Source organism: Marmota monax, unplaced genomic scaffold (assembly GCF_021218885.2).
Source record: "Marmota monax isolate L192 unplaced genomic scaffold, Marmota_monax_Labrador192_F-V1.1 WCK01_AAM20220418_F8-fsc00020, whole genome shotgun sequence".
NCBI classification, from domain to species: Eukaryota; Metazoa; Chordata; class Mammalia; order Rodentia; family Sciuridae; genus Marmota; species Marmota monax.
In genome coordinates, this window is record NW_026692912.1 from 8,888,494 (window position 1) to 9,032,672 (window position 144,179).

Sequence of the window (144,179 nt, forward strand, 5' to 3'; positions counted from 1 at the left end):
AAAGGACAGGGAGGAAGCAAGTAACATCAGGTCATATTTCATTATTTTGATGCCTCTAAAATGATGTCACTGAAGTTTATTTTATGACTGTTTGTCTCTTGCTTAAAGAAACTACTTTGGGCTGGGCTGGTTTCCACAAATTATTGTTTTAAGAACAGTTTAACTCACCAATTACCGGAACAAAGTGAGATTCTTATCTCTGGGATCCAAAGAGGTGTAGTTTATTTATACACCGTATCTTCTGGAATGTATTTTTATAGATTGCACAAGTTGGATAAAGTAACGGAGTGCAATGCATGGTATGCAAGGGTAAACAGAAGCCCTGGGGTGAAGACATAGCTACCTGGCTGAGCTGCTTTCTGAATGTGGGTACTTTCTAGCCCTGTCTGATAATAATTGTCCTGCCATGTAACCGTGCTAAACAGAATCTGAGGATTTAGCTCAGTGGTTTCATACATGTCCAACACGGACGAGGCTCTGAGTTGGATCCCCCAGCACCAAAAAAAAAAAAAAGAAAGTTAAAAAATGACCTCCAGAATCTGTATCAGTGACTAAATCAGTTGTATAAAACAGTGACTCCACTAGAAGTGTCCTTCTGCCTCACATAGGAACCTTAAGATAGGTTACTGGAGTATCGACTCTTAAAAAAAAAAAAATTCCTCAAGAGCCCAGGATTCTTTTTTGTTTTCCCAGAATGTAGGAACGCACTAAAAGTCAAGAATGACATCCCATCTCTCGTGGATAAAGTTGCACAAAGCACTTCATTCACATTCAACCTGCCAGAACTGGGTCACCTGGCTTCACCTAAGCTGCCAGGTAGCCTGGGAAATGGAGTAGCATAGTATTTATTCTTAGCTGCTAGGTTGCCAGGCAAAAATTGGAGTTCCATCCCTATGAAAGAAGAGGGGAATTGGAATTTGAGAACAATGAGAAGCCTCTGCTTGTTCCCTCCAGTTGTAACAAGTCTGGGATTTAAGGTGTTGTCAATAGTTGGGATGAACGGCTATCAAATCACTCTCCACCTATAGGGCCCTGTTCATGGAATGACGCCCAAGGTACCCCCCACTCGCAGAATTAGTAAGTCCTTTGGATCAACACTGTCCAGCAGAAACATAATGTGGAGCCACAGGGAAATTGAAAAACTTCTTGTGGCTGTGGTAAAGAAACAAAACAAAACAAAACAAAACACATAAAAATGTTTTAATAGTTTCTTCAACTTATTCGTGTAAAGAGTATAAACAAATGATTAATGAACTATTTCACATTCCTTTCTTCAAACCAAATCCTTGACATTTTTTTTGCCTGTAGTTTATACCTCCAATATATCTCAATCTGAAGTACCCATATTCCCAGTCCTCAGTAACCACATGTGGCTTGTGACTATGCTGTTGGACAGGGCAGTTAAAAAATGTGTCCTCTAGAACAATAGCACATTGTATGTGGCATAAATTATTTTGTTATGAAAAGACTCTACTAATTAACTGATTCAGATTTAACTCAGCATTGTAATCTACATTAATATGAAAAGGAATGTCATTTTCCCCTTGAGGCTTAATAGGAGACCATAGACTATTCATTTTCTGGCTCATCAGAGATCTGACAAATGCCTTTTCCAACTAGCCAAGTGAGATAGAGCTGGTTGGAATCCAGTTCTTCCTACTTAACAAGCTATGTCATCACAAATAAACTGCTTAACTCTTCTGAGCCCAGTCTCTTTAGCTGTAAAAATGTCACATATTCAGAATTTTAAAAAATATTTATGGTTTTTTTTTTGGGCGAGGGGAGCTAGAATAAGCTGAAATAGCACTGAATGAAGAATAAAGAATTTGAATCCTGGCCTCAACTTCCCCCTGAATCTTTAAAATTAACTCTCTCAATGTCTCTAGGATGTTCTCATTTCCACCAGTAGAGGCAGTATAGTACCCTGCTGGAAATTTCTCTTTTTAAATGGAATCCCTTGCCAATAAAGTACAATGGACTATACCCAAAAGACTCAAAACCAGCATACTACAGGGACACAGCCACATCAATGTTTATAGCAGCAAAATTCACAATAGCTAAACTGTGGAGCCAACCTAGATGCCCTTCAGTGGATTAATGGATAAAAAAAAGTGTGGCATATATACACAATGGAATTTTACTCGGCATTAAAAGAGAATAAAATCATGGCATTTGCAGGCAAATGGATGGCATTGGAGAAGATAATGCTAAGTGAAGTTAGCCAATCCCAAAAAAACAAGTGCCGAACGTTTTCTCTGATATAAGGAGGCTGACTCATAGTGGGGTAGGGAGGGGGACCATGGGAGGAATAGATGAATTCTAGATAGGGAAGAGGGGTGGGAGGGAAAGGGAGGGGGCAGGGGATTAGCAAGGATGGTGGAATGTGATGGATAATGTCATTATCCAAAGTACATGTATGAAGACATGAAGTGGGTGTCAACATACTGTATATACAAACAAAGATATGAAAAATTGTGGTATATATGTGTAATGCAAAAAAAAGTACATGTATAAAGGCATGAATTGACATGAACATACTCTATATACAAAGATATGAAAAACTGTGCTCTATATGTGGAATAAGAATCATAATGCATTCTGCTGTCATGTATTTAAAAAATAAAATCAATAAAAAAAGAGAAAAAGAAAACATTCATATTTCTAGGATAACATTAGGGACAGGACTGCCTTCTGGAAGGTCTGCATCCATAGCAGCACAGTGTTCCTAAGAAAATGCCATTTTTGGAAGAAGGGGTGGAAATGATTAAATAGAAAAATCTCTTAGGTTAGTGACTGAACCTTTGGCATAAAATCTGAAGAGACAACAATGAAAATCAAATCCACGAGCTCTCTATCACTACTTGTGGAAGTGTGTTTTGAGGGATCTTTCTGGAAGTCAATTGGCAACATGATTCAAAAGACAAAATGTGTACATCCTGTCATGAAATATTTTTATGTCTAACAAATTTTAAGAAAACCATCCGGCATCCCCAAATTTCTACTCATACAAGTGTCTGTGGCTCTTCTGCCAGCACCACCAGAAAATTAGAAATACTCTGATTATCAAAGAAGAAAGAATTAGCAAAAAACAGTCGTAGTATAGACATGTAAGAGGATATTATGAAACAATTAAAAGCCATAATTTCAAAGAACATTTAATGATGTGAGAAAACGATTTGTTACATTGTTGAACCTTAAAAGATCATGAGTAACATGCATGATGGGATTGGTGCCAGCCCCCTTTTCAGGTTGGTCCCTTTCCAGAGGACTTCCTTGGAGTTCTGACTTGGTCTTTGTCCTCTTGTTCACTCTCCTCAGAGTGAACCTTCATTTTCTCATATGTCAGCATTCCTGAACTTGGTACTCTGGATAATCCTTTGTTGTCCTGAGCTTTCTGAGACATTGAGCAGTGTCCTCAGCCTGTACTCACTAAGTGCCTTTAACACCATCTCCCAGTTGGGACAACCATGAGTGTCTCTAGACACCACACATCCCCTGGGGGGCTAAATCATGTTCCCCCAGAACGGTTGTTATTTGTGCCACTGAGATGTGGAAAATGAAAATTCTTGTGGTCTCTCTCTCTCTCCCTCCCTCTCTCTATGTCTCCCCCCCCCACACACACACTTAATACACACACATACACACACACACACTTTAACTGTCATATTAGCACAAATGTTTAGCATTGATTCTCTATGATAGCTCAGTACATATTCACAGTGAGCACTTCTCTCCATGAAACGTTCTCTGCACAGACCTCTGTCCACCACGGGAACAAGGCTCTTTGGTATACGGAGCAGTCATTCTTCTGCTGGCTCAGGCTTGGGTTCCAGTATGAATGAATGACAGCTTTCCTCGTGTTCAGTGATCAGAACCAGGAACGGAGGACCAACCTGATTTTACCACTTGTTTCAGGAAATTCTTGCCCAGGAAGACAAAGCCGTAAAGTAGTAAATAACCTCACTGTTAACCTCAGACACTTCATGAAAACCCATTTATTTTGCTCAGGAAAATTGGATACTCAGCTGGGGGAGTATCATGCTTCTTCAGAAAATGGTTTGTCTGCTTGGTTGAGAAACGTTACTTATCAAACAACTATTTTCTTGTGGAGATTCCCCAAGAATCTACCTTCTCTGCGTCTACTCATCCTAAGCTATTGGATGATGAAGACCTCTATGAGTCAGTGGAATCCACATTCCTGTGCCTTATAAATGAAATTTATAGTCAAATGAACAACCCCGTCTGAAATACATGGAGACTGTCTTAAGAAGGCATTCTTCTTTATTTGTTCAGTAAAAACTGGACTTTCCCTAATAATCAGAATTCTCTCTGGGGTATTGGCAGTTCCCTTGGGCCTGGCTACCTTTCAAAACAAGGGGGACACCGTCATAAAGGGACCTGCGCATCAGTGCTCACAAAACACCAAGAGGAAATTTTTTTTTAGTTGTAAATGGAGACAATACCTTTGTTTTGTTTGTTTATTTTTATGTGATGCTGAGGATTGAACCCAGTTCCTCACACTTGCGAGGCAAGCGCTCTACCACCGAGCCACAGCCCCAACCCCAGGAGGAATTTTTAAAGCAGCATTTTCTGTATCTCTATCCAGCTAAGATTCATAGGCATGATGTCCCCACTCTGCACTCTTCAAGGGGAAAGGAGGCACCAGGACTTAAAGTTCCCCCTGGCCAAGGAGTGTGAGTGTGAACTGGGCGGGGCCACAGGTGCATGAGCATGGGAAAAGGAAACGCAGAACCCCCCTCCCACTCCCACATACACACACACACATATGTATATGCCTGCATGTATAAACATATACCCCAAAGTACAGCAGAAATCATAGGTGATTTCATGTTTATACTTTCCATTTAAAATTTGTTCTTTAATGAAGATATCTTCCTGTTCATCAAAGCCATTACGGTTATAACTTCAGGTGCGATAATATGCTGATATAATTCTATCCTGCACACTTCAGAAGATCCCTGGAAAACCTAGAGTTGGGAGTTCATCATTTGTACCAAGTATTAACTTGAAGTGTGAATGAAAAGGATTACCCTGTTCCATTTTTTAAATTATCATTTTCTTGAATAATCTCATGGTTGCTAGTATATAACTCTGTAGTCAGCTGGGATAGACAGGCCATGGGGTATATGAGGAGAAGCATGTAGTTACTAAAATAATTGTACTGTTGGATACCCAGGGTCATGAATAAATGTCTAAGCTGAGTGTGCCCTGGATCCAACAGATCATGGTGACTAATTCTCTGGGTTTGGCTTTGACTCTGTCATGTTCTAATTTTGTTCTCATTAACAAAATACCTCCCTTCTCAGCTGAAGTTTTTTCACTTGCAAAAGTCAGATGCTTGTACCTACCCAGAGAACTCGGTGAATTTGTTGTAAAGACCTGAAGAGATAATAGATATGAACATAGGAAAGAGCTCAGCTGCATGGTATTATGGGACTGCCTCTCCATTTGTCAAAATGCCTTTCTGATTGATATTAATGTAGATTAAGATAACCACTCCACATCCAATCTCAATGCTGGGGCTGCTTAGATCTTTGAGATTGCTTGAGGTGGAGGTGTAGGCAGCTGGGGATTCAAGTACCCTGGTCTGGTGCAGGGACCTGGCTGGAAGTCCTCACATGCAGCCTGGTTCCCCAGGGCCAGGTGGGCACAGGATATACCCTGAGGAAGGCTGCTTAGGGCTGCTTGCCACAGCTGCTTACCATTCCTCGTTAGCATTGATGCCCATCATGTATACCTCAAATTGAATTTTCCAGGGTAGAGTGGGGAAAATAAAAGGAATGAAGGGAAACAGACAGATAAGCACATCCCTTGCACGGGTCCACTGTTTACTTACTGTGTGCACCTCATTTCCTAGGAGACATTCTCTCCTGTATTACTCTGAGCAACAGTAGTATAAAGTGTATGTGATTGTCTGCATTTACAGGCTCTGCAAGTTTCAGGAATTTGACCCAGAGCACAGAGCTCAAGAGCAGAGTGACACTTCACACTCAGCTGCCGAAATTCCATTGTATTGGACTCTATTTGATATTTTGGGGGATTGGTAGATCAGCCATAGTGGGGCAGCACAACATTGGTACTGGATTTACTGTACTTCATCCTTTGTACCAACTTCAAGTGGCCAGAGGGCAGAAGACCAGGAAGGCTAGATGGAATGGGAACTCGGTTGTGGAGCAGTTTATTTGTTCCCCATCAACAGAGCAAAGTTATGCTTGATTACATAAAATGATTAACCACATGCAGCTACATGTACGTGAATTACATTAATGTGCAGCAGTAAATGCATTCTGTTTGATTTCTCTGCACCTAACTACATTTTGATTTCTCAGAACGTTATGATCTAATATTAACTGGATGGCACACACATGAAATTTTATCCAAATCAGCAGATGTGCCTTGTACCCCGTATATAAACAGGCCTTTCTCTGGGTGAGCCAAAGTGTACGCCACTGGTCTCTGGAAGTGAAAGTTCTGAGTCTGTGATACAAGATGCCGATTCTGGCTTCCCTTGCCCAACTGTAAGCACCCCCTATGCTTATGTAATTCAAGGAGGCCCTAAAGTATTTTATCCAGGTGACTTCCTTTCTCTACTAATAGCTCTATTTATGCTCAATTAGGGACATCTGAGAGAAAGACAAAATAAGTAGCCAGGACCACATTGCCGATTCCAGCTGCACCTTCCTACCTGCCCATGGAATCCTTCATCCACGTCTTCCAGGGGTCAGTGGAGTTGGGGGGGTGCCTGACCCTCCCACTGGACTGGGACTGCAGGGAAGACAGAGGCCTTGGCTTTTTCTTTCTGTGTTTTGATGGGATGGATGACATCTAAGTGTGCCACCATGTCATGGGCCTGCTTGGCCCTCAGACACGCACTTGATCTCTCCTCCTTCTGGAGGGCCTTGGATTCTAGAAAGCGCTCAGAAAAAATGACTGCATAGATTTGGTAGAAGGAGCACAGAGCAAACCAATGGGAAGCTTAGGTTTTCATATCTGCCCTCTCAACGTGGGGAACCACAGACAAGTCACCTTGGCTCTCTGCGCCTCTGTCTCTGCCTCCCAGATGGGGGCCTGCCACTCACAGCTCTGAATGCCTAAGAATCTGTTGCTATTTGTTGTGTATGGTTTTTAATGTCAAACCTCCCCTGTCTCTATGTCTGTCTCCCTCTTCCTCCTGTCCTTCCTCTCAGGTGCATGAGAAACCCGGAGTTTACAGTAAAGGCACAGGAAGAGCTGAATGATGTGTTCTCTTTAGGAAAGTACCTGGTCCCCTCAGGGAGCCAGTGTCTGCCTCAGGAGCCCCTGCCTCCCAGGCTGTGGCTCCTGAGGACTTTCAGTGTAGGCCTGGCAACCCAGCCCGGGCCTTTGATGTGGCTTTGAAACGGCATGAAGCACAAGCAGTCCTAATTCAGATCTGTGAAAAGGCTTGCTGCTTTATGCCAGGGACCCGTGGCTACCCAGTGGTGACAGGGCACAGCCTGAGCATCCATCTGGGAAACGGCACAGGGCACAAACCTCCACCATCACAGTCCCTGTGGTCCCCAGACTTCAGGTGGGACTGGCTTCTTCTTCCACCATAGCTCTTTGTTCCTCTGAAGAGGAAATTAGATGTGCTTTTATAACCTGTATGCACCCTGAGAAGCCACACAATACCCAAAGGACTCTCGGAAGCAATGACACATTGAACATTCAGCTCCTGAATCTCAAAGAGGTACCTATGCTAGAAAGGAGGGAGTCACCATTTGTTTATTCACATCTTGTTTTTCTTGGTAGAAATAAAGATGGTGGATGATCCTAAGGTTTCCATTCATGGTTTTCATTCATTCACTTCATCCATTCATTCCCTAACTTAGCAAAGATTTGGAAGCCTGTGTTACTCATGCCACTGTGCTTAGTCTTCAGTGTACAAAGGCCTTATATAGGTAAGAAGGTAGGTAGATACAGAGATATAATATACATATGGAAGTAGATTACAATATGGATGTTGTGTAGGTGTGCACAGGTTGAAGGTCTAGGTATAGGAACCTAGACTGGACATTGCAAAGCTTAGGATCTGCTGGTAAATCTTTGGCATTGTATAAATGGTGTCACAAATAATCACGGTAACTGCCCAGAGGTAAGCCACATATAAAATGAAGGAATTCTGATTCATTCTGGGGATTAGACAAAGCTTTCTGCATACATAGACATTTGAGTTGAGTTCCAGTAAGAAGAGATGATCCCAGACCCCGGAACCAACACTCTTCAAACCAACTGCAGTGTGGGTTCTGGAGTCAGACTGCCTGAGACTCCAGGTCTTTTCCAAAGGCAAGTAGTTCTGCAAAGTCATTGAGAACCCAGGCTCCGTCCTTGGACAAAGTCCGGTAGCTCCCAGTCCTAGAATATTGCTTTCAGCTTCACACTATGATGTGGCTGCTGATCCTGCAGGCATCACGATGACTTTCACATTTAGGGAAGGGAAAAGGAGTAGCTGGGGGGGCATTTCCCTTGAAAGAAATTATCCAGGAGCTCCACCCCTTCAATTCCACCTACACCTCCTTGGCCAGAACTGGATCTTCCAATTCTAGTTGTAAGGATGTCAGTGGGGGAAGGAGGGGAGGGGTCTTAAACTGAGCACTCTCCTTGCCTCTTGGGACCAAGCCAGAGGAGACCGGGTGGTAAACTAGCTCTGTCTGCCCAGGCTGTAGTTGGTGTTTCTTTCTTTCTTTGTAACCTACCATTTTTGGCGACACTGTCTGGATTTTCTTTTGGGAAATGAATCTGTTCTCAGAGGGAAGTGCCTGATGCCTGGCCTTCCTGAAACCAAAGAATGGGCTGTCAGACCTTTGAATCATCAGTAGAAGACCCCAAAGAGGTAAAACCGTTGGAGATGTTCACTCCAAGGCTCTTCAAATCTATTGATGATTTCCTGCCACCCAGAAGCCTGGAAGGGCCCAGCATCTGTCCTTTCCAGACCTGGTTTTCTATCTTTCTCTGAGATCCATGGAGCCAGAGTCTCTGTTTCCTCCCCGGATGCCTTCAACATAAGTGCCCCCTTCCCTTGAGCACCCAGCTCTTCATGTGGAGCTCCAGGTGGGTTGGCTTTTCACATTTAGGCAGTTGCCTGTAAGTCTGCCCCCTTCCCCACCCCCACCCCCCACCCCTGAGCAGCAAGCTCCCTGAGGGCAGAGGCTGCATCTTGCTCATTTTATGGCCTCTAGCCACGGGCATGTGACTGGGATTTATGAGTATGTGGTGTTGCTGGTTTTCACGGCAGGAACTAGACAATAGCAGGGGACAGGCAGAAGACAAGAAAGAGTCTTGGCCTTGGAAAGATTCCTGACCATGTTTCCAGAACTTTCCTCCAAATCCTGCTAGCAGGGTGGATGTTGTGACTCATTCTGGAAGTGGTGACTTCTGGAGTTAGCACTCTCTCTCTGTGTGACAGCCACTGCTTCTCCACCTCTTCTTTTCCCTCCACCTTCTCCTCCTCCTTCTCTTCTTCCTCTACCACCTTTCTCCCCCTTTTCTTCTGCCTTTTCTCTCTCTTTGTGTGGCCATCATCATTCATTGTTGTCAGCTCTGTTAACTCACACTGAGCATTTCCCCCGTGCCTGCCTGGCCAGTCTGGGCCTTACCTGGGAGGATCAGCCTCTTGCTCTAGATTGCAGGAAGTTGGTGACAGCGCCGGGACTCAAACTCTTTTTAACCCACGTCCTGTCCTTCCCCCTGCCACCAAGGTGGACAGGGAACTCTGGAGAGGCTGAAGAGCCATGTCCCATCACAGTGGAACTCCTTCCAGGAGCCACAGTGCCCCAGTGGTACAGGACGGTTTCTCGGGTATGTGGCTGGGCTTCCTCTGTCTGTAGGAGGCCTCCTTTCCCACTGGTCTCTCTGTCCCACTCCACGTGCCTGAGGTTCTATCTGGAGTCACCCGGGGGCCACACCAAGCACTCTGTGCCTTGCTGGCTGGATGTCTTTGCTAACACTCTCTCCACAAATGGCACCCTTCACGTGAGGCCTGTGTCAACTGAGGAGGGCCCAGGAAATCCTCCGCAGTGGCTCCTTTTCAGGCCTGAGCTCTGTGTGTTTAAACCCGTGGTTCCTCCTGTTTTCTTCTATGGTTTCAGGAAGCCACACAGAGGAGGGACTGAGTCTTTGGAGATAGACGCTCTTTGCTGAAATGCCTTTTCAGTTCCTTCCTCACTTTGGGAATGTTGGTGAGTTCTTTAGCCTTTCGGCACCTCCTCATAGCTATAAAAAAAAAAGGTGAAAATAGTGCCTACTTGGGGGAAATGAGCCAGTGTTATAGGGTGGCTTTTGCCCCTGCCCCTCCCCCGACCACCACTTTCGTTATATTGGCCCCGTCCCAAGGCCAGCTGGGGCTTCTATCACGTATCTTCCAGGGAGCAGATACTCTTTAGTGGCAAGAGCATTAGGAGGACAGCACTGGCTGCCTCTGCTTCTGTCCTGGCCCTGCTTACTCCTGGCCCCCAGGGCAATCGCCTGGCCTCCTGGGGGGTCGTCCCCTAGTGTCTGGCAGGTGGTATTCTAGACACTGAGCCTGAGCATGGAAAGGCCACCTCACTGCTACGTGCTAGTGGATTGATTAGTAGGTCAGCCGTGGAGGGTTGGGGGAGGAGGGACTCACATGGGGAAGGAAAACAACCAGCTCCAGGGAGGGTCTGCCCCTCTCGGGTGCAGTTCCCCTGTAGAATGAGTTGGCATGACTCAGTCCCTGCAGCTGCTCTGGTGCAGCAGTAGCATCCGTTGGTTGGTTTTGGCCTCTGGTGCCACATGGTGTTGTGCAAGGGGTCATGGTTGGTGGTGAGTCATCCTGAGCCACAGGAGTCTGCGATGTGTGGGGGTGGGGCAGAGAGAAAAAGGACCCATCCAGGGGTCTGCTCAGGGGGGGTACGTGGCATCCACCTGGGAACTCAGTATCAACTGGAATCTTGAAGACATCCAGCTCAGCCTTTCCATATCATCCTCAAGATAAGCAATCAGTATTCATGGAGCACCTACTGTATACCTTTGTGATGCTATTTGGGAGTATTTATATTTTTTTCTGTATGTTCACTTGTATTATTCCCATACTTCTCATCAGACACAGGATTATGGTTGATCCAAAGAGCCTCTCTTATTTTACTAATTTTAGATCACTTTGGTCTCTTCTCCCAACCTCCTCCTATCCCACCACAAGAATACATGTAAATCTTTAAAAGTGTGCATTGTGTATCGTGAATGGGTGAGCTTTCACTAAGTGATGGTGTGCTACACATCTTGTTCACTTTCTTACCTCTTCCCTCAATGTTTTATTTCAGGAATCTATGCACATCAGTGGGTGAGCTTCTAGCTGACATTTCTACAGCTGCCTGTCTCCTATGTGAAGCCACAGGACTTTCTGTGTATGGCCTCCAGCTTCCGTGACTGTGTGTATGTCCTCTGTCAACTTTCCCCCATTTTTTTTTTCACAAACAGCCACCTGCTACTAATGGAGAAAGTTTTGGGTGCTACGTGGTGTTGCTATTAGTAAAATGGAACTATATAGCACTATTGCCTGGAGATCAATGTGGTTGGCCCTACTACACCATTATTGCCTCTCTTTGCTTGCTAAGCTTCCCCTTTATAATAGAAAAAAAAGCTGCCTTCAGGCTAAAATATTCGTAGGTAGCACATTCTCCCTGAAATTAATTATGTTGAAAATTTAATTAAAATGTAATTTAACAAAATGTACTTATTTAAATGGTTCCTTCCATTATTAATAAGTAAAGCCGGTTTTCTATTTAAAGAAGTGACATTCCATATTTAATAGAATCTAAAATGCCACTGATTATGAAAGCATCATTATTATATATTCTACTAAGAAAGAAAAACAATTCTAATTAAACCCTCATAAGCCATCGATAGTAACAAAGCATGCTGCTTTCAAAGCTATTAAAATTTGAAGACATGTATATCTGTTTCTGTTTCCTTTAACAAACAAAGTTATTCGAGTAAAGAAGAGGACTGATTTAACAGAAAGTCAATAAAGGACGCCTTGGTTTTAAGTGAACTTAGCAGAAATGACGTGAACACAAACTTGCTTGGAGTTTGGGAAATGGGCTCATTCATCTCACATAGGTGGTCCTTATACCTGCCTTCTAAGGGAGATGTTGTCATTTCTGTTCAGCAGATGGGACAACTGGGGCAGGGAGCAGTGGCCTTCCTAAGACCACAAGGTGAAAGGAAAATCTAGGCTTAGCCAGGGGGTCCAAGTACCCACTTTCGATACCAAAAGTCCATGGAACTGTGAATGGACTCCAGCATGGCCGGTCTGCTGCCCCTCCTCTGTGAGGCCCTGACAGGCTCAGAGCATGGCCCCTTTCCCCCAGTCGTGGTCCCTTTCCCACAGGGGCTGCATTGCCCATGCAGAAGCATGTGATGGCAGATGGACATTTCCAGAAAGGCATCCAGGGAGGGATGGGGACAGAACACCCCAGGAACAGTTGTAGGAATATTAGGCTCTTTTTGGTTGCTGAAGCCACTGTCTATTTTGTTGTTGCTGTTGTTGTTTGATCCTTAGCTCAATTACATGAGTAGGTATTATTCCCATTTTATAGATGAAAAAAACTGACAATGTTAATTTGCCGCTACATTCACAGTTAATAATTAGTCAAACCGTAATGCCGTGGATTTACTGCCTCCTTTTTAAAATCAAACTTTGTGAATTCATTGTAGATTTGTGTGCCCTCATAAGAAATAAGAGAGAGAGAGAGATCTCAGAGATCTGGCATACTCCTAGATTTACCACTTTTCCCTGAGAGTAACATTTAGCAAAGTTATAGCAGAATGGGGGGACCGGGATGCTGGCATCGAGACGATCACACACAGAGCCTTGCCTTACATCTCTCTCCCGGAGTCGCCCTTTTCCAACCACCACACTTTCCTCCCTCTCCTGCATCCTTCCATCCCTGACTCCAGGCAACCCATCATCTAGTCTTCATTTCTATAATCTTGTCACTTCACGCATTATGTATGAAATCAGGTACTATCTGACCTCTAGTGACTGATTGTCCTCACTCAGCATAATTCCTTGGATATTCAGGAAATAATAGCTCCTTTTAATTACTGAGTACTATGCCACAGTATGGAGGCACCATAAGGACATCTGGGTTGCTTCTGTATGAATAAAGTTTCTTTAAATAGTCTTATAGAGGTTTTTGTGTGAGCATAAGTCTTTGTTTATCTGGGATTAATCCTAAGAGTGCAATTGCTGGGTTATATGGTAGTTGTGTGTTTAGTGATATATCTGTATATATCTGCATATTCTGTTTGGTGAAATATTTTTTTTTCTAAATTCCTTTTCACTTCTCCCTTATTTTTTTGTTTGTTTGTTTTCCTCCAATATCCTTCTTAAAAGAGATTTGAAATTTTTATTGATATGATCTAGCTTCATGTGCAATTATAAGAAGTAATAGAGATCAAGAAAAAAGATTAATAACCTAACTTAAAAATGGGATGAAAAGATATTTAATGAAAAATGAAAAGAAATAATGAGAAAAATAAAAAAAAATTCTCAAAAAAATACACAATGGTCAATAAGAACATGAGAATATGCCAAAACTCATTAACAACAACAAAAAAATGAAATTGAAGCCTTATTGAGGTACCCTTTCATACCAATTAGATTGGTTATGATAAAAAAGAGACAATAACAAGTATTGATGAAGATAGGGGGGAGTTGGACCCTCACATGCTGCCAGTAGGATTGTAAAATGGTGCAGGTTGTTTTAGAAAAACTGACGTTGACAAAGGTTAAGCACAGTTACTGCTGATCCAGCAATTCCACTAGAAGGTATATGCGCAAGGGAATCGGAAACATGTCCACACAGACACGTGCACATGGAAATTATCCATCATAACCCCCAGCTAGACAAGCTCTGATGTCCACCAAATGATAAGTGGATAAATAAAATGTGGTCTATCCTTACCATGGACTGTCATTTAGCAGTAAAAAGAAGTGAAGTATGGGTGTATTCTAGAATGAACGTTCAGCAAAAGAAATCAGTCATAAAGGACCATCTGTTTTACAACTCCACGTATATGAAATGTCCCAAATACGCAAATCTGTAGTCACAGAAAGTCGATTACTAGTTTGTCTAGGGCCTATGGGAAGGGGGTTTGGTAATCAATGGCATCAGGTTGTGGGGTTTCTTTGGGGGATAGTGAAAATGTTCTAAAATTGATGATGGTGATGAATACACAGCTCTGTGGATCTGCTAAAATTGTTGGGACTGTGAAATTTATGTGAGGGAATTATATGGTACGGGAGTCATTTCTCAATAATCCTGGTTTTTTTTTTTTTTTGTTTGTTTGTTTTTTGAGAACGAATACAGAGAGAACCTGTGTACCCTTGACCCAGTTCCTCCAAGGGTAACGTTTCACCACACTCCAGTGCGTTAAAGAATTGAGATAATTCATTCATCTTAACTGGGTACCGGCTCTTTGACTGACACTCACCTCTCAGTCTCTGGTATGATTCTCCACGTTTTGTCCAGTGGGTAGGTCTGTGCTCCACTGCCCCTGGTCGAGACACTGGACAGAATCCTGTCTGTCCGAAGCTGTGTTCTCCCTCAGTTCTGTTTGAAGTGGCTGCTCGAGCCCTTGGCTTTTCTCAGTGTTCATGGCCAGACACAAGGCAGCGCCCCATTAGGTTCCAGGGCTTCCCGCCAGGCAGAGGGAGCTCCTTTGGTTGTCAAAAGGCAGAATCATGGTGGGGTGTGAATTCCCACCCACGCAGAAGGGAAGAAATGTTGGAATCTAGATTCTAGAACCACCCACACGGCTGAAAGGGTAGGAAATTATTTTACCAAAGGGAGAAACGTGAATTCTGGGAGGGGGATACGCCCCCAGACCTCCACACCCTGCTTTCTCCTCCCACCAATTTCGGAAAGAGTCAGCGCTTTTGGAGATCTGGTGTTTATTAGGTTGCCACCGGCAATTGCTCTCAGGGACAAGACTGGCAATGATTCATCTGTACTAATCCCTGTGTCTTCATCCGCTGTGCTTCTGTGCAAGGGGACAGCCCCGTGCGTACTTCCACATCATCATCGCTTCGGTTTCTCTCAAAATGTTTAATCAGAAAAAGCCCAGAGTTTGGCCTCGGTTCACTTTGGGCTTCCAGGGGAATTTCCCATCCCTCTTGGACTCCATGGGTGAAGTTGCTTGAAGGTTGGTTTGTCCTTACAACAGCACAACATTTGGCAAGGCTGGCCGCAGCGCACGTCTTTTGGATCAAAGATAGAGTTAGTCGAATCACACACTTTGGGACAAGAAGTGGGGAAAGGAATAGCTTCATTACTATCTGTCTCTTGCCTGTGACCCCACAGCCCCCAGTCACCTGTCCTAGTCTACCTGACTATATTCCTGTCCCAACTTCACTCCCTCCCGGGTCCTATAACTCCTACCGCCTTCAAGTCCATTATCCCACAGAACAGGTACTTGACATCCTTCGTGAAGATCAGAGTCTTACAAACTGGTTCTACTAGAGAAGAAAAGGGGTTGCTAAATTCCTTCTTCTCCCATTAATCACATCAAAAAATTTTAACATATGCCTCTGTATGTGATTAAGGCATCAAGTTGGAAGTTGGCTTGAGTTGTTGTTAGTCAGTGTCCACCAGAAAAACAAAACCAATAGGCTGCATGTGTATACACACCAACAGAATGCATAGGACAGGGAGAGAGGGAAGGAGGGAGGGAGGGAGGGAGAGAAAGTATGGAACTGGCTCTCATGACTGCAGAGGTTGGCAAGTCCTAAGTCTGCCGGGAGGCCTGAGGCCCAGGGAGAAGTGGGTGGGGCACTTAGGGTCCGAAGGCTGTCTGATGGCAGATTTCCCTCTTCTTTGGGAAGGTCAGACTTTTCCTTAATGCTGTCCACTGATTGGATGAGGCCCCCCTCACACCATGGAGGGTAATCTGTTAATCCTATGTTGAAAATACCTTCACAGCAATATCCAGACTTGGATGTTGATCAAATACCTGGGTATCATGGCCTAGCCAAGTGGACACATCACATGCACCGTCACACCAGCCTAGGGCTTTATGAAAAGGAGAAGGCAGGAAGGGAAGGAGAGGGAATTGAACCACCCCATGTTGTAGTCTGTCACTGCCTGAGCATTTGATTCAGAAAAGGGAAGTGCTTTCGATACAGAAGAAATACCCAGAACAAAGGGTGGTTCCTTTCCACTCTCCTTGGGAGCCAACCGGCAAAAAAACAACCCTGGCTGCTCTCCTAACATCCACAGCACCTCCAGGTCAACTTGGCACTGTGGAGCCTGTCAGGGCCCAGGGCAGTTTAGTGGTTGAGCCCTCTCCAACTGTGCCTGGCTCCTGTTACTCTGGACAGCACCTGGAAGCAGCTGGGAGCTGGGGTCAGCTCTCACTAGGCAGTCTTACAAGAGGAGGCAGAAGCAGTTCTGCAGAAAAGGCAGCAGAGACAAAAACCAACCTGAACCGAGGGTGAAGGCATCCTCATTCAGACTTCAAAAAGGTCTAGAGCAGTGGGGCTGAGTAGCCAGGGAGAGCTGGAATGGGACCAAGGGCAGAGAGAGCATGAGACAGCGGACTTCAAGTTTCCAGTGCTGACTTGCAATTTCCAGTTGCAAATTCAAGCAGGGATGGCTGCAAGTAGGTAGGTCAAGGGTGTTATTTCTCACTCCTTGGTTGGCCAAGCTTTCTGCCTCAGGCCCTGTGTTCCAGACCACCAGGTACCACCTTGGAGAGGAACTGGATGCCAGGTGGACCATCATTGTTTTAGTGTTTAAAAATTTTTTTAAGAGAAAGAGAAGTTCTAAGGAGTCTGTTTTAAATCATTGGCTTAAACTCCATATATACTATACAGAATTTCAAGTCCAGATTTTGTCTGCTCACTGACACGGAGAGGAGAATTCATGAGATGAAGCAGGGTAAATCAGAGCTGACGTGTGATTGCCTCTGCGGCCCTGGTACTTTGGTAAGTGGTGAAGCTGGAAGTTGGAACCCTAGGTCTTTGTGACTTCAAACCAAACTCGGGTGATGCATCCCAGACACTGTCAGCATGATGGACCAACATGCCCATGAGCTCCCCTGGGTGACTTGTACTGGGGAGCCCTGACCTCTGGCTATGGCTTTCAACAGTACCCTAAGAATATGTTGGGCTGACAGAAGGAGACCATCTTCCTTGTGCAACTCATTACTACACTTTCATTACGTGTATTTTGAGAACTCTAAAGAATACAGGAAGCCGTTAAGGAGAACATCACATATCCTACCACGATCCAAATTTAAACAGACTAAGACTTTGTCACATTTGTCACCAGTCCTTTTAAAGCCTGTGAAGCATTGCCATTTTCCTTCTACCTCTCCCAGAAGCCACAGGTTCTAGTTCATTAAAAATATTTTTCTATACACAAATGCATACATCCATGAAAAACGCAAAATGTCTCATTTTAAAATTTAATCAAATGCTTCTAAACTGTATATATGATTTGATCACTGCATTTCCCCCTTAATTTTAGCCTTCGAGACTACATATTGATGATTCTGGGTATTCATCTATTACATTTTATTCATATCCTTTTGATGGACATTGATATTTTTTCAAATTTTTTAATTGGTAGCCAGAATTGCAGGGGACATCCCCGTCTGGGTTCTGTAGACTCCTGAGCACATCCCCCTCTGCCGTGCCCCCAGAAGTAGAAGGACTGGCTTTCTCATGCTTGACCGAGGCATCACACTAGGGGATCAAAAGCTGGTGTATATGCCTGTCTACCCCACCTGAATGCTGATTCCTAGAGATCAAAAGTTTCATTGTATTCATTTCTGTGTTGCCAGGGTCTAACACATGGTGTTGTGATAAATGAATAAAAATATGAATAAATGGAATGCCTCCGTCCCTCCCCCTGATTCTGCAGAGTCGCTTAGTCTCTCAATCTAGCCTGGTGCAATAAAGGGAATTCCCAGCCCTTGCTTACGACGCATGCTGCTAGTGTTATTTCAGTCACCTACTGAAACTTTAATTAAGATGCACCACTTTAGAAGCCATAAACTGGAGGCTGAGAAAGGCAGAAGTAAAGATGAGATGTGAACCCAGGTCCACCCCGATCCAGAGCCTGTAGCTTCTCTACTCTCTTCTGTCATGGTTCAGAAGGTGGGATTTGGTCTACGGAAATGGTCTGATCTTTTTCCTATATAAACACAACATCAGCTTCATCAATTCTCTCCCCTTTCAATGAAATCTTTTTATTTTCCCTTCAGAGTCTGGGGAAATCACCTTCATTAATTATCACATGGCTTTGACTAATTGACCCACATCCTTCTCTCTTGTGTTTTGAGTCTATGTGTTAGAATCCTAAAATGCAAGCAGGATGTTTTAGTGAAGCCAGACCCTAAATTTTGGTGATGGAGCTGAGGAGATGTGCTCAGGATGACATAGTGCACGAGAAGCCAATGTATGGTCAGTACCAGTTCTTTTGAGGCCAGGTCTTTGATCAGTCTTTGGGTTATCTGATAGGGCTGGCTCTCCTCTAGCAGGCAGTGGAGCTGGGTGGGATGTGGCTTTGCTTTCTCACTGGCTTTAGGGGCATTGAAGAAGAGCTCTGGGCAAGGACTGGGGATGGGAAATGGACATCACAGAACTCAAGGAACTTGACAGTGAAGTCTAGCTTGGAAAGAGCCAGATGGAAATTGTAGAGGATGCTGAGTTTGCTAGACCAAGGTCAGAGGAAGTGGCAGACTGGACCATGGAGGGACTGTATTAGTCAAGGTCGGCTAACCGTTGTAACGAAGGGCTCCCTACGCTCAGGGGCGTAACACTATAAACATGTATTGCCTGCCCGCACAGGGGTCTGGTGCTACTGGAGAGTTGGATCTCTGCCCTGCGCAGTTGTTCAGAGAATCAGGTTATTTCCATCTTTAGACTCTTCCCTCCTGAACACACAGACTGCAAAGTCAGCGTCAGAGGTAATAGGAAGCTTGAGGTGAGTCAAGGTGAGTTGGAGGCAGACCTTGGACTAGAGTGGGAATTCTGGTTCCATCTCCAATGGTGGCTATTTCTAACACACAGTCCAGCCTCTCAACATCTCTGCTCCTCAGTTAACTCCTGAAATGGGAAGACAGTTTGCCCTGCCCACCCTCAGCATGGTGAATCCAGGCCCTGGATTGGTTTGTGCATGGGTGTGTGTCTACAGATAGAATGATTCCTGTGGGGATTTTTTCTATACGGCAAGGAGCCAACCACCCTGCCCACCCTGACCTTTCCCTTCTGCCCCTGAAAGGAGATGACACAATTGAGAAAGGTTCCTCCTGATTGGAGAGAGAGCTGCAATTTGACCTCTTGGGGTATAAACTCTGGCTGTAAGATTGCAACCTAGGGAACATCTCCCCTCCCTGGTCATGCCGATGAATCCATGCTCTATGTGCATTCTGACACTGGCCATCAATTCCTACCTCCTCCAGCCCCTCCCACCTGCCACCTTCAAGTACAAGTTCAGGGTCAATCCTTGACCATGAACCATGGAAGCAGCACCACCAGTCCCCGGTAGGGTGGCTGGTTGACCAGAGGATGGAATTTGGAATCCAGTGACCCTGGATTTGAATATTAGTTCTAGTGCTTAATGGTCTCACTTTCTGCATCTATTAAATGGGGAGAATAACTTGTAAGGTTGTTTTGAGGCCCAAGTGAGCTCATTATGAAAACTGCTTAGCAGACTAACTGTAAACAGGCAGCACTCAGGAAAGCTGCGGTTATTTTTATGCCATATCCAATGTGCTAGAGGTGAGCTCTGGGCACTTGCATAACAGTTGAGTGAAACCTTCATCCTGTGGCTTCCCTGCTGGCCCTATTTCAGCCTTCTGGCTCAGTGTCCCTCTTCTGCTGTTCCCAATTCTTGCCCTCAAACTTAGCTGAGGTCTAAAAGATCTCTCTGACCCTGATGTAGACACACACTTCTCCCCTCTCTTGCTCCCATGGCACCCAAGGTCCATGGAGACCTCCACCATCATGCTCTCCCAAGCACTGGGAGACTAGGGGCTGGAATCTAGGGCTTTTTTATGGGCTGGAATCCATTCTGGCCTCATGGATTCCATTCTGGTTCTCATATGTTCTGACTACAGTGAGCTCCCTTCTCAGATTGTCAGACCTCCATCAGAACCTGAGACACGGGCTTGACAGCTGATCTCAGGACACAGGAGTGAGAGAATAGGCAGGGCGAGAGAGAAGAAGGAAAAGTGAGTATGTGTCGTGCTCTTCAGTGGGTTTCTGCTCTGGGCAACCAGGGCTTGGTTCCACAGAGGTGAGAGCCATATCAAATATGTGTCTCCATTATCTTGCTGCAGGACAGGAGCTTCTCACATCTGTCATTTGCTCCCATCCGTCACCGGTAGAGGGTCCTCCAGGGATGTTCCACTTTGAAACTGATCCTGGTTCAGATGGGAGAGGATTCCCAGGATCCTGAGAAAGCCTCACAGAAGAGAAGCAGAGAGACTGAGAGGCACACTGAGAAGGGAACCTGTCCACAGGTAATATGATGTGGACACAGAAAGCGTCTGCAGAGCTGTTTGACACAGTGAGCTGTTGCCCACTCTAGGCCTCTTGCACAGATTGTACCCTGGATCACACTAAAGGTCTAGGCACACATGACCTCCTTCCAGAGAGGAATTTTCTGAAATCTTCTGAAATTTTCTGAAATCTTGACGGTTGCCTACCTGTGCTTGGTCCATCTCATGCTACTTTTCTTTCTGTGACCCTTTTCTGATAGACAGGCCAGTGTGGCTTAAAATCTACCAACATGCGAGTGTCGCTAGGTTGTGGGACGGGATCAAGCAAGACTGATACCAGACCCTGCCTGCTTCGTTATAAAAGGAGAGGGACCATATGCCAATGGAAGAGTGGGAAGCAGCACAGAAGAAATGCCGTGGCTTCAGTTGACTATCATGTGTGGAACAGAAGAGCCAGGAAGTGAGGGGAGGGAAATCTAGAGTCAGGTCGGGCACTGGAAACAGGGGAGCACCCAGCAGAGAGTTACTGGGCAGCAGGACTAGGACTTGGGCAGAGACCAAACAGGCCTGGTGTTATGTCTTCAGGCAGTGAGGGGCTGGCAGGATCATCTCTTGGGAGTGGATACCATGCATCTTCTGGTCCTGGAAAATTTGATGGCACTTCTCTGTGTCTGGGTTCTCCTCCCTCAGTGTGGCCATGCAGAAGATGTCATTGAAGGTTGGGAGAAGTGACCACTTCCTTCATGCCCCTGATGAAAACGCATGTCCATTCCATTGCATTCATCTCAAAACTCTGAAGGTGATGTGAATCTAGAACCTGGAAATAGGCCTTTTTTTTTTTTTTGTCTTGGCACAAAATAAAATAGCTTGTGCAGATTGTTTTTCCTGCATCCTGTAGAGGCCCCTGGAATTCTTGAGAGTCTGGGCTGCAGAAGAGCAGGGAAGTATCTGTCCTGGTTTTCTGAGCTGCTCTGGGGAGCCACTGCTCTATCAGGCCAGCTCAGCAGGAGCAGCTCCTCTGAGTAGGGTGTGAGTCACCCTCTGGGCTGGGCAGGAGCCCAGGCTGCTGGTTTCCCTTTGTGGTGACCTAACAGTCCCTGTCTCAATTTTCCACGCTGCAGGAAGACATCTCCATTCTGTAGGAGGAGTCTACAGAAAGACCTGCCTGCCTCCTAGGCAGAGAGCACAGGAGGGCACCTCTACTTTTGCAGTTTTTTTTTTCTTTTCTCCTTCAAGGAGAGTGCAACAATAAGTAACCCCGTGGCTTTCTCTCTGTTGCTGTGCTCAGATTCTGTGGTTCCTTGTGAGGAACTTGAGTGTTGGAAAGAAAAGTGGAATTTGCTCCTATCGTCAGCAACACTGTCTGAGCTGGGCAGGCTGATGACCTTACCACCATTAGCAGTGTGTTAATTATGTTCACAGTCATCTTCACAGTCCTGAGATGAATGAGTTCTAAATCAAACAGTTTTGTATTTTCATTTAAGACCAGGTCTCACTGAATTGCTTAGTGTCTTGCTGTTGCTGAGGCTCATTCTGAATTCGTGATCCTCCTGCCTCAGCCTCCAGAGCCGCTGGGATTACAGGCGTGCACCACCATGCCCGGCTAATGCTGCAGTTTTGAAATCACCAACCCTTTCCATGTCTCAGTTTCCTCCTCTGAACCTCTGCTACATCATAGCATTTTTTGCAAGGATTAAGTGCGCTTTTTCTGTGGGAAGCGTTTAGAATGGGGACTGGCACACATCAGGAAGTGTTATAAGTGCTCAATGCTACTTTTTTTTTTTTTTAGGATTGTCCATTATTTCAGGAGGGTGAATTTGAGGAAGAGGATTCAGGTAGTTTTTCAAAGTGGAAATCTGTGTGCAATTTCATGTTTTTAATCTTCTATCTTACTGTTTTGCAGAGGGATTTGCAATGGTTTCAACAGAAAGCAGAATGGGTCTATTGGGACAAAAATGAAAATGGAGAACAGTGGAAGGAACTAGAATAAATAGAGGATACCATGGAGCTGAGCCATGATGACTGGAATAAGTGGTCAAAACAGATTAGTCCTTGATGTATATTTCACTTCCTGATCACATTATCACAGCAAAATATATATATATATATATATATATATATATATGTATATATATATATATATATATATTCATTTGTAGAAATAAACTCTTTGGGGCTGTGTGGGGGCAGCAGACACAGCAGGAATCTATTACAGGGTTCTCTGAAGTACAGATGACTCTCAGTTCCGTTGATTGTGTCTATATCCTCAGCTTTCCTATGATAGGTCGTTAAGGGTGTGAGCCTTATGCAATTGTCTGGAAGATCTGGGACTTTGCTTTATGCAACTCAAACACCAAAGTAGAGATCATAATGGAAATGAAAAACAAATGTACGTGAGCTGCCTCTCCTATTTTGCAGAGATATTGTGACGTTTTATATTTCCCCTCTCTGTCCTGAAGTAGTCACTTGACAGAGGCCCTTGACATGACCCGTCTATTCTTCCTCCCAAATTAACTGAGAGCATTCATATTAGTTCCACCTATTGACCAGCCAGTCAAATGGGTATTGATCATTTTACTTTGTGGGAAGCATGTTTGTGGGAGGAGGGAGAGACCATTTTCTGAGCACCGCTCATCAGGCGGACCCTGTCTGGGACATTCTATACACTTCATTGCCTCCATTGCAATCATCTGAGGTTGTCATTACTATTTCTGATTTATAGATGAAAAATGTGAGCCTTGGAGGAGCAATGGAACTTGACCAAGGTCACACGCCTATGGCTGTAGCAGAAGTAGGGCAAGGAACACTTGACTGATGGACTCATTCCTTGATTTAGCTTATTGCTCTCCTTCTTGCTGTGGACTGCCATCACAAAGAATGCTAAGACACACAGCCGAGCCATCAAATTGGCCAGGACCAGAATATGAATCTTGGTCCACTCCCAAGAATTCTAGGAAATGCTCCCCTCTGCAACACACCCATCGGCTGCTTGGGCAGGCAATTTCCTGATTGTGTGACCAATGTATGTGTTGCCCGATGTCAAGGCTGACTGTTTAAAAAACATGTGTTACATGATCACAGCCAGCCATCTGGATCCCATTCAAATGCCCTTGCAGATTGATGGGGAAGGAAAAGGATTAAGTGGTGACTGAGAGAGGAAGCTGGATAATAATGTCACATCTCTTTTCAGTAAAAATCTCCTTTAGGAAGAAGACCTGGCCTTTGAACAGGACTCATGTAACTTCCTAAGTGAAGTTTGGGAAGTTTTGCCTAAAAGTGATCCTTGCCCTGGAGCTATCTTTTGCAGAAATTACCTTGACCCAGGAGGCAGTGACCTTTTCCAGTAATAGATCAGGGCTGGGGCTGCAGATTTCTTTTCCATTAAGAAGTGTGCTTTAGAAAAATGAGTTAAACTCAGAGGTTTAAGGGTTTGTCACCTTGTAAGTGTTGTTCCTCCCAGGCATGTCCCCTGGAGGAGGGGGTTTGGCTGTGCAGAGGAACAGGCTACCCTTCTTTTCTATTCTCCCTCTTGTCTTTCTAAGAACCGCACCTGTGCTTCCTGGTGTCTTAGCCCTACGATGCCCTTTGTTTTGTTGCATTTGGGAAGCGGGCTGGAGACTGAGAGTCGGGAGCAGAAGCACTTTCAATACCTTGCACGCAAAGCGAACTAAACCAGAGGAGCAGAGGGAATGTGCTTCAGTGCAGCTCTAATACCAGAGCTACCTCCAAGACGTGGGAACCCTGGCATCAGGTGCTCATTACCTCTATGATGGCTTGTTCATTCTCAAAGTGGCTTTGGTCATTGAAGTTCTCTCTCTCTCTCTCTCTCTTTCCTATTTCTTTTTTTTAAGTGTAGTTTGTTCCCTTACAGATTTCACTACCAGATCTTAGTTCTTCTCTCACTTACCAGTGATAGTCTGCTCTCTCCTCTTTATGAGGATCTTCAGAAATTTTGAGGCAGAGGTCATGTCCCTGCTCACTATTCCACTCTCCTCTTTTGGAGGAGAAATGTGTAGAGTTTCTAGTCTTCCCACTGTGCTTGTGGTCTAAACACGCCTCATTCTAAGGGTGGCAACTATATTATTAATAAGGCACCTATTAACTGAGTGCCAATCTCTTTCCTTCTGGGACTGGTTGTGATCTCTGGTTTCTTCTCAGTAACTTGCAGGAAGTTATTATAAGTTGATTTCTTTTTTTACATTGTTAGTGGCCGATGGACATAATACTTTTATTTTTATGTGATACTGAGGATCGAACCCAGTGCCTCACACATGCCAGGCAAGTACTCTACCATTGAGTACCACCCCAGCCCATAAGTTGATTTCTTAATAAAGACACCCTAATTGTGTGACTACTATGTTCCAGCACTATGCATTTGAGATGCAGGATTGGGATGCAGCAATGGAGGTGCATTGCTTCACAGAGCAGAGCAATCCACATCCTTGTGAACTTGCAGCCTGCTCTGGAGCTGCCCTAAAGTTGTTCTGAGTTGAAGTCTCTTTTTTTTTATTTTGAATTAAGTTTTTGGGTAGAGACACCTTTCAAAACATGGCTCTGATACCCACCTGAAGAGGGGCCCAGAGGTTCACGGGCCTTGACCTCCACAGAGTTGGGTCTTCCCAAGCTCCTAGTCCTCTTCTCCTGTGCTAGCTGCTTAGGAAGGCCTGCTTGCATGGAAATACATCCATAGAAAGTCCAAAGTCTGGGAAGGATTAAGGCCTCGGTGACTCTGGGAGGCAGAGGCACGTACTGAGATGATCTCGAGGGCACACAGGGAGGGGAAGCTGATTCAGTGCTGCTCTTACCACACCTGGGAAGGCCCCTCTTGCCTCCCTCCATCATCTGAGTGAGCATTTTAAGTTAATGAGGGTAAATAAAAAGATGGAGAGTTCAGTTTATTTGCTACTTTCCCACTGACCCTTGAGAAATGATGGTTCTCAGCGTGGCTGGGTGGTAGGACCTCTGCCAAATGGGGAGAATGCTCTCCAAGAAGCCACGTGCAAGGAAAGTCCTTGAAGAAGTTATTGTGGTTGGACATGTGACATTCTGTCTTTGGAATGCCTGCTATTTGTGGTATTTTTTTTCCCTCTAGTTATCCTGCTGGATCCCTCCATTGGAAGACAATTCATTTCTTGGTAGGAGAGGCTATCTCCAGGAACTCTTGATAGAGCAATTGTTTTTTGCCCATTTCTTTAAATCACACTCTTCATTTGCCTCCTGTTGAGGTAATCATGAGCCTGAGTGGGAACTGAATTCGAATCCACATTGATAACACGGTGGTTTTGGGAAATCACTTTCTCACTGTCTGTTGATCTCAGCAATAAAATGATGGTCTGGGAATACAGAATAGATTTGGCACTCAGCAAATCGGATAGACAATCATCGAGGCTCCTTCAGGGTCAGATCATATGTTCAGTAAACAGGTAACAATTGGGAAATGACAGAATAGGCTCTGTTCTGACCTTTAACAGCCCACTACAGACCTGTTCTGGGTGCCGGAGACACAGTGAGGGAGGGGAAATGCAAAGAAAGTTCCTGTTGTCACAGAGCTTGACCTTCAGAAAGTCCACACTTACATAAGCATACCAGGTGGAAATATTCGCTATGGACGGAAGAGGGATGGGCGTGAAGAAGGTGTGTGTGTGTGTGTGTGTGTGTGTGTGTGTACGTGGCTGTGCATGCTGTGTGTTAGGTAGGATGGCAAGGAAGCGCTCACTAAGATGATGCTGTTGGAAGACTCCTGCATGGAGAAAGAGCCTTCCAGACAAATGGCTGGCAGTTGGCAGTGGAGTGTGTCTGCTGGGTTTGAAGGGCAGCAGGGAGCCAGTGCACCTGGAGCATCCTAAGATGGGGAAGCAAGCATGGCTTCAAATTCTCTGTGATAGGAGGGTTTTACTTCGAGTCAGAGGGCAAGCATTGGAGGGCTGGAGTAGTGACGCTTTGTTCCACAAATTGGTTTTCAGCACTGTGGGGTGCAGACTGGCTCTAGGGGGCAAGTGTAGAGGACCCAGGGTCCTTGAATTCATTCACAGTGTTGCTCAAGAAGCTCAATATAATCTGCAGGGATCGACATCCAAACTGGGCTTTCAGACAAGAGAAAGCAAACAGCCACAGGAATAGTGACGGCATCAGGAACGAGTCTCATTTTTCACTGTGTGGCTCTGCTTGTCAGGTAAGGGTAGGGAAGGAGAATAGAAGCATTGTTGCTGAGGGTTCAGTGACTGAGCAAGTTGAAGGGACAAGTTCAGGACAAGAGAAAATACGTGAGCTTGGCATTCAAACTCATCCAGAAAGACTACTGAATAAAAATAAATGAGAGCTGGGTCGTGAATACAATGGAGCCACCCAGCAGGTTGGAGAAGGGTGCAGATCCTTGCTAGAGGTCCTTGTGGAATTGGAGTGGAGACTGGACGTTGGATTAAAAAAAAAACTCCTTCCCTGTGTCTCACGTTCTTGTCCTCCTTTAGTATACATCTGCAAGAGGTGACAAGCAGGAGGGTTTTGTGCAGCAGAAGGGGATCAAGAACAGAAGTGATTATCTGTTAACTTCCAGGAGGGCTGGAGCCTCTCATGGAGAGAAGTTGCTTTCCCAAAGGTGCCTGTGGGTCTGGGAGCCCAGTTGGCAGGAGCCCCATCCACATCAACACATCTACAAGGACCTGCGCTACTGGTGCCCTCCTAACACCGGGAGGAGGCTGCCATCTGCTGGTCGATGTAAGTAGTTCATCCAGATGCTCCCCCTGTCTTTGAATTTTGTCAAATGCATTTTCTCCAGGCCAAGCACTGTCCTTTGTTCTAAGTTATCAAAAATCCTCACTGTTCACTCCAATGAGTGAAATATCAAGTGACTAGTGCAAGATGACTCAGTAATTGGAAAACCTGGGATGCAAGCTTGACTCTCCCCACAAGATGATTGCTTTAAGAAGTTGTTATGTTGGCTTGCACTGGGCTTGCAAACTGTGAAGTGTGATAAGGAAATCAGCAAGGGCCAGGTGTTCCGGGTGTTCTGGATGCAAGAGCGGAGAAAGGAATAGGACTGCGGAAGGACGCTCCTCAACGCTCTGCTGCTTAAGGGGTCAGAAGACCAGGTTTGGGTCCTAGCTCTGGCTTAGGAGGAGGGGGGAGAGTCATTTCTCTGTCCTGAGACACAAATTTTCAACCTATAGTTGCAAATGTGTCGGGAAAAGGCGGCGCTGCCTATCTTTGAGTGTGTGTGTGTGCATGTGTTCCTGTGAATCCCTGAACTCTATTTTCCAGTTCAGGTGGGACTGAAGTGATTCTCAACAAAGCCACTCCCTGTTTCTTTTCCAGAAAGCGAATTCCTTTGTGGGGCTCCTTGGGGAAGGAGGAGGAGTAGGGGACTGAGCCCTCTGCTGGCCACTGATATACTGCACCGGCCCACACCCTGCAGTGTGCACAGAGGCTGCACTTCCTGTATCCCACTGAGGCAGGAGGATGCGGGTGGATAGGCAGATGCCTTCCTAGTAAGGGAGAGAGATTTTCAGACAGCTGTGTTGATTAGGCCCCTCCCGGCCTCCATACCTTCAGCAACTGTCGGTTGTGCTCAGGGGACACTAAGCCCTCCGGGCAAGAACCTACCACTGCCCCCGCTGCTTCCCGCTGCCTTTGCTCTTCCCATCCAGGATAGGCCTCACCTTGGCATTGCCACTAGACCTCCTGCTAAGCACAGCGGCCTCCAGGAACCCTCCACGATTCTACATTGCACCCTAACCTAGTACCAAGGAGTGATGCCTAGTGCCCCAGGACCTTGCTGTCTCCCAGCTCCCAGAGTCAGCGGGACTCGAGTTCCCACATTTCTAACAAGGCCGGCCTATTTGAAACTGGCACTCATGCCCAGGGAAAATCCCCGGTAGGATTTGCGAGTGGCTCAGGAATGGGAGTGGGGACCTGGAGGAGCTCTCGGGGGTCCCCAGTCCTATGAGCTTTACCTTCTAAACATCCCTCAGAAGCACAGGCTTCCTCTCCAGGTCACCTTTGCTGAGCATCATCACCGTTCAGCTGGGCTCCTGGGGTGACGTCCCCCTAAGTCTCCCTCTATTGTACCTCCCAGAAGAAATCCATACTGCAGCAAAAAGATGGTTATAAAAATGAACACTGTTGACACACTGCCCTGCTAAAGCTCCCTCGTAGTTTTCCATTGCATTTAAGAAAACAGATCAAAACCTTATTGTGGACCAGGCAGACCCACACGGCAGAAGTCCTGCTCCCTTGCAGCTGCACCTACCCAGCCTGGGTCCTGGCCTTCTCTCCACACAGCCAGCCAGCCGTGGGCCTCTAGAGTGCTGTGTCCCCTGCCTTCAGCCGCCTCTCTTCCTCCACCCAGTTAACTCCTCCTTGTTTAGCTCTTGATTCAAACGCCCCACTGCTCTTTCCTTGGGGGAAACCTTTCCCATCAGGTCCCCCATTAGTTTTGCATTTTCTTCTAAAACATTTGCCTGTCTGATCCTGTGGCAGTTGCCAGCCTCGTCGTCCTGCATGGATGCCCCACAGAGGCCAGGACGGGGGTTATTTTGTTCACTGAGTGCTGGGCTTATCTGGAAGTAGGTGTTGCCCAATACTGTTTTTTATTTTTATTTTTTTGCAGGGGGCGGGGGAAGTACTAGGGATTGTACTTGGGGGCACTCAGCCACTGAGCCACAATCCCAGCCCTGTTTTGTATTTTATTCAGAGACAGGGTCTCCCTGAGTTGCTTAGGGCCTCACTAAATTGCTGAGACTGGCTTTGAACTCGTGATCCTCCTGCCTCAGCCTCCAGAGCCTCTGGGATTACAGGTGTGTGCTACCATGATCAGCCCAACACTGGCTTTTAAGTGAAATGATAAGTGATAATGTTGAGAGAAGAGGCCCAATCGGCACAGCCCCCAAGGAGCCCCTGGGTTCTCCGGGGCTGGTGTGGGGGAAATGGGAACAGTGTGAGTGAGGCAGCCGAGAAGGGGAAAGAGGGATGGCAGTCTCAAAGGCCTGGCCGAGGAGGGCATGCTGGACAGCCTTCAGGCCCTAGGAGGCTGGGGACGAGAAACCTGCAGAGCTCTTGCTCCTCTGGAGGACAGACTTGTCTGCTCCACTGGGCGGGGAGCAAGGCGCCCTAGGATCATATCACAGTTCACTACCAACTTGCTGTGGACCTGGGGCAATACCTGTCCCTTCTCTGGGTGCTGTTTTCCCTGCTTTAAAATTAGAGAGATGCTGGCTCAATGCAGCCAGTCTTCCTGGACTGTATCTTTGGTTGCTCCCTGTCTTTCTCTGGCTACCCTGTTTTACCGTTGCCATGTGCCCCCAGCTCTGGCACCCCAGCCCCTTCCCCTCCACCTGATCCTTTTTCTCATGGCACTTACTCCCTGTTCACATGCCATTTACTTGGCTCATATATTATACTCATTTTTCCTTGATAGAACGTAAGGTCCGTCATTGGCAGGGACCCTTCTTTCTTCACTGAAGAATCCCCCCGACGTGAGAAGTGATCAACAAATATTTGTTAAATGAAGAAGTGCTGTTCTCAGTCTACTGTGGCTTGTTGAAATAAGTAAGGAACCTTATTTTTAAAGAACTTGGATTTCGGATTCAGGCAACCTGGCTTTGAATCTTGTTCTGACACCAGTTGTGTGATTGTTGGGGACACCTGCTGCCTTGGAGGCTTAGTTGCCTATGGAAAATGGAGTCATCTTATCTAAGTCTACTGTGATGGTGAAATGACTTTGAGTATTTCAAGTGCCGAGCACAGGGCTTGCTCCACAGGAGGGTCCATACAAGTGAGGGGACCATGGTCCAGGGAAGGAGGGTGCCTGACTGCGAGCATCAGAAGTCATCTGGGATTACTTAAGCAGAAAAGGAATTTTCTGGAAGTATCTCAGGAAGCTCATAAAATTGGTGGGGAAATTTGGAGAAAAGGCTCAGAAGACTCTCAGGAACCAGAGGAGGCCAGGTAGAAGGACTCGTCAGCCAGTATTCTGCAGTCACTGCTGGGATGGTTGTCACCATTAGAGGCAGACCCCCTTATCCTGCCATAAATACTTGTCACAGATGACACTAACAGATGGCCTCTTGACACAGGGGGGAAGCCAGTCTCAGAGGCTTTTTGCTTTGTATTCCTTGCTCCAAGTTCAAAGTCCCAAATCCCTCTATGGGTATGTGACTGGCAAAGCCCAAGTTATGTGCCCATGTCCTGACTACCAGTGGGAGGAAAGAGTGTCTTCCCTATGGCCCTCATGGTGGAAGGGAGAGTCCTCGTCCACTGGGAAACTCTCTAGAGCAAGATAGGAATCTAGATGCTATGAAGCCATTAAATGATAAATAGCCTCTTTGGGAGCTAGACCCAGATAGGACTAGTAATGGGTAAGCAAAGAGCTGGTTATAATGGGGCTACCAAGTGCCCGGGTGGAGCTGATGGCAGGTCAGCTTTTGGCGTCCCTGAGAAGAGTTTGAGTAGAGGGACTATTTTCAAAGGTGTGGACAGGGCAGAGGGAAACCTCCAGGGCCAGCACAGTTGCTAGGTCTAGCAGCAGCTGAGGTGCCATGATGTCCCCAGGCCTGAAGGAGTAAGTGTTGGACACAGTGGTCTGAAACCCAGAGAGAGACAGAAAGAGGGGTCTGAGGACAGTCAATTGGCTGTCACTGTGAGCCCTTATGGGGAAAGTCATCAGCCCACAGACATGCTAGAGATGGAGGTGGAAAATAAGTACCCAGAGTCTCCCCCAACCCAGTCTCTCCCCTCCAATGTCTTGCTGGTGCCTCCTACATTTTACCCAACTAGAAGTTGGAGGGCCATTAATATAATTTGTATCAGTGGCTTTGAAGGGAGAGAGCAGGGAGAAGGGAGGAAAGCAGGTGGTGGAGGCGCAGAGGACAGCCTGAACAAGTTGGAAATGAACTCTTAGTGGAGACTCCTGACTGCTTCGTGGGGGTGGCATTGGGCCTGGACCTTGAGGGCAGAGTTGAATTTCAAGAGACTTTTTGAGTTGGAGGCAGTTTCCTGAAAGAGCCTCAGAGTCAGACACTAAACGAGCGTTAAGCAATGGTGGGCTTTGAATGCTGGGACCTCACACGCGTGTGCCTGCCTGGTCCCCATTTGGGGCATCTACAACCTTCCTGAGGCCACAGTTAAGGACTCCTGCTTGAGGTGGCTTCTTTGCCAATTAGAATTGATTCTTGCGTGGCTTCTGGGGAATGCCTTAGCAGCCCGGGTATGTCCACGGTTCTGGAGATGGGGAAGGATTTGGGCTTCGATACTCCCAAGTCAGCAGCCCCTGGAGAGTTAAGCCTCCCTCTTGGGGCCTGTGCGAGGGAGCCCGTGTGTTTGGGTTTGTGCAGCCAGAAGAGCGTTGCTATGGCTGAGTCGCAGGCAACAGGTCTTGTGATCTGGAACAGCAAATTGTGTATATAACATGACGGCATTTATTAAAGCAAGATAAACTCAGCGGCGGAGGATCTGGCTGGAGCTATAAATTCCTCTGATCTCCACTTCTGAGACATCACATTCCATTTAAATGAGGCCTATCAGCCCAAATGCTTTCATGAAATAAGTCAATTTGCTGAAAATCTCAGAAACTGAACTGCAACTTCCTCCTCCTTTGTTTTAAAAATGCTGTGCAGCGTGGCTGTAACTCACACGACACTGCTCAATGTGAATGACCCACGGGGCTGTCATAGGCCTGCATTGTCCAGGCCGAGGTTGGACACCCTGGGCTCTTCCTCTTAGGGGGCTTAGGTGCAGAAGAGAAGGTGATATTTCAAACAGACATTCTTTCTAGATCCAGGAATTCAGAGATATAGGAGCCAAATGAAGGAGCTAATCAAAATCCCCCCTTGTTTCAACTTGAGACTTACCCCTTGGCAGGCAATGGCCCACAGTGGGAGGGATTTTCACAAGTGGCCTGGGGGTCAGCAGGGACACTGGAGCCCAGAAGGCCTGGGTTTAAATCCCAGCTCCATTATGACCTGGGCAAATAGCTACAGCCTAGTCATTGTATCTCTCTATCCGTAGCCTATCCCATATAAAGTGACAATCAAGATTGCCAACCCTTATTAGCACTTAATATACATCAAGCACCATGCTGAGAGCCTCCTGTGGATGACATAATGTATCCCTCACAGAAATTCTATGAAATAAGAAGCAGGAGTATCTGAACTTTACGGAAGAGGAAAGTGAGGCTGAGAGAGGTTAGGGACCCTGGGAACCATGGAGCTGAGGCAGTTGGGGACTTTTACCCTTGTATAAGAACAATTCTCACTGCATGGACTTCTTAGAATTCCTAGGTTGCATTAGGAAGTGGGTGGAAGAGCATTTTTTAAATCATAAACTATTAGTGGTGGAAATGCTGAGCAAGATACTGAATCTTCAGTCGTTATTTTTCCCAACTTGTCCAAGAGCTTTCCTCCCTCTCATCCACGGGTTTGCTTTTTCTCTTCCCTCCCACTTAACCACCACCTCTGTACCTATCCTTTCCAACATTCCTCCCTTGGTTCAAAAACAACAACGTTGTGGAATTCAGATTCAAGGAGAAAAAAAGCAAAGTCACGGCCCAACTCAAAAGTACTTGTGCTTTTATTAAAAAAAAATACAATCAGGTACTGTCCAGATGTGTTTGGAAAAGGGGGATCTCTTTATAAATCCTTAGTTTTCATCATCACCATTATTATTATATTAATAATATTAATCATCTCCTTGAAATGGGAAACAGTATTGCTTTTCTGGTTTTGGCTGGATGAAATGTAAAAAGGAAAATAAAGGGGGGTGGGGGGGACAATTTCCCATGACACACATTTTCTCTTTCCTAACAAAAATAATGATAATTAATTATACAGCTTTGTGTAAAATATGGCTGGTTCTAGAACAAACTACCACTGTACAGCCTACCCACTCCCGTTCCCAGAGCCCCCCCCAAGAGAAGTAAAACCAGGGTGTTGTTGCCACTGGAAGATTTTCGCTGAATTGAACCACAAAGCGGAGACCTGTTGCAGACTGTCGTCTTTGGTGTGGAGGAAGTCATCTCAGAGTGGGGAAGGCCAGTTTCTCTGTGATCTGTGGTCAGGGTCAGCTTGACTCTTGCCAGATGCCCAGGTGTGCTTGATGGTTGGATGGTTGTTTTGGTGCTTTGGTAAAATCCTTTCCTTTCTCTGGGCCCTACTCCTCTCTCACCCAGTTGTCCCTGGAATTCATGCCCGTTTGCGCCTGCCTTCGAGGTTTCGGAAGTTGCTGGGTCTCAGCTTCATCTCAGCAAACTGGATTGAATATTCGTGGCCCTTCCAGTGGAACCAGTTAACACCCTGTGAAAAAGAGAAGGACCCTGGGTTGGTCTCCATTGACACGTTGAGTGACCCTTGCTGTTTAGTTGTTCAGACAAAAAGAGTTGCTTTGACTCAACCGTTTGGCACCTCACAGCTGTCTCTTGTCTAACTCTCTGTTGTTCTGTGTTTTGCAACCTTTAAAGGGACTGGCCAAACGGGACCCAATTCTTCACTCAACCTGGGTTTGCACTGAGTCTGCCCTTTTGGAAAAAAGAGAGTCTAGCAAATGATACTTGGCCACTCTTAGGGACAGGTTCTGCAGGAATTCAGGTAATGACTAGAGGTTACAGAAGTGAGAGGCTGGGTGTAGGGAGTGTGTGTATGTGTGTGTGTGTGTGTGTGTAACTGACAGGATTCCTGTGAAGAATTTTAACAGAGGTTTGGTGTGGAATAGCAGCAAGAGCATATGAGGAACACAAGATTTGCCACCCAACAGACAAGGTTAAATATTAGTTCTCTCACTTAAGAAATAATGGTCTTGAATAAGTTTGTCAAAACTTTCTGGACTTCAGTTTCACTATCTTTTTTTTTTTCTTTTCCATCTTAAAACCTAATGATATCAACCTTGGAAAATGAAGAGTTTGTACAGATGCTATCACATGGGTGAGCACTTTGTGGCGGCTCTGTGAATATAACTTCTTTAATCTCAAGGAAGGAGAAATATACTTGAAATTTTGGCCAAAACTTTTTCTACAAGAAAAAACTACAATTGTGACTGGGCTTCCTGGTTCCACGTATGAATTTGCAGTGGGGATTCTTGATGGCCGTGTCTGCCCACCAAGTACATGTGGCCCGTGGCCCCCACGTGTGGGAAGCTGAGTAACCTCAGCTTCAGCAGGGCTCCTGGAGCCTCCACACCAGCTGACCCCTCTCCTCTATAAGCTGCACAGAGCTGTAGGGAACAGGTTCCTGGTCAAGTTAATGACTGGTGAAATGAAGGAAAGAAATGGACACATTATTAGTTTCTAAATTTTTGGCCTTTACGGAGATGGGTGAGCTGAATTTGATAGGGAGGTGGGATTTAAGAACAGCTGGTTCATTTCACAGGCAAATGTGCACATAATGGCTCAGTTACCCAGGGGCACTGCAGCCTGACAGCCTGGTCCATCAGCTGCCCTCCTCTGCCCTTGTTCTTTCCTCTGATAGAAGTTCAGGGATGGAAGCCAGGTCCTCCTGGGGTTGTGGTGTAGACTGAACCCAGAGAGGGAAAGAAAGCTCACAGGGCCACACAGCAGCCAGAGTTGGGACTCAGCTCTCTGTGACTCCTTTGTGTCCTCTGGTCACCTCTTCTAGCCTTGCGAGATGGGACGATAGAGGAGGTTTCTTTTTGTGACATGTTGCATTTTTTTGACTGTTTTGTTTACAGGTCTTTGTATCACCCTGGCATTAGGGGCCCTGGTGACAAAAGCGAGAGAAGAATGCTTAGAGCAAGTGTCACTGAGGCACCGCAGGATGAGACGGAAAGAACCCAGTATTAAGAGGCGTCCTTCGAGCTCACCTTCCTCCTGACATAGGCATGAAAAATCTCATCCTGATTCCTTTTCAGGGTCAAATGGAAAAGCCCATGAGATAGAGAAGGTGAGAGTACTTAGAAAAGTGCCAGAAATTATGTCAAGGTAAGATCTACAGGTAAGGTCACAGGTATCACTTGTGAGCAGTCAACTGAGGCACAAAGACAGGCACCAAAATCACTGGTTATGGAGAGGAATAGCCCACAATCCCTGCTTCACGTCAGGAACCGATCACAGAGGCCACTTAAAAAATATCCCAAATCAAGAACTAAAGTACAAATAAGAAAAAGCTAGATGTAGCATCCCACCTGGGATCATCGACTCTGATCCCTGGGGTTGTGATGTGTCATTTGGACTACTGCATTTCTGCAAAGCCTCTGGGATCCCAAGAGCAGACTTGGTGGGAATCCTGGTTGTCAGGGATCAGTGTGGACTGTGAGAAGTGAGCACCCATCTCTCCTCCCTGGGGTGGGGCCAGCCTCTGAGAAGGGCCAGGGCAGGGGCTGGTCTTGATGAAGAAGGTGGTGTCACGAGGTGTTCCCTTTTCAGGTGCATGCTGGTGTAGGCAGGGCCCCAGGGAAGGGAGATGCCTGAATTGGGTTTGCTCACCTGTTTCTAAAGGGGATCTCAAAGACCTGTTCCTGTGATTGCAGAAGTCATGCTAGAGCTGTGTGTGCTGTAGGGGGAAAGCTAGGGGCTGAAAGTGGGGAGACTTGGATCATTTCCATTCCATGATTTTGGGAAAGTCACCTTTCTTGGGGGCGTTAGTTCCTTCATAAAGTACAAGGACTCAAAGGCTGTGACTTCACCCTAAGGTGTCCCTGGGGTTCTGAAGGTGCTCTGGGATGAGCTCTGCAGGATCTGTGTCACCCTGCTTCACCTAGATGGTCTTCACTTTCACTGGCTTTACTTTTGGGGTTTAGACAGAGGTTGTGTCAGAGGAGAGCTTTCTAAGTTTGAGACCCGTCTGACCAGTGGTTCTGCTTGGGATCTTCAGGGGCTAAGGTGCAGGTTCTATTGAGCTGGCCGGCCATGTCACTGAGATCTCTTACTGTATTGGGGACAAGCAGAAAGCATGTGGTCCTGTCTCTGAGGCTGTAACCCCTGGTCCCAGCCAGGATGGAGGGCCTGACCTGTGCTGTGTCCCTCCCGGGCCCTGACAGCTCTGCAGTCCACTCACCTGACTGTGGTTATTGTCCCCATATCTTCCCATCAGGTTGACACGGTGACAGTTCTTATACCAGAAAGCCCCTTTGTAGGACAGGGCACAGTTGGTGATGGCCGAGTCTGTGTCCTTGTCAAAGGTGGAGAAGGATCTGCCGTTGTGATAGGCCATGGAGTCACCTGAGCGGGAAGAAAAATAGGCCCCTGAGAAATGCCAGCTGGAGTTTCCCTTCTGCTGTGAAGCGCAGACTCAGAGGTGACCATCAGAAGGTCTGGGGTAGGGTGGCCTTAAACCTCAGCCCCTGGGAAGGTGGGAATGCACGGCCCCTGAGTGTTACCCCGGGGACCCACTTCTGATTGAAGAGACACAATATGTTAGAAAGAGGGCTGCAGGGGGCTTGGAGGGGTCCAGCCTGGAGTCCTCTTTCATCTCTCCCTGTGACCTTGCACAAATCAAGCCTTTTGCTGACCCTCAGCTTTCTCATGTATGAAATGGGACCAGCACACCATCTACCTCATGGCACTGTTGTGACAGCGGATAGGGAGAGGCACCAACAGGGACAGCAGGTGCAAGAAGGTACAAGGCTTGATGTTATTTTATGATTTTTCTGTATTCCCTTTACATAAGATAGCTCAGAGAGTATGCCGAGAGATCTATACGTAATAATAATGTGTTTTCCCACATACAAGCATTTATAGCCACGATTATAATTCAGCCCTTTGGATATTAGGTATTGTCAAATAGCCTCTGTATTAATCATGTAGTTATTTAAAAAATGTTTAATAGACCAGTAGCCCATTTTCATATAATTCTATTTTACTCAGGAGAGGGAAGGAAAATGTGTGCATCTCCTCCCTGGAAATACAAAGAGAAGACGGACAGAGGCCACACTCCTGCTTGGGGGATGTTCTTGCCATATAACAGTGTCCTTCTTGCCCGAAGCCACTTCAACCAGAGAGGTAGTTATTGTCAGAGAATAAAATGTCAGAATTCTTTGAGGCATGCAAGAGATAAAACAATTTTCACCCCTGGCCATCTCTCCTCATTGCCACCCAACTGCCATCTCAAAAGAGCTTTGTGCCCCCTTAGATTGAAGCCTGGCTTTTGGCAACTCCTTGTTTGGAGACTTCCCTCTTTCCGGATGTTTTCTTTCGGGGCTCAGATGGGTTGGAAACGTGCCATAGCATCTGTGTCTTCTGTTTTCACAAACAGAAAAGAAGGCCACCCAAAGTGGGCACAGCTTGCACAGGGTGGTCTGCACTCTCACCCTGATCCTTTCTTGTCCCCAAGAAGACTGTGGGCCACAGTCCCCTGCAGCCACCCCCATCCACCTTCCATAAATGGCCTCACCTGGGGCAAATCACTGGGCCTTTCTGAGCCTGTTTCCTCACCTTTACAACATCTTCCTGAAAGGTTTTTGGGAGGATTAAATGGGGGTAATGCAGAAGGAATGTCTACCCAAGAAGATGCTATCGGAAGGCCTCGGTACTTGATGTTTCCTTATTTAGTTCTCCTCTAATGTGGAGCCAGGAAAATGCAAAAAAAAAAAAAATCATTTTAAGTCAAAGAAGACTTCAAAATGAGAACAGGGTTATGAACAAAAGCAGGAACGAACGGGCCATTTGAGAGGTGGGGAGCATGTAGGCTGAGGCTGGATGGCATGTGACAGGGATGTCTTAGAAGAGATGTAAGCATTTAGGTGACGGGTGGACTGCTTGCTACTCAGTGTAGCCCACAGACCAGAAGCACCAGCAACGTCGGCATCTCTAGGGATCTTGTGAGAAATGCAGACTCTCAGCCCCACCCAGACCTCCTGTTTCAGCATCAGACACATTGGCATGATCTCTAGGGGCTCTGATGCGCAGAGTAGGAAATCTCTGGATCAGATGAAGAATAAGGCCTCTGAGAGACCATTTAAAAAAGAATCAGTCTATAACTGACATCTAAAGATGGATAAGAAACATGTTTTGAATCGTTAGAAATCAATCCTGATTGTCCAATGCACAACTTACTCCATGTCTCAGCAACTAAAATATCTACCTAACCTTTTCCAACTAGAGTTTTTCATCGGCCTCTGGTGGGTAATCAAGTATTTGCTAGTTCAATAAATGCATGCATTCATATAGGAAGGAGTGAGGGAAGAATGAGTAGAAGAATTAGTCAGAAGCACCATGAGGGTTTCTGTAGGCTCGTAGGCTCTAAGTGAGGTGGCCTTGTACCTGCTGTTCCGCTGTACCCCTCCACCTTCAGCCTGTAGCGAGTCTTGGCATCTCCCACGCTGAACTTGTCGTAGACGGCGAAGGCTGTCTCCCCATGGTCTTGCAGGTCTACCCGCAACTCGTACTGCCCTTGGGCTGTGATTTTGCTCAGGTTATCCAGTCCTGTGGATGATAGGTAAGGGTTATGAAGAAGCCCAAGTGACCTAGGCTGTCATTTCTATTCTTTCCTGTGGGAGCAGCAGCAGGGTGTACTTGAAAGCGGTGCATGTCACACACATTTGGGCCTGAAAACTGCTCTGTTCCTTGCTGGTATGATGCCAGGTAAAACATGTTTGTAAGCCTCAGGTAAAATCAGGTTGACATCTTTGCCCTTCCAACCACCTAGTGTATTCCGAAGATTACAAGTGATAAAGCAGTGACAGTGCCCTTAAAATTCTACAGCTCCTTGCAAATGTAAGGCAACAGATGATACCAGGATGGACATCCGCAGGCTCAGGCAATGGTGCATAGAACGATGCTCTGTGCTGGCAGGTTGGTGGCTAGGGTGAATGGCATGGCTGGCTGGCAGAAGGATAGATGGATGGAGGGATGGAGGGATGGCATTGTGGGGCTGGCCTGGGAGACTTCACATTGCAGGTTGGCTAGATTACCACGGGCAAGCCCTCCAAGCTTTCTGAAGATCTGTTTTCCATGTGCAAGATGGAATTTAGCACTTGGCATGGGTGTTCTGAGGGTGAGCTTACAGTTATGAGGGGCCCATCTCTGCTGAGCACAGGAGGGGAGCAGCTAATGATCCACTCAGTGACAGGTTTAGGCCTGGTGTTGGCTTTCCCTCCATATGATGATGATGATGATGATGATGATGATGATTTTTAGTGACCCAGAGCATTTGAATAGTCTCTCCCATTGGGAATTTGATACTCCGAGTCCACTGCCAGAGCTCCTATCACCAGAGCCCCTCCCCCTCTAGTCTATCCCCCCCCCCCCCCGCAGTCACTGCGGATTAGGACAAAAGACATGGAGGGCAGAAATGGGCAAGCATACAGCACTGCATTACCCAGCCAGAATTCTTCTCTGCGGTCCCCGAATCCTTCAGCATAGGCCTTCCAGTTTCGATAGAAGTCCTCCCGTCCATTTTTGCGTCTCAGGAACACCTGCAAAGAGAATCAACGGATCTGCATGCAGAAGGGAGGGCCTCTCTCTGGGAGGGAGAAACAGCAGGCTATGGAAAGGCAGTGCCCATCTCCTGCTCTGTCTATGTGATTTTGGGCAGGTTGCCTCCCCTCTCTGAGCCTTCTGTTCTCACCTGAGAAAGAGGGACTGGAAATTCAGCCCTGCTTTGGTTGACAGTGACACATCAATGGAGCTTCTCCTGCTCCCACAGATGTACCACTCTGGTGTGGGATGTTGAAGACAGGGGAGATTGGGTGGGTGCAGGGGTTATAGGAAAACTCTCTTGATATATTTTGCTGTGAACCTAAAACTTCTCTGAAAATACAGTTTATTAATTAAAAAAAAAACCAAAACAAAATAAAAACTACCCAGCTCAGATGGTAATGGGGCTGAAATAATTCCTGTCAGGCTCCATCTAGTGCCTGGAAGATAGCAAGTGCTTGGGTGGTACTAAATAATGTAACTTCTAGGTCTGATGATCACTGTCACACGTTACAGAGTTGTCTGAGGCGGCTCAGATGAGATAAATTATAAGAAAATCGTTTCCCATATTATTTTTTATGCCCAGCCTCTTTCCATCAGTTTAAAGAGATAATGCAGGAGTGCATCCACGTGACAGGCACCATCTTGCCTAACCTCATGTGCCTGGGTGTGAGGGTGCCCAGGAGGACATGGCACCCTCTTCACCTGCTGTGCCCCCAGCCCATGACCCAGGACTCTGGAGCCACCGTGACACTCACGATCCATCCGCCCCCATCAGAGGTCATGTCGCAGAAGACTTGCAGTGCCTGGGCCTTGTCACCATTGAGATAAATGGTGTAGAGGCCGGAGGTCGTGTCTCCATTCAGCATGGCTTGGGAGCAGTCCCTGGGGAACGGGTACAGGAGTCCAACTGCGGGGTAAGGTGAAAGAGTGACTCTCAGAGTAGAATAAGGAGAAAGCAATAAAACCTCGCTGAACCGTGGCTCTGTCATGTGCAGGATGGAGATAAAGTCTGTTTTGCATGGGAGCTGGGAGGTGAGGGATTATGGATGTGAGGGGCCACCTCCGTCCCCCATGCTGACAGAAACTGTCAATGGTAGGAGAGGAGCTGCTACAAGGGACACATGTGAGGTTAACCTGGCCTACCTGGGGCATCCAGGAGCTGGGGAACACCCAGGTGCTGTCTGGGAAGGCTGGGTTTCCAGCACCTATGGTCCCCTGTGGCGTGCGGTGTTCTGTTAGGGCACAGGAGGCTTAGAAGTCTCATAAAAGCTTTGGAGCTTGGAGTTCCCCAGACAAATACAGGTCAGTGTGCAGTGTGGACATGTCTCTGCCTCTAAAGGAGATTCTGAGATGAGGGCCCTAGTCCTGAACCTGCCATTCACTTGCTATATGATGCTAGAAAAGCCATTTAATGATTCAGAGCCCGGGAATCTTGGGTAAAAGAAGAATTCCTGGGGGGATTTTCGAGTGTAATGATATGACACAAAAAATTCAAAACTGGATAGACATGGACCATCTTGGGGCTGTACTTAGGGTCACAGCAATTCATTCTTCTGACTGGACCACCTCCTCACTGTGCTCTACCTTCACCCGAGGAGCAGCATGTGGTATTTTGTCATTTATTCCATAGCCTTGGCCTGAGAACGTCTTCCAGGTTCACTCATAGCTTTGTGTTCCCAGACCCTGGCCTAAGATCTGGCAAAGAGGAGGCCCCTCCTCGGCAGAGTATTGCAGAATGATTGGGGGAAGAGGGGTGGGAAGGGCAGGAGGCAGCTCCAGAGGTTAGCTCTTCCCTTCATCATGAATGGATGCCACATCTTATTCACCAACAGAACCGGCTATTCATCTGCCATCTGCAGAAGATGCCCAGTGGGAGGTGTGGGGAGGGGCTCCCTGGCCCTGGAGGACCTGAGCCCACTCAGACACTAACTCCCAGGCTAGCCTAGAACAGGCCAGTTAGTCTCTGGGAGCCTCCATTTTCCTGTCAGATAATTGGGCACGATAATCCTGGCCCACGAAGCTCAATGACTGGGAAGACCATTTGTGATTTTGAATGTACTTCACTGAGGTCTTGCTCAGACTCAACAGCACACGGAGCCATGATAGAATCCAGGGGTGCTTGCCTCTAGTTCTCCTTTCCTTTCATCGGGATGCCTAAGACCTCCTGCATCCACATATTTCTAAGTAGAGGTAGATTTGTTTGAAAAATGCAAAGGAAGTAGAGGGTCGATTGAGCCTCACAAAGTCACATCCCAATTCCTGGTTGCTCCCTGGTCCCCTTACTTGTGGTGAAGATGGTCTGGATGAGCTTGCTCCTCAGCGGCCCATTCAAAGCCTGGATTCTGGCTGTGTAGTGGGTGGATGGGCTCAGGTCTGCCAGGCTGTAGGAGGTGGTGTCGGGGCCCACAATGACTTCCTAAGGGCAGGGGAAAAATACACAGCAGTTTGCTCACAGATACTTTCAGGAGGTAACGGATGCATTCATTCATTATTGTGTGTACTTTTATTCATTCAGCAATAACCTACTGAAGCCCATTCTATGACAGGCTTCATGTACACAGCTGGAATCTCAGAAATAGGGAGAATGCAGCATAAGAAAAGGCCCTGGGGCCAAGAAAGGCAGAATAAGTTCTGGTGATAGGAGGAGGCAACTACTGAAACTGTAGTTGGTTTCCTGGGGGAACAATGGAAAAGGTGGGCAAAGATCAGACCACGAAGGACCTTAAATGTCAAGTTATAGAATTTGTAGCTTAAGGAATGGAGAGGTCTGAAAGTTTTTGAATGATTGAATTACAGGAACCCAGTTGTGTTTTAAGAAGCTTAAGTTGGTCTATGGCTGGATGAATTACACAAGGGCAGGAGTTTTGAGACCAGTTAGGTCAGTGGTCCCTCATTGTGGCTCTATCACAGCCTTCTGAGAAGCTTTAAGACAGCATGGTACCTGGGTTCCATCCCAGACTACTTGTGTGTGTGTGTGTGTGAGAGAGAGAGAGAGAGAGAGAGAGAGAGAGAGAGAGAGAGAGAGAGAGAATTGGGGCCTGGCTAGGTACATAGTCAGGAAGCTCCCCAGGAGGTTCTGATGTACGGTCATTGTCAGGCTGGGGACATCTTGGGTCAGGAGATGATTATAATGTTATAATGGTTCAGTGGTGGGGCATGTGCAGGCTGGACCTGACCCAGTGTGTCTCTTCTAGAACAGAGGTATCCAGGAGAGACAGTGTGCAGTCCACTCTAACTACAGCTGTCTAGCGGAGGTGACTGGCTTCAGTTTGCAGGAGAGTTCTTGTGTTTCCAAGTCCTCTCACTAGCTTCCAATTCCTTTTTAGCAGATGACTTTGGTGCCTGAGATTGAAATTCAGCCGACATCCTCGTAAACTGAGCACGACAACAATGTTCTCTACAACCTCTGTACATGGCTGGCTGAGTTTAGGCAGCAATGGGTCTGGAACTGGAAAAGCTTGCTATCCTGATTTCTTCCAATGGGAAATTGAGTTTCAGGGTGTAGGTGGCAGAGGATGATCCTGCATTCTGGTCTAGCTGCACTCTAACCAGGGACCTAGGTTGATTTTCTGGAGTGAAACATATAAAGCTGGGGTTGGGCATGCAGGAAGGTAAACGAGGGTGAGAGCTCATTTAATACCAGTCACCCAGGGACCTTTGGGTGACCCCCAGGTCTCATCCCTGGGGAGGGATCAACTGTCGGGTGCAAAGCTGGGCTCACGGCAGTCCTTGGGGATACAATTACCTGCCAGCTCTCTAAGCTGCTGTGTGAACTTATCTTCTAGGCAGTCAGGGTAGTCTGAAATGGGATTCGTGGTTCAAGTAAACAGTCCTAGGATGAATGACTGAGAGGGAACCTTAGAACCCATTTTACAGATATGAATAATGGTATCAGAGAAGATAAAGGGCCTCTACCTGTTCATGCAATAAGTTCCTTACATACCAAATCCAGGAAGGGCCAGGAACGAGGGTCATGTGACTTCTGCCTAAATATGACAGATTGTCTATAACCTTTTTACCTCTATTTCCTTCTGATGCTCACTATGAGAGTAAAGAAATATAAGGTATAAATCCACTTAGACAAGGGAGACGAGAAGGGAGAGCACAATAGACATGTCATGTCAACAGAATCTTGGTAGATGGGAAGTGGGTGACAGAGAGACCACTAACAGGGCAGAATGGGGACAATGGGAGCTAATGAAATAGAGTGGGCAGAGCCACTGACCACTGGCCACACATGTCACCAAGTCCAGCAAGTTCATGATGAATGTGTACAAAGCAAAGATACCTTTGGAGGAAATCTTTGGTTTGTTTAAAAGCTTTGAGTAAGAAATGCTTAAGTCCCCAGATCCTCTCAACTACTCCTAGTCCAGATGGAAAGTTGGGGTTCACTCTCTGGACAGGCTGAGCCAGAGGGGAAGACTCTGGATTCAAATCCACCAGGCTCAGCTGCTGAGGAGGTTAAACTGCTACACTGGAAATGTAAGCTGAAGGGAAGCTTTGCACACTGTGAGGGCCCAGGCTTTCCAGGGCCCCCCAGTAAAACTGCTGGGCACTTGCCCAATCTTTCTACATGAGCCCCAAGTTGATAAGCCCTGCTGGTGCTGTTGTCAATCCCCAGGAGCATTTTATTCTTGACTCTTGTGTAAATGAGCCAACAAGACCAACAGACATTGGGTGGAAGTCTTCCATATGAAAGAGGGAGACCCAAATAAAATGAACCCAAACAGCAACCAGAACATGGGGGGAAAAGTTTGGAAGAAATGCCATGATGTTGCAAAATAGATATCAATGACATATATTTTAGACTTGAGGAGAAGATGATGCATGAAACCGAAACAAAAATGCTAGAACAAGGTGAATGTGCAGAGAATAAGGAAAGATCTGAGAAATACCAAGTAGGATCATCAAAATGAAAACTTCCATAACAAGTTTGGAAGGTAAAGTTGGGAAAATCTCTTTCACTTGTCTAAAGGTCCAACTAAAAAGTAAAATAAAAAAGTTCACAGAGAGACCATGTGAATAGTATGGGCAATGGGTATAAATATTACAATATTAAACAATGGGTGTATTAATAGTACACAAGGACTTAGGGAGATAGGCTGAAATAGGTAATGTAATGATACCATCTGGGAGATGATATATATGGCAAGAATGCAGAAGAGGCTCTTGGTCTCAATAAAATGTTAATGGGCCAATAGTTCAGCCCCTAAAATGCCCTCACATCTTGTAAAGAGTGGCTCTTGATCTTGGCTGGCCTTAAGAACTGGGGGCTGGTGCAGATGAGAGAGCTGGGAGAGTCTCACTCAGAAGGACTGACACAGCAACCAGTCCCTACTAATATTTTTTTCTTCTGCTAAGCTCCCTGTCACAGTATTAGGTGATTTTTCCCGACTTTGGGAATCATGCATATGTGTCAACCAGCAGTGGGGAGTTGCATATATACTGGAAGATACCTTGACTGTGCCATCCACGGATTCATAGACCAGGAGGTAACCAGTGACCGACGCTCGGGGAGGTCTCCAGGTGAGGAGGGCAGTTTCTGACTGAACCTCAGTGGCAGTCAGATCTCTTGGAGAATCAATATCTGGAGAAAAAAATGGACAAATCAGTCAGTGTAGGACAGAGAGCATCAGGGGACTGGTCTCGGGTTCCTCCCCTGCCACTGACTGGGGTCTTAAGATGAGGAGGTTGACCCACGTGATCTCCAAAGAGAATTCTCTACTGTTCATCTCATCCTAAGGGCCGGGTTTCCATGGGGCCAGCATGGTCTCTGTTGGCCTGGGATGGATTTGGGGAGAAGATACAGCTGTGGAGACCATTACAGACCTCTTGTTTGTAAATAAGAGGCCAAAAGAATGCTGATACCAGTCTCCACCCTGACAGAGGGAACACTTTCTCCCTTTCCCCAACTGCTGAAGTTTGCAAAAAGATCTCAATGCATGAAAACCCAGCGCACATCTAAGAAAACTTGCCTGAAAAATCTTTCTCTTTCAAAATACTTCCCTGCCGGCAACATGGCTCATTAAATGCTGGATTTAGGGCCAGTGGGGACTGTTTTTCCACTTTAAAAGCCCTCCTCTTAAAATCTTTTCCTCATTTGTGGGGAGAACCAGGTCACTTCAGTTCAAAAGGAAATGGAGTGTTTCTTTGGGTCTTGACTAAATGGGCACGGGGTAGATTTAATGGGGGCTGACGTCATCACATTGCAAGGGCCTGACTTAAGGAGGAAGAGTTGGCCAGGGGCTGCCGCTCAAGATGCGGGCTGTGGTTGGGCGGCTCAAATGGGGAATTTCCAGCTCTGGGTGTCTTGGTACCTGTGGTGAACTTGGCAGTGAGGGCGGAGCTCTTCTGGGGCCCTTTCTCCGCAAAGACTCTCAGTGTGTATTCTGTGGCAGGTTCAAGGTCGGTCAGCGCATACTCTACCGTGTTCCCGGACACCGTGCGTGTAATTTCTGGCACTGAACATGAAATACATGAACCAAGGCAGTTACCTCTTGCTGTCTGGGCCACCCTTGAACTTGGCAAACAGCACACCCACCCCCTTCTAACACAGAAAGCTGCCGTGACCCTGCAGAAAAGCTGGTTCGATTCCCGAAGTGACTCCTTCCTCTCCTCTCTCTTTCTAGGAAAGGTTTATCACATTGGAGGAAGGGGAACTGGGGAACATCTCTGTGGCCGAGACTCAGGAACAAGCTACAGGACAGTTGTCAGCAATGTCCCCAAGCTGACGGACGATCCAGTGTCAGCTTGTCCATTGCCTGTTCTTTCTCTTCTTCATTTACTCACGTATCCTATTATAAGTTACCAGATATTTTATCATCAAGGATCACAAAATCCTTAAGGTTGAGGGGTCACACTAATCACAGACACCAGAGTCTGGTTACCATCTCTCAGGCCCACTGGCTTATTCTGACCAATGGTGGGAACCAAACCACGTTCCCTGCCTAATCACAGGTGACCAGCTATCCTGGTTCGCCAAGGACTCCGGGATTTCCCAGGTGTAGAAATTTCAGGCTGAAACCGAGAAAGTCCCTGGCAAAGTGGGACAAGATGGTGACCTTAACTCATGATCCAAGTCTCCTTCCCCTCTGGCCAAGGACCTCTGTTACTCCCAGATCCATATTTTCCATGATTCCTGAGAACTGTCTTCTTATTTATTTTAAGTGAGACAAAACATCTTCCCTGTCTTGGAGGAGTTTGCTCACAAGGAATAAGAATTAAAGCATAAAAAGAATAGATCCTATTTCCCCACCTCTTGCCCTGCCTATGCTCTGTCCTCACAAAGAAGTCTCTTAGGTCGGTGCCAGGGCCCAGTGAAAACTCGAAATGGCCTGAGGCACAGGTTATGGTGCCGCCTCTGACTGTCGCTAAAAGCAGAACAAGAACAAACCATACAATAGGAAAGCTACAATGACTTGGAAATTGAAATAGCAGAATTCTTTCTACAATAGATCATTACAAGATTGTGGATGGGCTCATTGGAAGTCTCTTCTTCCTCTCTCAATTATATTTGACTTTTTGGTGGCCACGGTTCACTGGTGCCTTAAGCATGTGTTTAACCTGCCAATTGGGTAAATTAATGTAGGTGGTTACAAATACAAGGAAAAATAATTTCAGATTTTTAAATAAAATTTGCTTCCACTGGTCCTTCCTGTGGCCTCTGAGAAGCCCACCTGGGTGCCACCTGATATGGTCTGCTTAATGTCTTAAATTTTGGGCTCTTGCTTTGCAGAGGATGAGGGGGTGTCTATCTCACACTGAGAGGCAGAGACTCCAGCAGCAGAGGAGGAAGGGGCGAGGCAAACAGGCAGAGGCTGGGAATGGATCTGCCAGACCCACTTGAGATTGCAGCTAAGGACCACGGAGACATTGCTGGCCTTTCCAGTCTACCCATGCATTTTTGTCATTCTGCACCCAACTTGGCATGGAGTGGCAGAATGGGAAGTTTGGAGCAAGACAGACACTCTCCATGTGAGGATGGGCCTGGACAAGCACTTACCTCTTTCCCCTGTGTAAGAGATGACATAACTGTCCACAGTGGCAATGGCCGGCTGCCACATGGCCAAGGCTTCTGAGTCGGTGATGTTGGCTGTCACCAGGCTGGATGGACCATCCAGAGCTGCAAAAGAAAGATGGAGGAAGAGGTGACGGTCACACTGGGGAAGATATCAGAACCCAGCTGCTCTGCTGTCCGCTCTGCTTAAGGACTCTGGCGTTAGTCACAGTGACAGATACAGGACCAGTTCAGAGTCCTGAGCCGGCACCAGGCTGACCTGAGACTCCTCCCCTGCTGGCTCTGTTACCCTGGGCCTCAGTTTCCTGACCTGTGAACTGGGGATAATAATTCTGGCTGGCCTTTCCTCAGTGTTACTTTGATTTTCACATATTATGGGTGGAAAGGTAAATCGAAACGTGCTGAATGGGCGACAGGGATCCTGATCAGAGTTCACACCAGGAAAGGAACCTATAGAAAACTGCATGGTAGACAATGTCTGAGGCCTGTCGGGGCTTTGAGAGGCATCTCTGGTGACAGGGCTTCTAGGTAATACTGAACCAGGCCTTGGAGGTTGCTGGCCTCAGGTTCTATTGTGGCTTCTTTGCCTGGTGCCTCTGTGCCCTTGGAAGGTCATTTCCCTGGACCAGACCTCCTCACTTTCTTCAGCTGTCAAAGGGGGGCTGCTATAGGGTCAACCAGACGAGGGGCTAAGGAAGCCTCGGCCATGGTGGTTATTATGAATGTATTAAATTAGGTATGGCTTTCAAATAACTTGTCCTGAGAAAGGACGTTCAAAGGGCCTCTTCTAACTGACCACTCTCCCTACCCAACGTCCCTTCCCGTTTCCCTCTCTCTCTTGCTCTTCATACTCAATTGCCCTGCCCCCAGGGGGGACAAGGGCAGCTCCCATGTGCCTATTTTACAGAGGAGGCACCTGAGCCTCAAGGGATGACATGACTAGAGGTGGCAGAGTTATCTGGGAGCCCGCACTGTCCACTCCTGGTTCCTTCCTGTGTCACGGTGGTGTACACAGTCTCCTCTGACTGGTGATGACCACAGGGGCCTCCGGAGGAAACACACCCAGCTTTTGTGTGATCTGTTGCTGGGAACAATCCGTGAAAGCAGGATTTCTTTGGGAAAATAAAGGCCCGTGCAGCAGGGCGGACAGGACTTTGGTTTCAGATGGGACGTTTTAATTGCATATCATCAACTCTTTTAGGCAATTAGGATATTTTTAAAATTTCCTACAAGGCCCATTCTTTGGTTCCCTTAGTGGATTGGGCGGGATAATTGCTCATATCTCAAAGGATAAATTGTTTAGACACATGGCTGTGAGAAGAGAGATTTTCCACTTCATTCTCCTTCAATGCCATTCATTACTTCTCCCCTTTACAGCTGCAACTCAGGTTTTCATAGGAAAATAAGCCTTTATTTTATAATACAGGGTTTGCCGTCTGAATGACCTAGGTTTAAATTTGGTTTCAACGTTTACTGGTTTTGTGGCTTGGTACCTTCCACATATCTCCTCTGTGAAGTGAGGATGAAAATGGCTGAGCGCATTAAATATAAAGGGGTTAGCAGCAGTTTCCAGAATTCTGGAGCTGCCAAAACAGAGGGGTGGCTACCTGATGACTGTCGCCAGTTTGTTTTTGTGGGAGGCACTTGCTCAGAGGGCTGTCACCATGGCAACAGGCAGGGGAAGGAGGGAGGTGGCGAGTGACCTTGCAATCGCTCACACCTGCAGGTCCTTACAGACCTAAGACAGACTTCACTGTGGTCTTTGCTGAAGTCTGTGTCCTGAAGTCTCCATCCTAATCTGAGGAAGGGGGAAGCACTAGTATAGAGAGGGCCTGGGACCCCAGAGAAACTAACTCATGTAGCCAGTAAAGGACAGAAGTGGGATTTCAAGCCAGCTCACGATGACCCCCAAAGTTGGGCATCTTCTTCTATAACAGTTGAGGAAACTGGGGCCTGAGAAGGTCAAGGATGTGTCCAAGGTTACCCAACTCAGGAGAGGCCAGAGGTGGGCCCCAGATGAGACTTTTGGAACTCCAAACCCAGTTCACTTCCCACTAGGGTTTCATAAATAAACCTCCCACAGCTGCTGAGTCCTGAGCCAAAAATGCTAAAGGCAAGAGAGAAAGGCGCACAGCCAAGAGAGCCCTGGAGAAGGAAAGCCCACGCCCAGCATACCTGTGGTGAGCGACCCTGAGACAGGTTCGCTCTCCTCAAAGCCCTTCATGGAGATGATGCTGACCAGGTACTCCACCCCGGGAATGAGCTTCACCAGCCTGGTCTGAGTCTGGGTTCCATCCACAGTGACCATGGAGGGTGTACCTGGACCGCGGGAGGAGCAAGACCAGGAACAGTGAGCCTCAGGGACCGGCACTCACGGTTGCCTTGAGAACTTCGGCTGTCCCACTGGGAAGTGAAATTCTGTCTTTATCTAATACCATTTTCTTCTTCATTTTCTCCCACTCTCTGGCACAAGGGAGTGGGGGAAAGGCCTCACTTTTTGTATCCTGCTTTTTCCATGGGTGCACTATGCCAAAAACCAAGCCAGGAGAGGGGAAAAACATGAAGTCACGATGTACTAAAAATGGCAAATTTCTGCTCATAGAGAGCTGGCATGTTGCATGAATTTTATTTCCTTTATTTTTTTTCCCACAAGGCATACAGAAAGCTCACTCTGTAATGTCCAACTGAACTCCTTAAACCATTCTCTTGGGTTAAGTAGCATTATGGAGACTCCCTTGTTAGTAGACATGCTATTGATGATGTAAAAGATGGTCACAGTCAAGCCTGTGCTCTTGTATTTATTACCAAGTTCAGAATTTATCTATTTTAGAATTTCAGGGCTGGTCAAACTCCCCATGGAGATGTTATGACACTCCTGTGACTGACTATCCCCTCTTTATATACCTTTACAGTACCAGAGAGCTCACTACAGACTCCACTAAGGTCTTTATTAAAATCCACGTTCTGAACTGGAACTTGCAACTCTGCCAAGCCACAACTCCCCGTCCTATACTGAGACAGACAGATTTTGGCACCCAAGGACAAAATCTCAACACATATCCAAGAGCAGCCTGTCAGAAGAGTTGCTCACAGAGAAAAAGGCCAGTGTTCATAGAGTCTTTGTCCTTGTGTTCAAACAATACTGAGAATGAATTTCTTAGGACACTTTAGAATTTCAAGGCCAGAGAGGATCTTCATAAAATGATCCCCCTGCCAGGACTTTGTAGGACTTCACAAAGGATGGTCTCAAAAATAAAGGAAGGATTCTTTTTTGATAATGTTTGGGGGATGGGAATTTTTAGGGTCTCTCACTTTCCCACCCCAGCCTCCAGGCTCCTGCGGCCCTTCCCCTCTCTGAGTCCCCTACCTCCTGTTATGGGCACGTAGGTAATCCGGAAGCTCTCCACCTGGGCAGTGGGTGCCGTCCAGCTGACAGTGGCCGAGTTTTCAGTGATGTCTGAGAAGATGAGCTCCTTTGGAGAGCCCATGGCTGTCAAGAAGGAAACATAGGAGAAACCCAGAAACAGTTAGTGGTCTTGCCCACAATGTTTGATCCTGGATTCTGGATCTAGGAAGACTTTGTGTCTAGAGTCTAGGTTTCCATTGGAGCCACGCCTTTAGGATGGAGGGCAGGTGACCTGTGATCAAGCTGTGACTGGATAGAAAGAGTGGTCCTTTCGTTCCAGGTACAGGGCCCAGGCCCGTGGTGCAGTTTTCATTCACAGGGACAGTTACCATCTCCAGTGCCTTCCAAGGAAGTGGGGAGTGACTTAAAAGATTGTAATATGTTCCCTCTTTGGTTTGATTTTTAGCTTTTTGCCAAGACTTGACATGTGTACACTTTGTTGCAACTGATATGATGAGGCTTCATCCTCATCTAGAAACCCTGAGAAGATGGTGCGGCGGTAGCTATTACACAGAGGACCAAAGTAAAGCTCCATTTTCCAACCAATATCCTTTGAGGGACATTTCTGGATCACAGGACTTTGTGGCCAAGCCAAGTACAGCCCGAGATCTTAGAAATAATAGTCACATGGAATCTGACCTTGACAAACCCACTTCTAGAACTGGAGGGAGGTCTAGAGCCAGGGGAACAACCTCGGGCCATCACCAAAACAAATACCCGCTGGGCACTGGGTGTACGTGTGGGGAAAGCCAGGCCCAGAGGAGGCTCCAGGTCCCCAAATGTCTCCCCAACAAACCCGGTTTCCTTTGGCTGTTTTGTGATTTCTGGCTCAGGGTTATGCCCACTTGAACTTCCCATGCCTGGCCAGAGATTTCAGGAAACAATTCCCAGGCTCTGGGGAGCCCAGGACCCCTCATTCCCTTCTTCAAGCCATGCTGATCATTAAGTTCTGCAGCCCCCAGACATCAGGGACAGTTATTTTTCCTGCCCATTCCTGCCTTCTTCTGTCATCGAAGACATCTCTCTCCTTCTCCTGTTTTCTTCTGTGACCTGGGAACAAACTCCGTGGTTGCCTGGGCTTTTGTTCTCTCGGTATCAAGTTTTGGAAACCGCAGGGCCCCAGGAGCCTGCAAGATCTTGATTATCCAAATACCTCTGGGAGGCTGGGCGACCCGGGGCATGTCCCCCGCCTTCTGGGATCCTCAGTTGCCTCATGCGTCCAGTGGGGAAAGTGATTCCCACAGGAATGCTGTGAGGATTAGCAGAGATAATGGATGTAAACCCTAGCACGGCATCCGGCAGGCAGTAACGATTCCGTGCTTGTGATTGCCCTCTATGTTCTTTCCCATGTGACTCTGCTGCGAGCCACCCTGGATTCTAACGTATCCCCCAGGAAAGACCTAGATGGGTCCCACCGAGAGATACAAAATGGGATCCAGATGACCTGCTTCAGCCAGTCAAGTTCACTCTGACCTCTGCTCTGGATGAAAACCTTTCTGGGGTAAATGATGGCATATTTTAGAACTTGGGTCTGATAGCCAAAGCTTTCTTCTCTAGACTCTAGCTTTATCATTGGTAAGATGGCACTCGAGTCTTACACGCCATGAGAATTAGTGACTTTATCTATCACACACTTTGGGGTGTGATCACTAAGAGCTGTGGCAGGGAGATACTATGCATAACCTGAAAGAAGGACCCAATCATGGTGGAATTCCAGGGTCCATGACGTACTATTTTTGGACCACAGAACATCCTAGGAGTTGAAGACTATTTGTTATTCTAGCGAGTCTCCTTCTGCATGAGTAGGGCCCCAAAGCCTCCAGCCCCTCAGCATGTGTCTGGACACAGAGCAGCTGAATCACATCTATTGAAAAGTCGGGGAGACTCAGATGATGCTTCTTGTCTCTATTTCCAAGGGGAATCAGTTACTTTTAAACTTCCATTAGGGAAATATGTGGAATTGCTAAAAACTTCTTAGGAGGTTGAAAGGATTCCTATCTGCCAAATAAAAATTTGCCTCCCAAATCTATGCCAAGTGTCTTCTGTTACATGGCAAATAACAATCACTTAAAAATTAATTCCCCTTTCAACATTTTTTTGGGGTACAGGGCATTGAACTTAAAGATAATTTACCACTGAACTATATTCTAAGCCCCATTTATTTTTTATGTTGATAGAAGTTCTTGCTAAATTGCTTAGAATCTCATTAAGTTGCCGAGGCTGGCCTTGAACTTACAATTCATCTGTCTCAGCCTCCCTAGTCAATGGGATTACAGGCATGCACCACTGTGCCTGACTCTTCAACATAGTTTTCTTGAACACATAATATGCATTAGGCCCTGTGCTACATTAGGGGAGCAGCTGCTGGAGGAGGTATGGTTTAAGAGCAAGGATTTTGGAGCTGGACTAACTGGGTTTTGAATTTCACTCTGGCCTTACTCCCTATAAATGCCTTAGGCCCCTGAGTCTCTGTTTTCACATCTGTGAAAAGGGGTGGAATGTGGGGGCACTCCCTTGGTTTGTGTGTGTGGTGTGTGGAGACTCAGTTAAGTGTCTGGCTGCACCTGGCATGAAGTTAGTGCTCTGAAATTAGTGGTGATCATCTTTACCCTCCTGGTGGAGGTGTGAGTCAGAGGCAGAGAGGCTGGGGGTAAAGAGCCTTCATCATGTGGAAGGGAGATGGCCACCTAGGTGTTTCAGACCTGCTGACCCAGTCCCAGGGACAATGCTATGGCTCCTTGGTGATGTGTGGCTTCAAGTTCAGCTGAACTGCAAGGAGCTAGGGAGCTGTGAGGCTGCTGGCTGGGAAAAGTAGAGCAGGGTGGGTGTGGGGGCACGTTCTGGGGGCTGAGAGAAGGGGTATTGATACCCTATTGACACAGGAACTGGGGGAGGGTCACACACTTATGTGTCTGTGGACAGGGGTGGGGTTGGGGTAGATAAACATTTCTGGGTCCTCACTCGGGCACCCTGGGTAGACCGGAGGAACCTCCAGAACAACACAGTGAAGTCCTCTTAGTCAGTTGCTGGGATTTCTTCCTGCTGTCTGCCCATTCTTGGGGCCCTGGAGATGGTGCATGGAGGCATGTTGGCACTAAACTTCCTGGAGGAGAAAGAAGTTTCTCTCTAAAGGGGGGTCCAGACTGTTGTAAGGAATGGCTCCAACCACAGAGAGGAAGAGAAGCCATTGTAAGTGCAGGGACAGAGAGAAAGAAGGGGTGAGAAAAGTAATAATGTAAGTGTCCATCAGTAGGGGATGGCTAAATAAATAACACGGATGGGCTTACCTCTGACATCTATTAATAAATAAGAAATGCCTGGGGCAAAGCATGGACATGTGGTAATGTGTTAAACACTGTGCTCCTTAAAAAGGGTAAAAATACTGAATTTATGTCAATTTTTTTCTATTTATATATTTCCAGAAGGACAAGAAATTGGCAACAAAGGTCGTCTTTGGACAGAGCCACAGGGTGCAGGAACACAGCTGAACATGCTTTTTCACTTAAAAAATCTGAACTGAGTATTCCACTAAAAATAAAATTTACATTATATCACCAAATATCATAATAACTAGTGCTGCTAGTCTGGGCAAGGAAAATCTGTTTATACACTCAACATCCACAATCTCAGCTAAACCTTGTGGCTAATCTGTTGAGTTGAAATCCATTTTCCAGATGAGGGGATTGAAGCTGAGAGAGGAAAGGGCACTTGCCCAAGGTCACACGGCTGGTAAGAAGGAGGAACGTGATCAGAGTCCAGGGATCTGCTGGAGACCACCAGCTAAGCACTAGGGTAACCACTGCCCCTCTGCTGCTCCTGGCACTTGGGGTGGGCAGCTTCTGCTCAGGGAACAGGTCCTTGTAAGTAAGCTAGCTGCCGGAAAGGAAGGAGGAGGGCAGGACATCACAGAGGAGCGTTCACAGTGGTGTGAGGGAGGCAAGAGGAGAGGAGAAAGAATGAAGTGGGAAAAGGGGAAGTGTTTGCAGCTGGCAAGGGACAGGTGAAGCTAGAGGTCTGCTGTGTTGGAGTCACCTCCCCTGCCTTCTCCCAGTCCCAGGGCACGGGCATGTGGGCATACGAGGGCACATACGTGTGTTCCCCCCCACCCCTTTTCTCTTTCTCCTCTTTGGCTGTGAATGCCAAAGCCCCAGAGAGGGAAATCTACAAGAAGTCCTTCCAGAACAGCAGAGCAGGCTCTGCTTCTCTTTGTTCTTTAAAAAAAAAAAAAAAGCAGCTCATGATTATTCATTCTCTCTCCCTCTCTCATCGCAGGGCTTCTAGGAAAAAAGAAAATCAGCAAAACAAAATCAGAGATCAGAAGTAAACTTTGAAGAGCTGTGTTTATAAACCAAGGTCAAAAATCAGGCTCTGTCTCTGATCTGGAGCCATTTTAAAGGCAGTCACGGGGAGGGGCGACTCTGACCTGCAGGGGTTGGGGGGCCTCGCGTGCACAAGGAGCAGGGTTTTCCTGTCACTAGCTGGCTGCCTGGACCCCAGCATGTCTATGAGTACTGATCCTGATTTCCCTTAGTAGTTTGTGGTAGTTTATTAGATCTTGAAACTTGACATAACAAAATACCCAGCTTTACCCCAGGAAAAGACCGTTTGGGCTCATGCCAGGCTCTGTGCCTCTCAGAGAGGACAAGTATGTATATTCATTGGTTATCTGTGCTCCAATCTCTGTTACTTAGCTAACAGTACTAAAAGAAGCTGGTGGTTGGGGTTCTACTCCAAATCTAGCTGTGTGACCTTAGGCAGATGGCTTCACCTTTCTGAGCCTCATATTCTTCATGCACCCAAAGAAGGGGCTGAGCTGTGCCATTTCTCAGGGCTCATTTACTTCCCCTGAGAGTCTTTCCTCTGGCTACTCATTGAAGCAGCTGTCCCTGTGGGATACTGTTTCTGCATCTCCCTGTTTCCTGAAAGAATTCGACCCACCTCCTGTAGGTCTTTCCTTTTCCTTCTAAAGAGTCATTTAGTCTTAGTATTATTATCAAGAGTCAAGTTATTAAAGCTTTTTTCTTTTTTCCTCCTTGACAAGGCTTACGTGGGAAAGGGTTTCATTTCCCCCTCTCAATGGCTTTTAGAGTTGCTAAAAGAGTTGAATAGCGCTTCATGAAATGAATCCAGCTCCTGCCCCCTTCCTTGCTGAGCCTGGTACTAATTACTCACAGGCAACATTTTATAAATATGAAGCCTCACAGGAAGAGGTGCCACTTCTCCATTGTTCCCTACCTGGTGCAAATTGAACACCTAGTGCAAATCAAATGTTGGACCAGAGAACAAGGAATTGTATGCCTGGATACGATAGAACAACGTAACAGGCAGAAGGCAGAGTCTTTGCAACCTGAAAGATGTGATAATTGCAACTACGGATGCTGCATCGGAGAGAATATGACAGCTGTCTTTCCCCAGCCCTGGGTGTGCCAGGCTCTCCGCTATGGACTTTACATGAATTATCTCACTGAGTCCTCACAAACCTATTAGGTAAATGGCATTGTGCTGTAAAGACTCAGTTCACACTTGAAGGAGCTTGTGTATGTCCAAAGCTCCTGTAATTACTCAGCCCTGGAGAAGGAGAGCCCCCGCGGTGACTCCTCTGTTCTCTCCTGTGTGTTTACAGTACCTGTTGTTGCTATAGCACTGACTGGCTGGGAACGCCTTCCATTGCTTATTCCATAGAGTTCAATTTCGTATTCAGTGGCCTCTCTGAGATTTGTTATGTCCCTGGTACGTTCATGGGCAAGGAGGATTATTTCCTGTGGCTCAGATTGCTTTTTGGTATCTCTGATTCTGAGAACAAAACTGTCGAAAATCCCTTCGTCAGCTGTCCAGGACAGACGGAAACCGTCCGGGGTGGCATCTGAAACCAGAAGGTTGTCAACTTCTGGTTCAGCTTCTAGAGGGGGAGAAAAAAGTGGAAGAAGGAGGAAAGAGAATATCATTTAGCAGCCATCTCCTCTCCTGCAAGGGTATCAATAGGCAGTGCGCCCCGACTTTCAGACATAGAAGTGTCCTGAGATACAGAAAATAAAATCATCCGACATTAACGAGTCTAGTAGGGCTGGGAGAGGGGAGGGCTGGAGCGGACGCGGTCAGAACAAGCCAGGCAGATGCTCGCATGTGTGAGTTCTGTCTGAAAGCACGTCTATAAACCCACATCTGGACTTGGCACCGGCCCCTCCCGTGCATTACTAAATAAGTTCAGAGCCAGTACTTGTTTATGTTCGCTCTCCGTCTTCCAGTGGCTGAGTGCCCATCTGCTATGAGACCTTTCTCTTTTCTTTTTGAAAAGACAAATAAACCAGCATTAACCATCTGTAGAGCTGCCCAGGATGACTCTGATACACTTCCCTTGAGCCCAAACAAAATGGTTTTTTAAATGCTTGGGTCTTTTTATGCTCTATTCTTGGAGCCGACTGATTTACTAAAGAAGGCTCCTACTCTTGATTTTCTTGTTTGTTTGACTTCTGTTCTTTCTTGCTATTGGAACCATCAGATAAGCGTTCAGATTGTAGAAATGAGGCTTGGAACCTCTTGAGATATATTGTTTGGACTCAGGGGTTCATCTTGTATTGCCTTCACTAGAAAAAACTCAGGATCAAGGTAAATTTGGAGCTGGGTTTCCCAAAGTGTGCTAAAATCCAATTACGCCTATTTGATCCTCCTCCTTAAAAGATATTCATTGTCAAAGAAGTTTGGGAAATACAGCCCTCTGGGAAATATACCATAGGCTATTCCACAAAGCCTTGTGGGCAAGGATCCTGTTTGACTTGAACTCAGTGCTTCCAAACTTATTTGAACATGCAATTCCTTCACCAAGCCGGACCTTCGAATGGTCTATGGAGCTACTAATCTCTAGAAATAGACTGTGAGAAACATATAGGTTTTTGACTGTTAAAATGGTTAATGCTATATTTCTCTAGGAATTTTAAATTTTGAAGAGATTATGGATTTAGTTCTGTGTTAAAAAATCTTTCTGATGTTAGCATTTACCAATGTGATAAGTTCCAATTTAGTGTTCCAATGACGAGACCACTAGGTGAGTTGGTTAGATCACAGTTAAGACTTCAAGATGGTAAAGGTTTTGAATATGTTTTTAAAATATACTCACTGGTATATTTTTTCTTTGAGAAGGTGGAAATGTAACTGGGGACCAGCCAGGATGATCACAGGGAGGTTGATACAGAGTAAGCACACAAGACCGGGCTAAGGGACTGGGGACACGAAGAGGGAAGGTTTCCACCTTCTCGTTCTGGGATGGGAATGAGGAGTGCTCATTAGATGCGTAAGACAAGGGGAGGTGTGGGAGGACACGAAAGAACAGGCCACATCTGTGGATTAAGACGGGAATATGGACAAGGAGGTTAAAACCACGGTGACGCTGTAGACAGATGACACGGGGGGCCATGGAGAGGAGAGAATGGCTCACTTGAGTTGAAATACCTGTAGTGATCTCAGCCCTCAGGGGCTTGGTTTGGTGCCCTTGGGTGAAGCCAGAGACCATGACCTCATAGCCAATGCCGGTTATGAGGCCTCTAAGCTCCAGCTTCCTCTGGGTTCCTGAAAGTGTGAATTCCTGGGGGTCCAGAAGCTTCCCAGAATCCACCACCGTGACTAGAAAGCTGTCAAAGGCATGCTCCGATGCCATCCAGGAAACTGTGAACCCGTAGGGATTAATGTCGGAAATGGTTAGGTTTTCCAGAAGGGGCAAGGCCTCTGAAAGAAGGGAGGGGTGAAAACAACTCAGGTTAGCAGCAGGGACTCTGCCGGGAGAGCACAGGTTTCCACGCACACCAGAGACACCCGCTCCGTCACTCACTGTGTTACACGCTCAGAAAACAAATGTCCAGGAAGAGCTTCCTGGGGCCAGAGAGTGTTACCTAGTAGGATGCTCTTAGAAAGTCTATTAGGTGGGTATCACTCCCATATCACAGGTGGGAAAACTGAGTTTCAAAACAGTTGAATGACTTGCTCAAAGTCACAAGCTATGACGTGATGGAGCAGGGTTTCCAGCCTAGTCTGATTCCAAAGACCACGCGCGTTTCTGTCTATTCAAACAGGATGTCTGTGTTGGGTTAGGACTCCTTTATCTCCTGCTGTTTCTGAGTTTGAAGCAAATTAACTTTTTTCTGCTTTCTTTTTTTAAAGTATGTTCCTCTTTTACTTCGTAGGTTTCTATTTTACTTCGAAATCACATTTTATTTCTAACTCACATTTTGAATTAAATCACTTAGGCCAATCAGAGACACATCTTCATTAGCGATTTTTTTTAATGTGTCAAAATTAACAATTTGAGGTTATGGTCCAATAAAAAATCCTAAGATTTGATAATTCTTTTGCTGCTCATTTTCTTGGGTAAAGTTAGAAAACAAGGACATATCTGGACCTTCAACAAGTTTTACCATCCTTTGTTTATTCATTCACCAAACATCTGTGCCCCAGGTGCTCCTAGTTCTCAGTTGCCCAGGGGTCTTTTCATGCACAAGGGTGATACAAAGGGTGAGCTTGTATCAGCTAAATTTCTATGGATACTTCTCAGCTGAGGGGGTTTCACATTCATCATCCTATCTGTCCCAATGATATTGTAAGGTAGACACATTGCCACCTTACCCCTCAATCTCCAGGACATCTAAGGAAAGGGAAAGGCTATCACTTTCTCCAGAACACACATCTGCAAGGTGGTAAGCGGGGTTCCAGCAGGGTCTTCTGACTCCCAGTTCTATATTCTTTCCATCTGCTCAGGCTGCTGTCTAATTAGTACTCCTGTCCCCAACCTCCGCCCTAGTGCTGGCAAGTCCTGAAGCACAGGAGGACCAGTGGGAAGGCCAGCACCTCTTCTGCAGTAAGCAGCACTGTGTAATGCTGAGCATATTGATCTCTGAGCAGAGGGGGAAAGGGATGGGAATCCCACAGCCAAGGCTGCTTTAGTGCACCTAGTTTAGATCTTTCTTGTCCACTGTGGCTAAATGGAAACTTTCAAAGAGATAAATGACCTTGCGCTAATGCTGACAGTCTAATCGATGTAATGTTTAAAAAAAATGCTTAAAAAGAAATGTTTGGTGACTGAATGAAAAAGTGAAGAAATGCCCTCGTTCCCTAAGCAGAGAGTTAAATTTTGCTGTGACTTGGGCTTCCTGTACCTATTTTGCAACATTTGCTGTTTATTTTGAGGCATTTTTCCCCCCATGTATAGATTTCCCAAGAATCAACTCTATCAAAGGCAAAGGTGAAATCACATACAGCGTCCAAATGACCTCTGCAAGGCAAGGGTCTCAAATTCCACCTCTGGGTTTTATTTAGCGCTCTATTTGATAGCCAGCCTCTTTGCCCCTCCAAGCCATCAAAACAGTGAATTCCAAGGAAAATGAAGGTGTTCAGGCTAATTAGTCAATGGAGGGCTTGTTTTTTCAAGTCCCTCCTGTTCGTGGTTTGTTCTTTTTAAATATACTTCTTTTAAAATGCTGAGTCTTTTCACATCCGGATTAGCAGAGACAATGCTGTTACTGGATCTATTATTGGGACCAGGTCTCCCAGCCTCCCTCTCTCCTCTGTTCTGTGGGAGGTCCTGCAAGGGGCTACAAGTAAGGGCCTGATGGCATCTGTAGCCATTCCCCTCCTCCAGGGCAGTGAGACGCTCACCTCACACCTGCTCTTCCAAGCTCCTTAATGAATTACTAAGTTCTGCCTGTGCAGACTGAACTAAATAATTTAATTCACATTCAATAACTGGAGAGGATAGTAAATGCAGCCACGTTTTAATCTTACATTCAAATGTAAGACAACGAGGGTTCTCTTGCAAATGATAAGCAAATCATGACTGCATAGCACTAGTGTTTAATGGAGGCATGTTGGGCATTTTTTAAATTTGCTTACTTATTTGCAATGCTGGGGATGGAATCTAAGGCCTTGTGCATGCTAGGCAAGGGCTCCACCACTGAGCTACACCCAGCCTTGCGGGTTACTTTTGAGAACATGACTTTCCTCATACATTTGGGAGGCACCAGAAAAGACCTGACATCTGTATCACACCCACTGAGCTACATCCAGGTAGTTATACTGCATCTGCTTCATCCCTGAAACAGGCTACCAGAGGCACCTGTGGGTGTCCTCCTGCCTTACTTAGGGAATTGGGGTTCAAACATATAAGGAACTTGCCGAGGGTATGTAGCTAAGTAGATGGGGGCAGATTTAGAAACCAAACAGGCTTGATCTCAAATCCTCACTCTGCCAGGCCACCCTAACACCTCCAGGAAACTATTCAATTGTCCTTAATTAGAGCAATTTAGACCTGGGAAAGACTTGTTTAGTGTGAAAGTCAGATGGCAAAGTCTGTCTCCTAGAAGTTGTCATTAGTGGAAGACAAGAGACTTTAAAACATTTTCAAGCTGGGGATTTGGTAAATGCACACCATTTTTAGCCTTTACCATGGATCTGGGATAATATCAGTGTAGAAAATAGATAATCATTTCTTTATGTAGATCAAAGTGAAGTTAGAAGTCAAATTTGACAGATGGGTAAGATTTTAACTAACCTTATAATTTATCTGTCATTTCAGGGTGAATCTTCATCAATCTGCTGTATTTGTCAATTTTAAGAATAGGTTTCTCTCTTTCTTTTTTTTTCTTAAGATAGATTATTATATTTCTAGGACAGATAGTTTATGAACTGCCTTAAATGGCATGATTTATGGACAAAATCCCTGTCATAGGCCTTTACTAACTTAGAATTTATTCGTTAGTCAGTGTCTCCCAACTGTGAATGTTACAGTATATAAAACTCCCTGAAAGCCTTACATAGCCATTGAGAACATGCTTCTGTTTCCTCACAGTAGCTGTGAAGCATCTCTCCCTTCTAGAAGCCTCAGCAATCTCTTCACTTAGAAGTTGACATGGGGTGTCCCGGCCATTATGAGTAATGTCATTTTGCAACCTATGTGTTCATCCATGAACGAGTGGATAAAGAAAATGTTCTAACTATATCTAATGAAATACCACACAGACTTAAAAAAGAAATTTTCATTTGCAACCAGGTGGATAAACCTGAAAGATACTATGCTAAGTGAAATAAGCCAGGCGCAGAAAAAAAAAATACTACATGATCTCACTTATATGTGGATTTTAAAGAAGTTTAACATATAACTAGAGTATAATGTTAGTTACCAGAGGCTAGAGTTGGCAAGATCAGGGAAAAAGGAGATGCTTGCCAAAGGGTACAAAGTCCAGTTTGACAGGAGGAATAAGTTTTAGTAAGCTATGGCACTATGATGACCACACTTAGTAGTGATACACTGTATATTTCAAAGTCATTAAAAAAATGGATTTAAATGTTCTCACCATGAAAAGTAGGTGAGGTGATTGATATGTTCATTTTTTAAATTCAACTAAATCAGTCCACAACATATACATATATCTAAACACCATTTTGCACCTCATAAATACAAACAACTATTATTTTCCATTATATTTAAATATATGGAAGTTTACATTTAGAGCGTAGACTGCATTTGGATGGAATTTGCCTTTAGAATATCTATCTCTTTCCCCCTTTCCCTGTGTCAGAATTCCAGACAGACAAGTGAGAACCTCTGAATACCTGTAACGACAAAGGCAGTGAGGGGTCTGGTGGGGTCGCCAGCCCAGGTGGTCCCTGCTACACTGACGTCATAGCCAGTGTTCTCCACCAAGCCAGAGATGTGAGCTTGCTGTACATCTCCTGGGACTGTGACTTGCTGGGACTCATGCAGCGAGTGAGCATTGCTCACGTTGATAACAATTTTTGCAAAAAGCCCAGCTTGAGTGGTCCATGACACGTTGAAGCTGTCAGGAGTAATATTGCTAAGAATTAGCGTGCCCAACTGTGATTCTGGCTCTGAAGGCAAAGGAACATGGAGAGAGGGAGAAAGAGACATTATTAGAAGATGCAGAATATTTCTCCAGAATGTCACCACAGAACACAAATGTCTCAATATCTCCAAATATTTGCAGAAAAAAAATAGTATGTTAGGCTAACATGCTAACCTTGATACTTACTAACATTGATTATAACAACAGAGTATACATTGCTTTTTTCTGCAAGTATGGATTTGTGTTCTTCTAAGTTATAGGCATGGCCATGTCCTTAGTCACATAAGAAGAAAAGCAGAGAAGCCATTAGAGAGATACATAAGATTAATGTAAGAGTATTAAGCTCATTTTCCAAAGTCTGTAGTGGGACACTAGCCCTATAAGATGTTCTAAGAAAAGACAGATTCATGGTCATGAAAGCACTGTAAACACTGAATATTATATTCTATTGTGGAGACTCGCAGAGTATGTTAGCATCTGAAAGGCTCTAAAAAGCTGATTTTATAAATAAATGTATTTGATTTTGGTTAGCCCAAGCATTTTGTGAACTTATTGATCAATGATACCCCATCTCAGGCATATTCTTTAAACATCCCACAGAGCTAGAGTTCCACTGAGCAATGTTTTAGAAAATGCTTCTTTGGAGTTATCTTAGTCTTCTTTTGATCTATTAGGATTGCACAAATTAAAGGCTAATGTCAGAGAAATTCTGCAGTGGCATAGAAATCCAAATGTATGTGTTATAGAAAAGTCTGGATCTCACCTCAAATACCGCAAAGGTGAAAATGGCTTCCATTCTTGGTGGATGCGAAAGCCAAGGAAAACTTGAAGCTAAGCACTGCCTTTTCTGATTAGGAAATTTACTTACTACATAATTTTGAAAGATGGATGATTCTACCTGGGATAAGCTTCTCTTGTCCCTTAAATTCTGGACAATCAGTGGCAAGAGCCACTCATTCATATAAGGGGCTTTATGGCTTCTTTCCACAGAAATGTAAGTAAGGTTGACCTCCCAAATGCTCACTTAACAAATATCACTAACACTAATATAAGTTTAACCCAGATTCTATATTAGAGGCAATATTCTGGCGGATTGAAACAAGTGGAACAGAATTTAGTGTTGAGAGAAGCAGACTATTACTTCTAAGGTCCTGGGTGTTGTTTTGCTTTAGCTCCAATATTTGGAGGAAAGAAGGTGCTCCCTTGGATAAACTGCAAAATTATACAGCATGACTTGATGCTCTAAGGTCTCTAAGGGCAAATAAGATCTGGCTCAGAAACAGAATATAGAGGTAAGCAATGACAAGGAATTTCCTATGTTATCAATTAGTTTGAGAAGCTAATAATGCTGTAGTTTTGAGCTATGGCACTGATAAATTTCTTTAACCACACAAAAGATAAAATTCTCCAAGCTCTGTTTTTTGCCTATATTTTGCTATAGAAGCAATATCCCAAATTAAGGATGCATTTTGGGATTACTCTCATGCTCACAGACAAAAACTGGCAGTACTAATATATTCATCATGCAGAATAAGATTTGGGTTCTTAAAGTTAGTTTTAGCTTCATCTGATCCCCAGAAGGTACAATTAAGCTCAAATGTGAGATTCGAGGAAAAACTCAGACAGAGAAGGCTAGTTCAGATGTGGTCAGTGTTTCATGCAAGCAAGGGGCATTTTTCTCCCACCATTTCTAACCCTTTGGAGTAATTCCTTGACATGCTGTCGACTTGCAGGAAAAGAGACATGTTCCAAAAAAATGCACTGAATATTCACCACATGCACCAAGACTTAGACAAGATGGTGGATGGAAAGAGGACTCTGACATTTCAGAACAGACATGAATGGGTGACAACACATGCTTGACAGAGTAAATGCCAAAAAGAGCAGTCTGTTGGGAATCCAGGCAAAGGAAAATCTCCAGAACAAGAAGAGACCACTAGGTCCTCTCAGGTGGTTCTTGGATTGTGACTTAGTATCTCTTCTTAGCCCACTAGTAGCACCATTATTTAAAATTCTGCTAGACAGAGACTGTAGATCATTCTGATCAAAGAATCAAAAATGACATGCACACCGTTTCTTTGCATACAACACAGGCAAACTTTGATTAGACAGACCACAGGCAGATGATAATGGGTGGCAAAGGAAAGGATTATTCAAGATCGGATGAAAGGATGGTTTAGAAATTCAAACAGAGCAAGTCAACTCCATACACACAGACAGACTGGTGTTGGGGGACGGGGCGAGGGCACTTTTAGAGGAAAGAGGTCAGATGCTGAAGTTACTTAATTTGGGGTGAGTGCTATTTTAAAGCTTTCAAACTGTGACTTGGTTGGCTCTATCAAACTTGAAAAAGAACTCTTGGAACTAGGAGGATGAGAAGTGGGTTGACATTGGGATGGGATTCAGAGGAAGTTCAATGGCAAGTGAAGAACCCACAATGGGAAATACCTGTGGTTCCTGGACCATCCGGGTCTGAGCACACTGCCCACCAATCAGCCCATGAAGGTGGGCTGTGTAATTAGAAGCAGGTTTGAGGTTGGTGATGACCGAGCATGGGGATGCCCTGGGCACAGAGTGCACCACTGTTTCCTGGGAGTGGTGAGAATTACTAACTTCTACAAGAAGGCTATCAAAGCCTGGCTCCTGGGCTTTCTGCAAGATGGACACGCTGCCCCAGGTCACATTGAGACAGTAAGATGGCTAAGGAGAGATTTGGCTACTAAAGCAAGAAGAAAAGATACGAAAGCATATCAATTTAATACACTATCGTAGTTCAAGATCAAAACACATGAGGCTAAACCCATAACGTTTAGACTGTATCTTCCAGGAAAGTGACTTGTCTTGTTGAAAATCAATTTGAACCAAATTCATACGGTTGACTAATTTTCTCCCCTAGGATTTGTTAGATTGTAATCTGGCTGAGCTGGGAACTAGACAGTGCTGGCTCCTTGCCTTGACCACCCTGAAACCATTTGAAGTCTCATGTAGAATGAGGACAGACCCTCCCTCAACCATGGGTCAACTCAAGTGATAGATAATTATTGATGCTACAATGCTTGGATTTCCCCAGAAAATGGACCCTTAATTTATGAGCTACAAGGAAAAAGTTTCCAGAGTTTGTTCTCTAAATATCATTTTTGTTTTTACTTTGGGACGTCTTAGCTTACCTACTAAGAGAATGCATTATCTGAAATATGCTAAGAGTGCTATCTTGAATGGACAAAACTCTCCTTTCTAAATCCCCATAGGATTCTCTATTACTGAACAGCAGAATATGTGGCATAGGGCACACATGTCACAGATACCACAAATCCAAAGTGAGAGCAGTTTACTCCTCTTTAAACTAAGCCTCCTGTTTGAAGATGGCCATTCTACTTTTATTTGTGTCATGTACCATTCACTGTTTTGGGGGCAAGAAAGCATGATCCGACTTTTCCCCTTGGAAGTGGTATTGAAATTGGGGTAATCGGATGGCATGGTTGTCTCCTGCATTCACCTGATAAGTAATCTATGCTCTTTCTCTTTATTTTCCCAATTTAAAACAAAATACTATCAACGGTTTCCTTAATTCACTGGGATATCTGGGTAAGAAAAAATTTAGGACTGTAGGAAGACAAAGGCCCTCGAGATAACATAAAAATCCAATTCTGCAACTCTCATTATAGCTTTTAAGTTACCAAAGGAGAGAATTCTTTTCTCCAGATTCTATATGGCAATCTGGACCAAACTACGTTGTGTGCTGCAAATAAATGTCCTGATCAAGGATAACCAGGCACATGGCTTTACGGCAATCCACGATTCGGACTTCTGTTGGAAGAGAGTTAGGTGAAATGTCACTCCAGCCCCACATTACGAAAGAGCAAGCAGACTGGTATGTGCTCTGATGGGTGAGCAGGAGTGGCTGCACCCTGCACAGAAGCCCGAGGACACGGGGGACGCACATGTACCTGTGGAGGCTGTGGTGCTGATGGTTTTGGTCCGAATGCTGGGAGCAAGTCCAGAGAGGTAGACAATGAAATCAGTATTAGGGGGGAGCCCTGAGATGTGGGCAGTTCGTTCAGCACCAGATATATTATATTCCGCAGTTTGCAGCAACCTATTAGAATCAATAATTTCAATGGTAAAGATCTCGAAGGCCCCGTCAGTAGCTGTCCAGGAGAGGTTGAAGCTCTGAGGAGTTATGTCAGAAACATTTAAGTTTCCCATTTCAGGTTCTTTGGCTGAAAAAAAAAGGGGGGGGGAGGGTAGGAGAGAAGGAACAAATAAATCGGAGTTAATTATTCCTCTGTGTTTTAAGATTGAAGTTGTTAATAAACCATCGCTGGGAAGAGAGATTCCACAGTAAGGGGTTATGGTGAAATGAAGCTGCGGTGACCGTTCAGTGCCAATGAGAGAAGAAGGGACTTTGTTACAAATTAAGAAAGGAAGGCATGGAGATTAGGTTTCCCTTCTCTGCACTTGCCATGCATGATCAGGCCCTGTGAGATCCCTGGAGAGAGAGGTGCTGGATGATCTCAGTGCGGCAGCTGCATGTCAGCTGCACCTGTCTCCAAGAGCGCCGCTTCAGGGCTGGTGGCCATGGCTCAAAATACAGAAGTGCTGGTAGCTTCCTGTCTCTTGAACTGCACTTAGGAGACCAAGATGACTTGGATGCCTCCCCAGACATCCTTTGCTTTGCTTTGAGGGTGCTCCCATCTATTCAAATGAAAGCTAAGTCATTCTGACACATCAGCCTCCCGAGGTGGCACCTGGAGGTTTCTGTTTTTGTGACTTGGAGGGATTGGCAAATTTCTCAGTGTAATTCTCGATATATATATTTTTTTCATCCTTCAGATAAGGGCCAGCTAGCTGTTCTCACATTCTGGTAAAATAGCTGGTCCACTCTCTTAATCGCTTCTGTGTGCGCCAAGAGGACTAGCACTGTATCGCCAGCCAAGAGTGTGAAGCCAAGACAAGGCAGTTTCGGTAACTCTTTTTAGCCAGGAAATAATATTTTGTCCTGGAGATGTTCCTGCAACAGGAATAAACACACATAGGGCAGGCAGGAGCAGGAGCAACTTTGAAAAGTTGGTGCTGTTTAGCAAGGAAGAAGGCTCCAGGTCTCTGAGACCAACCCAACGATCTGTTGAAACACAGATCAGATGGAATTATAGCCCTTCCTCCCCATCGGCCAGCTCATCAGAGGTAAGAATGCCACTGTCATTGAAAAGAAACACACACACACACACACACACATAAAAACATCAATGGAATCCAAACCACATGATCTGCAGGAGAGATCAGATGGTGGGTGATTTGTCTGCCTTCTGGGAACAAATGATTTGTGGATGTCAGGTTAAAAAGTCCCGGGCAAATTCAGGGCAGCCTCCACCACAATTTCTAGGTATTTCTGGGTCACTGTCCATGCAGTGGTGACCTGTGTTCCTCAGTAAGGGTTACTGAAATGACTAAGGCTAAATTGCAGATCTATGCTTTCAAATCAATGAGGATGTACAGGCTTGCTGTGCAAGTTCAGTTGCAATAATTATATAAAAAGGGAGGCAGTGATTTGCAAAGCAAGGCAGAGCAGCCTCAATGAGCATCAAACCAACTGGGGCACATCGTAAAGATGAGCAATGGAAAATGGTGGTGGTGGGTGGGAAGGCCGCTCACTTTAACACCCTCCAGGGAAACAGTGAAGCCTGGTAACTGGAGCAGAGTGAAGAGAGGTGGGAGTTTGCCCTCTAAAGGCCAAGCACTCCAGGGAGCAACCCTTGATTCAAACAGCAGAAAGGGTACCAGCTCTTTCATAGCCTGGGACATTCCTTACTTCAAATGCTGCTGACTGTACTTCTGCTAATGAATGGCTTTCTCTTTGGTATGGTTGCTAGTCATAATTGCATGATTTATTTTTTTTTCATTTTGGTCTAGCTGTTGGCTAATTTGATGTTGTAACAATGACTCAGTATCTGAGAGAATGTCCTGGAGGAGGGCAATTCAGTTCTCTTGTTCTGTTCAGTGCATTTTAAAGAAACATTTCTTAAATGCAAGAACTGCAGGACCCATACCCTCGAGGGTCTGGAGATGGTAAAGCACCATTGTCAAGCGACAAAAAGACTCTCTAAAAGAAATAACATGTGTCTCCTCACCATTGGAAAAGATGGGCTTCTAGTGATATTCCAGCACTGGAGAGGATAATTAAAAGCATGAGGTTTAATCCATGAGACAAAAAGCCATCATGCAAAGGAGATGTAGTTGTAGGACTGGCCAGGTAAGGTATGGGAGAGAGGCCGGGGGCTGGAGGCTGGAAAGGGCAGCCTCCACAGTGTTCATCACAGCCACGGCAAAGGCTTCCAGACAAAGGTGCAGCCCACAGGGAGGTCTCTGAGCATGCATGGCCAGCCGCTAAGGACACATGGCAAGGATCCAGTTATGGAGAGAAGCCGAGTCCCTGTTCCATCTCTTGGAGAAGAAGCAGAGAACCCTGGGGAGAAAACATGAACAGTGGAGGAAAAGGTACCTGTGAAGGCCTCGGCAGAGAGCACCGGTGTTCTATAGCCCCGGATCACCCCATAGATGGATACTCTGTAAGGGGTGTTGGCCTTGAGGCCAGGGATGTCCATAGCCCGGAGGCTGCCTGGCACCGTGAGGTTCTGAGCGGTCTCCACCTTGTTGGCTTCCTGCACCTGAATGACAAAGTGCTCATAGGTCTGGTCAGCGGCTGTCCAGTTGAGTTTGAGGCCATCCCAGCCGACCTCAGTCACGACTAAGTCTCCCAGCTGAGGGAGCTCCTCTGAAGAAGGACAGAGAGGTATTTGTCAGTGCTGCAAACAGAAAATGAGGAGCCACAAGTCCCACGGCCCAACTCCAGGAAAGACAGAAAGAGGAGAGGAGGGTTTTGTTTGGGTGATTCCTGGTCTGTGGATGCTTGGGCTTTGAACTTGGTACTCTGGCTGCATCTTTCTGCAGGAGTTGAAAATGGTCAGAAAGGGGAACCTCTGCATGGCTCAGCCTTGAGACAGCCAAGGAGTCTGTACAGATGCATAACCCTCCGGGCAGCCCTGAGCATGCATCGCCAGCTGCTAAGGGCTAAGAAGCATGGAGAAGGTGGGTCTGTTGAGGGAAGTGGGGTTGAAAGTGCAGGTTTTGGAGGTGGACAGATCTCGGTAGGAATTCCAACACTGTAATTTGCCGGCTGAGTCATCTTGGGCATGTCACCTGGCTTCTCTCTGAGCCCCTCTCTCTTCACCTTTCAATGAGGCTGACAGGACCATTTCATTGGCTTGTGTGATGATTATATAATAGTTTTTAATCAACCCCTTCACATCCTACCTGACACAGAGTGAATGATCTACAAGTGGCAGCTTAAGAAAACAGGTCATTATTTCTTCTTGGAACTTCTCAGTCATTTGGAGGGGCTGACTTGCTTCCTCTCAAGGCCTGGAATCAGGATCACCTCAGTATTGGCCACCAACTCTCTTCCTGGCTTTATAAAGCATGTGCTGTCTCAAGTTTGGATAAGCACAATGTTTCATCCCTGGATTTCCCTCTGTTTTCAGGGATCAGAGGTTACCTACTGGATTCTTTTTTTTTTTTTTTTTAATTTTTTATTGTGGGTTGTTCAAAACATTACAAATTTCTTGACATATCTTGCTTGGTTCTCTCCTCCCACCTGCTTTTGCTGCTGAGTGAAGAATGGTTGTGTCACACTACGGGGGTGCTCCTGTGAAATGTGTGTGCCTACTTTCAATTAAAAATGACTATTTTTTTCTCAGTAAATGGTGCAGAACAGGGCTGGCTATTAATTTCATATGATGTAGGAAGGAAATTGAATGGCGTTATTATTGCTGATTTTAAAAGATTGCATTCGGGTATAGGAAAAAAAATCCACTGCTTTATGAGATGGTTCTCAGGGTTAAATGCAACTTCTCAGCCTCTCTCCTTAAAACTAAAGTGGCTATGGATCAGAAGTTCTGGAGCAAAATATCTGCAGGGATCTCAACCCCCGCCCCTACTCCCGCAAAGGTCGGGGAGCTTTGTTCTCAGGTATCCCTGGATCAGAAGAGTGTGCCAGGAGAGTCTGAGCAAACTCTTCCTGTTAGAGGGTCTGTTTTCAAACTGTCCCCCACACAGACCTGGCACTTTCCTGGAAGGACTTCTTTGGAACACAGATGCAGGCATCTCCCCCTTCCTTCCCAGCTAAGAACTGCTCTTTGTCTGTCATATAGAGGGTTTCCTGGGGAGATTTCATTTGCTAAAGAAGTTTTATCGCTAAAATTTGTAGACTGTGAAGGTAGATCATTCTGCACCCAATCACACATTTCTCAAAGACCTTTTGTGCTATTGTTTTGTTTAAAGGTATTTGAGGAAACACAGGATAATAACTTGGCCAAATGAGGTAAATGATAACATCACCTTTTTTATTTTTGAGATCCTGTGTGGTTTCTATCAATGAACAAGTTTATTTGGCATATAAAAGGAAGAAAAACAACTTATTTGAACTAGCTAATTTGTGTGGCATAAGTAAAATACAAGGGACATGGACTTAGAGAAAAACCTGATTTTCACAGATTTGGCCCATTTGCCCAAAGCACTTTTTGAAGCTATTTCTAGAAACCTCAAGAAGAGTTCACAGTTTTCTGTGATAGATGGAACATCCTATTTTCAGGGGAAAAATTGAGATGAACTGTTTTCTCTCTCCAAGTTGAATAACAAACAAAGAACTCGAAAAGTACTATCCTTTCTTGGAAATATTCTTATCCTGAATATCTGATAAGGAGACAGATGTGGATACTTTCAACTGAAGATGACCAGATCATTCCCTAGAGTGATTCTGTAGCCATCTGACTAGGAGCTAGACGTTAGTGACTCTAAAGCCAATATTGATAAGGTTTTTCTAGAAAGTTCTTCCCTTATCCTTGTGCCATGGTCCTGCTGTTTGTGCTATTTTTTTCAATAAAACTGTTGCTTATGACACATTTAGCCATTTGCTATTCAATACTGACTGCATGATGGGCACTCTGATAAGCACGTTCATTCATGAACTCACTAATGCTCATGACAGTGTTCCAAAGTAGGCGTGTGATCTCTGCTTTGAAGATGAGAAAAGGCTCAGAGATGCAAAGTGATATACCCAAGAATATTCAGCCAGGAAGGTGGAATTCCAGCTCAAACCTTCCTGAATTACAGATTCATGCTGCCTGCCAACCACTTTTAAGGAGGATACCCTGCTACATGGTACGGAATTTTCTATCCCAGCAACAGGTCTGGAAGGGGTCATATACCTGTGGTGACCTCTGCGGCAAGGGGTCGAGTAGTGCGGCCCTTGAGCTCCCCATGCAGGGTGACTGTGTAAGGGGTGCCAGCCCTGAGGCCTGGGATCTTCACTGAGTGCAGGCTGCCAGGAACCATGAGTTTAAGAGCTTCTTCCACCTGACCAGCCTCTTGGACCTGAATGATAAACTGGTCATAGATGCCATCGGGTGTGGTCCAGTCCAGTCTGAGGGTATCCCAGCTAATCTCGGTCACTGTGAGGTTTCCCAGATCTGGAACCTCCTCTGCATAAGGACATAAAGTTGCTGGGTTACTAAAAAAGGCAATTGCATGCTGGGATCCAGGTGAGATGGCATTTTGGCTGAGGTTGGGATGAGCTGTCTGGTTAGTGTCGATTGCAGATGCTTGATTTACAGCGGTGTTGAGCGCGCTCTCATTGTTGGCACTAAAGCCGGGGTTTTTCTGTGCAACTATTGGGAATGAAAGGTGGTTTTACGAATTGTTCACAACTTCCATTCTGGACATACAAACAGGGTTTTGGAGTGTCCTTGAGTGTGCTTGGCATGAGTTCAGAGCTATTTTCTTTTCTTTTTTTTTTTTATCACTTACAAGTAGTGCTTTCCAACTCCTTAGATATTATGACTGAAATTTGCTTTGGAAAGAGCAACCTCTCACTTTTGTAAATGAAGAATAGGTGGAATTTTCCATGGGACTGGCTACCAGACTACAATGAGGACGCGGCCAAATAAGGGATGTGATATTTGGGAAGTAGAGATGATTCACCGGTATTTCCCCCAACATGGTAGGGGCTAAACCCAATTGAGAGCTTTAATTCCTCCTGAGCAGATACAGGGGGATGGAGCAAATGAGTGAATACCTGTCAAGACTTCAACAGAGAGAGGGGCTGTGCTGAAGTCCCCAATGACCCCGCGGATGATGATGCTATAGCGTGTGGCTGACTTGAGCCCAGGCAGGTCCACGGACCTCAGCCCTCCTGGGACTGTGAGGTTCTGGGCTGCCTCTCCCGTGTCAGCCTCCTGCACCTGAATGACAAAGTGCTCATAGGCCCCCTCTGGAGCAGTCCAGTTGAGTTTGAGGGCATCCCAGCCCACCTCGGCCACCGTGACCTCTCCCAATTTGGGAGATTCTCCTGGAGAAGGACAAAGAGCTGGTTTAAATCACACACCAAGATGCAGGGAATCTTGAACACAGGAATAGGCTTTTAAAAACTTTGATAAACATGCATCATGCAACTTTCTAAATTTTAAGAGAAGAGCAGAGGGAGAGGTTGGGGACTATTTGTTTTCTTATTAAAGAATGGCCCTAAACATCAGATGTGGGGATTAACTTATTTATGACTTCTTTTCCTTTTACATATAGTGTTTTAACTCCCTTGCAGTCAGTCCCCTTCCTGAGGCCACAGGGTGAGTCCCACAGAATAGGCTCTGTACAGTTTCAAAAGGGGTTGGTATGCGGAGTGAAGGTTAAGATGGCCTTGGAGTTGTGCTGAGAGCCTTGCTGTCCATTATTGGACTCTATGGCACTCTAACCTATAGCAAAACGAGTCCATTCCAAAGCTAGATTATCTGCCTGATTATCCACGGGCAGTTTCCTGTTGGGAGAAAGAGAAGCTGTAGGTTAAAGGTAGGAAGTACCTGTGAAGGCCTCGGCAGAGAGCACCGGTGTTCTATAGCCCCGGATCACCCCATAGATGGACACTCTGTAAGGGGTGTTGGCCTTGAGGCCAGGGATGTCCATAGCCCGGAGGCTGCCTGGCACCGTGAGGTTCTGAGCGGCCTCCACCTTGTTGGCTTCCTGCACCTGAATGACAAAGTGCTCATAGGCCTGGTCAGCGGCTGTCCAGTTGAGTTTGAGGCCATCCCAGCCGACCTCAGTCACCGTGAGATTTTCCAGTGCAGGGGCTCGTTCTGAATAATGAACAGAGATGGGGTCAGTTAAATTATTCCTCAAAATGCTTTTCTTCTGAGGCCCGCTGCCAAAGATGCAAAGTCCTCGGAGTCCAGGGGCAGGATTTTGCTCAGGACACCCCTTAGCCATGCTGTCCCCAGTAAAACCCCAAGAGAAAAACCATACAGTGCTTGTTTTACCTGCATGCATATTTGGGTTTGTGTTTGGGAAATGTATTTTCCTATTGACCTGTGTCCTGAAGACTTAGGAAACTTTTCATCTATGTGAGTCATTATTACTTTGGAGAATATATCTCATTATAGGAAGGTGGCCCTTGGCTGTCCTTGGATCTTGGTCCAGCCTTCTATACCTTGAGATAATTGGCTGCTCTTAGACCCTGCCCCCTCCTTTTGCTGCCTCCATCTCCCCTGGAAGGCCTGCTGGAGTTCATATTGGAATCTTGCCAGTTTCTAGGGTTCAAACCAGTTTACTCAGTAAGGACAAGAGGTAAATGAACACTGTACTAGTAAGACTGACCTGAGAAAGGTGACACACCTTTGAAAAGGGGTCCCTTATGGGACAGAAAGAAAGACTGAGGCCTTGGGAGAAATGAAACTTACTGAGCTCAATTAAAACGGTCTGCAGCCTCTTTATTCATCTGACACGGAACTGCAGCAAAAGCCCACTTGTCTGAATGTGCCTAAAGAGGGGTCATGGGCCTGAGGCTGAGCTTAAAGAGACTCTACCAGACCTAGGAAGAACAGATTTTTCTGGAAAGGGATACTGTAAACAAGAGAATAGGAGCTGGATTTACTCACTCAAAAGAACAGTTTATGTACTTATACCTCACATGGCTAATTTCAAATGAGCCCTATATGTTCACGACAGTATTCTTTTAATTTGAAAACATTAGCATACAATTTGAACAAGGACATCCTTTCAGAGGGGAAAACATATCTTTTCTAGAATCTGTTTAATTCAGACTTTTCCAAATTCTGGAAAACATTCTTCATTGTTTCCTATTGGCAAGGCTTATAACCCTTCAGCTTTCTTCTTTGTTTAGAATTTACTTTGACCCAGCAGATAGGCACACAAACCACGACCTGAGGGGCCACATCTGGCCTGCCGGCCCCTGTGGCAGTTGGCAAGTGACATCAGTTTTTACATTTTTGAATGGTTGACAAAAAATTCCAAACTGGAATGATATTTCCTGATGCATGAAAATCAAATGAAATTCAAATTTCGGTGTTGTAAACTAAGTTCCACTGGAACAAAGTCACGATTGTTCCCTTAAACATGCACGATGGCTGTTTTTGGGCGACAACGGCACAGTGGAGCAGTTGCGACAAATTGTCTGGCTTGAAAAATCTGAAATATTTACCATCTGGCTGTGTACAGAAAACATGTGTGATACCTGATCTTGAACTACAGTCCATGGATTCCTCGTTTAACCCAAATTCATATCCTGGTGCTCATGCCCAAGGCTTTGTAACAGTTCACAATTGCCTAGACACTGTCTCCATGAGAAGGAAAGGACCCCAAACTCAAGCTGATGTGTCTATATTTGGGGAAAGAAAGGAGAATCTGCTACCCTTAAGCACACAGGCCCTTGTGAGACCAGGAATGATACCTGCAGATAGGATTTTATCCTTGACCTTGGGATTTAATCATAACTAACCCCAGGAGCATGCTGCCCTCAAATATTCCAGCAGTCCTCATGCATAAAGAGATGCAGGACAAAAACAAATCTAAGCAACAATAAACTCGATCTTGTGGCTCTTAGACTTCCCTTCTTGGCTGGCTCTCCTCTTTTTTGTTCTCCTGCTTTTCAACATCATTGCCAGAAACTTATCTGACATTGACAATTTATATTTTTGAGTGAATGAAGACACCATCTTTCCTCTCCAGGAATCTGTATTTTAAGCCTAATCTCTAACATGACATAAAACATTATTTTTTTACCCATCATAAAAATTTCAGATTCCAGATTACAAAGGATGTGGGGAGAGGTCCCTACCTGGGGGAGGGAGGAGGTGATCACAGATCCCATGTTAAGCTGTTAGAGTAAAGACGGACGGAAAGGGAAGAGCAGACAGACAGCAGAAAATGTCTCTTCCTGATGAGAAGCCCCTCATCGCTTTGAAAGAGCACTCGTGTAGGTCACTGATGCTTTCAGAACTCGACCCCCACTTCCTTTTCATATAATTCCATGTCCAACAGTAAATAGCAATAGTCATGGTGATGATGATCTTCTGCCAAAATTTTTGGCTATTTCTCCATTTTTGAGGGTAGGGTAACTGAGAAGGAGCACTGGTTTAACTCAGACTTTTCCAAATTCTGGGGAACATTCTTCATTGTTTCCTATTGGCACAACTTATAATCCTTCATCTTTCTTCATTTTTAGAATTTACTTTGACCCAGCACATAGGTACACAAAGCATGACCTGAGGGGCCACATCTGGCCTGCTGGCTCGGGTGGCAGTTGGCAAGTGACATCAGTCACTTGAGAGGAGTGTGTGGTCACATTAGTAGCGGGTGCTGCTGGCATCTGCCCAGAACCCTCTACTAAACAAACAAATGCCAGTCAGAGAAGTCAAAGGTGCAGCTCTGTGAGTAAGATTAGTAGAGAAATGAAGGAGACAGGAACGGGAGTTATGAACGGAGGGGACACCATGAATGAAAGCAGAGCGGATGGAGTTTAGGTGGCCACCACGAGGCTTCCCATTAGTGCTGAGTCCACATTTCCACAGCTCATGACACCCCGTGGGCTTCCTGCCCCCAGAAGCCAAGTGTTTCCATTGAACAGTTCCGCACTGACTTTCTTGGCATTTCTTGATGAAAAGGCTGTTGTCTTTTTCTTACAGCTGTGCGTTGGAATCTACCCTCTGAACAATGTCAGTGGGCCTGGGAAATCAGAATTTCCAAATCTCATGTCTGTGCTCGGGGTGGGTTGAGCAGCTGGCCCTGAGGAATTTCTGGCAGTGTCAATTTCAAATCTTTCGATTCCCACCATCCTGAAGATGGCAATGACCTAGTGCTGACTTGAGGAGACACCGCTTCATTGTTCACTTATGAGATAAAGAGCAATTCTCCCATAGGATAATTGCATCTAAGTCTGAGGACCCCAAAGGTAGATGAAATGGCACCAATACTTTTATACAACAACCCCCCACATCCTGTTTCATCTAGTCATACAATTGAGTAATTTTTCATGCAGAGTTAATTAAAATGAAAAGTCTGGGCAAAGTCTGGGCTGCCTAAAAACTTGTTGGTGAGTCTCTGTTATCTATCAAGAACAGAGTCTAAGCCCTTAGCATAATTTTCTGGGCCCTCTGCAGATGTCCTTGATGACCTCTCCACCCTTGAACCCTGCTACTCTCCAGCTCCATCACACAGCAGGACCTTACAGCTGTGTCTCATGGGGGTGCAGTTTCTTGTGCTCTGAGCCTTTCAGATGCTGCTCTCTGTTGGAAATGCCATTGGTCCTTCTGCACATGTCCAGCTCCTTTTCCTTTTTGAACGTTCATGGCCTCTTCTAAAACCTCTCTGGGCTCTTTGCTTGCTCTTCTTAGGTGTGTGATAGGTTTCTGCCTCTATCCTCCTGTGGCTTCCACGTGTCCCTCTAAGGCAGGTGAGTAACGTTCTCACATTTTGGTTTGATGCTGGGTCTTTCTCATGACAGTCTGCATCACATGTTCAGGGGAGGGGGCTGTCTTTGTGTTCTGTACCAGCAGACTGGACTGTATTTGTATGGACAAAATACACACATGTTGGCAAGATAAATATTTGAAGAAACTTCAGTTTGCTTCATGAGACAATCAAAATGGCATATCAATGGTAGAATGGTCTCTAGCATCTGTAGCTGTGGATAAAGCAAACTTCCACCTTCCTTCTTCCAAAATTTATATAAATCATGGGAATATCACTCTTGAGTCTCATGTTGCTATGGAAACATGCTTCCTCATCTGTGCTTCTACCTATTATCTCTGCCCGATGCTCCCGTTGCCTCCCGTGGTGGCTCTCAGTACACCCATGGCCTTGGCCTGAAGCTGGGTTTAGTTGATCTTATCAGAATACAATTGCAGAAGGCAGAGGAGAAGAGAAGAGGAGACGGGCAGGGAGAGAAATGCTTGGCACACTGATTTTCTTCCATGCCAACAGGAAGACTCTCTTTCTTCCTCCGCTCCCTTCCTTTCCTTTCCTTTCTTCTTTTTATAAATCCAGATTTAGGTGAATTAAAGACTTGGGGGAATGACTTCCTTTTCCTTCCCCTGAGTTCTCAGGGGAGATATTGATTGCTAATGCAGGGGTGGAACAAAAAGACCAGAGAATTCTTTGGAAACGCCAACTCTGGAGCAGCTGGAGTTCTCCAAATGCTCAGGAGGCTCATGCCACATGCTTAGTTGTGTTGAAGGCACTAGGGGTGCAACATTGGTAAAGGGGACGGTCCTTGCAATCTGGCAAGTGGAGATAGTCATAGATACTAAGCTGACTAACGGACCAATGAGGAGGCAGAGAAGGGTCAGGAGGGAAGCTAACGCAGCAGGAGGGACAGATCCAGGGAGGCTGCGTTTCCATACTGCATAAAAATGTGGAAGTCCCCTGCTTGGGAGGACACCTGAGCTGACTGGTACAAGGGAGAACACCGTGTGGAAAACTGGGAGCAGTGCGGCATCCAGGGAGCAGGACAGCATGTACAGATGGAGATGGGAGCAGAGTGTTCCCCTGGCGCCTGGCTGAGGTCTAGATGCTGAGCTCCTGAGAGCACAGATCTGCCTGCCTTGCTTCAGTGGCCTGAGAACTCAGCATGGAGGGCGGCCATAGTATTTCACTGGCTTAGCAAATGCAAGAGATTTTGAAAGAACTCAAGAGAAGAAATCCACATCTGTTCTGCTTTTAATAAAATAAAATTGTTCTGTGGAGAAAGTCATGGGGGGAACATGTTCTGCAGACAATAAGGGAGACCCAATAAAAAAAGACTTTGCACATTTTTTCCTGTGATGGAGAATTGTCTTTGAACACCAACTGTGATGTCTTTGGAGTAGACCGAAGGAGGTGTGGTGTGGGAAATGAAATGGCTGAGGCTTTGGGATGTCAACACGGGGTGCTCCTTCAGATAAGGGATCCCTCCTGGGGTTCGCTGGAGAGGTTTTTGTCTCCCTGGGTTGCTGAGGTTGGGGCTTCCCCATTGGAGAACAGCGGGAGCATGGCTGTGACCCAAAAGTACCAGGGAGGGCTGAGACAGGAATCACTCTGCGACACAGCATTTGTCAAACTCAGGATAAAGTTGAGGGGGGGGGAGCAAAGAAAGATTTCTTCTTTTATATTTTGGATTCATTTTTAATCCCTTGATATCTCATACCAAGCTGAAATAGTCAAATCTCTGCTATAGATTTATTTCTTTTTTGATTTGATTCTTTCTGCCCCTCCCCCATACTTGATTAAACTACCCCCATGCAGAGGACCCTCCAGCTGAGTGAAGCAGTCCCTGTGGAGTTAAGAGGACTGGCCATCTGGGCTCACTTTACATCTCTGGCAGAGAATGTTCTTTATCTACCAAATCTCTCTCTTTTCCTTACAAACAACCATGATGTTAAGTGTACAGCGTGTTCCGACACGAGACTACCCTTCTGGTTCTCACTTGGAGGTAAGAATGGCCAATGGCCTGGTCAGCGCAGAGAGGCACAGAGAGGACAACTGTGCCCACACTGGCTCCCCATCTACCAAAGCATGGCTCCCCCCAGACCACCTCTGTTAGGTAGTAGCTGGCAATGAGCATTAAAATGCAGGCAAGGTCACAGGTGTTCTTTAAATTACTTCTGCCAAAGTAAACAAGAAAGCAAAATGTGGCAATTTGTAGAAAAAGAAACAGAAGCAAAAGGAGATGTCAAGAAAAAAGGGTTAATGGGACTAACTCTTAATAGGGTCCATTGATGTTGACATGATGCTAGGAATAAAATTATCTCCACTTATCTGGGGAGGAAGACTCCTTTAGTAGCACAGGCACACTAAAGTAACTTCTGATCAGTGATTGACCCCAATGCCCACATTAACATTGGATTGACTTGTAGATGAAACCCCCCCTAAATAGAATGGCCACCATGACAGTTTCGGAGAGGACCAACTAAGGTCAAAAACTCCACCATCCCACGTGAAGGAGGAGTTAAACACCAGATTGGTGAAAGTTGCTGGAGGAGGAGTCCAGTTTTCAAATTAACCATAAAACAATAATGAAATTGGGGACAGTATTGTCTTCTTTGTTGTTTTCTGTTTGGAGACGGCCCACTCTCTCTCTTGAGAGTGCTTTTGGCTTAAGCCTCACTTTCCTTTATTTTCACCTCACTTTTGCTTCTAATAAAGTTCTTCTGCATGAAAAAAAAAAAAGAATGGCCAATGGCTTTTGGGGATTGTTGAGTTTTCTGGAAAGACTCGTCTAAGAGGCAGCCCTATTTTGGAGTTTGGGTTCTCTATTGGTAATGCTGCCCAGCACATAGACATATTGCAACAGCTATAATGTGACATTCAGATGACATCGAGAATGGGAGTCAAGGACTAAGAATGCTGGAACGGAGGGACAGAAGAGGCTGGAGTGGAGTCCCTGACAACTTGAAACTATTCTGTGGTCTCCAAACCACCCAGCTCCAGATTTGTTTCATGAGAGAAGAAAACAATTTCTCTCTTGCTTAAGTGATTGTTACTAGAGAATTCTTTGATATTCAGTTGAACATATTTACAAAAGATCAAGATGTTTTAAGGCATTGCCAAATTGCTCCCATTGCTGTCCCTTTTCTGGTTATGGAGGCTCAGCCGGGGGAACACCTCTGTCATGAGACCTCCACTACCTATTCCTGATTCCTTCCTTCTCCCCCTTTCCTGATGGGTCTCTGAATATCATATCTTCCCTGAGGACTGTGAGCAGGAGACATGGGTCAACTTAGCAATGCGACGACGTAACCCACTGCCCCTCAGGCATCAGCACAGTCCAATGCATGCAGGTGGTGCTCAATACATGCTTACTAAGTAAATTGAAAGTTAGGCCATTGACTTGCCAAATCCCACAGTTGAATACTTAGTGGCCAAAATTGCATGTGTTAGGCATCACATAGAAAGAACTATTTTTTTTCCTGATTGTCCTCAACTTAGCCACTAAGAAAATGGGGCAGCAGGTTTAATGATTAGGATTGAAAGGGCTAGAAGGGACATTAAAGGGCCAGGATTCAGCTGTCATCATGGATAGACCAGGTTAACTTCTAAATGAGTAAAAGAAAAGAGAAAATGAGAAGGTGCCACGGGAGGATCAAAGGACCATGTATATCTCTTCAGGGGCAACCTTAGAGGAAAGCCAAAGACCTGGAATAAAAACATGTCAGGGAAAATAACTCCAAATTATTGTCAACATCCCGGTCATCTTAAAATTAAAAAAAAAATAAAAAAAGGAAAGTAAATTAATTGTTGGGTTAAAGAAGGGAAATCAACAATTTAAGAGATTCTGTGAAACATCTAGTTTTAAAAGAAAACAAAGACAAACACAAACCCCGTTACTCTAAGCCCTCCTGGGGAAAAAAAATATCTAAAAACCACTCTTGTCCTGCAAGGAGACTTTGCTGAAAAAGTGGATCATAAGAAAGTCAATGCTTGGGACAGACCAGCGAGCAGCTCTGTGGAGGCAGGACCTAGAGGTTTCTTGGATGGAAGAAATAGCATGTGGTGGTGGGAGTCCCAGGTGCCCCTCACCTGTGGCTGCATTGATGGTTGCTGGGTCGCTCTCCTTGTCCTGCTTCACGGTGGAAACCCATTGCTCATGGAAGGACAACCTGGCTAAGGGGTTGCAAAGCTCAGCCTCAGAAGAGGGCTTTATAAGGCACAGGGGACTCACCGGTGGATGCCGTAGCACGTGCGGGCTTGCTCCTGTGCCTGCCCTTCTCAGCCGTCAGGAGGATGGTGTATTCCTGGCCTGGTTCCAGGCCTCTGAGGACATAGGAGGTGGTGTTTCTTGGAAGCTGGGCCTCTGCCACCTGGCCCGTGGGGAGACTATAGTTGAGGCGGTAGCGGTCAAACTTGGCTAATGGTGTCCTCCAGACCAGGGTCAGGCTGTTGTCCGTTGTTTCAGAAACCTGAAGGTCCCTGGGTGCATCAATTTCTGGGAGAAAAGCAGAGAGGTGGATACTCGTAAGGCTGCAAGGCACAGCTGCTTCTGGCGCTGAAAGTCAACTGGTTTGGGCTAGAATCCTGGGTCAGCCGCAGAAGGACCGCGTGGCTGCAGGATGGTCACCCCTCTGAGTTTCTGGTTTTTAGGTTTGCAAAATGGGTCTAGTTATATGTTACTTTGTGGCTTGTTTGGAAGACTAAAAATAATGTCCTGGCATATCCATTCCACAAAATGTCACTCAGGTAAAAGTGTTTAAAAGGAAGGACTACAAATGCTAGAAACAATTTAGATGAATCTTGAAAGCATTATGCTGAAGGAGAAAAGCCAGTGTTAAAGGTGACATACTATTTTGCCATGGACTATACATTTGTGACACCTTCCCCAAAATTCTTATGTTGAAATTTGATCCCCAGTGTGATGGTATTTAGATGTAGGGCCTCTGGGAGGTCTCATGAACAGGATTCATGGCCTTATAAAAAAGACTCCAGAGAGATTCCTTGCTTCTTCTCCCATGGGAGCACACAGTGAAGAGGCCTTTCTATGAGCCAGAGAGGGTTTTCACTGGACACTGAACTTACTGGCAATTTGATCTTTCACTTTTTAGCTTCTAGACTGAGAATTAAGTTTCTTCTGTTTATAAGCCACCTAGTCCAAGGTATTTTTGTCACAGTATCCTGAGCAGACAAATACATACAAGATGTCATTTATGTAGAATTCTTGAAAGGGCAAAATTTTAAAGATGAAGATTAGTGAATGCCGAGGGGTAGGCGGAGGGGGAAGGGACTATGGCCATAAAAGGTAGCATGTGCGATTCTCGGGATGGGACTTTCTGTTGGAGTGACAGGATGGTCCTGAATCTAACTATGATCCTGCCAATTATATTCTGCTTGTGAAGAGGTTGATTGATGTTAAGGGGTTAATAGAAAAATCCCCAGATGTGTTTTAAGTAGGGAATGACATTAAAAAGTAGAATTGGTTATCAACTTATAAAGGTGGATTTCTTATAATGTCTGGTTCTAAATTTTCTTTTTAAAAAATCCCTCCATCCCCTTATTGTATAAAAAGCAGCATCCACATCATTGGTTGGGCATGCAAAGTGTTTGAATGTAAACGCCTGGGCTAGCGGCTGGGGGGCCCTTTCTCCTTGGCGCTTCTACTTCTTTTTAAGTAGGTTTCTGCCTTATCAGCCCTGTCCTGTCTGCTCTGCGCCAGCTCAGAGGTGGTGGGAGTCCCAGGTGCCCCTCACCTGTGGCCGCATTGATGGTTGCTGGATGGCTCTCCTTGTCCTGCTTCACGGCGGAAACTCCAATTCCATATTCAGTTCCCGGCCTCAGACCTGAGAGAGAATGTGAGCATTGAGATTCAACCTAGAATTGGAAAAGCTTCCTGGGATCAAAAAAAAAAAGAAGATCCTGAACTGGTCCCTGGACATGGATTTCTCAGTGTGATGTGTACAAACGAACTTGTTGAAGTTCAAGGGAGAGGACTTTCTGGGACCTGGGTTTATTTCTCTCTGGAAGGTTGTACATTGGGGACATGCAGGAACAGGTGCCTGTCCTTCTAGGGCCCTGTGGAGAGGCAAAGCTCACCAGTGAGTGTGGTTTTCGTTGTGGTTTGTTGACTCTTGGGAACGTCGACCTCCGCGTGGTCCCCACCAGAGATGGGTGCATACTTAATTCTGTAGTTGTCAATGGCTGCCTTGACATTCCTCCATTCCAAGGTGATGCTGCTGTCAGTCTGGGAGACGCGCCGGAGGTTCCTGGGAGCATCTAGACCTGTGTGGGAGAAGAAGGAGCATGCGCATCGGAACTCCAGGCACCAGGAGAGCAGGGGTCTGACGGTTCAAGCTGAGACACAAAACACTCCTGCCCCTGGGGAGAAATGACAAAGCTGCCCCCAGTCCCTGGGTCTCGATCATAGCTTATACTCAAGTCTACAGATCTGGCAATTTTTTCCCATTCTTGACACTCATGATATTTCAATAATTCCCATTTTTCTCAGACTTTATTTATTTTTTTGGTACTGGGGATTGAACTCAGGGGCACTCAACCACGGAGCCACATCCCCAGCCCTATTTAGAGATAGGGTCTCACTGAGTTGCTGGTTTTGAACCCATAATCCTCCTGCCTCAAGCCTCCTCAGGCTCTGGGATTACAGGCGTGCGCCATCGCGCCCAGCTTTAGACTTTATTTTTAAAGAACAATTCCAAAATTTACAAATAAGATCACGAGTGTCAGAACTGATTTGTTGAACTTTGTCACTATATTTCTAATAGCTAATACAATGCTGAGCTCTGACAAAATATGTATGAATAAACAACTGACATTTTGGTACTTTTAAACTAATATAATAGGAGCCAAGGGGCTTATTTGTTGTTCATGTTTTCTATATAATGTATGTTAACTCTAAAATGTTTATTCAAATTTTATTTTAAAATTTGTCTGTGATTAACCAACATCTTCTATGTATACTAAAAAGAAAAAGGAAAAAGAAAGTTTTGGAAATCCCCTCTGTACTTTTCTTAGTGGAAATTGAGTTGAGAGGACACCCCATTATGGATCGGAACAGAAATCTTGCCATCTTTCCTTTCCTTACCCATTACAGAGGAAGGTCTGTTACCTGTGGTGAAGGTCTCTTTGGCCGGGTTGCTGGACATGTCACCCCTGCGGGAGATGAGGGACACCTCGTACTCAGTGTCAGGCTTCAGGTTCCCGATGGAGTACTGATTCTCGTCATGTGTGAGGTCGATGGTGGTGCGGTCACCAGGCACATCTTTGATGCCGTAGGAGAGCTCAATGCCATCGATCTCAGCCAGGGGCTTGAACCAGGTGACCAGAGCTGTGGTGTCAGTGACATCTCTCACCTCCATCTGGCTGGGGGCATCCAAGCCTGTGATAGGGAAAGAAGGAGGAGTTTCAGAGATCAAGGCCAGTACCAGGGGCTGAGCAGGAGGGGCTTTGCATCCCACCAGATCTGGGGGTGGGCATCTAGGTAGATATGGACCACTTGATTTCATCTGGAGCCTCAGTTTCCTGTCTGATGAGCTATGAGTGGAGATATGCTAGCTGCCTCTAGGGTTTTTGTTTTTTTTTTTTTCATTTCATAAAAGGGGATAAAGCTTGGGAAGTTCTGGCACAGAGCCTGGCAGGCGGCAGTCACATGACCAGTGCTCCTTCCTTGGTTGGGATCATCATCCTCATCATCACTCTTCTCAAGAGTTGTGGAAACATGCTTAGGGGATATGTCCTTTGAACAAAAGTGACCTATTTCTCCGATTTTTTTAACAAACTGGGCAAATCTTTCCTGGATGGTAGATGACTTTTAGTTAATATCATGTAGCAGAAGCGTGTGGCAGTGGACTGTCTTCATGGTGCACAGAAAGTTGTTTTTTGATGAAAAGCCACCGCTGTCTCAGCCCTGGACTATCTTTCTATCCTCCTCTTGGCTTCCTGCTGTCCCACCCTTCTCCTGTCCTGCCTAGCTGCACAGCCTGGCTGCGTCACCTGCCTCTGCATTCTTCTGTGTCTCCTCCCTAAGGTGGCCCTTGCTTATCTAAAACTCTCCTTTTCACCCTTAGAGATCTTACCTACCTGTCGCCTCCTAGCAGGCAGCCTCCCTGGTCCCTCCCAGGGGCTGCTATGCCCTTAGAGATCTTCCCAGTATCACACTTTTCCCCTAGTGTAGTAGCAGATTTCTCTGTTCTTTGAATCAGTTTAGATGGGATCATTCAATCACGTATTCATTCATCCAGGAATGAGTCTTTGGCTATTCTGAGTCCCCAGTGTAGAGATAGGCACATGCCAAGCATTCAGTAAATGTTCTCTGCCCCCAGCGCCTTCTTTATAAAAATTGTTCAGTCTGTGTTTTCAGTATTGGTTGATTAAAAAATATCAAATAGAAGGCGTGAGCCTTCTGCAAGGAGTGAGGAGGAGGAACGATTCATAGCTGCCCATGAGGATAGTTCAGAATGGTTTTGAAGACCAGGTGTTGATGCATCCGTCTCACTCTGCAGGTGATGAGCCCGCAGGATGCACAGTGACTGTGACACTACAAATTGACAGTGATGCTGCCTGTCCTAAGTTCTTAGAGCTGCTAGCAAGCACCCAGGCCATACAAGCCACCTCCCTTTGCTCTCCTTTTATCAGAGCTTGGGTGCAGTCAAGGACACTGATATCCCCCCTACATTTGGATTGCTTCCTCATAGAAACTAACGTTGCTCTGTGCCAATTGCGTTCCAAGCATGGGATTTTGTAATGTGTATCTGAATTCTCAGGATGACCTCACAAGGAGGACACTGAAAACCCATTTTCTAAATGTTGGATCTAAAGCTTAAAGAAATGGATTTTTTCCAAAATGGTGGTGAATGCGAAGATAAAATTTAAATCCAAGGCCACGTCTTTCGCCCTTTCTGTGACGCTGTTAAAAGATATTCACATATCAATAGCAATAATACAACCTCCATCTAAGTGCCAGAGAGAAGGAACCAACCACATTTTGCACTGAAAGTTTAAGGTCCTTCAAATCTGGAAAAACTTCAGGTATATCAGCGTAATGAACAGGTAAATATCTGACCTTCGATGTTGATATGTACTTTATTATGGAACTCCAGATGTTGGGTGTTTGTTCTTCAATAAGAAGAAAATAAAGCAGTGATCCTCAAATTTAGATTAAAAAGAAAAGGACTGGTGAAAGAAATGTCTTTTGGACTTTCAGGGTGTTTTCTCTACAGTGAATAAGCACATTTGTTTGATCTTTTCTGTGCTGTTCTGGTGATCTAATGATTTCTTCCTGTTGGTACCTGCCTCCTACCTACCGCAGAGAGATGTTGTCAGGATGATGGAACACACTTGCTTATGAGGGAGATGATCCTAGGAATTGGCTCTGAGCTCAGCAAAATGTGCAAACATTTAAATGCAAGATGTTCTTTCTTGTCATTAGTCAACAGTTTAACTTTTCCAACAACCCCCTGCCAAGAAGAGTCAATTCCTAAGAGTTGGCACATATGCTGTCTTGAAAAAAGTAAGAGCTTTTCCTAAATGGCAATGCAAAATTATTTTCTTCTTTTTTAAAAAATTTGCTTCCTGGTAGAGCAACTTCAAATTCAGATTATTGTTATTTTTTTTTCCCCACCAAATGATCTAGTAGTGATCCAAATCCTATTCTACTCCAAGAAGTTCTGACAACATTAGGATTGAGTGAAATTTGACTTAGGTTTCAACATTCTGCTCAAAACAGAGGCTATTAAATGGTAATGGGTTTAGAGTTCTAAAACAAACCCTGGCTTAAAGTTGTGGCTCTGATGGTATTAAGTATTAGTTAAAGTGATTCAGCTTCTCCAAGCCTTAGTTTCTACTCTTGAAATAAATAGCATGAATATCTGCCCTATCTCTGTTATGGGACTGGGTGATAGTATTAACTTAGATAATGTGGCAGTGGTTTTCCATGTCCTCAATTATTTATCTTCCTGCTCCTTTGCAATGTGACAGTGAAACTCCTCTCATTAAGAAATTTTTAATTTTTTAAGTTTTCCTACCCCTTAAGTTCCATGGCTTTGAGATGGGCTCTGACACAAATTATGTGTTTCTAGCCCCGGGTAAGCAACCAAAGGTTAAGCCTACATGGAGCAGAAAGTCACCATCCTGGGTGAAGCCATTCTGGGCAATCAGTCCCAGATTACACAAGTATATGAATGAGCCCAGTCCAGGGCAGCTCAATGAGCCCGACCCCTCAACTGAGGGGTCACACACCTGCACACATGTGCCTTTTGTTAATCGGCAAAAGCTAAGTGATACAGATGTAGGAGGTACTTTATCAACAAGAAGGTTCCACAAGGCACAGTCAGCTGTTCATGAGTCACAGGTGATACTCACGGGTGGTGGTCACTCTCTTCAGGCCAGGGCCCCGGGTGTTGTTTTTCACGATGTGCAGCGAGATCTCATATTCTTGCCCAGGAGCTAGACCAGTTTGCCGGTAGGAGGTCTCCGGCCTCCTCAGGCTTTTGGTAATTTCTCCCTCATCTTCTTTATTCTGAAAGAGAGGAACCCCTTGATAAGACTTAAAGGAGGTGCCGACATCTCCACTTATGAGAGTCCTTCGCTGTATCTTTCGTTCCTCTTTGGCTCTTTCCTCTACTCGTTAGGCTCCCCTATCTACATAGGTAGCAGATCCATATACGGAGGATACAGGGATGAGAAAGGATGTCTCCAGTTCATTTCTTCTGCTTGTCAATCTCCCTAAATCACCTGTTGACATGTAAGTCAAAGGACAGAATGGGCGAGGCAAAGGGATTCTAAAGCCACAAACAATGCCACCTTTGACAGATGGAAAGGCTGGCATCAGAGAAATTGTGTGATTGCCCCATGGTTACACGGCTAGCTGGTAGCAGAGTCTGGGGTAAAATTGAGAAACAGGATTCCCTGCCACCCCAGTGCCTTTGGTGTATAATCTGAGATATGCCTGGGGATGTTGCATGGAAGAGCCTGGTTCTTCTTTTCTTTGGCTCTGAGTTGAGATTTTCAAGAAGGAAACTAGAAATATTTTCACTTGAATTTGTCTAGGCTTTTAGCCTTAACTACTATACTTTTGACTTATTAAAATCAGGGCAAAACTAACATCACTTAAAATACACATGCTAACACACCAAGTGCTAATTGGAGCCTGGTATTCTACCCAAAGCTAAGGAAATCAAGAGATGTAAAACTGCAGAATCCTTCAATCATTCCAGAACCTTGAGGTCAAATAGACCTGCTCCCTTGTGTCCCTTACCATATTCCTGAAGATGATCTCCCATGTTTCGAAAGCAATGTCTAGAGGGTCCCACTCCACTTCCACAGATGTCTCCTTGATGGACTTGAATTTCAGGCCCTCAGGTGCAGGCAGGTCTGTAAGGAACAGCACAAAAACAGACATAAGGATGGGCGGAGGTGAGATAGGGGCCTCTCAACCCATGATGGCTGCCCATCGCCCGGGGCTGATAACCACAGCTGGAGTCTGTTTAAAGTGTCTTCTAGGATGTGGTCTACTGTATGGTAGTATGAAAATTAATATTGCAGCTAATCATAGGATGAAATATTTGCAATTCCATAGGGTTAAACCTAATAAAGGACAGAATTTGGAGTTAGATAGAATGTGCCAGAATCTCAGCTCCACCACTAACACAGTGACCTTGGGCAAGATGCACAAAATGCTCTGTGACTGTTTCCTTTCCTGTGAGAAGGAGGTACATATGACTGTCCTTAGGAATCCTTGAGAACTGAGCTGGATATTCCATGCAGACTGCCCGGCCCGCTTCTTGGCATGCAGCCCAAGTTCATTAAGTGGCAGCCAATGCCATTATTACTGAGCAAGACAAGGCTAACTTCTAGCCACAGCTTGCTTTTCAGGTACGAAGGTAATTATGCTGATGCCAGACTCTTAAAGGAACAACTTGAACCCTAACATTTACACACACACACACACACACACACAAGAAAACAGTGGCTAAGAACATAAATTTGTGAGGACTGCCAGGGTCCAAAGGCCATCTCTTCCACTTGTCAACTGTGGGATCTGGGATGAGGTCCTTAACCATGCTTAACCACTCAGTCTCAGTTTCCTCATCTGTACACAGGGTTAACAACAGCTCCTGTCTCATGGGCTGGATGAGTTAGTACAAAGTCTGATGCCTGGTGAACACTTGATACATGGTGCCTGCTATGGAGAAAGGACCTGGGGAGAGCCAGGAGGGAGACGGGTAGGAAATGAGGAGTTGACAACAGAAGATAATGGACTCAACTGGATTCCAGGCTTACTTGGGATAACTACAAAAGGAGAAAGGGGGGCTGAGGGGGCAAAGTGAGGGTAGTTCATGGGGAAGGCCCTGCACTTTGTGTGGGGAGAGGCTGGGGGGACTGTCCAGAGGGGCTTTGCTCACTCACAGGTGGCCACCCTGGCGCTGACGGGAATGCTCCTTTTGTTTTCCAGGATGGCGAACACGCGGATAAAGTACTCCACACCAGGCTCCAGCTCCTGGATGGTGGTGGATGTCTGGTCCCCGGGCACGCGGAACTGCATCTCCAGGCCGTCGGCGTGGGTGGGTGTGTACATGATGAGGTACTCTGTGACCCGCATCTCATTGTCCCAGGCCAGGTTGACAGTCTCTTCCGTGACTTCCGTCACAATGAGGTCTTTGGGAGGGGACACTGGCAGGAGTGAGGAAGGACATCTGGGGTGAGTAATGTACCTATGAAATCCTTTTACGTTTGCTTCCATGGGCCACTGCCTCCTCCACTGTAATCCACAGAGGCCCGAGGATCCCCCCTTGAAATTCAGCTTCCACCCTCTCTAAAGTGCAGAAGGACCCCCTGTTGGGACCCATCTCTGAAATCCAGTAGTCCTCTACTCAGTTCCAGGTCAGTGGTGTGGCCTTCAATGCTCCTTATGACCTGCCCCTGTCTACTTCTCCACTCCCTGAATCCTAGCTCAGATTCGGGCTGTGGGCCTGGGAAAGGGCCACCTGAGCTTGCTCAAGTGTGCTAACCCTATCAGGTCTGAGGCTCACATGGCCTCCCTGCTGGCCTGTATCCTTACCCACCAGACTGTCATACTTTGGCCATGTTAAACATGGAGCCCTTTATTCCTAGATGCCAAGAGCAGAGATTCTATCATGACAATTACAATACAGGTAAATGAGAGAGGTACAAAGATCTCATTAAACATGAGCATTATTAGTCTTTGCATATGATTCCACCAGTGTTTCCTGAGCAGTTACTATGTACCATTCCCTGTGCTAATTTCTGAGAACAGGGCTCCATTAAGGAGCTCACAGCCCTTAAGATAAAAGCAGTTAAAAAAATAAAAGAAATTTAAGTGGCAGGCCTACCTTATAGGTGATCAGCAGTGAATCTAGCTGAATGTACATTTAAAACCATTCATTCTATGTAATCTTACTGTCTACTCAATGTTGCTGAATTATCACTTCATCCAAATTTGGGGGGGGGTTGTTTGCTGTCAGCTCAAAGTCAGTGGAAAGTAGAAAAGAAGGTCAATGCTTAGCGAAAGGAAAGACATCTCTCTCTATCTACCTCAGCTTGGCAATAGATGTTCAACTCAGTGTACATGAGTTAGGCAGACCCAAACACCAGCTGTGTGTGTGTGTGTGTGTGTGTGTGTGTGTGATTGGGAAAATTACATAACCTCTCTGAGCCTTTGCGTTTTCAGCCAGGTAACCCTGTACCAAGGGAATCACCATAGTCGTCAATGTCCAGAGCCCACACACGAGTGTTTGATATAAATATATTCATATCACATATAAATAGAATCTGGGTGTGTTGATACAAATAGTCCTCCAGTGCACACCAGGAACATCACAGCCATTATCACTCTGACTGGCACAGGTACTCACCTTCTGAGCAGTCTTCCCCGGTGTAGCCCTCGATGCAGATGCAGTGCCCAGAGACACACTGTCCCCGTTCGCTGCAGTCATTGGGGCAGGATCGCTGTCCACAGTCGGGGCCTGTGAAGCCCTGGTGACAAATGCACTGGCCGTCCTCGCAGCGGCCCTGGCCGTGGCAGTCGCTCGGACACCTTAGCTCCTTGCAGTCTTTACCTGTGAAGCCCTCGTGGCACACGCACTGCCCGTTCACGCAGCGGCCTTGGCCGTGGCAGTCACTGGGGCAGGAGAGCTCAGCACAGTCGGGGCCCGTGAAGCCCTCCTCGCACAGGCACTTCCCGTCCACACAGCGGCCGCGGTTGCTGCAGTCCCGGGGGCAGCGAAGGTCCCGGCAGTCTTCCCCGGTGTATCCGTCGTCACAGACGCACATGCCATTCACACAGCGGCCATGCTGGTGGCAGTCATTGGGGCAGCTCATTTCACTGCAGTCGTACCCCTTGAAGCCCTGCTCGCACACGCACTTGCCCTGGATGCAGCGTCCCCGGCCGTGACAGTCGCTGGGGCACCGCTGCTGGCTGCAATCCTCCGCGGTGTAGCCCTCGTCACACACGCACTGGCCATTGACGCAGCGGCCATGGCCGCTACAGCCATTGGGACATTTGAGTTCCCCGCAGTCTGGGCCCGTGAATCCGTCGTCGCACTCGCACTGGCCATTGAGGCAGCGGCCGCGGTGGTGACAGTCCGCGGGACACCGCTTCTCGCTGCAGTCCGCGCCCGCGAAGCCCTCATCACACACGCACTGCCCCTCCTCGCACTGGCCGCGGCCCTGGCAGGCGTTGGGGCAGGTGAGTTGGCCACAGTCCTCGCCCGTGAAGCCTTCTTCGCAGTAGCAGGTGCCGTTGATGCAGCGACCGCGGTCAAAGCAGTCGTTGGGACAGACGAGCTCGCTGCAGTCGTCGCCCGTGAAGCCCTCGTCGCACACGCACTCGTTCTCCACGCAGCGCCCGCGGTTGTAACAGTTGTTGAGACACAGAGGCTCGTTGCAGTCTTCGCCAGCAAAGCCATCCCGGCACACGCACCGGCCGTCCACACATGTCCCGTGCTCCTCGCTGCAGGGCACCGGGCAGACCTCCTGGCTGCAGTCGGCCCCGGCGTAGCCTTCGAAGCAGACGCAAACCCCGTTCACGCACCTGCCCTGGTCATTGCAATCGCTGGGACAGGCCAGCTGGCTGCAGTCCTCACCAGTGAAGCCCTCATCGCAGTTGCACTGTCCGTCGAGGCACTGGCCTCGAAGGTTACAGTTGCCCGGGCATTCAGGCTCGGAGCAGTTGGGGCCTTTCCATCCAGGTTCGCAGATGCAGCCACACCCTTCAGTGCTGAAATTGCCATGACCGCTGCAGAAGGGCTTCGTGTCCAGGCGGCCTGCAATGAAGAGAACAGAGGCTCTCAGAGGTGCCCAAGCAGCAGTATCTGCTGGTACCCTTAAAACCCAGATGCAAATTCAGCCTGAGGATGGTTCAGGCTCCATCTGGTTTGAAAAACAGCTGCTTATTGCATAACACCAGACTGGACTCATATCCAGTTACAGAAGCAGGGATTCCCAACTTCCACAGCCTGAAATTGTAGACTTGTAGGCAACGGTAATGCATGCATGTGTGTAAGTGTGTGTATTTCTATCCCTGGGGAAAGGATCAGTAATTTTCATCACTTTTGCAAGGAGTCCCGGGACTCCAGACAGTGTGAGTCACTGTCTTGTGCTGTTCATTACCTAGGGCTGCTTCCCTGGTGCTGGGACAAGGTCAGGCATACAGGAAACCTGAGAAATTCTTGTTGGACTGAACTTCACTCTGACTTTGAACTCAATAGCTGTGCCATGCTTGGGAAGGGATTTGGATTCTCTGGAGCTCAGTGTCCTTGTAGGCCCAGTGGGACTGATGTCTTCTGGGGACACACAAGGGTCAGATGAGGACATTAAGAGCTTACTCCTATGCTCATTGTGATTTTTTTCTGTTTGCTTTTCCGGAACTATTTTGGGGTCAATTCAAATTGGTATATGTGGGCTTATGTGACAAAAACTTTCGAATTTTCCAAAACTGAAATGAGGCAGCTAAGTAGTGGCTTTCTAATTCTGTCAGGACACTTTTTAATTTGGCCTGTCCCCAGAAAACGCCTGTGCCTCTGTCTTTTCCCCATTACGCTCCCCAGTAGGCTACGGTGGTGGGCGGGCCTGAGGGATGCAGCTTCCGGGCTGACAGCCCTTTGCAACTAGATACTGGTTGGTGCAATGTGAGGAGCCACTGGGCTTATCCCAAGTGAAGAAGCAGAGCTCACTTTCCTAGTTTTTGCATCTAGATCTAGTTGTATTATTATATGTTCACTCCTTCCTGATAGCAGGAAGGAAGAAATTTTTTTTAATGTTGGTTTGAAAAATGAGAATGTAATGTGTGTTTTCCCATATAGTGGCCACTGTCCATGTGGCTACCAAGCACCAAAAATTGTGGCTCAGCTGAATTGAGATGCATTTAAGCAGAAAACATACACCGAACTTCAAAGATTTAACATAAAAGAATAAAATATCCAATATTAATTTTTATCTTGTTCCTGGGGTGAAAAATGGTTATTTTGGCTACATAGATTTAAGTAAAATAAATGATAGAAATTATTTTTACCTGTTTCTTTTTCTTTTATTTGACTACCGGGGAATTTAAGATTATAAGTGTTGATTGGCCAGCCCTCCTGTAAACAATTGTGTCAATTGTGTCATTAATCTTACCGTGTACTCTCTCACCTGTATTTTTCCAGAAAATTGACACATGTGGAAGATAAAGTAACTTATGCCCAATGAAAACTTCTAAAAATTCTCCTTTAGATTCCTAGAACATGTCCTACAACACTCCTCAGTTAATGCTACCAAGTGGTTATTTAGTGGTTAGGTCTATTCTTAAACAACTAATAACTTAAATAACTACTCTTAAATAACTATTGAAGAACTTTATGGTACTGTTTTTTTTTTCCGGGTGGCAGAAATGAGATTTTTGCTTCTGATTTGAGGTTATCAAATCTTCTGTAGCCCTTCTGATGATAGGGGATGAAAATGAAGACATAATTCCAAACCAGACAAATTGGGATGCACGTGAAGACAGATGCAACAGGCGAGCTTGGGCTCTGGAGAAGCAGGCGTATCCAAGGCGCCTGCCCCTCATCACTCTCTGTCATCCTGTGGCATTTGGGTAACTTCTTTGAACTTTAATCCTTAGGTCTGCAGAAGGAATGTTAAGCCTTATCTTAAAGGGGGAATTGAGGAGCTCAAACAAGATAATAAAGTCAGTGTCTGGTGCCCTGGGGGGGACTTCCGACATGATTGTGACTATCAAGACATGAATGTCCAGTTCCCACAGACTGAGTCCTGCGAGGGCAGCACTGGACTTTGGAGGCACACTTAGATGTGCACTAGTGCTCTTAAGACCTAACTCAGCTCCTCAGTGCAGGACCTTGAGAATCCCATCCACCTCCCCGGCCTTGGTTTACCTCTTTGTATAATGCAGCGAAGGGGCTAGAGCCTTCCAAAGAGTGTGCCCTGTGGGGCAGGGATTTCATGATCGTTGGTTTTTGGGTAAAGACTGGGTAGATTTCACAGCCAAAGTTTTCGAAGCATATACTTAGAGTGAAATAAGGTTTTCAAAAGGAGAATTCTTTGCAGCCTGACAATTCCCGTGAGAAACATTTGCAACCCTGACTCCTTCAGGAGCAGGAGAGAGGGCCACATTCTCCACATTTTTTTTTAAAATCTTAAAATCTTTTTAATGAGCACCTTGACAGAGTAGTTTCCCAGGGAACCCACTTTGGAAACAAGGAATGGGTCTTGCTATGCTCATCATTTTTCCCATCTTAAAGCGATGGGGACACGTACCTTCAGCAGATTGGAGACAGCAGCCGGCTCCCATGGTGCATTGCTCCCGCAAGGAGGACACTAGGACCTCCAGCTCCTCCAGCCGGTTCAACAGCTCCTTCACATCAGGGGCGGCAGCACAGCCGCAGGCGCGGCGGGGGATGTTGATGCGGTGTGTGAAGACGATCTGATTTTCCCCATCCACGGTGTGCTCCTGGAAGCTTCCACTGGGCTCTGAGGGTGGGGCCAGGTCTTTCTCCCCACTGGCTGATTCCAGATCCACCGAGCACTGGGACCCCACGGGCAGCTTGATGTTGTAGACGTGGTTAAACACCACTGGCTGGTTCTCCTCCGGCAGGGAGACGTTCACAGCACTCTGTCTCTTGTGCCGAATGACTTTCTTTAGGACTCCACCTTCAGAAGGGAGGGCAAGCAAAGCCAGGAAGATGCCATGCAATAATCCGGTCAGGACCCCCATGGCGGAGGGAGGCTTGGCCAAGGCTCTAGGATGTCAGTCTCAGTCTACTGAGATTTGGGATTTAGGAATGCAGAGTAGAATCCAAAATGGTTGTCCCTGATCTCCTGGAAAGAATGACTTTCTACAAGTAAACAAAAGAAACAACAAACTTATTAATATCTAACTGAACCTATTGCATATGTACAATTTTGAGTGAATCTTGGTCTTATACCTCGGGTGCTTGGGGCTTCCTGTGTTTCTTCATTATACTATAGCGATGATTATAAAATGAACTCTAAAAGAATTTCTGCATTCTTGAAGGCACAATTTCACTCACTATTCGATGGCTAGAAATTTAAGGAGAGAGCCATATATAGAGGAAAGTGCCAAACATTGGAATGAAGTCAACATGAGTTTGTATCTCACCTAGCTCTGGGTCCTTGGGCAAGTTATATGACTTTTTTCCCACCTTATTTCATTTTATGTACAGTGAATACCATAATGGCTAATACAGGGTTTAAAAGGATGTAAGTATTAAATAGAAATCGCTCATGTAGTCATTAATTCCTTCAGTATTTACTGGCCAAACCATCTGAGGGAATTCTTATAGGAATACAAAGGCCACAGTCTCCCAGGAAATGTGTTGTGACTCCTGCCTCCTATTACGGACTCAGAGTTTAACACTATCCACTGGTTCTCTTCTGCCACTCGAGGTGGAGGACAAGGTTGAAGACACCAGAAGGTAAACTGAGTTTTTATCCAGTTGAGCTTCTTTCTAGTTATGTGGTGGTGGCATAGCATTCTCTCTCTCGCTGATGCTCAGTTTCCTTTCTTCTTGGTTTATATCTAAAGCCCTCCAAAGTCTAGTTTCTAGATGAGCTTGAGAAGGAATTCCTGAAACTGTTATTAAAACTGAGATCCACAGCACCAGATGGCTCAGAAAGGCTGTCCATGAGCCTCTGGTGATTTCTCCAACCCACAAGTACATACAGAATGCCTGCTGAGTTTCCCCAGAATCAGAGTTCTGTGGGTGGTAGAAATAAATATAAGACCAACTGTCTACTCTTAGCGGACTAAATAATAGGACTAAGAAGAAAATGGAATCACCATTATTTAGGGAACAAAGAAAGGATACAAAGGATTTATACTGTGGGTTTTCAATCTAACTGATTACAGTGCTTGAGAAATTATGGATAACATGAAATTAAGGGATAACATGAAAACATTATGGAGGACACTTTGCTACTGTGAACATTTGTGACTTTCCTAAGTTTTCTTATTCATCTGCCATGTGGCTATTGACCCATATGGGCAATCAGGTAATAGTGGAAAGGCACTTGAGAAACTGAGTGGAAATAGGAAGATGTGGCTAAATTGGGTAGTTTTAATACAGACCAATGCCTTAGATGCAACCATGAATCCACTCATGACCCTCTTTAATCAGAAAGTGCACCTGAGTCAAGATTATTGAAGAGCTTTATTTTTTTTTTTTATAATGCTGGAATTGGTACCCAAACACTTGTGTGTGCTATGCAAGTGTTCTACTGGTGGGCTACAACTCCAGTGCTAGCTCTTTGTTTTTTAAACTATTTTAAAAACTGACATTTTCTTATAGGTATGGTCTTCTTACACTTGCAAATTCTAAGTTAGCTACTGATGACAATAAGCTATGATATTGGGGTTACTAATCCTATAAGAAGTTTTCTACTCTTTTTCTCAGAAAGATCTTATCACAATGATAGAATGTATCAACTTGATCACAAATGATTATCTTCTTCATAGGACAGAAAATATTTCCAATGCCTGGAGAGGTTTGGCAGCAAGGAACACTGAACTGAGCGGCATTTTTATAGGATTGGGAAGGGATCCAAAGACCTCAAAAGCATCGCTGTGCATTTAACCAAGAGCATCCTACCCCCACCCCCACCGCATCCTAATTTTATTCCTATGATTCAAGTAGTGACTACTCAGGGCATGTCTACTCCATGGTTAGGAACAAAACCACTTCTGATCATGCTTTCTTATTCAAAAATGTTCCCTAAATAACTAGCTGTGGGTGGGTGATGTAGGGAAGGTCAGTAATGAAGATTATCCTGAATAGAAGAGCATGGTACTCTGTTCTCTCAAACTATTATGTCCCTGTTATTTGTTCTCTGATGAATATTGATTAACTGCATGATCTGGTAGAATGCCTGTTCTGACTCGATTTGCCTTCACAATTCTTTTGCTCCCACCCTTTTCTCAGGATTTCTTAGCTCTTTCTTTTTTTTCTCCTTGGAGGAAGGGCTGCGGGCCTCACCTGAAATGCTTTTGATTTCACTTAACACCTTTGTCTGTGTTGTTAAACAACCTAGATTTCCATCTAAAACACCTCTAGGGTTGTTGGTTGAGACTCCAAGGCAATGAGTTAGGGAAATTATGCTCAGAGAGTGGGTAGGGTGAAGATTTCTACTGCGTATGTGTGATGTGCACTAACACTGTATGGTATTCTTTCTTTATTTGATGCTTGGGATTGAACCCAGAGGTGCTTTATCACTAAGCCACATTCCCCAGCTCTTTTAATTTTTTGAGACAGGAACTCATTAAATTGCTTAGGGTCTCGCTAAGTAGCTGAGGCTAGCCTCAAACTTGTGATCATTGTGCTTCAGCCTCCTGAGTTGCTGGCATTAGAGATGTGAGCCACCGTGCCCAGCACAGGGCATGTTATTCTTAAGTGTTGGGTGTCTCCCATTGGCTCATGGTAGTCTGAGGGTAGGTTTTATGATTGGGAAAAGATCCATAACATCTTTATAGTTGTGGAATATGCTTAAGCTTTAGAATCAGACATACCTGGGTTCAAATGCCACTCCTGGTGTGTAGTTTGGGCAAGCTACCTACCTTCTGAGGTGTCAAACCATGATGAGGGTATTAAGGACATTAAGGATTAGGGATATGTACATAGAGCACTCAGCATGGTGTGGCTCAGAGTAGGCACTCACTAAACAGTAGCTGCTATTTTGTTATCCTCCTGGGAACAAAACCTAGCAGAAGTCCACACCAATAACCCTTCTTTTGCTTAAACTGGAGCTTGACCTCCTCCTTGAATCCAGTCCTAAACTCAGCAGTAGCTTGGATCTAGATCAAAGAAGCTGCAGAAATCACTGATGAGCAAGGCGGTCGACCTTGTGAAGATCAATTTACTAGAACTAAAAATATTTATTCCAGAGAGGGAAAATCTAGGCAGCAAATAATGACCGTTAAGAATGCAAACTATTCTCATGTAGACAACTGGCTGGTTTATGTTATATTTTATTTTATTTTATCTTATTTTTTTGAGGACAGACCTCGGAAAAATTACTTAAGACTGTAGCTTGGGAGATTTAAATCAGACATGAAGGATCAAGTTCTGATAGTAGGGCTTTCATAACGTCATAATGAGCAAATGCTCTACAGAGGCTCCTTAAAAGACACACTGGATTCTTATCTTTATGGCAAATGACTGGTAATGAAAGGTCTGGGAAACATCTTGTAGGAGGAAGAACTACAGACCTGTACTTGTTTACTTTGTAGCTGGGAAAACCAGGACCCAGGTGGGGGCAGGGTCACCATTACAAATTCTAGAGAAGTAGGAGCTGGCTTGTCTCTGTGTCCCCAAAAGACAGAACAAGTGCAAATGTGGGGGTCTAAATTGGGGGTTGGTTGCAAGTAGTAAAAAAAAAAAAATTAGCATACTAGGAGAAAGATTCTGCTGGGCAAGCTGTTTGGTGGCTAACCTTTTGGAAGCTGCACGGAATAAACTAAGGGTTATTTTTAGGCACCTCACCACAGGGCAAAGACCATTGCTAGAGGAAGGAATCAACAAGCTTTGAAAATTTCCTTGGTCACAGCTGGAGAATAAACAATAAGCGATTTCATTCTCGATAAAGATAAAACTTCCCACTGGCTAGAGTCATATTTCAGAATCAGTTCCTTATGACTTCATTTTTCGTAGCCTGTGCAACATATTTATCTGAGTGAGTTAGGTATGCATGTGAAATATCCTAGGTTTGGAAGGACAAGCCTGATTCCTAGTGTTTAAAAATGCAGATGATTTTGTTTCCACATCATTTTGGAAGCACACGAGGCAGCTTACACCAACTTTTTCTTCTGGCTTACAGACCAGAGAATTTTATTGTGCCCAGTCATTCAAGCATAGAGTTGCTTACATGGACGTTCTTAAATGTTCTAGAAATTCCTCACCCCTTGTCCTCCCCAACACCCATAAATTCCTTCTTGGAATGTGTCAGGGAGAGAAAGAAGCCAGGAAACAGCTTTAAGTTGGATTTTTTTTTCCTGAGGACATTTGATCTCTTCAGTTCAATGAGTCCAGCACAACCTGAGTCATAAACTAATTGAGAAATCTCTAAATGACAAACCAAAGACCTCCTGAGCCCCAGGTGTTTGAATTCCAGCACTGAGAAGCAGTTATCCACTTAGGTAAGTAGCATGGTGCAGGGTTACCAGGTCTCGATTCTAAGGAAGTTGGAGTTTGCTTGATTCTGTGGCCCCAAAGGATACAAGAGGCACAGTGAAGCCAGTTGTCATCCAAAGTCCTAAGAATTCATTTTTTTAAAATGAATTCAACAGAGATGAGGGGAATGAATGAAATAACAGGCTATGGGACAGCCCAGGGCTGGTGCAGTGTTTCAGAGATTCATGATGGACAGGTCTTGCTCTCCATGAGTTCACAGTCCACTAAAGGAGGCAGACATGTCAACAGATCCCTACTAGAAAGAGTGATAAGTGCCAAATCTGACAAACAGCCAAGAAGAGACTGTGTGATGCTTGAGAATATCTGCTCTAGAATCAGGTGAATACTGGTGGATCTTGTTTCTGCCACTTGATATTAGTTTGCACCATATGAAGTTGCCATTGTTTTAGGTCAAAAGTGTCTGGGTAGTGGCAACTCCATATGATTCCAGCTAGTAACTATGACCTTGGATTTGGAACCTTGCCTCCTGGAGCCTCAATTTTCCTAACTATAAAATGGCAACACTGATACCAATTCCACAATAAGGTTCTTTCAACTGCAATGGAGGAGAAACTTGAATAAATGAGATATTGGGTGTGCAACACTTAGTAGCTAATACTTAAAAAGAAGGCAGTTTTGGTAACTACTGTGCATAATTTCTCTTTTTCTATGGAGAATGCAGTTAGCAGAAGCTAGTCTCGGATGGGTGAGAGATTCATAAGAGAATTTAGGAAAGCCTTCACTTCACTTTAAAAAGACCACCTCTTCCCCTCCACCCCAAGAAAATCCCACTGTTGCTTTTTCTGTTTCAGTTACTTAAGTAGCAGGGATACTCTGGAATCCTTGGGAGGGTGAGGAGGTTAGGGCTACCACCCTGGTTCTCCTCCTAGTCTGTCTGGCCTAGTCAGTAGCAGGGTAAGCAAGTCAATGAGCCTGGGTGGGGCCCTCTTCTTTTCTGGGAGGTCAGTCCTCTGGCCAAGGCCTTTCAGGGGCAGTGCTGCTACTGGGATATTTCTCCATGTTGCCAAGCCCGGAATTTCTCCAGAACAGATTGCCTGTGGTTTAGTCTTTCAGGACTGTGCGTCTAACGGGAAACATTTGGCCCAGCTTCTCAGCACTTTCCATACCCAGACAGAAGTCAGATGATAGAATCAAAATCACACTTCAGCAGGGCTTAGAAGCAACTGGAGAAGATCACTGAGTCTAGTGGTGGCAAATCAGTGGCATCTGGATGACTCATTCTGATCCACGTGGCAGATATCATTAATCAATAGGGAAATACTTCTGGGGAGCCCTTCTTGATATTTATTCTGAACCTATCACTTCAGGCAGCCACATCCAGTCAGGTAGGGGTAGTATTTGACATGAAACTTGTCTGCTATTGCATCTACTTATTTAGGAGAATAATAAATGAAACACCTAAAGAGAGTCACCCAGGAAATTGGTGAATAAAGCAGATATTCTAATCCAGAGGTCCTGCCTCTCTGTCTCTTGGTCAAGGTATGTGATTGCAGTCTATCTTTTCCTCATACCACTGGGAGGCCTCCAAACACAGGTGCATATCACAACCCAGAGACTAAGCTAGGTAGGTTCTAGGGAACAAATTGAAGCAAATTTTGTCATGTATTTGTCTGAATATGTCACAACAGACTCCACTATTACATATAATTATAGTGCACTAATAAAAACATTACAATGTCTGCTAAAGGGCTGGGACTGTAGCTCAGTGGCACAGTGCTTACCTAGCATGTGTGAGGCACTGGGTTTGATCCTCAGCACCACATACAAATAAACAAAATAAATGTATGCTGTCCTTCTACAACTAAAAATTTTTTTATAAATTTTAAAAAATAAAATGTCACCAGTCATTTTAAAAAAAAATCTGCTAAGACAATAGATTTTCAGTAATCTTTCCACACACACACACACACACACACACAGACACACACACACAGGTGTGAAATGATGCATGTGTTAATCATTTGAATCTGGTAACCATTTTACAATGTATTATGAATATCAGATCATTATGTTACTTGCCCTTATTTGTCTATTATCACTCAGTAAAACTGGGAAAAAACATTTAAAAAATGTACATGAAAGTTTTCCACTAATTCTTAGCCTGAGGTCACTGCAAGGGTCTCCAGAGAGAAATATCAGGGGTAGGAACCTGGCGAGCATGTGTGTTAAGAGATTTCCAGACTTCTTGGTGCTGGTGGGTTTTCACTTCAGTGCTCCTCCATCCACCCATCCATCCCATCTTTTCTATCTGTAAAATGTCAACTCTGATCCCAACTCCACAATAAGGTTTTTTCAACTGCAATGTACATATTTATTAAATACCTGCCATATGCCAGGCCCTAAGTTAATGGCACAAAAAAGGAGAAGACAAATGTATCCTCTATAACAACAGAGCTTATAATTTCTTCCTGCAGAGTCACAAAATGCAGTTGCTAAAAATATTTCTTGGTTCAAACCTAAACATACCAGGTTCTTGGATTTGTAGAATTAAAGAATGAACAAATGCTTTCATTTTCCTGATGGAACTAGTGTAATTGGCTCTGTGATCTCTTTAAAGGCAAGATGTATCAAGGAATTCATCACAGCCTCAATTCTATAGTTGGCTCATTTCTGCAGGAGTTACCAAGACAGGCCTCCCTCCTTTCCATGAGATCTAGTCAATCCCCCAGGAACTCCTGGGAGCCCAGAGCTTCACTTGGAAACAAGCTTTCTGTATGACCAAAGTAAGCTCCACTAGCAGGAGGTGGACTAGCCAGGCCTTGACACAATCAGTTTGGGTATGAAGGAAGCTTCTTGGCTTATCACTAGTAACCTTTCCAATTTTATCGCAGTATCTCTTGTTCATTAAGTTTAGGCCTCTCTCCTGAATTTTGGTCTTTACTATGTATCTTAACTTCTTGGAGAATCTTGGCTCTTATGGGACCACGCAGTGGAAAGGGCAACCAGTTGAAGAACAGGAAGAGGAACGCTGAGCCAGTTCTGCTAACCACTCATTGTGTGACCTTGGGCAAGGGACATCTGCTCATTGTCTCCAGTTCTCCCGTAGAATAAGCAACGTTCGGCTCAATTCTAGATCATCTTCGGTCCTAGTGACCCATGTATTATTGTTAACTTGGCAATATTTCTATCAAACTTAATTTGGGTGTCACTTTAGATTCAAGCCAAATAGCTAATATTAAGTACAAAACTCCCCAAATATTGAATGTGTCTTTCCTACATTGTTTGGCCTGAGCCTTGGTGAAGCTATGGGACTCCCTCCCTCGTACTCCTTGAACCGAAGTTTCCTTACCAACCAAATTAAATCCACAAATCTTAATCCATAAAATATTTCCATCTAGACACAATAATGAGATTCATATTTGTGGTTTAGTGTACCTAAGAAAAGCTCAGATGAAATATGACTAGATCCATTGATACATTCAGACCACAAACGGCCCCGGTAAGGTCTGGTTTTAATTTTTGAAGTAAAACTGCTGCAGAGCACTTGCTTTCTCTTTTCTATTTCTTGCCTGGACAGAAAAGAAAACAAAAAGTGGGTCTGACCCAGTGGCAACTATATAGATTCCTGGAAAATTCTGAAAAAAATGTTTCAAAAATAGATTTGAGTGCATTTCCCAATGGAACAATGACCTCTTCCATTTTGTCCTTCATCCAGTATTTTAAGAAATCTAGTTGGCTCTTTCACACGTCTTGGGAAAGAGGTTCTCAAGTGCTTGAGCCAAGGTTAAGAAGTTAAAGAGATTTATCTGGGAAGGACAGGTTACAGACACAGCTCAACGTAGGAGCTGGGGAGGGTGGATGTATGCGTCAAATATTTGGCATAGCAGGACTAGAAAGGTTTGGAACTCTTTTCCTACCCAACTCGCTGATATTTAGATGCATGGAATTCTGCTTGACCAAGATGTACCTCAGAGGGAGCCAGATGGAAGCTTGGACAATTACAAAAGCCTGCAGGAATCAAGTTCAGTAAAGTTGGTAGAACTTGATAGAAGTGGAGACTCCTGGATTGAGTTGATAACTCCTGAAATGAAAATAGGCCTCTAAGACTGTTAGCAGGAACATGGACTCTCAGGGACAGCTAAAACTTCTCCAGGAATTGATTTGTATGATTTCAAATATACTTTCATTGTCTACTTTTTCTTTCTCAAAAGGGGATCATTTCAATGCGACAATAATAACTCACATTGATTAAGCACATCTGGTGTTTCATGTGCCTTATGTGGATTATCTAACTGATGCTTCTCCAGGACCTCTGAGGTCTTTTGCTGAAAGATGAGGAAACAGAGGCTCAGAGGGCTCCAGGTTACACAGCTAGAACGGGAGAGCAGGGATTTCACTCAGTGGACTGACTCACTGGCTAGAGACTGCGTTCTTAACCATCAGCGTTACTGCAGCATTTTAATAATGTCAAAGACTGGTTTGCATGACTGAGTTCAAAGGACTGACTTCAAAAGGACCAGCGTTGGGGTCCTGAATAACTACTAGCAATGGAAATCTTTATGATTTACAGACGGTGCAGGAAAAACAGCGCAAGGGCCTGAAAAAGAGAGATACATCTAATCCTTGACTTGGGCTTAATTTAACTGTGTAACTCTAAGCGGCATTTTCTGAAGTGTAATCTACAACATGTTGAGAGGTATTAATTCGGGGGAAAAAGGATTTCCTAATTAAACATGTTTGGAAAATGCTATTTGAAAACCAAATGTTATTTTAAGCCAAACAAATTACCCAGCTTTGTTTTCTTCAGGATTTTCCAGGGTCTTTTAAGTGTCCCTGTTCATGGAAATCTCTAAAAAGGGGACAGTTTATGTAGTGTTTCTCAAACTCATTCAATTATTTTGTGTCTAAGTACATCACAGATTAGGTTTAGCAGCACATAATGGGAAGTGCTGGGGTAGAACAAATCCTAGACCCTTTCTCCTTTCATTTCCCAGTGGATGAGACAGAAATCATGAAGATATACCTATGTTTGACCCAACTTTGATAAAGTGTGAATCCTTAGGCTGGATGATCTCCAAAAGTTTAAACCAAGCTGGGTACGGTGGCATAGGCCTAAAATCCCAGTAGCTCAGGAGGCTGAGACAGGAGGATCGTGAATTCAAAGCCAACCTCAGCTACAGCGAGGCACGTAGCAACCAGGGAGACCCTGTCTCTAATAAAATACAAAATTGGGCTGGGGATGTGCCTCAGTAATTGAGTGCTCCTGAGTTCAATCCCTGGTACCCACCCCCTAAAAAAAAAAGTTTAAACAAAGAGTGAGGAAAATAAGCTAGCATTTATTCTGTGCCTGGTACTTCACAGATGCCATTTTATCACAGTGCCAACTCCATGCCTCAGGGGACGCTGCTTGTACTTTTCTCGTACAAGGACTGTAGGCTACAGAAGGTTAAATAGGTTTCCCAGCCAGTAATCACTTGAAGAAGAATTAAGAACCCAGTTTCATACTTCCAAACCCTAAGCTCTTTCTGCTACACCAAGTTGTCTTTGAAGTGCGAGTCATTTTTTGATTTAAATAATTAATATTTATGTAATAACTATCAGAGGGAAACTCAATTTCATTAATGTAAATAAAGTTGATGCATTCCTAACATGGGACAGTGTGGAGGGTGGAGATGGGAAGCTGGGGTGCATGCAACAATTTTATGTACAGTTTTAAACTGGGGAGGAGGGCACAAGATCAAGTACTAAAATATCTGTCTTGGGTAAATCTTGAAAGCCCCCAGAGAACAGCTGCTCTCCTTCAGTCTGGCCTAGTGAGGTTAATAACCCGGAGGAAGGGAAAGTGAGAAGCAGCAGACAGAGAGATTAAAAATCTGTCCTTTTTGGAAAATCAGATCTTATATCTAAAAAAAAAATATATATATAGCCTCTAAGATATCAGTCAAGTCTGAGAGTATTTCAGCAAATCTGAAAACTATCACTTCCATTTTTGAAAGGAAGGATTTACATGTCCAAACATGAAGTAAGGAAAAGGGAGATGGTTCCTTCTAGATGGAATCACTGAGTTCAGCGTACGGCAGGAAAGTCAAGAAATTTATCCAGAGGAAAAAATCAGATGATTTTTTAAGAATGAATTGAGAATGAATCAAACAACCCAATTCTCTTGTCATTCTTCTAAGCTTCCTCCAGGCATAGAGTTTGGCATCATGTTGTTGGAGAGGGGACTTACTAGATGAACCTTTGTTTCAGCTTCAATCTGTTTATATAATAATGTAGACCTTGCTTGGTTATGGTGACTGGAAATTATATATATAAAAAATTACTATGCTGACCAGCAGTGGCCAGTAAACATTTTCTTGAAGGACCAGAGAATAAATATGCTAAGCTCTGGGGTCAGATGATCTCTGTCACGACTATTCTATTACTATAGATAAAACAGCTATGGATAATATGCAAATTAGTGAGCATGGCTACATTTCAGTAAAACTTTATTTACAAAAATAGGCTACCTCTTCATAGTTTGCTGACATCCTATTGTTATTTGATAAATACTACTATTCTAAACCCAAATATAAACTGAACTGGATAAGAAGGAAACAAACATGCTATCGAGTGCCTATTATATAGTTATATCTGTTTTGTGCCAAACCTTACACTAAATGCTATTTGTTCTTGCTATCATTTGTCATGACAAACCAGTGAGATAGTTATTGCTATACCTGTTTGGAGATGAAAATGCGCCTCAGGGAGGTTTAGCAACTGGCTTATGTGGCTCTCGAATGTGTGCTTTCAACTACACCGAGCTGACCCCTCAAGCAACTTCCTTCAGTTCCTGTAAAGTGAAAACTTTAAATTTGCACTGCTTAATAAACAGATCAGAGTCCAAGAGGTTCACCTTCACATTTCAATTCCTAGACCTCCAGCAGCAATCTGGAGGCTGTCATATGACCTGTGTCTTTCTTCCAAACTTCTGGCTGGATCTTATTTTATACACTTCCTCTCTGGAGAACATATAAGCCAAGGTGTATTGTTTGCAAATGCTTATTAGCTTCTGGGCAGATGTTGGCAAATTTCCTTTGGCCCAGAAGGAGTTTGAGGATCTGCCTAGGTCTGGCTGTGCTCACTGATTATCTTAGCCAAAGGGAGTTGCTAATTAGGATGATACCCAGTGAGTCTCCACGTCTAGAGTTTGGTTTTCCTGCCCTGGGCATGCCTGTTTGGGCTCAAGTGGTTTGGCTGTTTACTGTAGATTTAGATGAGTGAGAACAGGTTTATAGACCCTTTAAAACTCATGACCCTGGACTTCATGGTAGGGTTGCCCAGGCTACGTTTCAAGATATTTACAGGCAAGTGTCCTGAAGGTATCTGTGGTCATAAAGTGTCCTGAGAGTATCTGTGGTCAGATAGGTGTCCGAAGGGTATCCATGGTCATATCAGTGCAGGGATACTGGCTTCATCAAAGTTGAACAAATTAATTGCTGCAGGATTTCTCAGGTCATGCACTCTACTTCCCCAAGACTTCCATTGTCTTTCAATCACACCACAAAATAAAATCCAAACTCCTAGTCATTGTCTACAGAGCTCATTCCCCATTTCATTCAGACACTTCCAAGTCCCACTGTATCTGAAAGAGCACCACTGACACTCCACCAAACACTGTTCTCTTACCTTGTTTGACATTTCTTCTTAGCCTCTTGAAATGGAACCATAAGTTTGATTCCTTTATCTTGTCTATCTTCCCCCATGTGACAATCTGAATATTTATGTACCTACAAAAATTCATATGCTGAAACCTAATTACCAATGTGACAGTATTAGCTGGTAGAAACTTGGGGAAGTAATTGAGTCATAAGGGTAAGGCCTTCATGAATGGGATTAATTAGTGCTCTTATAAAAGAGGCCCCAGAGAGTTTCCTTGCCCCTTCTGCCATGTGAGGACACACCTGGAAGGTTCTACCTATGAACCAGAGAGTGGACTCCCCCAGGCATTTTATCTGTAGCCTTCACAGCCTCCAGAACTGGGAGCAATGGATTCCTGCTGTTTTTAAGCCACTCGGGTTGTGTGGTATTTGTTTTAGAAGCCTGTGTGGACTGGGCCACGCCCCCTAATATTAGCTTTGCGAATAAAGGAACTTTCCTGTCTCGTTTTCTAGTGTAACATCAGCCCTTGGAACTATATTTTGAAGGGACATATGAGCTGAGTTTCCAAGAGCAGGATAGTGTCAAGTGTTCTCCCAAGTCATTTGGCCTGAGAACACTCTTTCAGGTATACCTCATGAGAATGCTCTCTCACAGGACACGCTGTTGAGAACAGCTTCTCTAGTGGGGTCTTATCACCAAGAACAATTTCAATGATGAGTAACCACAGCAATGATGGCCACCAATCTTCCATATGAAGGTTTGTGAGTTTTGTGCTAAACAATGGACTTGCGCTATGCCATTCAACCATCACAATGACCTTGTGAAATAGGTGCTATCATTGGCCTTATTTGAGGAAAATGGAGCATGGAGAAGTTAACTAACCCGGCCAAGATCACCCAGCAAGCAAATATCTTTGGAACCCAGAGCTTTCTTGTGCCACATTCATACTCTTAACCATCATTCATTCCTCTCCATTGGCTGTGAATTTCTCTGTGTCCGAGATAGAATGCTCTCTGTCCCCATCCATTCCCTGAGCCCATTCATTCCTCCCACTACTTGTTGACTGAGCCTTGTTATAGCCTCAGCTATTCAGCCACCTCTAGTGACTCAGCCTTAAATTCCCAGACAGGCCTCCTCTGTCCTTGGTACTGGTTTTTCCAAATCCCAAGCAATGCATGCTTTCATCCTGGAAGCCACCTCTGAAAGTCAGGACATTCCTTGAAGTCTCTGTTCTGAGACCCTTTCCTGTCCCAAGGCTGGATTGGCTTTCTTCTGTCATATGTTATGCCATCCCTCTACATACTTGCAAGCCCAGAGGGTGAAGCATTAAAAACAGCTTCAAGCTCTGGGCTTTCTGAATAAACACTGGAGAGAAAGGGGGTGTCCACATTCGGGACACAGTGATAGCTCCTGCTGGTTGCTGAAGATCAATTTTATTCAAGTTGTGCTTAGTTTCAAATAAACCAGAAAAGTTCTGTCGGGAAGGGTTGACCTATGAGTGGACAGGCAATTCCAGGACAATAATGAGGATGATGTGGAAAACCATGGGGTGGAGTGGGATGGCAGGAGAGGGGTATCTAACCTACCTGGAGGAGGTGGTACCTGAACTGAGGTTGAAAGGATAATACGAGTAGGTGAAAAATTTAGAGAAGGGCATTCTCGGCAAGAGGAAATGGTATTTGCAAGGACATGAAAAGCATAAAACAGTTGGTGTGGAAAATTGAACAATGGGGTCTGTGTTATGGTTTAGATATTAGGTATCCCCCAAAAGCTCATGTGTGAGACAGTGCAAGAAGGTTTAGAAGAGAACTGATTGGTTTATGAAATGCTTGACACTATCAGTGAATTAATTCCCTGATGGGATTAACTGAGTGGTAGCTGAGGGTAGGTGGGGTGTGGCTGGAGGAGGCAGGTCCCTGGGGTGTGACTCTGGAGTATATATTTTGTATCTGGTGAGCAGAGACAGTCTCTCTCTCTCTCTCTCTCTCTCTCTCTCTCTCTCTCTCTCTCTCTCATGTCTGATAATCATGTGAGCTGCTTCCCTTCACCACACTCTTCTGACATGATGTTCAGGCTCACCCTGAGCCCTGAGGAATGGAGCCAGCTGCCTATGAACTGAGACCTCTGAAACCGCGAGGCCCCAAATAAACTCTTCCTCTCCTACAATTGTTCTGGTCGGGTCTTTTAGTCACAACAGAGTAAAATCAGACTAGAACAGTCTGTTTGGAGACCAGGGTTCAGGTCATGGAAAACCTAGCATGCCAGGCTAGGGATCTGAATTTTTCTCATGGGCAGAAAAGAAGCATGTGGAAATCTTTCGGTTTAGAAATATCATCGACTTCCTAGGCCAAGGCTGAGGGGAGATTAAAGGGGCGTCACTGTGACCTACAAAAAGGAAGCTGCTTCAGTGGCCCCCTGGGGCAATGCCAGGGGCTGACCTTGGAGGTGAGAATGGATGGGCTGGGGAGGCTGTGAACTGATGCACTTGTCAAGGCAGCAAGATCTACAAAATTTTGCATATGGGGAGTGGTCAAGGAAAAGGAATTGGCTTTGAGGTTTTAGACTTCATTGTACCTACTGGAGAAGGACAACTTTTGTTGCCTTGAATGTCTTGCCTTTACGTTAAATATATTTGGAGTCATTTCCTTGGGGGGACCTTGCCCTGCGATAACATTCAAAAGAAATCAGGGATACCTAATGAACTATGACATCGATGCAAAGCACTCATATATAGAGATGGAGAAATCAAAAACAGTCTGCTCAGTGGCTGCCATAATTATTGATTATACATCAGCAGAAGTACCGACAGATCCAGTGAAATTGTCACTGATAAGTGGTTGCCAGAATATTGGTGACATTAGAGTGTCAGAGCCATGGCAGGCAGGTAAGAATGGCCCCATAGATAACTGCTTCCTGATAGTCCCATATCTATGTAATCACCTTCTCTTGACTGTGGTATGGCCTAATGACTTGTTTGTTGCCAACAGCATAAGATTAAGTTGATAGAATGTCACCTTCCTGATTAGGTTTCAAAAGAATGTGATGCCCTTCTTGCTAGCACACATTCTCTCTCTCTTTTTTCTTTCTTATTGGCTTTGATGAAATTAATGGCCTTGTTGAAAGAGGCCCACGTGGCAAGGAACTGAGGGTGGTCTCAGACCTATAGGCAGCAAGGAAGTGAGGCCCTCAGTCTAATAGACCTTGAGGAATTGAGTCAAGCCAACAACTACATATGTGAGCCTGGAAGTTCATCATTCTCCACTTGAGCCTTCAGATGGGACCTGAACCACGGCCAGCACTGTGACGGTAGCCAAGAGCAGAACATCCAGTTAAGCCGTGCTCAGATTCTTGAACAACAGAAGCCATGAGATAGTATGTGTGTGTTGTTCTAAGCCACTAAATTTTGCGATAATTTATTATGTAACAATAAATAACTAATACAGAATTATTAGTTATCCTTGGCCAGTCCATGTGAGCTAAGGCTGCTTAGAGAATAGGACCGTTCATTTATCTTTTCTAAGAGAATGTATTAGTTCTGCAGCTTTTTATATTGTCCCTGGCTTCCAAGAGCAAGAGTCAGAAGACCTAGGATTCCACCCTGACCCTGATGCCAACTGGCACAAGATCTTTCCCTTCTCCATGTCTCAGTTTCACCATTTTTAAAAGAAGGACGTTAAACTGGGCCAGCACTTTGTAAAAACATTTTTTTTTTTTTGGCCACAAAATCCTTCCACCAAATGAAATTTCATGAGGAAGCTCAATGTACAAAACAGATAAAAATGGAGGAACTTCAGTTGAAATAAAGTTGAGGCCCCTGCTATGCTTCTACATCACCAATCACTTCTGGGGGGATTTCTGAATTCTGCCTGCAAATTCCTGGCTTAGAGGCTGCCCATAAGCCCATTTAGTTCCAACATTCTCTAAATATATATATGTGTATATATATATATATACATACATATACACAAATATGTATATTTTTATATATAAATTTATGTATATATATTATGTATATAAATTTAAATTTATAAATATATATAAATTTATGATTTATGTGTATATGTGTATTTGTATATTATATATATATATATATATATATATATATATATATATATATATATATCTCCCATCTTTATGTGAGAACTCTTTTGTAATGTCTCTGCATGAAGCTACTTCTAAGTGACCATCTAAGACCCATAGCATCTCAGAGAGTTGAGAGATGGCCACTTCCTCTGGGGACTTTGTTCCTCTGGGGTCTGGTGCACCCAACTTCATTGGACCTCTTTTTGGTTTTCCAAGCTCTCCAGAGGTGGATTCCCTCTATTGAACCAAAGCTCCATAGACCTTTACCTCCACCAGACTCTCTCTTTCCCAGGTGGAAAGTCATGGTTTCATTCTCCGAACACACTCATCTTTTTAAAAAATACATTATTTTGTATCTTGATGACTATACTGGACACCATGTTCCCAAGGGTCTCTTGTTGTCAGGGGATCCACTGGAGTTTTGGGATCTCTCCTTCTGGCTTCGATGTGTTGCTTCTGCAAGTGAGGCCACATGCACTCACGTGGCACTGTATGTGCATCACAGTTCCCTCACACACTGCTGATTGCCAGGGTTTCCCTGAGCTGCATCTGTAGGCTTAGAGCCTTCAACAAAATATTCAATAAGTTTTACTCATTGGTCATATCTCTGTCATTGTTTTTAACCTACCATGTATGACCTACCCTTCTATATACTCTCTGGGTAGTAAAATTTGAGTTCTTCTTCTCCTCTGGAGTATCCCTTTGCCTGACATCCACCATGAGAAGTTCAATGGTTTAAGCATTACCCTCTCTATCTACCCTTTAAAAATGTAAATATATCTCTAGCATTAGCTGATTGTCACCAATCTTTTTTTTTTTAACCTGGGAAATGGGAATAATTCCCTAGTATCCATGAGGCACAGCGAGAGAAGCACCATTTGGGAGGACCACAAAGCCACCATTTTCAACTTTATGCAAGTGAACCACCTTTCGAGGCCTCAGTTACTGTATCTGTAAATTAATAGCTAAGTACGGGGAATATCTGTAGAGAAGCATATAAATTTGTAAATCCATGAGTATCTTTGTGAAAAACAGACCTTGCAGGCTGAGATATAGCTCAATGGTGGAGTGCCTTCCTGGCAGACAGGAAGTCCTAGGTTCAATCCCTAAATCAATCAATCAGTCAGTCAATAAAGAGTTAAAAAGAGACCTCACAGGTGAAGACGCCTCATAAACCATAAAAAAGTCAAAAGGCAGTGTACAAAAGGACGTTGGGAAGTCAAGCAGTACTGTGATGTTTCTGTTCCGTTTCCTTGGGGGATAGCAGAGAGTTTCATCAATAGTAAGTTACAAGGGCCAGGTACCCGCCAGCAGGCTTTGGGGAGAACAGACTCCAACAGGCATGAGAATAATGGCCCTGAGCATGACTTGCTGATTCTAACAGTTGTTATCACTCTCCAGGATCTTGGAGCTGGATTTGACTTTGGGATCTACCAATTGCTTATCTGCATGGTGTTGGAAAAACTGCTTAAACTTTTTCAGCCCCAGGCTCCCCATATCTGAATGGGGAGCAGTGCTACTAAAAACAATGGCTGGTGATCAAATGGCATCATGCCTGTGGAGTCCTCAATAAATGTTAGCTTTACGGTTATCCCCTAGGCTGCTCCTGGAAGAACATGCTGGACACATGCCTATAGAAGTTAGCAGAAGCCAGCTCACCTCCTTTAGGGTAAGAGGTGATCTGCGGCTAATTCTGAAGCAAAGCTGTCTGCTTGCAGAGCTTATGGCAGAGGGTATTTGCGGAGGATTAAAAGTCCATCAAATTTTGATGGCTACATAATCAAGAACCTCTGAACCTCAGGAACTTTCAATCTGAGACAAGTTGGCATGAAATAATTTTTTTATACTTTTTTCACAATATCTGTATTTTATTTATTCATTTTCATGTGGTGCTGAGGATCAAACCCAGTGCCTCACCTGTACGAGGCAAGTGCTGTGCCACTGAGCCACAACCCAGCCCATGAAATAATTTTTTAAACCTCCATTTACAAATAAACTAGAAATACACATTTCTAGTGTTACAGTCTGCTTTCAACAGGGGCACTTCGCTTTCCCTCCATGATGAAGATAAGAGATCCATGACAGTGCAGAACACGAGGTGGATGCTAAAGTGGAAGAAATATGAGAAAAGGGGAAGCAGACAGAACCAAGAAATCTAGGCTTAAGGCAAACCTGAAAAACCGACTGTACATAGGGTGAGCCTTATCTCCTCCACAGAGAAGTCGCAAGGCATGAGTTGCCCCTAACGGTAGGTCAGGACACTGCTGTATTTTGTGGGGGATGGAATTATTGCCTGGAGTTTGCAGAAGACTGTGCTTAACACTTTGAGGGGTTTTCCCCTTGGAAGGGAGCCACCATCTAACATTTCCCACATGTTGATGGTGTTTGAACTGGTCCAGGATTAGGTTCAGGGGGATTCCGGGATCTTCTCAAGAGTGAGTGGAGTTGGAATCTTAACCTTCCTCTCTGAGGCTCTGGCTGAATTTGTGGCATGGAGCTCACAACCATTTCCCAGTTGTCCTGGTATTCACTGCCCCAAGGCTGGGCACACGTATTTCCTTTATCTGTCTCCCAAGCCACTGTTTTAAAACCAGATGTTCTCCTCATCTGGATCTCAGAGAAGGTGCATGAGTCAGAGGTCCCACCTGAGACAGCAGGGAGAAGTGTTGCTTTTCTGGGATGAAACCAACAGTGATGATCTGACTGCTACCTCTGGTTTTAGTCTTCTCTCCCCCAGGCCTGAAATATGAACTCTTCTATTTCCAGGCAGAGGGTTGCTCTACCATGACCTTTTCTGAACACAGTGAAAGATGATATATGCCAGGTTACTCTGTAAAATCAATAGACAATGCCAGTAGGGGGCTTTCCTGCCATCTTGGTCATTCACTGAAAGACACCACTTAAGATTCTGCACTTGGTCAGTCCTTGCCTGCCTGACTCCAGGAAGCCACGTGGCACAGCAGAAAGAACAGCACGGCTTCAGTTAGAAACTTTGGCTTCCAGGCCAACTCTGCCTCTGACTTATGGAAAGACCTCAGCTGAGACTTAACTTGCTTGAGCCTCGGTTTCTCTATCCATTCCATAAAATGGAGATCGTAATCCATAACTTGCAGCGTCAGGGTGAGAATTCGATGAGACATCAGAAACAAGACGCCCCTTTTACATCTGTGACACATCATCAGCCCTCACAAGTAGCTATTTTGGCAGGTCTGTGTTTTATCATCACAAAGGGTTTGCGTAGCTACAGCCAACTAGATGTTTGTAACACACTTTCTACTTTTCAAACTGAAGTGGCTTCAGTGTGAAGGGGCTGGTGCCCTGTGCCAGCTTGGCTATTTTTCCCGTAGGAAAGCATGGCTGTACATTTGTGGAGATGCAGGGGTAGGAGAGAAGAGGTGTTCTTACTTCATCATAAGCCTTAGAAAGGGAGGATGAAGGGGGTATGCTTTTCATTCTGTCAGCTTGAATTCCCTTTCCAAATTCCATTCTGGTTATACGATCAGGCTACCGCTGTATTTATGGGTGGCCACAGTCTGCCGGCAGGGGCATATTTAGTCAAAAAGGAAGTATTTTCTCCCTGAAGGCAGAACAAGAAGTAGAAGCACTCAGAATGTACCCCTTGTCTGGTGATCATGGAGACTTGGGTCTGAAATCCAGTTCTGTCACTCTGAGTTCTAAAACCCTGGAAAAGTGACTCAGTCTCCCTTCTCTCCAAGCCACCTTTCGTCCAATATGTATAGTCCATGCCTCAGAGACCTGCATCAGGATTTAGTGAGGTGGTGTCCAGAGAGGGCCTATAGCTTAGCAAGAAGGCCACCATGCATCTAGCTATGGCTATCCTTAAAGTTAATTAAAATAGCCAGTTTCTGTTAAGCCTTTTAAACCTTCCCACTTATTCCTGTCATCTGTCCTATTTGGGGAATCACTTTTACTCCCATGACAGCTGCTGACGCAGGGGGCCACATTCCTTGCTGAAACAGATCTGCAACCTGAAAGCACACCACCTGGCTGTGCGCTTTGTGACTGTGTTTGCTGTTTGTCAAGACCCGGTGACATCTCCAGGGTGAGAGCAAGGAGGTGAGGTTGGGATCCTCTAACCCCATTTCAATCAAAAGAGGTCCACATGAACCTGTCAAATTCTAGGGTGTTCCCCCCTCAAACTCATTTAATGAACATTTACATTGTTAAAAGTAAATTCGAAACTCATTGTTTAAAACATTAATACTGAACAAGTCCCAAGCAGGAAAGTCAAGAGGAGCTTCCATTTATTGAACCCTCATTACACACGATTCCTGTGCCAAGCGTCTGTCATGTATTTTTTTCATTTGAATGTCACCAGAGCCTTATGAGATGTAGATTGTCACCCTCTTTATATGGATGATAAAGTCGAGGGCTGGAAGGTTGGTAAGCTCTTGAGAGGGGGAGGGAGGGGCTAGAAGGATGTGAGATTTGGAAGAGAAGTTTTTTAAAACAAAGTGTAGAGGGAAAAAAAATGATGATTGTAGACAATGGCAACACCCCTTTCAGTCCTTGTCCAGTTCACACTGAGCAAACCAAAGAATATTCATGCGCCCCTTTCTTTCCCCATATGTGGTCACTTTCCTGAAACGCAGAGGGCCAAGGCACACTAACTCTCCAGTCCTGCAAACAGCTCTGATGCACACAATGCCAGCAAACTTTCCACTGGCTTATTTAGGACTAAATAAACCTCTTTCTCAGCCCTGAACTTGGCCTTGCCACATCTCAGGACAAGGTGGGAAACAGGCTGGGGTGGGCAGCCGTTTTCACTTCTAAAGCACATATGGGAAAGCTCTATAAACACACAAAGTTCACAAAAACATGAAAAAGAGGCATTCATTCTTCAAACGCACTCCTTGTCCCTCTCTCCTTCTGGACGAAAAACATTTCCAAAGACTCCCCATCAGCATCTTACTTTATAGCCATCAGCTTTAGAATCTGCAAATGCCTAAACACAAAACCTCATGACATTCTGGAATTGAAACTCAGCATTCACATCCAGCCCCGGGCTGCTACCTTTTTTCCAACCTGTGCCAACACAACCTCCTGCTTATAAAATGCAGCCAAGACTCCGACCTGCCAGCCTAGCAAGAGACACCCTGAGATTGGGCGAGATAAAAAGCAGGGGCTGGAAGGGGATGGGAGAATACACAAAAAACAATCCAAGATTGGCTAAGTGCCCCTTTGAACGTCCGGGGTGATGGCAGCTTTTGGCAATGAAAGTGGTTATCCAAACTTGCAGTTACCAAGCGCTCGCTGCCAATCTCTTTATCCCTGCTTTTCTTCTCATTATAACAACGAAGTTATTGTTCCCATTTTAGAGAAGTGGAAACTAAGGCCCACAGAGGTTACATATTTTTCTCAGACATGTGTATGGGGCTGATGGAAATGTCCAAGTATCCTCTGGCTTCAAAACCTGAGTTCTCAATCCTCTTATAGCAATGCCGGGTTACAGGAACCCCTGTGTTTGTCCCAAAGTCCATCAGGGGAGGTGGACTTCCTAGATTTGGGGAAAATAGTTCCTCAGGGCGTTCTGTGGGGGAAGTCTGAAGAGGGGGAGGTGATTCTAGAGATTCTGTGGGACACTGCTGGCTGTAAGTCCCCCAGATATGCAGGAGTCCCACTTGAGAATCAGGAGGCAGCCACCAGAAGCTGACTGCCCTTAAGGACCCAAGGGAGTGCCACCACTCTCACCTGCAGTTTCTCATCTGGCCCTAGAACTGGCTTCTGTCTCTTCTACTCCGACTCACCTCTTTCCACAGGGTGAGTACAAAACTCTCTGTAAACTCTAAGAGCCTTTTAGATGTAAAATTCTGTTGTTCTCTCTACAGTCCTCTATCAATCTCCCCATAATCCATCTTGGAGTAAGGCCATGAGCAATTTCCACTTTCAAACTCTACTTCCCTAGCACTCAAAAGAAAAAACAAGTCATTCACAGGTGAGTCAGCAGGCAGGGACTCAAGAGAGAATTACTACTTTTCCTCTGCAAAAAGGCAAGGGACAAAAACTTTCCAAAAAGTAAACCAAAATGCAAGATCAGAGAAGGACGGGCAGAGAAGACAAGGTGCACCCGATCTTAACCAACAAACACCGGCTTTCTGCTAGCAGCCAAAACAAAGCAAAAGTTTTATAATTAATAAAACAACAATGCATGTGGTACCAGGAGTACCAACAGTACATCATAATGATCTTTGGTGATGGGGGCTAAACAGGCTTACCTCTCCCTGCAGGAAAAGACCTAGATCCGGGAGTGCACCGGCTTCATGAGGAAATACCTGGGCTTGAGCAGCAGCGGGGTTCCCACGTGCGCGCCCCCACTGTGTCCCCCAGCCGCGCTGTCTTTGTGCCGACCAGAGGCGGGGGCGTGTGTCTGCGCGGGAGAGGCGTGTGACAGTAGGCAGGCTGTGGCCAGAGCAGCCAGCTTTGGCTGGCTTATATAGCCAGCTCCTTCCCCTGTAATGGGACGCCTCGCCTCCAGACATCCTTTCCCACTTTTTCAGTTGGCGAATTAAAGGAACAGCCCTCCCAGCGGAACAGGGTTAGCTCATGAAAGACGCACTCACTTCAGGCTCGCGGCCAGGGAAGGAACTCATTTGCATACAATTTATGGCGAAAGTAGGAATTCCCGCTTCCTCCGCCCCCGACACCGTGTGGCTGGGAGTGAAGTGTGATTTTTGCTTTGCTCCCCAAACGGGTTTTCTAATTGTGAAACAGAAGCCCGGGGAGCGAGAGGGAGTAGTACCCTGGCTCTGCTGCGCCTCTATTCCTGTGGGCTGGAAACGCGAACTGGGCTGCAGGGCTCTGGGTAGCAGCTGCTCTGTAGCACCTCGGAGAAAGCACAGGGACTGAGACGAATTCCTGGAAAGAGGAGATAAAATCCTTTAAAAGCTCGGGGAGTTTCAGCTTTCCCTGGGCCAGCAGAGAGAGAACCCAGGATTAGTCCTCAGCAGGTGGGGAACATGCTGGGAGCACAGACCTGCCAGGTTTTTTTCTAAGTGAGAACCAGCTATGCCCAGCTGCCTGAAGGAATCATTGTCCTAGCCCCACTGTCCTGCAGGAAGCTGCTTTTTGACATAGTTCTTGCCTGTGCTTGGTGCTGCTTCTCAGCTGGATCTCCTAGGGAGAGATCCCCAGCTTTCCTCTCAGTACTGATCCCTGTTAACTGCAGCTAAAAAAGAAAAAAAAAAAAAACCATAATTTTGAAAAGTAATAACTTAATCTTTGAGCCAGGAGCTGCTCCTTCACTCCCCAGCCTGCTGTGGATTGTGTCCAGGCTCTGAGTCATCTGTTGGTTTGGTGGTTAGTATGCATTGAGTATCCCCAGGGCACACAGGGGCATTTGCAGGAGGGGGAAGTAGCAGCCACCCACGCTGGGGGGACTTCTGGGCTTGTTGCAGCACAGATTAGTTTGGGATAGTGTAGGGAAAAGAAGCACTATGGAACCTGTAGCTACCACTGAATCCTCTTTTATTCAGTCTGTATTAGGTCCTGCACAAGATACATTATGGACCACTATGTCATTATGTCCTTGCAACCAGTAAGTATGAGAGGTTATAAGGTGTCCCCTTTTTACAGATGAAACAGCTGAAGTTTAGAGAAGTAATGCAACTTCACCAAGGGAATACATGTGGGAAGCATTTAGATTACAACACCGGGCTCCCATGCTTTTTCCATGACACGTTGCTGTCCAGGAATAGTACATGATGATATTTAAATGACGTTAATGTCTTATTAGACATTTGTATAGAAATTATTGCCAAATTGAAATATGGAAAAGGCATTTCTTTGTTCTGTAGAATTAATTAGGACAGAAATCTTTTGGGTTTTTTAATATTATTAACTATTAATAATGGAGGTTTCAATTATTTACCTACTTTCAATACTTAATGATACCAATCTCATAGTATTGATTATTCTGTGAGTCTGTTTTCCCACCTGAGGAAAGGAAGACCAGATTAGGTCATCTCTATGGTAGGTCTGGCTCTGGTATTTTAGGATTCTCATCTTACATGACCCACCCAGATAGCAAGAAAGTCCATAAATAGTCATGTCATAAAACAGCTCCCTTGAACTTTCCAATCATTTTGGCTGATTCAAATGTTGGTTATTTTGGAAGTTTTTAATTCTGTGTTTCAGCCAAAGCATATTTCAGTAGCATGAGGCTGTGTCTTTTAACCAGTAGTGAATGCTTTCATACCTCTTGGCTTTCCTATGATACTGAGCTTATATCCTGGGTTATCAAAAAAAAAAAAAAACCCACTAAAATAGTGTAGGTGTCACATGGGATATGGTCTATATTTATAATATATAATTGATATATATGCATATACTTTTGTGATTATGTGTATGTATTTAAATAAGACAAGAAAGTGTGCCAGGAAACTGGGTGATAAATGTGACTTCTTTGAGGAATTCTAAGTTCTACAACCTGCCTTGCCACTCCGTATTCTAAAATCATTGATTGGTGCCTACTACAAGTGGCTTAGCCAATCACAGAGAAAACAAAGTCAGATATAACCAGGCTGTTCCTCAAGGTTGAAAGGAAGCAGGCTTCTGGTGCTGTGAATGGTCACGCATTAATAGCTGTCATAGAAGTCTATTAAGATAATATGGAGAAGGAGTAATTAACTTATGCGTCTTTAGAAGATGCTACTTTTAAAAGGAATTTTCTCCAAAAATCTATGCAGTATCTTAAACCACATCTTGTCATTTGTATGAGAAGTTCCCGGACAAGGACTTGTTTTTGGTTCCTGGACCTTTTGCAACCTTGTCCCAGGCAAATGGATCTGCTTACGACATGTGCTCTCTCTCCAGCATCCCAGACTTTGATTATGCTGTGCTTTGCTTAGAATTGTCCCTCCATCTCTTCACATCCAGTTCGGATCCCACTTCACTACAGAGCTTCCCATTTCTTCCACAAGAAATAAGTCCTCCACAGATATTTCAAAATTCCGTTAGGACAATGATTGCTACTATGTGGTATAATTATGTGGGTATCTACTTTTCCCTCCTAGACTCTAGGCTTCCTGTGGTTGGTGATCATAATTGCATTTTTTTTTTTTTTTTTTTGCCTAGTCCTGTCTGAGCCTTGAGCATGGTAAAAGCTCAGGAAATGTTTGTTGAATGAATGAAGTAGTGGAGATAAAAATGAGTTTGACATGTTGTGCTTTATAATTAAATTCTTCCTTTGACACTCATGGAAGATGAGGAGGAAACTGTATTGTTGTGTCCAACAGATGAGGAAAGGGGGCCAGAGAGGAGAAATGACTTGGCAGAGGCCACTATGGCTGCTGTCCCTGCACAGGGTTCTCACAGTCAGAACCGAGCAAGCAAACTCCTCTAGACACCAAGCAGAGAATGCTTGTGGAAATTAATAGCCATTCATCCTCCTGTTGGCAGAGGATGCCGTACCTGTTGGCAGGGAATATCTCACGTGAGAGAGCAGGATGGATACTTGTAAACATCACCTCCTACAGAGTTCCCTGCCAACAACCGATTTTGTTTTTGCTTGTTTGCAGTTTTCACTCATGAGCTGCTGGTGGAGGCTGTGGTTTGGAGGCCAGAGAGAACATGGAAGCTTGCCTCAGGTGAGATTATTCTCATTTCCTTAAAGATGTACTGAATGCAATACCTATATTTCTTTTTCCAAACAGAGCAGATAATGAGAGGAACACAGGCCAGGACTAGCTCTACCTGAGGAAGTCAAAAGGCCACTTGCTCCATGGATGGATTGCTTGCTTCCCATGTTGAGGATGCTCCTTCATTGCTCCCCACCACCTCCTCTTCTTCTTCAGTGTCATTTGGTATGCTAACATTCATCCAAAAGTCCCACATGACTTTATAATTGCCAGAAATTTCTCCCAAAGCAATGAAGGAGCACTGACCCAACGCTGTGTCCATCCTTCAGTTAGACACATTTGTTTAGAGTCAAGGTTTCCCAACTTGCCTGCAGATCTTTATCCAGTGCTTCTTTTCTGTCTCTTCTCACCTCTCCTTAGACAACAAGGGACAAGAAAAGCTCAAATGCTTCAATGAATGAGATGCAAGACAGACAGATGGGGCTTCTCTGCCTCATGGAATAGGACACTTCAGCTTCACCATCTAGCAATAAGTGGATTGGTTGGCAGAGCAGAAAGGGGTGGGTCGTGAGTTCAGGTCCTAATTCTCCAGAATGAGCTCTGTCCCTTATCCACATGATAAATTATTAGTTTTTCAAATTACTTTCTGACTTTGGCCAAATCCATGAGCTTCCTGGACCTCAGTGTCCTTGGTACCAAATGGGAAATTCTTAAGCATCTTGGAAGTCAAGAACTCAATTTTTTTTTTCTAGTACCAGGATTGAACCCAGGGGAACTTAACCACTGAGCCACATCCCCAGTCCTTTATATATTTAATTTTAAGACAATGTCTCACTAAATTGCTTGGGCCCTTGCTAAGTTGCTGAGGCTGGCTTTGGACTTGCAATCCTCCCTCCTCAGCTTCCTGAGTTGCTGGGATTATAGGCGTGTGCCACCACGCCCCAGGCTAGAACTCAAAATTTTTGCATTAAAAGTTCAAATAAATAAATAATGCAGAAGCCTGTGAGCTTTTGCACATATAATTCTCCAGAATGAGCTCTGTCCCTTATCCACATGATAAATTATTAGTTTTTCAAGATTACTTCAGGATACTTCTTCAAAGGAAGTTTTCATAACCTACACATCCAGAGAGAAGGACCCCTCCCCCACGCTCAGCCACAATACTATTTTTCATTTTTAGCACATTGCACCCCATATTTACCTTGCCTGTCTGTCCAACTAGACCATGGGCACCTGAAGGCAGGCACTGTGGCTTGTCATCTGCTGATTGGCAGATCTGTTTATGGCCAGCATCTATTTATGGCTGATGCCTATGCTGTGTTGTTGGTTAATTATTTTGAATCTCATTCTGGCATATTATAGTTTTTAGAATAACCTCTGACCTATAATAGATTTTGGAGGTAAACAATAAAATGGTCTTAAAATGAATTATTAGACGATTAAGGCTCTTAGTTGTTATCATTGATTCCCTCATCTAGTCCCCCAGCTGGTCTTGGAGAGTTTTTTGAGGGCAAAGTGTCTGTTCTCCATCCGCACATGCCCAAAGCATGCGCAAGTCAATTCACCACCCCCATAAAATGCTGGGGGGCCAAGTGGTTGACTGCCTGATGCAAAACAGCAAAAAATTGGTACAAGCAATGTTGTATTCTGTTTAGCTCAGCTACTTACCAGGTGGATGGTCTTGGGAAAATCAGCTTCCCTCCTTGAAGCTCAGTTTTGTCTTTTGCGAGATGGGTAACAGTTCATATCTTGAATACCTCTCAGAGTTTGTATAAAGACCACATAAACGAACAGATGAGAAAGTTTTCTGCAAACCAATGCCCTGTGTAGAGTTTCTTAAGAGTTGAATGATGTTTTATTTCTCTCCAAAAAAATCTCAGAGGAAAGCTCACACTTCACATAGCTGTATTATGCTCATGAAAGCATGAGTCCCAGCTTCTGTCTAAAACATTTCTGGGATCTGTGGGGGTTCATAGAGGGAGCAGTCTGTGAGCAGCCTTTGCACACTATGGGAGTTCATAGAGGGAGAAGGGAGTTGAGGCCACCTCTTAGCTGGTGGCTGAAGAGACAGAGAGGTTAAAAGCCAGCATTGGCCAAAGCCAAGTTGGAAGATCTGGAGTGTGTGTTTCCTTCAGAGCGCTGGGGAGGCAGTTTGGGGCATGTTTACTGATCCAAGCCCAGGCTGTGTTGATGAATATGTGTGTTAAACCATCCTGGGCTTAAAACAGGTCACAGATGGAACAGACAGCTTTGAAATCAGTGCAGGTCGAATTTTCCACAGCTGGGTGGATACTTATAAGGAAGTGTAATTTGTCATTTTCCTTATTTCTCTTGTAGGTTTTTTCTGAGATTTCTTTTGTAAACAACAAAAGGTGACCATGACTAACATTTATAAGGGCAGTTCCTGCGACCTAGGCACTATTTAGCAGTTTGCATGTGTCGAATTCTATAATCTTTACAATGAGCCTATTGGATAGGTCCTATCATTATTTCCATTTTATAATAAAGGTTACAAAGAGGTTAAGTAAAAGACTAGGGCACATGGGTAATAAATATCTCTGAGAGGATACAAGGTCCCCAAGAGGATTCCAGCCTCCAACTTTCTGTTTTGGGGAATGTTTTATTATTTATTTAATTTAACAGCTGCTCAAAGTTGCTCCATTCTTGAACTCAGATGGACTGTGCCGAGGATGATGGACTTGGTGCGTAAAGATCTAACAAGGCAAAGAGGGCTCTGACTGTGTGGCTCTGTACTAGGGCAGCAGTGAAAAGTCCATGTCAGGCCCTGTGCTAAGCCACGAATCACAGGACCATCTAGCAGGGACTTGGTTGCGATTCTAGTTCAACTACAAATTATGAGAAGGAATGGGACCCTGGGAAATTACTTGAATCCTTTGTTAGAGATTCCTCATCTGCAAAATGGGTACACTAATAACAGATGCTTGACGTTATTCTCAGGATTAAAGAAACAACACTTAGCCAAATATTTATGCTATTTCTTGCCACATTCTAAGTAATCTCAAAATGCTGGCTACCGGTTATTAGAGACAAGATACTTAGTCTATTCTGAGCCTTTATCTGCTCATCTATAAACGATGGAAAGGATAATCTCAGAGGTATGTTCCTGAAATGTGCTTACTGAAATACAAAGGGTAAATTTTAAAATGCATAAATTAAAAAATATATATGTATGAGTATTATATATATTTATGTAAATATATTATACACACACACTCATACACACACACACATAGATAATCTCCTTTTATGAGACATGGTAATCCAAAACCATAGTGGTCCATCTCTTCATTTACACATACCTCATAAATTTCCCCTCCTTCTTGCTGCACATGGACAACACACACACACACACACACACACACACACACACGGCAGGAGCTCATTGAAATGAACGTTTTTCTGAAGGGATGTTTAGTGCTTCTCTGAGACATTATGATCTAGAGGAAAATATATTAACTTCCTTTGAAAAATAGAGCTACATCTGCCCACCCCCTCACTACCTCACTTTAAACGAGGGCCCCCTTCTGTTCTTCGTTTCCTGGGTTTTTGCACATTCTGTTTCTCCGGTGGAAAGAGTGCCCCCATTCAGAATCAGCTGTGTGGTACCTCTTATCTCAGAGCTGGCAACGCTGGTAGGGCCTTGGGGTTGATGGACTGATATCACGTGGGTATTTGAGTTCCTCTCCTCCCTGGGGAGTGCCCTGAGCTGACTCATGCCTTCCTCTAGGTAGTCCTACCTTTACTGCTATCCCACCTGCTGTTGTTTGAATACAGTTTGTCCCCTCCCCGCAAGTTGCAATTTGATTGCCATTGTGGTAGTGTTGGGAGGTGGGGCCTAGAGGGAGGTGGGGCCTAGTCAGAGGTGGGACATTGTGGGAGGTGGGGCCTAATCAGATGTGGGGCCTGGTGGAAGATGGGGACTAGTGGGAGGTGGAGCATAGAGGGAGGTGGGGCCCAGTGGGAGGTGGGGCCTAATGGGAGGTGGGGCCTAGTCAGATGTGGGGCCTAGGGGGAGGTGGGGCATAAAGGGAGGTGAGGCCTAGTGGAAGGTGTGTAGGGGAGGTGGGACCTAGTGGGAGGTGGAACCTAGTGGGAGGTGGAACCTAGTAGGAGGTGGGTCCTATGAGAGGTGGGGCCTAGTGGGAGGTGGAACCTAACTGGAGATGGTTGAATCATGTGCGAAGCCCTCAGGAATGGATTACTGCCTGTCTTATAGGAATGAGCTAGCTATTGTGGGAGGTCAGCCACCTTTCTTTCTTCCGCGTGCACCTGCTGGCACTTTCTCTTTCCACTCTGCTGGAAATAGCATGAGGCCCTCATCAGAGACTGAGAAATTGCTTTTGGACTTCCCAGACTCTAAATATGCTTCTTTGCTTTACAAGATATCAGTCTTGGATATTCTGTTACAGCAACCAGCATCCTACTACCTTACTGTAGCAGGAGTTGTGGCAAATACAGCCACTTATATTTGTATAAGAATAGCATTTACACGATCTTAGTCTGGGTATCAGGTCACATCCGTATTATAAGTGAAGAAACTGCCGTCAGGCACGGTCAAGAGACTTACATAAGGTTACTTTGCCAGTGTGTGGTTTGACATAGGTCTCTACATGCAAATTGCTGTGCTTTTTGATCTCCATTGCAGAAACTATCTCAAAGAGTGTTATTTTTTCAGTTTTAATGGGATACAGTGGTATAAACGAAGCAGCACTTGCTGTGAAATGAAACAGACTTCCATCTTCAGTTTTCAGTTTATTAGGGTGTGACCCTTTTCAAATCCTTTCACTTCTGTGACCCCCATCTTGTATTTGTGTCTGAAACTGAGTGAGCCAGGAGGGTTGTGGGAAATGGAATAATGCTCCCGTGTAATGCTTGTCCTAATCCGTGGGACCTGTGAATATTGCCTTGTATGGCAAAAGAGACTCTGTGGTTGTGACTAAGTTGAGGACTTTGAGATGGGGATATGATTCTGGAGGTAGATACACATATTTCTGAAGGAGGAAGGCAGAGAGAAATTTGACTACAGAGGAGGAGAAAGCAGTGTGATGAGGGACCAGAGTGACATGGAGTGACATGGCCACAAGCCAAGGAATGCCAGCCATCACCAGAAGCTGAAAGAGGCAAAGGAAGGGTTCTTCCCTGCAGCCTCTAAAAGGAACAGTCCTCAACTCACTGATCTTAGCTTATTAAGACTTGCTTCAGTCTTCTGGCCACCAGAATTGCATGAGAATAAATCTCCTTTGTTTTAAGTTAATAATTTTGCAGCAGTTTATTAGAGTGGCAAATGAAGCTAATCCAAGGACAGTATCCATGTGATAATTTCTTTGACTTGTGTCTAACAGGGATTTTAAAATGATTGTGTTTGTGTTGCACTGAGATATTATTTGCCTGGGAGAAATGGTATTGATTTCCTTTGAATACTGGAACTACATTTCCATAGACATGTGGTTCCATAATGTAGACAGATAGCTCTAGATTTCCAATACCTTTTTGTTGTGGCTCCTTTAGGATGATTTTTTTTACATGTGGGCTGGAAGACAGCAAAGGTAAAGAAACTGGAAGGAGCTGTGACCTCCACCATTAGCCTGACAGTTTTGAAGTGGCCTCTTGATATGGCAAGCTTTGCTGTGTTAAGTGATTTAGCTTAATTTAAATCTGAACTTGCACGTTTGTTTCATCCTTATCATTTCAGGGTCAGTCCGACCCAGCCAGCCACAGGCTTATCTGAATAGTTGCCCATCTACAAATCCAAGGATCTACCCTTTGCACACTTTGTCCAGTTGAAAGGAGCTACGATATAATTACGCTCAAGCTCCATTAAGAAAATGAGGCTCTGAGTGGCCGCCTGCCTCACTGGGTACTGTGGACTGTGGGAGAGCATAGGGCAGCATCCAGGTCTGCTCATTCACGACACAACATCCCACAGGGGGAAGCAACTTGTGCATATTACAGCACGTCCACATGAACCCGGCAAGTTTATTGCTTAATAATCCTTCCCATCAACTGGGCTGCTTCCACTTAGATAGAAAAGACATAAAAAGGGATCTGAGAGGAGTGAGTGGACCCATGCCAGGCTCCTCAATCCCTTGGAGCTTCTATGAATAGTCCACACGTCCCGCCTCCTTCTTTAGCTTCCCTGTGGTCCCCCTATGCTCAGTGATCTCATCAGGCATGGTTGTGGTATCTGGGGCCTGAAGGAGCCCCTTAGGGAGATATCAAGCAAGTTTTTCCATCCCTGTCTTGGAGAACAGCCTCTGTAGGGGAAGTTCAAAGGCTTCCTAAATTCCTGGGAACACCTGTCCAGGCCAGAATTGTACTGGACTTGCAGACAGTGTATGGGGAGTGCCCTTGAGTGAGTATAGATAGATGACTCATGGCGTGAGGCAGATGATGGACGAGTCCCCTCATGGAAATACTTTATAAGGAAATTAGAGTGAAGCCTTGAAAATCCCCACGGGCAGGCGGGGGTGGGGGCTGGATGAATCAGTGAGACAGCTGTGTGTTGGAAGACCAATGGAAGGGGTTAGCTTTGAACTGGATTCCGCCAGAGGCTCATCTAAGCTGGTAAAGCATTGCCAAAAAAAGACCCTCTGAGATCCTGGTTTAAAGAGCTGAAGTCAGTAGTAAATGGTTGCTTTTGAAGGAACTGCAAATACTTTGGCTCTTTAACAGATTACAGTCTTACCTGAGGTTCATCTCATAAGTAACTCCTAGGAAATTGTCCTTGTGCAATCATATCAGACCTACATAAATGATAAGTTCATATTGTTAAAATTAATACACTTCAAACTTTATCACTAAAGTTGTGACAAAGATAAGTCCCAGACTGAAACTTGTCTAAATTTAAGAAGTCTTTGCTCACTGTTATTCTTTCAAAGGAAAATCAGGTTGGTAGAGGGGAGGGTCTTTTGGAAGGGCATTGAAATGTCTCAGTTCCCATAGTCTTGAAAGCTCTGGTTGGTTGATGGATTCTTTCCTCCACCCGTACATACTCTATGATATCAAAGCTATACATAGAACCTAGGTAGAGTAGGAAGATACCTGGGGTCCCTAGGGTGTGGTATTGGCAGGTGCTGTGCACCTTTAAGAGGTGAAGCCTTTGGAAGGTCCATAGGTTACTGAGGGTATGCCCTTCAAAGAGATTGTGGGACCCTGGTCTCTATCTCTTTCTATGCTTCCTGGCTCAAGATATGAGCACTCACTTTGACACATGCAAACCTGCTGTGATATGCTGCCCTTGTCAGAGGCCCAAACCAATGGGATTGCCCTATCTTGCACCTGAACCTTCAGTATTGTGAGCTAAAGTAAACTTCTCTTAATTGCTGAAGTGAGCTGTGTCCAGTATTTTGTTTTAGTGATGTGAAGTTGACTAATACAGCATCTAATCAAGGAGATATAACAAGCTAATGTTGAGTACTGGAGTCAGATTCAGGCCCTAAGAGCACCAGGGAGATAAGCAAAGGTGCAAGGGTCAGAGGCATGGTGTCCTTGGGCCACACCTGGGTGAATGTGTGAGTGGATGTTTGCTATGTTAAAGGGCCCCTCACAGGAAAAGGTGTTTTGCTCTATTACTTCTCTCACTGAGGATCCCCTGTCAACTGTGAATGCTAATTTTTAATGAACATTTACTGTGTTCTGAATGCTTTACTTAGAACTTTACTTATGTTAACCCTATTTAATCCTCTTAACAATTGTATCAATAGATAGTGTTATCAGTTCCAAGTAGAGACATGGCAAAGAGAAGTTACCTGACCAAGAATCACAAATCAGTATCAGATGTGGGTTTAGGACTCAAAACTTTAAAAAAATCTTGTTCAAGATCCTCTTTATTATATTTTCCTAAAGAAGATGTTTTCCTGCTGTGCTCTGTACACTGAAGGGAATAAAAGGGTCGGGAGTGTTGCCCGCGTGGAACGTGGACGGATTCAAGGTCACTCTGCGTGAATTGGGCTGGCAACTAAAAGACCACACAAACACAAAAATACCTTTTTTTTGGGGTCAGGGATGACTCCGTGGCCTCAGGGTCAGCTCCTGCACTGGAGGGCAAGCCAAGCAAGTGAGGCAAGAGGTAAGACATTCAATAGAATATTCCACCCCAATAAGGCAAGGGATTGTGATGTTACAACAAACAGGAGGTGTGACCCAGTCCCATTGGGTGACACTCAAACCCAGAGCTGCACTTCCTTGCCAAGGGAAGGTACCATTTCTACACCTCCATTATGCAAGGCTAAGGGGGAGTGCTCAGCTCTGTTCAGGGTGTCCCTCGAAAAGGGAGGAAACAAGGAAAGGGTGTGGTACTACTTTTATTGACTAATTCTTTCTCTCTTCATTCTCTCTCTATATTGATGGGGTACACAGGCCCTAGGTTAGTAGATGCTGGGAACGCAGCAGCAAACAGCACAGGTACAGCCTCTTTCCTCTTGAGCTTACCTTAGGGTGATATTTTTCATCCAGAGGTGATTTTGCACTCCAAGTGGTATTTGGTGATGTCTGGTAATATGTTAGCTGTCACAACTTGGGGTTGCTACTGGTATCAAGTGGGAAGAGGCCAGGGATTCTGTTAAAAATCTACAATGCGGAAGATGTTTTTCAACAACAAAGATCATTGGACTCCAATGTCAACGGTGCTGAATTTGAATGGTGCTAGTCTAGTGAGTATGTAAGAATGTGAGAATCATGACAAATGTCTAATATATCAGATTAAGATTAGAGAGACCTACATTTGAACCCCTAAATCACATTGTAACATTCAAGACCTTGGGCAGAACCAACCCAACACAGTTGGAATGGGACAAAGTGTGTGAGGAGTTTTAGATTATGTAAAAAGTGAGACAAACTTTGTCTTCCAATGTAACCCCAAGAGGAGGTGAGGAGACTTCAGCTGGTTGTGGCTGGTGGGCTACACCTAGAGACTGTGCCTAGAGTGGGCTCCCAGCCTTTCCCAAATCTTGGCATCCAGTGGGTATGGAAGGGCAGAGTTACTCCCTTCCAGGGATACAAACCTAGGCAATGAGCATATCTGCCATGATCAAGGAGGAAAGAGGCCTGGTTTATGAATGACCCGGCCTTCGTGAGATCCCAGATTCTTGAATAAGCTGGTAGGCAAGGGAAACAACTCACAGAACAGTTGAGATCATATTTTGTATAATAAATTGGAAGAAAATAGCATGGTTGAGAGAAATAAAGAAAGGAAAGATGTCCTAAGCTCAAGTACCATAATGTACCCGCAATAGGACTATATGTATGAAGTTTCCAGCTTATGACTATTTTCCTTCTTCCTTCCCATGAAGAACAATCACAGATGAAGTAATAGCTTTTCCTGTTTTCAGGGGAGTTGTATCATTGGGGAGATGCAGCCTACAGGTATACCAAACTTTCCAATGCCTAAGCATTCTGTTTCAGATGCTGACCTCTCACCAGGAAGTGTACATGGCTTAGTTTATTAACTGTTTCCTTTGTGAATCAGATGTTCCCTTCTCCAGTGGGGCTGAAACCAGAGGATGAAGAGTTTGTATCTAACATTTTTGGGCTCTTTATTCCGGTCTGCCCTAAGCAATCCAATAGGAGTAGCTGGGGTTTCTTTTTGGTAACTGAGAACATTCCCAGTGCCAAAATCATTTTATTCTCTGAGTCTTGAAAGAGCTGTCAGGACTTAACCAGCACCTTGAGCCACGGCTGACTCCTAATAAGCACCCTTTAGATATTTGTTATATGTTTGAATGGCTGAATCTATTTTTGAAGTGATAGCTTGGATATGGAAAATCTGGCTCACAATTTTCTTTGTAAAAGCAGCCAATTTAATTCAGTGCAGAATAATTGATTGTCTGTTTTTCTGAAACAACAAAAATAGCAGCCCAATCTATTTCTCCTGGTTGTTTGACGTTGTGTGGGCACAGTTGGCACCAGAATTGTCAAAGCTTAGAATTGATAAGTTGTGAGAGATCAGAATGGTAATTTTGTCTGAGTTCCAATTCAGTGGACCCATGTTCCCTAAAACATCCATGTCTGTATTTTAAAAACACTTATTGGACTCAGACGTATGTCACACCTTGGGTACTGGTAATGGGACCATGTCACAGGGCTTCAAAGGTGATCCATTTAACTGTGAAGGAGTGTATAACCATAGAAACAGTAATTGCAAAACAATGTAATATGGGCTGTAGTGCAAATCACCATAAGAGCCTGTGATAGGAACACAGAGGGATAGGGAATCATTTTTCCATTACTTAAATATTTCCAATGTCTGGAAACTCATTACGTTAGGAGGAAATACAGGGAAAGAGAGTGTACTAACATTTCCTGTTCTCTGAGTTTTGTTATAAATGGGTACCTACTAAGTGCCGAGTATCATATGGAGTGCTGTATGTAGTAAGAGATATAATCCCTGCTCTCTTAGAACTTTCAGACTTATGGGTGAGACAACTATTAAACACATAAATACACAAACTATTAAACATAAAGAGTTGTGGGTGCAATGAAGATAAGACAGGCCGCTGGAATACTCTATGCCTACTACCTGAATTTAGTTAATCACATTAAATCTCTTTTTTGCTGAGGCATTAATTGAGGATCCCAGCTATAAGATTCTTTCTGAAGTTTCACAGCTAGAAGGTAGGAGAGCTGGGATAAGAACCCAGAACCATCCAATGCCAAATTCATGTTCTCAACCCCAAGTCCTCAGTGACAAGTCTCATGGTACATGGGCCACCCCATTCGGGATAGCTTCACTCACTAGAAACATATTTATTAAAACGTGTTCTTTCTATTTAAGCTTATTATTTACTTTTCCTCCCTTAATGTGTACCACCCACTTAGGGGGTTAATTATGTACTATCTCCTGTCGATTTGTAAGTGTGGGTTAGCCTTGTTTAGGTAAAGGCATGGAAAGTCTGACTCTCCCACTCAAATCCGCCCACTTCAGTTTAGGCTGATGCTAGATGGGAAGCCCTTATTAAATACTCATTGGTTTAAATCATCAGTCTTGAAAATTTTATGGTGTTGGATGCAGATTCCAAAGCAATGGATGAAGAGAACCAAATGACCCTGAATTCAGACACTAAATCATGCAGATCTGGGTTCAAATCCAAGTTCAGTTACTTACTAGCTCTGTTCCTGGGTAAGACTGTTTATTTTCCTTTATGAAATGAGGCATCAGAGTCTTTATTTATGAAATGTAGGTCAGAGCACCCACCTTTGGGGCTGAAGTGAGGAGTCAGAGAAGCAATTAGCACCATGCTTAAAAAGAAAGTGCTAAGTGATTGGTTATTATTATTACTTCTAGGTTTCCTCTCTATGTAATACCTGTCATTTGAACCACCAAATAAAGTTACCTGCTCAGTTTTTAATTCATGTCTAAAACTAGAGTTTGAGGATTACTGTATTTTATCTTCTCATGTATTCTTTTCCCTGACTTCAGTGGGAAGGGAGTCTGATTTGTTCTACCTCTTGATTTAGGTCAGTGGTTCTTAACTGGAGGCAACTTTGCCCCTGCCAGGGGGAATTTGGAAATGTTCGGGATGTTTGGGCTGGGGGTGGGTGGAGATGTTGCTGGCACCTAGTGGGTAGAGACCAGGGATGCTACTGAATGTAGCACAGGACAGCCCTCCTCAACAAGGATTGTCCTGCTGGAAAATGTCCACAGTGCTGAGACCGGGAAGTCCTAGCTTGTATTGCCATTGCTACTCACATGGGCCTGAATGTGTATGAGCACAGATGCACACATACATGCATGTCTATGTGCATGCACATGCACTTCCTGCATCCTCTGTCCATAGGGAAGGCGCAGTGCATACAGCCTGGAGCCCCAGTGTGCTCCAGGATGATGTCATGCTCGGGAGACCCACTCCAGCCTGTGGTGAGACACAGTACGTGTGGGGGATCTCACCATTTCCGTGCAGACCCCTCACCTCACGGCTGCCGCTGCCTCATATCCTGCTCAGGTCCCTCCTGGGAACCCAGGGAAACCTCGCAGCAGATGGGGTTTCACTTAGTCACATTCTCTGCAGCCAGATCGGATTGCATCAGCAGCAACTCCAGCTCGGAGAGACCCGAAGTTGCCTGGTGTGCTCTGGACTGGCCCTTCACCTTCCAGGACCCAAATTCACCCCAAGAGCATCAAGGAGTGGGGGGGATAGTTTGTAGTTTATTTATTAGAAGCAAGGAGGCTGAGAAATAGGAAAAGTCAAAAGGATGTTAATATCTTTTGTTAAGAGCAGGGACTGGATATGTCTTGTTTATTGCTTGTGCTTACCATGACAGGTGAGAAATATTCAGTAACTTTTTCAAGAAATACATAAATAAGAAAAACCTTGATGGAGCATATATTCCATGTGTGTCTTCTGCTATAGCAGAATGCCATAGACTGGGTGGCTTTTAACAAAATAAGTTTACTTCTCACATTTCTAGGAAGTCTAAGACCAAAGAGCTGACAGATTTAGTGTTTGGTGAGGGCTTACCTCCTGGTGCATATAAGGTGATCTCACACTCTCCTCACATGGCAGAAGAGGCAAGGGAGCTGTGGGGCTTCTTAAATAAGGGCACTAATCCCATTCATGAGGGATCCACCCTTGTGACCTAATCACCTCTAAAATGCCAATAGCATCACCTTGGGGACTAGGTTTCAACATATGAATTTTTCTGGGGGGGGGGAGGATGGGACAAAAAATTCAGTCTATAGCAATTTGTAATGAGTAAAAATAGCTTCTAATTATTAAGTAGTTATAATAGTTAGCTCTTTTAAAAATCTTCTATCATGTAGTTATAAAGCAATGATGTGTAGATTAATATCTTCACTTGAGTCAGGAAAGCTAGCTCAGCAACAGGCAACAGCTGCTAAGTGGAGAAGCCAAGATTCTAACCCAAGTCTCATTTCCTTTAAGGCCTGGGTCCTAACCACGGAGTTAGATGCCTCTCACTAGGTGCTTTAGTTTGGTTCTAGAGAGAGCCAATCTTTTGCAGAAAGTATGGCTTTTTCAAGACCTTCCAGCCACTAAGAAGTGAGAGGAGTGCCATCAATTCCTCTTGACATTGATCTTCAGCAAACAGATGAAACAAGCGAACTTAGTTTCAAGTGCCTCCCACCTGTCACCTAGGCATGCACTCCCTGCCTCCCCCAATGCAGATCAGATACTGTTACTTCCTATCTCAAGTTCCAGGTGTCCCCACATACCAGATGTACCAGAACCTGTTCTTGAGAAGCTCACCATCAAGTATGAAAAGGAGATGAAGCAATGGACTATTGCAGGACAGCAGAATAAGTTCTGTGGCTGAGGAAGGTGCTAGAGAGAGCCATCTAACACAGGCTGTGGGGAAGATCAGCTGATTTAGGTTTGGACCAAGTTTTGAAACATGCCCAAGGCAAAGCAGTTTGAAAAGGGTGTTCTGGTGGAAAATACAGAAAGTGCAAAGACACAGAGGCATGGAAGAGAACTGAGGAACAGTGAGTAGTTTAGGAAAGATGGGTGCAGATCCATAGGGGAAAGGAACAGCTGGAATAGATGATGATGAATGTTGTTGATCTCCCCCAAATGAAAATGTCACTTGGGAATGGAGAACTTTATAAACACAGATGAATTGCCCACGGTTGGCTCTGATGAGAACTTGTTGCTCTTCCATAATGACTTGAACACCACCCACAGCCCCCTGTGCTTGCCTCCAGGTGAAGGAATTCTTTCAGTCAAGTGCCCCTTGAGGCTGTAATCCACTCTCAATCTCTGCTACATATTCTAATCTCTCATACCTATGGTATGAGCCAAAGTGGGCACCGATTACCTATTTAGATGCCTCTCTCTGTTTTGCCAGGTACTCTTCAATGAAATGTTTGTAATGGTTCATTGTCAACTTGATTGGATTAAGAGATGCCTAAGATTAAGAGGCTTCTGGGAATCTCGATGAGGGTGTTTCTAGGAATAAATGGCATGTGGGACAATGAACTGAAGTGGAGACTCGCTCACAGTGTGGGTAGCACTGTCCAAAAGTTGGGGTTTGGATGGACCAACTGTTGGAAGAACTGGGAAGTAGCAGCAGACCCAAGCTCAGTTCTCACAAGAGTTCTTGGTTGCTGCTGTGATCACCTGAGGACTCCAGGCTCCAACTCCTTCATTCTTCCAAAGTGGACTTTGCCCAGGGATTCTCCATGGAATTCCCAGAAGCTTTTGGTCCTGGACTGAGGTAGCTTTCTTGATCCCTCCTGTTCTGAGGCTTCAGTCTCTTGGACTGGTTCCTCCAGCTCTACAGCCTGCAGATGGCCATTGTGAGAATATCCAGCTTCTGGTGGTGTAAGCCAATCTAATAAATCCCCTTTTTAATAATAATATATAATATACATATTATATATATGTATATGTATGTATGTATATGTATATTCTGTTGGTTCTGTTCCTCCAGAGAACCATGCCTAGTACAATGTCCTCCCTCCCTCCATCCACAGGGGAACTGACAAGAAGACTGAGTCATTGTGCAGTCATCACAAGGAGGCTGGGTACCCGTTAGCCATCAATATTCATGGAAGAGACAAAGGATACCCATGTGCTGGGAACTAGAATCAAAGTTGCTCCTTCATAATCTATTTTTGGAAGGGAAGCAAAACCACATGGAAAAGATTTGATAATGTTAACAAATGACACGAACGTAACTAAGTGAGCCAGGAAGTGTTTCTTTCGACACTCACATCACGATGCACTTTAGTTACCCACGCTTCTGAGAAGTCAGCCTTCTCATCCTATCTAAAACGCCATTTCATCTTCTGGTGTGCAACCCAAATGCCACCTGCTTTGTAAATGACTCTTCCGTATTCACCTCAGAATGCCTCTTTACATTTTACTTGTATCTCTATTCCTTGATTACCCTGCTTTTCCTGGATCCTATATAATTGTCTCCATATGTGCCTCTCTCATAAGATTATAAAACAAAGGGTGATATTTATTATGACTTTTATGTGTTGGGTTCTGAGATAATTGTTTAATAAATTGCATTCTGCTGAAACTTCTTAAATTGAGTATGGGCAGATGTGACCCACACCATACTGAAAATGAATCAATAGAGGTTCCAAGATTTTAAGTTCCTAGAAGGCTTAAAAATGTATCTACTTTTGCATGCTCCATAAGTGTGGCATAACAGTCTGTTGGAAAAAGTAGGAACAGAATAAGTTTAATTGAAATCCTTGAGTTCCTTTTATTCCTGGTTCCAGTAATACAGTTTCTATCCAAGGCTCATTTTATATTAAAATATGCTAGGAAAATTCAGTATATCAAAGGAATGAGAGCATTAAATATCATGGCACTTACCACAGAGTAAAGGACATACATTGTTCTGTGCTTCATTGTAATAGAATGTTCCATGATGTCATGATACATATAAGGATCAGATTTGCAAAACTTCTGTTCCTAAAAAACTGTGGGCCATAATGTGAGCAGGTCTTGGGCATCTGGACCACCCTGTGTTCTTTCCTGTCTCTTGTGACCTTTGGCAAGCCCAATGTCTCTTTCACTTGATGAAATAGCTTATGAAACACAGCCCTTCCTTAAGTTAACCCCTGATTTCAGAATCTCTTTCAATACCTGCTTCTAAGTGTGTATATGTGTCTTACAGAGAAGGAAAGAGTGAGATGTGGTTTCCATTCAGTAGTCTGGGGTCCACTCTAATGGACCATTTCTCCCCAAAAGGAATTGTTACAAGAGCTCTTCTTTTGTAGAGTTTGGAATGAATTATTTTCTAGTTTGGAAAAGCAGGTGTGAAATATTCATCATGTTCTCATCCACGGTCAGAAGGCCTGCTCAGACCTTTAAAATTGCAGAGGGAATACTTGTGAGCTCCAGTGAGCTGGAGAATTTGGTTTTCCTGCTGAAAGGAACATGATCCCAGGGAGATGATGAAGCCTTTTACCATTTTTTGGAGAGGGATGCTGGGTGGCCCTAATGGGTTAGTGACAATGCTAAGTTCGTTCAACTTTTGCAATCACTCTGATGTAAACACTCCTTTGTGAGCCTGGCCTCAGCAGGAAACTGCCAATACTCCATTCATCTCGGTGCTTGGCCTGCGAGCCCAGTACAGAGTAGCCTTTACTTAAGACAGAGACGAGGATAGGCAGTCAATCCCTAGAAGTCCTCTACTTACTGGTTTTTAGTCTCAACAATCCACAGCAGTAAAATAGACATCATAATACATACAGAGATATTACTATGGTTGAATGCAAGGGAACCAGGCTGTTTGCATTTGTAAATTCAGGTAACTTACTTGTGACTTGTGACTCAATGTCTACATCAGCAAAGTGGAGATCATTGTTCCTGACAAATACATTATAGAAAAAAATGCATAAAGCCTCATGTAAAGGAGTAGGCATCTGAAAAATATTGATAAAACAAATGCATAGTTCTTCCTTTATTTTGGATTCAGGACAAAACACTTACGGGACCCATTGCATTTTGTGGATTCATAGTCACGTTTTCTTTGAGAGAGCAAAGGGAGTCAAGAGGTCAACCAAGATTTCTTTTTTATCTTTTTAAAATAAAAAAAAAAGTTTTTTAAAGTATCCTTTTTTATCCAGTGCGATGATAGGTATTTTCTTATGTCTTCTGTGGCATAGTTACCTAGAATTGTCATCTGAAATTGTCATCCTTATCTAGTTATGTTTCTTCTTGTTGCTCAAAGAATCCTTCTCAAATACCAAATGGCTGAATGTTTGTGTCCCGCACAAATTCATATGTTGACACCTGATCACCAATGGGATGGTATCAGGAGGTGGGGCTTTTAGGAGGTGACGAAGTCACATAGGCAGAGCTGTCATAGATGGGATTAGTGTTCTTATAAAACCCTGGAGAGCTGCCTGGCTCCTTCTACCATGTGAGGACAGCCAGAAGGCCTCATCTCAGAACAAGAAAACAGGCCCTTGCCAGACACTGAATCTGCTGATGCCTTGATCTTGGACTTCCTAGATCTTGGACTCTGAAAAATCAATTTCTGTTGTTTATAAGCCACCCAGACTCTGGCCTTTTGTTATAGCAGCTGAAATAGTCTAAGACAGCTTTCAAGTTTCTTTATAACCAATGCCCAGCTGGTTTCCTTATCTTCATATCCTGCTTTCCCTACTAAATGCTAACTGTATCATCAGCCTGAGCTGCAATATACCTTTTATTTATCAAAATCTCATGATCATATTTCTCTGCACATCAGGATGTATGGAGGGAATTCCCTAGCTTCTCACTTCCCAATGGAGACCCCACTTAAATATCACCATCCCTTGAAGAATTGATTAATCTTCCCTGATCTCTGGCACTTTCTTTGTTCTTATAAAAGAGCACTTACTACAGAATAGCCTAATTATTTGTTCATGAATTTGCCTTTCCCTTAATCAACTGTAGCAGAAAGAACTTCAAGGACAGAACCTGGGTGGTCTTGGCCTTGTGAACCCCCAGCCCTAACATGGAGCTGGGCTCAGAGTCCGTGACTGGGTAAGGCTAACTGAATGAACCAATGGATAAGGAAATCCCACTTGAACTGAAGCAACAGGGGGTGGATGGCATGCACCTGTCCTTCCAGCCTCTCCTGGCCTTCATCTGTACTCAGCACTTGGCTCAGACTAGAGAGCATCTAGAACCAGTCAGAGGGGAATAAACATCCTGGGAAATGATACAGTATTTATTGCTTTGCTTGTGTTCCCCTGATAAGGTGTTGACCCTTAGAACCAGCATTAAATTCTGCATTTAAAGTCATTATTTTTTTTTTAACATCTAAGCAAAGTTTCAGGGCTTAAAATTCTTTTGGTTTCCTAATGCAGTTTAGGTAACAAGATGCACGAGGCAGTGTGGGTCCAGGGATAAGGACTCAGCACAGAGATTGACAGAAGAAAAAGAAAGCCTAGACTTAGTGCAAACTTGGTCATCATCCCAGCTTGGCTTGGAACACTTAGAGCACAGGTCATCCATTCTTCTTCACAAAGATTAGTCCATCAGCAAGTCAGGTGCCTTGAACATTCACCATTTGATCCCCCCTATTGCAATTGTTGAAGATTCCCCTGTGGTGAAATGTAGGGTCCTCAAGAACTGTGGCCTCTCATCTTGAAAAACTTTGTACTTTTTAAAAGATGACAGGTTTTTTTAAATACTTGCAAATTATATGATGCAAAGCATATTGAAAATATAGTTATTTAAAAATAAAACTTTTATCACTCTTTTAAATAGATTTAGTGAAAACCATATTTCATTCATTCATAAAGAAATGTAACAATAACATCTTCCTTCACAGTGGAAAACTTAATAGCTTCTTTTCCCCCTTAAATGTATATTTCCAATCCATTTCATTCAGACATGCTTATTGTAATGTAGCACATTTTTATATTTGAATTTATTTCACTGACTGTGTTATCATACTCCCCTGAAACAAAACATGCATATAAATTGATATTCAATTTCTTCCATGTTCTTTAAATATTATGTTCGAACAGGAAGCAATTTCTTCTGGATTAAATTGTCATAACAATTGTTAGTTGTATCCAATTGATCTACTTACCATGCATTGACTAACATTTTGGTATATATGACATGAAACATAAAGTTTTATTAAAAATGCTTCTCTGAATGAGATGACTTTTTCAAAAACTTTAGATCAGACATCTGTCTAAGGAATATTCATTAAACTTAATGTGAAATGGTATTACATAATTTTATTCCTTGTTTTCATTTTTTTGGTTGTAAGCACTGAGAAATCTACTCAAAGAAATAAGTAGATGGAAAAGAAAGGCTTTTGATATAACAGTGTTATAACTTCCTCTCAGATTACATTTCAAAAAACAGAAGGGAATAATCATCAAAAAACATTTTCTTTCAATATTTATTTTTTTCTGTATTTAAATAAAATTTTATATTTTGTTGATAGTTTTCCAAGAGCAAAGTACTTTTTCCATATTAATTTAAAAAATATCTTGACACATATTTGTATATATTGATGGTAGTGGTACAATAATTTGATACATGTATACAGTGTATGGTAATTTGATCAGGGTATTGAGCATTTCCATTTTCTCAAATATTTATCATTCCTATGTGCTGGGAATGTCTAGTCTCTTGACTGGTGGATGGGAGGAATCAGCTCCATAGCCCTAGAGCATAGTCAACTACCTATAGTCTACAACAATGTATAATGTATTTCAAAAAGCATTTTTAATTATTTCTCACTGATACTTTAATTAGGTTCCCCTTCAGTTTAGTGGTAAACATAGCATTGGAAGTCATCTGACTTGCAAAATAATTTGCTACTAGATCAATAGTCATTCACTTTTTCCACTCCTACAACAGAACTTTGTGCTTTTGTTTGATTTTTTACCATCCAGCCCCCCCAAAGAGAGTAACTCAAGATGAAAGAGAGGTAGGGTTTTCTTTTGTAAAAAGAGTTTCTACTCTCGGATTCCTGAGGAGTGCAAATGGAAATTGATGATCTGAAAGTTTTACTTACAACTATCTTTGCCAACCGGATCCCTTGGAAAATTCTTGAGTATCTAGCAGGGTATCATAGACCACATTTTGATAATTGCTACGAGAACTATCTTATCTGTGTTTAAATTAACTCTCCCCAGAGAGACAGCAGGGATGTAAGATAACAATGAAATAACAAGGCAAAGCCACCAGAAGTCCAGTCCCCAGGGACTTACATGGACCTTAAAAAAAAGCTAAGTAACGAATGTTGCTTTACATGTTAATTTGGCTTGTTTGTGATGGCTCAGAGTTCCATGTCTAGAAGGATTCAGAGGAATCATCAAAGATCTCTAGGAAATTTTGTAAATTGATTAGTTATTGGGAGAAGCAGGAAAGGAAGGGGCCCTATAGCTCTTCATTTATCACCCCTTTGTCATTTCTGAGCTGGTCCAAAGAAGTATAGTCAATATGAACTGGAAAACACTTTTCTCACTGGGAAAACAACCCAGTGAGAGAGCACGATACTTTTTTTTTTTTTTTTTTTTTATTTATTTTTTTTTTTTTAATTTTTTATTGTGGGTTGTTCAAAACATTACAAATTTCTTGACATATCATATTCCACACTTTGATTCTAGTGGGTTATGAACTCCCACCTTCACCCCATACACAGATTGCAGATTCACATCAGTTACACATCCATTGATTTACAAATTGCCATACTAGTGTCTGTTGTGCTCCGCTGCCTTTCCCATCATCCACCCTCCCCCCTCCCCACCTCTCCCCTCCCCTCCCCTCCTCTCTCTCTACCCCCTCCACTGTATAACCCTGAGGGTCTCCTTCCATTACCGTGCAATTTACCTTCTCTCTCCCTTTCCCTCCCACCTCTCATCCCTGTTAAATGTTAATCTTCTTCTCCTGTTCTTCGTCCCTACTCTGTTCTTAGTTACTTTCCTTATATCAAAGAAGACATTTGGCATTTGTTTTTTAGGGATTGGCTAGCTTCACTTAGCATAATCTGCTCTAATGCCATCCATTTCCCTGTAAATTCTATGATTTTGTCATTTTTTAATGCAGAGTAATACTCCATTGTGTATAAATGCCACATTTTTTTTATCCATTCGTCTATTGAAGGGCATCTAGGTTGGTTCCACAGTCTTGCTATTGTGAACTGTGCTGCTATGAACATCGATGTAGCAGTGTCCCTGTAGCATGCTCTTTTTAGGTCTTTAGGGAATAGACCAAGAAGGGGAATAGCTGGGTCAAATGGTGGCTCCATTCCCAGCTTTCCAAGAAATCTCCATACTGCTTTCCAAATTGGCTGCACCAATCTGCAGTCCCACCAGCAATGTACAAGTGTACCCTTTTCCCCACATCCTCGCCAGCACTTGTTGTTGTTTGACTTCCTAATGGCTGCCAATCTTACTGGAGTGAGATGGTATCTTAGGGTGGTTTTGATTTGCATTTCTCTGACAGCTAGAGATGTTGAGCATTTTTTCATGTACTTGTTGATTGACTGTATGTCCTCCTCTGTGAAGTGTCTGTTCAGGTCCTTGGCCCATTTGTTGATTGGGTTGTTTGTTCTCTTATTGTCTAATTTTTTGAGTTCTTTGTATACTCTGGATATTAGGGCTCTATCTGAAGTGTGAGGAGTAAAGATTTGTTCCCAGGGTGTAGGCTCCCTATTTACCTCTCTTATTGTTTCTTTTGCTGAGAAAAAACTTCTTAGTTTGAGTAAGTCCCATTTGTTGATTCTAGTTATTAACTTTTGTGCTATGGGTGTCCTATTGAGGAATTTGGAGCCCGACCCCACCGACTGTAGATCGTAGCCAACTTTTTCTTCTATCAGACGGCGCGTCTCTGATTTGATATCAAGTTCCTTGATCCATTTTGAATTCACTTTTGTGCATGGCGAGAGAAAGGGATTCAGTTTCATTTTGTTGCATATGGATTTCCAGTTTTCCCAGCACCATTTGTTGAAGATGCTATCCTTCCTCCATTGCATGCTTTTAGCCCCTTTATCAAATATAAGATAGTTGTAGTTTTGTGGATTGGTTTCTGTGTCCTCTATTCTGTACCATTGGTCCACACGCCTGTTTTGGTACCAGTACCATGCTGTTTTTGTTACTATTGCTCTGTAGTATAGTTTGAAGTCTGGTATCGCTATACCGCCTGATTCACACTTCTTGCTTAGCATTGTTTTTGCTATTCTGGGTCTTTTATTTTTCCATATGAATTTCATGATTGCTTTCTCTATTTCTACAAGAAATGCCATTGGGATTTTGATTGGCATTGCATTAAACCTATAGAGAACTTTTGGTAATATCGCCATTTTGATGATGTTAGTTCTGCCTATCCATGAACAGGGTATATTTTTCCATCTTCTAAGATCTTCTTCTATTTCTCTCTTTAGGGTTCTGTAGTTTTCATTGTATAATTCTTTCACCTCTTTTGTTAGGTTGATTCCCAAGTATTTTATTTTTTTTGAAGATATTTTGAATGGAGTGGTTGTCCTCATTTCCATTTCAGAGGATTTGTCGCTGATATACAGGAATGCCTTTGATTTATGCGTGTTGATTTTAAATCCTGCCACTTTGCTGAATTCATTTATTAGCTCTAAGAGAGCACGATACTTGATCAAAATCCTACAGCTAGTTAGTGGCAGAATGGGTAGAATTACTTATTTTTTCTTCTTCAACATTTGGTACTCATTGTGACTTTGCTGGTAACATTTGCAAATGGAAAATTTGGGGATGTTTTAGAGCTGGAAGGAAGCAAGTTCTTTTTGTGTGAACATGAACTGCTCTTTCTTTTAGGGGG

At 44.7% G+C, this 144,179-nt stretch overlaps 1 protein-coding gene across 7 annotated transcripts; it reads right to left on the reverse strand.

Moving 5' to 3' along the window:
* Window positions 1-33,057: 33,057 nt before the first annotated feature.
* On the reverse strand, window positions 33,058-118,826 carry Tnc (tenascin C). 7 transcript variants are annotated; one of them, XM_046451817.2, is made up of 29 exons: window positions 118,576-118,826; window positions 95,730-96,307; window positions 91,832-93,241; window positions 90,366-90,629; window positions 89,215-89,330; window positions 88,320-88,476; window positions 85,069-85,338; window positions 84,039-84,224; window positions 83,696-83,785; window positions 82,177-82,440; window positions 74,048-74,320; window positions 73,270-73,542; window positions 72,404-72,676; window positions 69,640-69,912; window positions 67,088-67,360; window positions 62,890-63,165; window positions 58,741-59,013; window positions 56,921-57,193; window positions 51,256-51,378; window positions 50,064-50,207; window positions 47,874-47,993; window positions 46,189-46,332; window positions 45,328-45,458; window positions 42,155-42,287; window positions 40,627-40,778; window positions 39,771-39,867; window positions 38,714-38,875; window positions 36,510-36,673; window positions 33,058-33,797 (listed from the first exon to the last, which is right to left on the reverse strand). In XM_046451817.2, exons 2-29 carry the CDS (start codon window positions 96,184-96,186, stop codon window positions 33,687-33,689), a joined length of 6,882 nt encoding a protein of 2,293 aa, XP_046307773.1. In that variant the 5' UTR covers window positions 96,187-96,307; window positions 118,576-118,826; the 3' UTR covers window positions 33,058-33,686. The 7 variants fall into 7 exon arrangements, with proteins under 7 accessions (XP_046307773.1, XP_046307774.1, XP_046307775.1 ...); XM_046451818.2 differs by lacking the exon at window positions 62,890-63,165 and having other exon boundaries at window positions 118,576-118,825; XM_046451819.2 differs by lacking the exons at window positions 58,741-59,013; window positions 62,890-63,165 and having other exon boundaries at window positions 118,576-118,824.
* Between the last annotated feature and the right edge of the window lie 25,353 nt (window positions 118,827-144,179).

Coding starts and splice junctions, on each gene's coding strand:
- Tnc (XM_046451817.2), bottom strand. CDS start 96,186: ATGGGGGTCCTGACCGGATTATTGCATGGCATCTTCCTGGCTTTGCTT. Junction 57,194..58,740: donor GAGGGCTGAGATCACTACAG/GTATTTCAACTC, acceptor CTCCCCCTCTAG/AAGCTGAACCAGAAGTTGAC. Junction 45,459..46,188: donor CACTGCCAAGTTCACCACAG/GTACCAAGACAC, acceptor TTTTTTCTCCAG/ATATTGATTCTCCAAGAGAT.